The following is a 129065-nucleotide window of genomic DNA, read 5'->3' on the forward strand; positions in this document are numbered from 1 at the left end:
AGAATCAGAGAACTGGACTGGGAATTGGGCTTAGCCTAGTTCTCTAGATAGGCAAGTCACTTAACAGCTCTGAGGTCCCAAACAAGGAAGTGACTTGCCTAAGATCTCCCAGTGAGTCAAAAACAGAACAAGACTAGAATCTGGATCTCTTGCCCACCAGGCAAGGTCATATCCATAGAGGGGTCAAATGGAAAGTCAGACCTGTTATCAGGCAGATCTAGCTATTCCTGCTAACAGAATAGATCCAACGAGGGTCTGAAGAGGAGAATACGGTGTGCAAATGTTTCAAGAGGGATGGGAGCCAGGGATCACCCCTCCAGTCCCTGGGCAAGTCTGCCCTGTGGCTACTGGGGGCAGGAGACTATTCTAGAGTGGCAAGGCTGGAGCTGGCTTATAGAAAGATGTCCTCATTTTTAGTTGGGGGTCCAGCCTAGTCTGAAGCCTTCATAAAGAAATCAGTCTCTTGTGACAGCTAACCAGGAGGGCCCAGCTTCCCAGTATATAATAATAATAATAATAATAATAATAATAATAATAATAATAATAATGGCTCACACTCCTTAAGCTCTTCACTGGTCCCGGTGCTGAGCACTGTGCTTGGACTACTTCATTCAATCTCCACACCCACCCTTAAAGTTGAATATAATTACTGTTTCTGTTTGCAAATGAAGAAACTATGGCCTAGAGAGTTTAAGTAACTTCCTCAAGATCAGTCAGCTAGAAAGTGGTTGCGGCAGGATTAAAGGCCTAGTTCATGTCCAACCACTAACACCTTGCCGCCCAGCAATACACAAGAAGAGGTAAAACTCAGTGGCTGCGGAAGTTACCCGACGTCCAGGAGCTCCTGGAGACCTCCCCAGACGTGATCTGGTGAAATCCTCCCAACTACTCCGCTGACAAGGCACGCCCATCCTCCTTCCACGGAAGAGGAAACCGAGGCACGGTAGGGAAGCATCTCGCTCTGGGACATCCGCAAGTAGCTAGTGGGAGTCCAGGTTTCCCCGCCCAATCCAGACCACAAAGCCTGACCACTTCTTCCGCACAAGCTGATGGGGAGGCAAACTCTATAACACCCGGTACACCGTGGTAACCACCGCCTAGCGCACCAGCCCATGCGCAGCAGACGCGGAAAACCAACGCTCTGGGCAGGTGCACACAGGTGAGCCACGGAGCGCTCCTTCGTCGTAGTCAACGGGCTTTAACGCTCCGGGCCCATCCGCTGCTGACATTCAGGCTGAGCCGGGGCGCCACAATTTCCTACTTCCCAGGGAGAGTGGGACGAGGAACCAGGCGTGCACTCCCCGCGCCCTCCCTGGAGCAGCCAAGTCTAGACCCTATCCCGGTACGGCGTCCAGGGAGTGTCGGCACCACACACGCCCCCATCTCAGGGTCCCCCTGGGGTCACTCACCCAGAACACCGTGGAGTAGATGACCAGCGAGAACTTGAGCCAGAGGTAGGAGAGGCGCGCGCAGTAGCGCACCTGCTCGGAGTCCCCGCGGGGCATCCTGGGCACTCTCCGCGGGGCTGCGGGGCTGCGGGGCTGCGGGGCTCCGGGGCTCCCGGGCTAGGTCCGTCGCCGTGAGCAGCCCCACCTGCGGCTGCCAGCCCGGCCGCGCGCCCCGCCACCCGCGCCGGCTCCGGGACTGACATGCGCTGGCGGCAATCACAGCCGCGGCCCGGGCCAGTCCGCCCAGCGGCCAATGGGCGCGAGGCCGCGGCCCAGCCTCTGGAAGGGGGCGGGCAGGGGGGCGGGGCCGCGGCCGGGGACCCGCTGGAGGCGCAGGAAGGGGAGGGGGCGAGGGTTATGCAAACGAGGTCTGGGGCCGCGCTGCAGACGCCCGCGCTCAGGGCGCCGAGGGGGGCGTGGGAGAGTGTGCACAAAGGAGCGCTGGGGAGAAAGCCGGCGTACCTAATCGGGGGGACGTAGAGAGGCGTGCTTTCCACTGTTGGCAAGAGGGAAGACTGTAGGAAGAGGGCAGGAATTAACCTCTAAGGTGTTAAAAGTGTGCAAATGAATGTGCAAGCCGTGAATGGAATAAGGACGTGGAGCCGCTCAGCCTGAGGGGGGGGGGGGGAGGACCGACTTCAGTTAGCAAGGTGTGGCCGACCAGGGTGGGGTTTAAGGGGTCCTCTTGGAGTTGGGGCCGCGAGTTTCCTTTTGTCACAGATCCCCAACTAGACTTTTTCCAACAAGTCTCCGGGAATCCCCTTATCTGAGGCCGGTGGAGATCCCAACACTGCCCCCCAGGGCCTCCTCCTCCGGGAAGCCCTCCCACCACCCATCCTCAGGCCAGGTCAGTGGCCCTAGCCCTTGCTGCACACACTCAGTCCTGGTCTGACCCAGCCTCTCCTCTCCCAGTGTTTCCTCGTTCTGGGGTCAGAGTCTGTCTCCCATGGCACCCCTGCACACACCCAGCCCAGGTCTGACCCAGCCTCTCCCCTCCCGGCGTTTCCTCCGCCTGGGGTCAGTCTGTCTCCCATTGCCATGGGAGTCAAGACTCCCTTGACTCCTCCGCTGTTTCCGGCGGAGCTCAGCCTGGGGCTTGGGAGTCAGGCAATTGTTTGGGGCATTCCGTAATTAAATGTGTGGCCCAGAGGTCGGGCTCAAGACAGTGCTAGACGGGGTCCCTGGTGGTGACTGCAGGAATGGCACCCTAGTCCAAGTCCGCTGCCCTGGACTCCCAAGCCTCATATATACACACCTTCCCAGAGAAAGACGCCAAGATAGACCAGGCCCGCCCCAGCCCCCAGGCCTCTGCCCTAGAGGGAAGAAAGTAAGGTTGGGATAGCATGTCCTGTCCCCTTCGAGGTCCTTCTAGCCAGACCAAGAATCAAATTGACATGAGACAGATTAACAGGAGAAAATCAAATTTAATAGAATACATATGAGGAATACACATAGATGTGAAAATTCCAAAGACAGGCAAAATGAGGTACATATGTCATTCTGAACTAAGGAGAAAGGGGTAGGGGTCTGGGACTTCAAGAAAGAAATACAATTCACAGGAAGATGAAAAAGAGTAAATGTTTGATCAATGTTTGCTGGGCGCCTCCCCCCCCAGGAACAATGGGTCACAGAGGATTGGCTCAAACAGGCCTTGCTAGGTTCCTCCCTTTCTACCAGACCTACTTTATTATTTTTTTAGAGAGAAGGGGAGGGGCAGAGGGAGAAGAGAGAATCTTAGGCAGGCTCCATGCTGAGCGGTGAGCGTGGAGCCTGACGTGGGGCTCCATTTCACGACCCTGATATCATGACCTGAGCTGAAATCAAGAGTCCGCGGCTCAACCGACTGAGCCACCCAGGTGCCCCTACCATACCTACTTTATATCATAACATAGTTATCTGTGTCTTCCTGAAGCAGATGCTCCATCTAAATTCTTTTTAGGCAGTTGAGGGGGCAGTAAAGAGCTTTTCCTGAATCTGCTGGACTTTGATGCTCTTTAATTCAAAATAACCTTCATGCCAATGTGGCCCGTCTGGGGGCAGCTAGCCCTTGGCCCCTGCAGCTGGAAGGCAATGCCTTGCCCAGACAAGTCAAGGGAATTCAGTTTCCTGGTACAAAAGGAGCCAGTCCTGCACTGTTTGTGTGGGGTAGGGACGCAGAACCAGGGACCGCTGCACATGACCTGAAAAGAGTAGCCAAGGGTTACAGAGACATCTTACCACAGTGTTAAAAGTTGTCCTTTGAGGAGGAGGACACTAACCCTTTACCCTTCTTTGGGGGACTAGCTTCCCTCCCCCAGCCCTGCAGAGCTCACCTTAAACCCTCTCTTTGAGGTACTGGTCTCATCCCCTAGCCACCCCCCCCCAGGGGCTGTCTGTCTCCCTCTCCCTGGGGGTGAGCCTCCCCACTGGGGTTTTCTTTCCAGTCCCGCTTGGGGTTTTCTTTCCAGTCGCGCTTGGCCTTTCTTCTGGCCTCTAGCTAGCTGCACTTTCTCTTCTATTTCAAGTCTTCCCTGGTGACGTCCGCAGCCAGCAACCCCTGTGGGCTCTTCCTGAGCCTCTGTAAGTAGTGCCCCGAGGGAGGGGGCTGTGACAGCCTTGCATGGGGAGCCTGGAGCTCTTTGGGACTAGCATATCCTTCCCTGGGCTCCTGAGCATCTTTGTTGCCCTTCCCCACTCCTAACCTGACCCCAAGTACTGTGGGCTGCCCCCAGCCACATTTGCAAACACTGAGACCTCAGAAGAAATGACACCTTATTTTTAACTTCTACCTCTTTTTGCCAGGAGCTCTGGGCTGGGGGTCAGCAGCCTAGGGCTAATCCTGGTTTTGCGGTGAATGTTTTGAGAAACATTAGCGTGACATACAGGTGTGAGTGTGGCCCTGGCTACAGTTTACAACCACCTAGTGAGTCTTAAAGCTATGCTGACGGGCACCTGGGTGGCTCAGTTGGCTGAGCGTCTGCTTCTTGGTTTCCACTCAGGTCGTGATCTCAGGGTCATGGGATCGAGCCCCACATCAGGCTCTGCATTCAGCGCAGAGTCTGCTTGTCTCTCTCCCTCCCCTGGTTTGCTTACGCTTTCTCTCTTTCTCTCTCAAATACATAAGTAAGTAAAATTTTAAAAAATAAAAAATAAATGGATGCTGATATCCAGGCCCCACCCTAGTTCAGCAAAGTCAGAATCACCACCAACGGGGACCTAGGAATCGGTATTATCTTAAAGGTCCCAGGTAATTTCTAAAGTGCAGCCAGGACGGCGTCTCACCAGTCCAGAGGTAATCATGCGGGGGAGGTGGTCATTTCACAGCTAGGCCACATTCCAGAGGTCACCCAGCTAGCCAGTGGTGTGCTGGTGAAGGTTTAATAACTGCCTCTCTGTTGGTGGGGGGTGGTTGGGAGGGCTCCTGTTGCTGGCCTCCAGAGTGGGAATACTTCCACCTGTGGTCCCTGGGCGTTAAGAAGAGACATAATCACACAAACAGCTCTCTACACGTCTGCAGCTCTCCCTCTTTCAGTCCACCCCTGCAGCTTGACCGATTAGCCCAGAGAACCCCACCCATAATGACAGAATGCATCCATGAAATTCACGGCTCATCAATTAGCATAATAGGTATGATTTTTTTTTTGAAGATTTTATTTATTTATTTAACAGAGAGAGAGAGAGAGAGCACGTGCACAAGCAGGGGGAGCCGCAGAGGGAGAGGGAGAAGCAGGCTCCCCACGGAGCAGGGAGCCCAATGTGGGGCTCGATCCCAGGACTCTGGGATCATGACCTGAGCTGAAGGCAGACGCTTACCTGACTGAGCCACCCAGGCGTCCCAGCATAACAGGTATTAGAAATGAGCTCCCATTTGCTGAAATCAGTAGTATTCAAGATATGTAGATTGTCTAAAATGAGACACCACCCATTTCTTGTTCAGAGTAAAAGAATTTCACTTAGAGGTGAAGCGTGGGGCTAAATCTTTGAGGATCCCATGTTCTAAGGTATCTGGCTGCCAGACGTGACCAGCAGTCTCAGGAATGTTGCATCTTCCTTGAGTGGACCCTTCATGCAAGGTGGTAGAGCGCCTAAAAGCACAGAGAGCTAGGCCTTCACTGACTTTACAGAACAGATTGTAGGAACCCGTATTGTGGCTACTGGCCAATAAATGTTTGTTTTATAGATATTTTTATGGATGTCACAATTTGTTCTGCGATCTGTTTTCATGATATCCTGGCAAGCAGATTGTAGGAGGAAATACCTAACTGACACTCTTAGTGGCTACTGCTTATGAGAAAAGAATCTAAGGACGTGCAATCACCGACTTGGCTTTGCATAATAAATTCACCTTCACGTCCCTGGGCAATTGACTGTGCCTCTGGTTCCCCATCTGGGAAACCAGGAGGTTGGACCCTTTCTCTTCTAGCTCTAACAACCTTAGCTATAGTCCTCATGGTCAACTCGGTGAGCAAATGTATACTGAGCTTCTCCTGTGAATCAGGTCCTGCCCCGGGCTCTGGGATACATCTGTAAGCAAGATAGCCAAGTCTCTGTTGTCTTCTACTGGGGAGGGAGTGGTGGGGACATATAACGTATATGAAAACAAACACATGAAAGGGAGATTTCAGGCAGTGATATGTATTCAAGATCTGGAAGAATAGCTTCCTAATGGAAAAGACAGCAAGTGCAAAGACTATGAGAGAGGGACAGGCTTGTCCTGCGTCCCAGGGGGGCTCAAGCAAGGGACTTCAGGAGGGTAGAGGGGGTGACGTCGGACCTAGGAAGGAGCCTCGCAGCTTTGGCCAAGTGGTTTAGAGTTATTTCCAGTTTCAGTGAGGGCCACGGGGAGGTTTTCAGCAGGGACGTGATACAAAATGGGATTGATGCTTCAGAACGCCGCTGCACAGAGTCAGGACAGGAGGGTGCTGGCTGGGAGGGGGTTGGTGAGAAAGTCAATCTCAGAGCAGGAAGGCTGGGGCTGGGCTGGGGCACGGCACCAGAAATGCATCTTGGACATAGAGCCAACAAGACTTACTGGCAGACTGGATGTGGAATGTGGGGAAAAGAGAAATCAAGGATGATCCCAAGGGTTTTTGCCTTGAGCAACTAGGTAAATGTCACTTTCCTTTATTTACCAAGGTGAGGAAGCTCAGGGAGAGGAGGGGGAGGTTGGGTTGAAAATCAATTACTTTCTTCGGCCATTTAATTTTTTGAGATACTTTTTCAAAATCCTGGTGGAGTTGTCCAGGGAACTCAGAGGGGAGGTTTGGATCGATTGATATGAAATTGAGAGTCATCAGATCAAATTAAACCATGTGAGATCATCTAGGAAGAAGACGTATGTAACAAGAGAAGAGAGACAAAGACAGACCCTGGAGCCCTCCAGCGTGGAGAGGAATAGGGGCTGGCAAAGGAAAGAGAGAAGGTAGAGCCCCTGAGGAGAAGGAATTGGAGGCCAGTAAGGTGACAGGGATAACTGGAGAAGAAAGAGCTTCGAGAAATTAGAAGAGGTGTGCCACGGGAGTTAGTGTCCTGGGAACTTTCCTTAATATACTGAGGATTCATCTACACCTCAGAGGTCAAGTAGGGGTAGGACAGAGAACCGACCATCAGCTTTGTAAGATGTGGGTCATTGGTGACTTTGATAAGACCTCTTTCAACCAAGCAGTGGGGCCAATAGCCCCGAGAGAGGGAGGGGAAGAAATGGAGAAAGCCAGGACAGACAACACAGGGGAGTAGACACTCCCAGGCAGGTGTAAGAAACCATTTGGCCAGGAACGGACACTTGGAACTCTTCCCAGTCTGCCAAAATAGGCTCCCAGGCCAAGGACACAAGAGTTGGCCTCTATTTGGGAAAATTTGCATGGCCACCATTCTTTGCAGCTTCTCCATCAAGAGGTAGAATCTATTTCCTTACCTCCTGAATCTATGCCAGCTTCTGACTTGCTTTCACCAACAGAATGTGATAGCAGCGAGGTTGCTTGAATTGTACGTCTTGGAACCAAGAGGCCCAGTAGCTCCTGCTTTGGCCCCTCTTGGAATGCTCCTGCCATGAGAACAAATCAGAGCTAGTCTGCTGGAAAGACCACAGGAGCTAGAACCTGGCTTCCTGGCTGACAGCCACCAACTACCAGACATATGAGTGACAGCATCTTAGACCATCCGGACCATCCCCCTAACAGCTGACTATACTTGTGTGAATGAGTCCAGCCCAAATGTGCCAACCTAGAGAATCATGAACTAATATGTGATTGTTGTTTTAAGACACTAAATTCTGGGCTGTTTTGTTATACAGCAAAAGCTAACTGGTACATTCTTAGAGTCAACAGTTTTTATTTTTATTTTAAAGATTTTATGTATTTATTAAAGAGAGAGAGAGAGAGCACAAGCACCAGCAGGGGGAGGGGCAGAGGGCAAAGCAGACCCCCCACTGAGTGCAGAGCCCTCCGCGGGCTCGATCCCAGGACCCTGAGATTATGACCTGAGCAGAAGTCAGACCCTTAACCAACTGAGCCACCCAGGCGCCCTGATTCAAAAATTCTTAAAAACACAAACTCAGATACCCATCTCTTTCTTTCTCTCTCTTGCATCCATTCTTGTCCCAAAGTACTGCACTTTTGAGTCTATATGTTTATTCTCAAGAGGAGACTCACTTGTCCTTTGGGCTTTCCTTGACAGCTTTGGGTGCCACCCCCTGGCTCAGACTTTAGGCCACTTCTCCTCCTTCCCATCCCATTTGAAGTCTAGGTTCTCTATTTATTCTCTACCAATTATTTGTTTAGCATCAGGCACTGAGCTGTGGGCTTTCACATACTCAGCACTCAAGTCCTCAAAATCTCTGGGATTTGATATTGTAGATCCCACTTTACAAAGGAGGAAACAGAAGTTCAGAGAAGCAAACTGACTTTTCTCCATTAGGAGGTTCAGGTGTTATGTGACTCAGCAAGGAATGTGCCTTCTACGCTAATGCAATTAGTCCCCAGCTATGCCAGAGTAAAATGAGTTAACTATGTGGCTTAAAAAGCAACTGGGAACAATACACTCAGCTCACATATTGAGAGTTCGGTACTGGTTAGAGCGGAAACTTTATATAGAGTTAGTGTGGGTTTCTGCAAAATAGTAGTTCCATGAGATTTTAAGTGTTTTATAAAGAAGGATCTATCAGGTAAGTCTGGGAATGTGTGGACTTCAGAGCCTTTACCACAGGAACGGAGGCTGTGCATCTCTGGGAGGAGAGAGGGGTATGCAGCTTTTCTCGGCTGTGCCTGATTGCATGACTCGGTTTCCCCCAGACACCAGCTATAATGTCTCAAAGAACCACTGTCCTTCAGAATATACTTTGGGATTTGCTGTCCCGTGGGACGGGTTCCTAATTCTTTTAAAGTTGGAAGTGACCTCCTCAAAGTTATGTCTCTATATTTAAGAGGAAAATCAGAAACAGACTATTTCTGCTTTGTGCTTGACCTTGCGAAATTATACAACTTCCTTTGCTGTGATTGTCAGACAACCAGATCCATTTGTGATCATACCTCTTAGGGCCCTGCATGGGGTGAGGGACACATACTTCATGACCTGGGGGACCAGGTGAATTCCAGACGAGGGCCTCCAAGGAAAGCCAAACGCTCATGCTCAGAGGGGCTTGGGTCACTCCAGCCATTTCCCATTTTGTAAATCCCCTGAAGATCTGCCTCCTTCTGTCCCCCAAGAAGGCTGGGGGGACTCCTTTGCATCCCACAGCCTCTCTGCTATCCTTGGCTGCTGGACACCCCTTCTTACAGCCCCACCCCCAGACTGCTTCTAAGACCTTCAAAAGCCTCGTTCTGGGCAGAGGGAACCAAACCCCCTGTCCTAGAGGTCCACCCTGGTCCCTGGAGGCCCGCTGGGCTCTGCCCCTTCCCACCCCTCCTTCTAGAGACAGGATCCTGGATCCGTTATGCAAACGTTTCCGCCCACAGAGGTCAGCCCAGGCCCTCCTTCCTGCTGTCCCCTGTTGTCCCCACAGCAAGTCTGCTCCTGACCAGCCAGCTGGAGCTGATGTCCTCAGGAGCAGCTGTGGGTGGGTATACAGGTAGCAGGGGTGTCGGGGAGAGAGACATCAGCCTAACTGGCCGGTCATAGGGGACTGTCACTGGAGGGTGGCACAGCCACGCCAGGGAGCCCTGTGCAGACTTTGGAAGTGGTGTGGAAAGGCTTGAGTGTGTGGTAGGAACTGCTCCTCGGACGCAGAGGCTCTGTCTGTTTGGGAGTGGGGGTGGGGCCCATGTCAGGCTCTTCAGAGCAGCTTTCTGGGCCTCCGCTCCCAGTGATGGGCGGGCGAAGAGAGCAGTGGTGTCACAGGAGGGCAGGGCCTATGGAGGAACTGTTGTCAGCCTTCAGAAGGGGCATCTCTGGAGTCCTAAGGGAAGTGGCCCTGGCCAGAACCCAGACAACCAAGCTGGAGGACCCCGGATCTGGCAAGTGGGTGGGTCCTACAGGGAATGGTCAGTGCAGGCTGGCATCTCAGGAGCTGGCCACTGTGGCTCGTGAGCCTTCCGGGGAGGGGACAGGCTCTGGATTCATACTGCTTCTGGCTTACGGATGGATGTGTGATTGAAGGGCAGCCCAGGGGAGCATTTGATGTCGGGGTGCCGGGCTCCAGGTGGGGAGGGCCCGTGTGAACCGGAAGGCCTATCTCATGACATGATTTGCAAGGGGAGGTGGGGCAGGTGGAGGAAGCAAGATAACCAAAGGTAAGTTCAATACGCTCGTAGCTTTTTCCCAGTACGTACTGCCCCTCAATGGGCAGTGTGAGGTCTCCCCGTATGAAAAGGGGGCTCTGTTTTAAGAAGAAGATAGGAGGGCTTCTCCTCAATTGAGAGACCAGCAAATGTCCAGTCCTTTCCTATACAACTTGGCTTCCCAGCCTGGGCCCCGGGTGTGTCTGCACAACCTTTGGGACTTCAGACCCTCAGCAGGTGACAGGCTACACATTCCTGAGGATGGTGTGAGGCTCACCACCTGCAGCTCTCCCAGCAGCAGCGACGGATGGCCCATGTGAACCTCCGCTCCAGCCACACAGACGCAGCCAGGCCCTGGCCTCACACCTGTCTTCCTGGGTACCTGGGAGAGGATCCTCACCCTGCTCCAGCCCCGGGACGCTGACGGCATGCCGGCTTCCTTCCTGATCTCTTGCCCTTTGCATCCCTCGGCAGGTGGGGGCGGGGGGGGGGGGAGGGGGATGTTACCGGATGCCCCGGCAAGATGTTTCCGTTCTCTGTCCCTTCTTTCTGGAATCATCAACCATCCTGAGCAGGGGTTTCAGGGCATGTGGTGTGTTCAGTTGGAAAACTGGGGCAGTCGCTAGAAGCCATAACCGCTTGCCTGGAACAGCGGGGTTTCCTGGGGTGCAGCATTTCAGTGCTAACACCAGAAAAGTCCTGTGCAAAAGCAGGACAAGTTGGTCCCCCTACTTCTTTCCTGCCTTCCCAGCACCTTGTACAGGGTCAGAGGGGAATAGCCGGCGGTGAGAGAGCCTCGGGCCTCAGACCCCCAAGGAGCCGTCAGAGGCATGGGAGGGAAGACCGGGGGACCAGTGTCTTCAGCTCTCTGAAGGCTGCCCTGGGGGGAGAGGGAGGAACTCCTTCAAGGGACCCCTGGGGTGGGAGCGCGACCTATGGGACACGTGGAGGGTGAGTTGGGCACCCGGAAGTGGCACAGGGGGGTAGAAAATGTTTGATTCAGAGTCAGCATATCGGGTAGGGCACATGGCAGCCCTGCCATGCGCAAGCCAACTCTGAGTGAAGACCTGGGAATGTAAGTTACCCTCCCGGGACGACAGTTCCATATGTGAAATGGGACCTTCCGAGGTACCCAGATGAAATTATCAAGCCCGGAGCCTAGAACAAAGCAGGCACTGAATAAATGTGAGTCAAATCTTCCCAGAGCCCAGGGGCAGCAGAGGACCACCGGACGTGGAGAAGGCACGACATGGGAGACCACCCAGGCCACGTCCCTTTCCGCACAGCCCGGGGAGCCAGCCCCGTGCCTGGCACCCACCTTCCGCTGGCTGGCTTTCTCCTTAGAAATTTTTTGGAGCCACCTATCAGCGCTGAGGCGGTGGGTGGGTGCTCGTATGCCTGATTAAGAATGAGAGAAGAGAGAGGTTAGGACATTTTCCCCAGGGAAATATATCCCCCCTGGGGAATTAGCCATAAAGCAGAACTGACAGGGGCGGTTCGGGAAGTGCCAGAGCTGGGAGGCTCTTTGGACATCATTGCGTCCAACCCTTTTTTGTGAACAGACAGAACTGCAGCTGAAAGAGACTTAGTGCCCCGCTCACGGCTGTGTATTTTTACACTTGGGCCCTTGCCTACATGTGTGCTATTTTGCACAATAAAACGTTTTTTTTTTTAAAAAGACAAATGTTCTCTTATTTTAATTTGCATTTCCCTGATAATTAGTAAGGTTGAGTGTATTTTTATATGTTGATTAGCCATTTGTAGCTCTATAAATTTCCTGTTTTTCTCCTTTGTACATTTTCCAATTAAGTAATAGCTTCTTTGGAGCGGGCGATGCGAACGGCTGACAGGCTTTAAGAAAATGCCATTCCCACCCCCGTCCTCCCCACAGCGAGAGCCCTTCGAGCTGAGGAGACTCCAGGCCGGTCTCCTGGCACTTGAACTTGATGGGGGAAGGGGCTTAGAGCTGGCTGCCAGCAGGGGTTGGCCCTGTTGGGGCTCAGCCAGGCATTCTGGGAAGGCGGCCTGGGAACACTGGCTGATGGGGTGTTGGGCCAAGCCTGTGTGACTCACGGGGAGTGGCTGGGTGCCCAGGCAGCAGGGCTTCATAGTAGCTCCACCTGTCACGGGGGCGGGGGGGGCAACGGCTCCCAGAAGCCTGGGTGCTGCTGGGGGGAGGGGAGCCTCCGAGGACCCCAGCTCTCGGGGCAGTCTCAGGGTGCCAAGAATGGGGTCCAGGGGACACAGAAGTGGGGTCTGGACTTAACCCTTCAGCTACTGAAGAAGAGATAGAAGGCTTTACACTCCGAAAACATCTCTGTATCTGCCGGTCTGTGCCAAGGTAAGTCCTGCCTTGGGTGGTTGCTGTGGGATCCCAGGCGGCCCTTAAGGGTGGACTTCACAGTTTATATACAAAGTGCTTTCACCCATGTGTGAGAGTCTTGGCCACGTGCAGACTTACCCGGGTGTCACCCTCCTTCCCCACTGGACTGTCGGCACCAGGAGGCCAGGACCATCCTACCGCCATGGTATCTGGGTGCCTGGGGGAGGGCTCATGGACATGGAGGCCACCAGTCAGCTGTCCCCTTGGCCATGTGGGCTGACTCGGCTTGTACCCCATTTCAGACTGCAGCCTCCTGTCCGTCCCCAGGCTTCCACCAGAACTCCCGTCAGCCCGGCATTTGATGACAAACTTGTGGAGTCACCAGGCGGGGCCAATGCTCTTCTCCCAGACTTTCTGACCCCTTTCTCCTACTTCCTATATTTTCCCTCAGGTCATTTCAACTTCCTTTTTCCTGTTTTCTGAGCAATTCGGCTCAGCCGCCGCGCCTACTGTCTGTCTGGCCTACCCCCAACCCTCTCTGCGCTGCTTCAAGAAAACAAAAGGCCTTCCATTCGCAAAATGCCTCTTTCTGTCCCAGACACGTGTTGACTGAACGGTTGTTTTCTTCTCTCCCGTGGGTCATCAGAATAGCTTTGTGTGGGACACAAGACGAGGAGACCGTCTCAGAGAGCGTGCCCCAAGTCACACACACTCACAGCCCGTCAGGAGCAGCACAGGGACTAGAACCCGGGCTGCCTTCAGCCGCCTCCACCACTTTGCCTCAAGCTTCCCTCCCACACGGAGGGATGTGCTCACTCTCTGCCTGAGCACACGGCCCGGAGCATTTCGCAGTGACCGCAGAGAAACCAGGCTAGTCTGGGCTCCTGGAGGGTCAGGTAAGCCAGGCTGGGGAGAGACCCTTGGCAGCTTAGGCTACTGCTTACCATTTACTTCTAGAGCATCATAAATGCCGTGGGGGCCTGGTAATTCAAGTCAGCTAGGGGTGGAGGGGCGTCTCTTCCCTCTTCCATAAGGAATCTAATCCTCCTTTACATTTACCTCCTTGTGAAGCCAAATCAGCTGCCCCCCAGAACGCCCTCCAATTCAGCAGCACTCACACATTTTAAAAATTTTACCCAGAGATGTGTTTTACACATAGCCCATGTGAACACAAAACACACAACTGAGTAGAAGTTGCACGAAACACACCCACCCTCGTGGCCTGACACATTCATACATTTTCTCTGCTATCCCTTTGTTTCAACACTAGTCATAATCCACTGTTGCAAATCACTACTCTAATTCAAAGTGTACTTGATCTCGGGGTCCTGCGTTCGGGCCCCGCAAGCTCCATGCTGGGCATGGAGCCTACTTAAAAAAACACAGAACAAAGTACTGACAGAATGCCATCAGAGAAACCCTACTAGACCCACTTTCGCAAACAGATGAGCCACACCTGGATCGCCAACATTTGTACAGAAAGTATCTAGGCAAGGCATGAAGCAAAAGCAAAGCCTTTAGAAACTTGGCTCCGGTGAATTCTGCAGTTCGCTCGATTGAGCACTGACTGCAATCCCTTACCACCCCACCCCCCCACCCCCCCACCCCCACCATCTCACTCACTCTGCAGGTAACAACCAGGAAGCCTGGAGGGGACACTTGAAGGAGCACCTGGGCCACAGAGAGCCCCTGTATCTCCAAGGGCAAGGACAGGTTTGGGGCCTCCACTCCCAATAGTACTGATGTGCCATACAGGACCAAAAGCACGGAATAAGACCAGGTACTTTATTACGTAACCTAAAAGTCTGTGTAAAAGCTACAAATAATGTACCAAATAATATTATACATTTGTAGTATGTGTAACAAAAAATATATATACAATATTAAGGTAAAAATTCCAAGGTCTACAGACAAATTTAAGAAAAAGTTATAGTTGGACATTTTAATATACTTTTTAAAAAACTCGATGGTTCAAGCAAACATAATAATCTCGTAATACAGAGGATTAAGTAATACAATCAACATACTCAATTTAATAGGTATGCTAAGAATTTTTAACATCAGAAATAAAGAATATACATCCGTTTCCTATGTCCCTGGAAAGTTTACCAAATTAGTCGTGTATTTAGCCGCAGTAGAAACTAATAAATTATGAAAAGCAGAGATTTTGCAAACAACATATGCTGATCACAGGCCAATGAAACTAGAAATCAGTAAGATTGACCCCCAAATTCCCTCAACTATCTGAAAATTATGAAACATTTTTCTAACATAACTTCTAGATCAATGAGAAAATTGCAATTAAAATAACAGATTTCCTAGAAAATAATGAAGTAAAGAATACATCTAAAACCCTATGCATTATAGTAAAAATATACTCAAAGGAAACATTATGACCTGAAATTCTTTTTTATGTAAAACGGGAGACTAAAAACGTGTGACTTCCTTCTAAATTTAAAAAATTAGAAAAAAAGATCAAACATATTCCCTCACTCAAAAAAAGCAAGAGGGTGGGAAGTGCCTGGCTGGCTCAGTCGGTAGAGCATGCAACTCTTGATCTCAGGGTTGTGAGTTCGAGCCCCACATTAAGCATAGAGTTTACTTAAAAAAAAAAGTAAGAGTTTAATAACTTAAACTTACAAATCAAGAAATAGTGTTATTATGTTATTAAGACAGGGACATCAATTCCAAAAAAATAGCTCAAAGAGTTGAAATCAGTTGCCTCTGGGGGACAGGAATTGGGTTAGGGAAGTATTACAGGGAACCACTTTTTACTGTTTTTAAGTTTTATGGCATTGACTTCTTAAACTATATAAATGTATTACTTGGATAAAAATTAAATTTAAGGGGTGCCTGGGTGTCTCAGTCGGTTAAGCCTCTGACTTCGGCTCAGGTCATGATCTCAGGGTCCTGGGATCGAGGCCCACATCGGGCTTCTTGCTCAACAGGGAGTCTGCTTCTCTCTCTTGATTTGCCCCTCCCCCTGCTCATGCTCGCATGCTTACTCGCTCTCTCTTAAATAAAAATAACTAAATAAAATCTTTTAAAAATTAAATTCAAAAAATACTTGAAGAATGAAGGGAAAGTGAACCTGGGGACTCGGACCCATCCTGATACAGTGGAGAGAACCTGGATAGCCAGACAGGACTGAGTGTAAATTTTGCCTCGGCTGCTTATCTGTAATAGGATCCTGGGCAGTGCATTTGACCTTTAGGTCAGGCTTTCTTCCTTTGTGAAATGGGCACTAATATGTCCATCACTATAGGAAGGGACAAGGATGAGCCCCAGCCTCGCGGACTAGATCAGGAGTCCCCTCCCATATACCCTTCCCTGGCATAGGCAGGACCCCCAGCCACAGAGCCTTGCAGATGCACTCAGCCCATCAGCTCCCTGATTTCACTTCTTGGTTAAAATTGTTATTTAGGGGGCACCTGGGTGGCTTAGTCGGTTAAGCGTTCGGCACTTGCTTTCGGCTCAGGTCGTGATCTCAGGGTCCTGAGATCGAGCCCCGAGTCTGGCTCTACGCTCAGTATGGCGTCTGCTTGGGTTTCTCTCTCCCTCACCCTCTGCTCCACCCCTCCACGCTTGCTCTCTCTCTCTCTCTCTCTCTCTCTCTCTGTCTCTAAAATAAATAAATAAATCTTTTTTAAAAAAAACATAGTTCTTTTGGTTTCAGTCTTCCATAAGCCACAGCATTTTGGCTATTTTCCATAGTCTCAAGGCCCCCGGGCAGATGTTAGCCACAGTTTCTATTTTCAAACAGAAAACGAGTTAAAAAAAAAAAATGGCTTTCAGGGCATTAAGAACAGATGTCTTTACATCTACATCCACTTTTGAAGAGAAAATCTATTTCTTTATGTTCCAAACACTGGCAGCAGACTAACAGCGGAAATAAAAACCTGGGACAAAATTCAAAATCATCAGAATTATAAAATCCACCTCTCGTGTTGGTGTAAAGATCCATCCCATTCCTGGTTCCACACCTCATGGAGCAGAAGGAGGTGTGGAAGGAAGGGAAGGCAGGCATCTGAAAAGGCAGGAACAATACAGCATGGTAAGCGTCCAGATGCAGGAGGAGCAGTTGCCTGGATCTGAATGTGTTCTGGGAAGGCTTCCAGGAGGCGGCGATGTTCAAAGGAGGCCTGCCAGACTAAGTGGAAGTGGCCCGGATGAAAGCGTGTGGAGGAAGGCCTCCATACAAGGGAAGAGTTGTTCCCAAACTTGGTGCAAACTCAAACCACCTGGGGATCTTTCAAAAGCACTGGTGCCTGGCTCCCACCTCCACACATCCTGCCTTAATTGGGCAGCGGGGTGTCGGGGGCATCATCAGCTTCCATGCCCAGGTGATTCTAATGTGCAGCAAAACATGGGAACCCCTGGCTCACACCAGGGCTTGAGGCAAGAGCCCGTGAGTCTCTGTAAATTGGGGAGGAGGCCAGACAGTGGAATGGAAGGAAGCAGATGGGTTAGGATCTGGGGTGTAGAATGCACAGGAGTAGGTGATAGGGGGGAGAGAGTGAGGGTGGAAAAGCTGGGCAAGTCCAGGTTTCAGACTTGGTTAACGAGGTAGATGTGGTCCGTTTTCTGAGATGCAGGACACAGAAGGAGAAAGAGGTATGCACAGGAAGACCTGCTGCTTAGAGGTGATGCATGCTTATTACAGGGAAGTTTTTCTCAATAAATAGTAACCTTGGCTGTGGTCAAGGTCACCATCACCATCATCACCATCATCAGCCTGATCTGATTCAGAGGTTGCTTAAAGCCCTCATGGCCGCAGGGATTAAAGCAGTGATGTCACCCTCTAGTGTCAACCAAGACAGACATAATTCCTGGCCTCACGGATTTCTCAGCTTGGCAGGGAAAATGCACTTTGAACAAGTGTGACGGGTCGGGATGTTAACAAGAAGGAAGGTATAGGAGAGCTATGAGAGTATGGGACAAAGATAGCTAACCTGGGTGAGCGTCTAGGAAGTTCTTGAAGGCTAGTCTATCATTTAGGGTTAAATGTTCTACTAGAGCCCAAACGAGGGTGCCTCAAATAAGAGAAGTTTTTTGTTTTGTTTTCTTTCTCTTTTTCATGTAACGGCCCTGGGCTCTGCCATCCACGACATGTGGCTTCCCTCTCTGGATTTAGGAGGGCAGCCCCTGCCTTTGCCATCCCCAGCCAGTAGGAAGGGGGAGTAGAAGTGAAGGGCAATCAGCTCCCTCTTTAAAGATGAGGTCCTGCATCCTGCAGTTATATGTATGTACTTATATATCGCTCCTGCCCACATCCCACGGCCAGATCTGAATCGTGTGACCACACCTAACTTGGAAGGGAAGCTTGGAAATGTAGTCATTAGCTGGGCAGCCAGGTGACAGCTAACACTCAGGGAGGGTCCATTGCTAGAAGGAAGAAGGGGGAAGTGGTCCTGAAGGATGGGTGGCAGTCATACCTGGTAAAGGAGTGGGGTGATTTTCCTCTTAACCCTGAGAGCAATAGGGAGCCACGGAAGGTTTTCCAACAGGAAGCGCATGGTCAGGTGTATTTTTAAAAGAATGGAGTGGAGGGGGCAGCAGATAAGACAGTGGGTAGTGAGGAGGCTATTGCTGAAAATCTAATGATAATGATGACCCAGACCCAGTGGGGATGGACAGAGGGCATCTGGATCCAGGCACATATTTGGCTAATTGAAAAAATGTTTATAACAAAGTGTGACAAAGACCATATGGGATTCCAACCTGAGTTGAAGACACATGACGTCTTTATTCATCCCTGCTTTTCACTGGTTAGGGGTCTTCAGAATCCCTCAGCCTCGTGATGTCATTTTAGTGAAACAAAATGCAAGTAACCCCAGTTGATACCATGAGGGCCAGTCAGCTGTAATTTTTAGTAGAACCAACCCTGTAACGGGGTCAGGCTATGCTCCCCAACTCTGAGGTGCGTTGGGGAGGGGACATGTTGCAGGTGATCTCAGGTGGTCCAGCCTGGGGTCAAGATTAATGGTCAAGAAGGCCATTTGGGGCCAAGGGCTTGCACCTGGAAGCAGCCAGTTGGCCCCCAGAGGGGCGACGACATCACCACTCTGGAAGCTTCCACCCGTGCTCTGTGCTCTCATAGCTGGCTTCTGGGAACTTGGCAGACACAGATTAGAGACATCCACCAGCGAGGTTCATTGTTGTCCTTCTGGGAACTCAGTCCCATGAGAGCAAAAACCTCTGCAAAAGAAGAAAAAGGCAGATCCTAACAAAGCCCAAGCAGCAAAGGGACCGTTTGAAAAAGATCCGACAACGGGAGGAAGCTAGCCAGGAGCTAATTCCCGCTGGAAATGCTATTATCCCTGTGAGGCTCTGGCATAAAGCACGACAGCAGCCTCCCGTGGAGCTTCCCTTTGAGGAGAGCGAGTGGAGAGCTCTGCTTGAAGGTGGTCCCTCCAAGGCCAAGGCCGGAGAGCGTGAGATGGGCAGGGAGGCCGTGGGGCCCATGCTGGGGCCCCCCACCCCGCAGGAAGCTCTACAGAGCTACACACAGACGCCCCCGGGCAGGACACCAGTGGGTGTGCCCCTTTGACAGAGAAGGGCCAGATCACACACCACCGTCTCCAGCTCCAGCCCCTGCAGGCGGGCACCCTGACGTTGCCAAGGTGTGCACGCAGGCGGCATTTAAGACCTGGAGTTGTAGGCAGCTGTGGGAGGAACACCCTGCCCTTTAGAGCCCAAACCAGCAGGGTTCAAGCCCGCCTGTCACAGAATGAGGCATGCTGTGAATAAATGTGTTTAAGAAAAGGGGTGCCTGGATGGCTCAGTCGGATGAGCGTCTGACTCTTGAGTTTGGGTGGAGCCCCACATCAGGCTCTGTGCTCAGCCGGGAGCCTGCTTCTCTCCCTCTCCCTCCGCCCCGCCTCCTGCTCACATGCTCGCTCTCTCTCTCTCTTTCTCTCCAAAATAAATACATAAATCTTAAAACAAAACAAAGCCAAAAAAATGGCCATTTGGCCCCAAGAGCACATGCTGGTGTTTCTTTCCCCAACAAAATGGCACTTGAGGGGTGCTTGAAGGACCAGTAGGGTGACTTCAGACATGTCCCAGAAAGGACATTCAAGGCTCTCCCCCAGCAGCTTCCACTCTTTCCAGCCTCATCTCTGGAGCGGGAGATGGATGTTCCCATCATCTTAATACAGAAACTTAGCTTTAGTGTTTCTTACCTTTCTCTGTCACACTGGAAGGATGAAATGCCAATATGTTTGTCACTTCCTAGGAAGATCTGAAGATTAAAGTCTCCGTGCCCTTGGGGAAAGCAGAATGATCTCTTTGGTACCTGGTGTTCTAGGCTTTACCAAAGTTGCCGTGAGAGAGCGAGAAGCATGGTGAGGTTGGGAAGAAGGGGCTGCGTGTTTACAGAAGCAGAACTTCCTTAAGAGGACGGGGAGGGGGGAGGACTGTGGAGCCAGGAGAAGTGAGCATTCAGTCCCTGTCCCTGGCGGGGGCCTGGGACACATGACCCCGGTGTGGGGGAGGCGGTGCACTCTGCAAGGATGGGTCTCTGGGACCCGATCCCCAGTAAGCCCCATATTCTCAGGGCCCAGGCATGCCTCAGAAATGACAGTCACCTGCCGTCAAGGAGCCCACAGAAACAGGGAGAAGAGACCTCTCCAGAGTGACATGTGTGACTGAATGACCAACAGAGGCCCCACCCGAGATGCCTTGGCACTAGACACAGCCCCAGGGTAGGGCGGTCAGGGGGGCCCCAAGAGAAATAAGGTTGGCTTTCCCTGTCAGCTCAACAAGGTTGAGATGATTTCTAGAGAGGTTTTAGAGAATGAGAGAATAAGGAAATGGGATCCTTCTGGCACCCCTGGCTGTGTGAACTGAGATTTACACTTAACCTAGTCCTTTCTGTCAGAACCTTCGGCTCCAGCCAGCCCGGTCTGGCCTTTCTGCCCAGATGGGGGTTCATTCCATGTCCCCTCCTCCATTACTTCTGAGGACCACTCAAGGGGCAGCACCCCCCTCACTCCCTGCAACCCCCAAAGGCCTCTCCCTCCCTCCTCTGAAGCTTGAAGCTCATGGTGTCACCAATTTGACAGATGCATATGGAGAGTGCTCTGGTTCTGCTGGGACTTGGCTCCCCAACTTGGCCAAGAGCTTCATGAAGGTAGAGACATGACCCTTTCTCCTAATCCTGGGCTGATCACTGGAGCCCCTGCCCGGTCGAGAGACCCACAGGGCCCGGGGCTTGGCCCTTTCGGCGGAGGTTCCCATCCCTTGTCAGCCTCTCTTCGCCTCATCATGCTGGCTCACTTGCTTCTGCGCATGCCAGCACCCGGTCTGTAAGACCCAGGCCTGCCTCTGGGGGAGCCTGCTACCCAACCAGCAAGTGGGTGTTGTGGTGGTCCTCCTAGGACAAGCCTTGCCTACCCTTTTCCTCCTCTGCCTGCCATAGATGGGCAGATTTTGCTGGAGCCTGATGTTGACAAATGGACCCATTTTTGTGTTAAGAGCCTCTGAGCTCTGTGTGCACCAGGACCCCAGCAGATGTAAACACTGGCAGCCTCTCTTCCCTGGCTAAATAAACTGCAGGCTTCCAGAACAAGCCACTGCCCCAGAACACCCTCATGGTGTTTAAAAAAAATGTCAGCTCGCTCCAGCCCATCCTCTTGGCACAGGCCAGTTCTCCCTCTCCCAACTGAATGTCCCAGACTCTGGGCCACTGATGTGCAGGCCAGGGAGCAATGGGGACAGAGCTCATCTCCTAAAGGGGCCAACCTGGGCCCCTCCGCCTTATGGACAAAGGGTAGCTATGCATGAGGAGTAAATCCTATGCAGACCCTGATGTCCTCCCAAAGCCCTGCCCGAGCTCCGAAGACATGTTTTCTTCTTTTAAAGTTTAGATCCTGTGAAAATAAGAATGTTACTCCCTTCACCCCTGACACAAGGATATTTTAAACTTTTTTTTTTTTTTTTTTTTTTTTGGTATTCGTTATTCATTAATTCACCTGACATTTATGGGGCAGCCGCTTGGTGCTGATTGCAAAGCATTATGCTGCCCCATCCACTCCAAGTTGCCTCAAAGCCCACATGAGTGCTCATCCCATTACTTTAAAGTTTTCATGCCTATGTCTGTATATGCTAGAGATAGATGCTAGATAGAGATAGATGATAGAGCTAGATGATTGGCTAGGTACCCAACCTGCGCCATCAGTTCCGCCGATCGGCCAGAACCCATGGGCAGTCCTTCCCCCCACACGTCCTTCCCATGCACAAACCTCCATGAGCAAACTGGGGGCTTCGTGTGTCCAGAGGAGCCAAAGGACCTTAGAGTTCTTTTCCTATTCTAACAAAGCCTAGCCTTCAAGGCGCTTGTCTAGCGATAGACTCGGCAGGCCAGCTCGGGGCTGCAAGCACACAGGTGCAAAGAGCTGCAAGAGCCCCTGAGCTGGGGGAAATGAAAACCCTTAGATATAATAGCTTCAAAATCGAATCCCCGTCCATATCCATGGAAGGCAACAGGCTGTCGCCGGAGGAGGACCAGGTGCTAGTTGGGGCTTCTGTAACTGGTGACGTGCTCTCAGGGCCCCAGCCCGGCACTGTGCTTGCCCCTGAGGCTCAGCAAGTTCTGGCTGCCGGGGGGCAAAAGGCAGAACAGCCAAGAGACAAATGAGGCAGAAACAAGCCCCCAAACTGAGTAGGTACATCTGCCGTAGCCGGAGAGATCCAGGGCAGAGGCCGGTCCGCAAGGGGACAGACGTCCGGAGGGTGGTGGCCAGCTCCAGAGAGGGAACAGGCCTCTGCCCCCTGGCCTGGCTGGGGCTGGAGCCACTTGTGCCAGGAGCCGAGGCTGGGAGGGCCCCGCAGCGCACGTGCCCACGCGAGGACTAGGGGCCTGGCAAGCACCCGCCTCAAGGGGCAAGACTGGATCCCCCCCAAGACCACGCACGTGTGGTGTAGCAGCACCACGGGGGCACCCCTGCTGGTGACTGAGAGCCCCCCTCTGCTGTCACGGGGGGCCACCCTGCCCTGCCGCGACTGCCCCCCCAGGGACCGCACCCCCACAGTTGTGCATAGCTGCGCCAGGGCGTGTGCGCTTGCACACGGCAGCCACACACGGGGGCTCAGAAACAGCATCATGCGGCAGCTTCACAGGGTAACCCCCCCCAACGCACACAGGTACAGAGTGGGTGACCAAGAGCAGGTGCCTACGGACAAACCCAGAGCAGCCCCTCAGGCCTTTCTGGGGTTCACAGAGGAGGCAGCGAGCCCCATCCTTGTCCTGAGAGACTGAGATCCCTGGAGAAGCAGCAGCATCACCAGAGAACTCGCCAGAAGCGCTTTGAGTTCTGTCTTCTTCCTCTTGCTGAGCCCTGAGCCGTCTCATCTGGGGTGCAGGGGGCGCTCTCTGGGGCTACAACTCGCTGTTGTGCTTTTTCCGTGCCAGCCCCCATGCTAACTAGACTCTGTGTGCATTATCTCATTTAAAACTCACAGGCACGCCATGAGATGTGCATCTGATGTGTTCTATCTTTGTTCAGATGACAAAGCCAAAGTGCAGTAACCTTAAGAGGCTTGCCTGGAGTCACCCAGGCAGTCGCAAACCCAGCCCGGCTCCCAAGCGTGTGCTCCTGATCACTTTCTAGATGTAGCCCCCGGCCCGCACTGGTCGAGTGTAAACACCACCCCCACACCCCAGGACTCTGCCCCATGCCAGCCCCCCTCCCCCCCACCTCCTCTTTCCCCTGGGTCTCTCCTGCCCTGGCACCCAGTCCGAAATCTTTTCTCGAGAAAGGCAAGGCTGGGCCATCCAAGCAGGGGGTGGGACGAGGGGCGGGAGATAGAGCTGAACCTCGTGAGCAAGCAGCACTTCTGCCAAGGCGCTCACCACCCCGCCTGGGGGAGCAGCAGGGAAGGCCGTGGCTCCAAGGGCTGGCAGTTGGTGGAATGGTGAGCCAGCCTGTCCCAGACCACAGCCCAGCCTGCACCCCAAAGCCTGGAGCGAAGCCCGCTGGGCCGTTGACCCGTGGAATCCAAAGGCTGCTGCTGTGGGTTCATCTGATCCAGAACGTTTCCAGAATGGAGGGAGGCACCTGGGTTTGAATCCTGGCTTGTCACCCACTTACTGAGTGACCTGGGCTGGGCACGTCCCCTCTTGGAATCTGTTCTTCGTTTCTGCAGGAAAGTGGTTGACTGATGATTGGCAAGGATGTTTCCTGCTCTGAAACTGTGTCTTGGATTCTAGATTTCCATGGGACATTTGAGAAGTCTGGCCAGGACATAGGAATCTGAAGGGCAAACGGCTCTGGACCCAGCGCTCAGCACAGCCCACCTCATCTTCACTTGAGACTTGGGAGTGTCTCCCCTGAGTGCCTGGCTTTGCACCTACTCCTCTGTGCCCCACATACTCCCGCACCCAGGAGGATTTCTCTTCTATAGCACATCCGGGCAGGGCACCAGGGCTCCGGAGGAGTGAGGAGTCAGGCCAGGTGTCCCAGACCTGGAGGCGGCCATGGGGGCCCATGCTGTTGTGACCGACGCCAACATCTCATCCAGCCTTGAGAGCAACACCACGGGCATCACGGCCTTCTCCATGCCCGGCTGGCAGCTGGCCCTGTGGGCCACTGCCTACCTGGCCCTGGTGTTGGTGGCCGTGACGGGCAATGCCGCGGTCATCTGGATCATCCTGGCCCATCAGAGAATGCGCACAGTCACCAACTACTTCATTGTCAACCTGGCCCTGGCTGACCTCTGCATGGCCGCCTTCAACACCGCCTTCAATTTCGTCTACGCCAGCCACAACATCTGGTACTTCGGCCGTGCCTTCTGCTACTTCCAGAACCTCTTCCCCATCACGGCCACGTTCGTCAGCATCTACTCCATGACCGCCATCGCCATTGACAGGCAAGAGGGGGTTCGTGGGGAGCCGGGGGAAACAGGTTCACTGTGTTGGGGCTCAGACAGGGCTGGCGATGTGCCTGCGATCATACAGCAAGTTAAGGGCAGATCTCAGGGAACTGCCTCCCGGCCGGATTGTGATCCAAAAGTCGGCCTCTGGAAGACCGGGGGGCTGTGGAACCAAAGCAGGCCAAGTTAAGGTTACACATGAGGAGAACTTGGCACTAGATGGTTGTTCAAGGCTGGAGGGAGAGAACGGCTGTGTTTGGAGACCTTCTGGAATGTTCTTCTCTGGAGTTGGTCTTTTCTTCTTTTCTTCTTTTCTTTCTTTTATTACGAAGAAATTGCTTCTGTTGTTTTCCTATTCCTAGATAGATGATACGGGGCGGGGGGAGGAATTTAATACTGCGTGCAGTTACCCTGTAATTATAATGGGTTCAATTGTCTTCCCAACGCTGTTCTCAGGGCGCTGAGGGATCAGTGTGGAGCCATCTGCCATCCTTTTGAAGCTGGTTAGGGCAGACAGGGCACAGTTTGGACTCAGAAGGGGACTGTGTGACCCTGAGGGAGTCTGGTTGAGACAGACAGCAAACGAAAAGGGACACAGAAAGACATCAGGTGCGTGTGGGAGATGGGACAGGCCTGGGACCCTCAGAGACACAGACCCCTTGTCAGGATGGTTTGAGGCGGCACGAGCCCCACTGTCCCTCTCCCTCCCAGTCTCCATCCCCACTCAGTTGCTCAACAACACCTAGCAGCTGGCTTCTCTGCTCTGGGCTGTATTTCTGTGGAGTTTTCCTGAAGATTTCATTTGAGAACTGTATTTCTACTGGTTAAAAATGAAAAGTTCGAAAACCATTTGTCTAGGCGACGCTTCTGACTTCATACCCGGGGCAACTGAGGCTCGAGACAAGCAGGATTGCTAGCAAGTCAGGGGCAGGGCCAGGGGCCCAGAACCCAGACCTCTCTGCTCGCAGTAAGGGGCAGGCCCCTCATGATCCAACCACACCACCTCCCCCCACCAAAAGCACCTCAGTCCCCCTGGATGTTTCTGCTAGTCCACCAACATTTCCTTTTCATTCACTCAACAAATATTCGAATGTTCCCTCTGTTTCAAGCACTGGGGAATATATACCAGAGGGAACAATAGTCCTTGAAATCAGGCCTCATGGAACGTCCATTTTAAAGGGGTGGGGGTGGGGGGCATATGGACTTGAGAGGACGGGGTGGGAGCCAGGAGACCAGGCAGGAGGCTGCCGAGTGACAATCCAGGTGAGAGGATGGTGCTCAGAGATCGAGGTGGCAATAGTGAGAACTCATCCATTCGTTTCTTCGTTCCGATGTTCCACGCCCCCTGTGCACAGATGCTGTTCTGGGCATGGGGGTGAAAAACAGATAAAGACGCTTGCCCTGGTGAGAATTTAAATAATAAACACATGAAGAAATGGTACACTGTATTTTGAGGTCATGAGTGCTGTGGGAAGATAACAGGGAGGGGCAAGGGGCCAGGCAGGTTGTAGGGCTAGACAGGGAGTGGGATCGGCCCTTCTGCCGGGTGGGTTTGCAGCAAAGATGGAAGGAGGAGGGTGGACCCCATTAGCTCTGGGGAAGAACATTCCAGGGAGCAGGCACCGAGGCAGCAAAAGCCCATGGCAGGATCGTGCCTGGTGTGTGTGAAGAGCCCCCAGGAGGGCGGTCCTCACAGAGACACTGTGGAAAAACTCAGGGTGCACAGAGTCAGCAACCCCTTGTGCCCCAAACACCAAGATGTGAACTCCCCTGTGCAGGGCAAGGACATCCTGTTGTCCTGGCCTTGTCTCAAGGTTCGGATCAATCCCAGAGAGGAAGGCCCAGGGGTCATCCAGGACCAAAGCCACTTCTGGTGGATTTAAAGGAAATAAATGCATGGGACTCACCGTGTTTCAAATCCTAATCCCCCACAGCCTGCAAGCACTTCTCAAGCCTCTCACTGCCTTAGCGTGCCAACCAGAGGGGCACGAATGACTGTCGGCCCACTTTACAGAAGAGGAAAGAGAAGCTCAAGGGGCTTAGGTTGTTTGCTCAAGACTCTACTGTTGGAATATAGCGAAGTCAGGATTCAAATTTAAATGTTTTTTTTTAAAGATTTTATTTATTTATTTGACAGAGACACAGCGAGAGAGGGAACACAAGCAAGGGGAGTGGGAGAGGGAGAAGCAGGCTTCCCGCGGAGCAGGGAGCCTGATGCGGGGCTCGAACCCAGGACCCCAGGATCATGACCTGAGCCGAAGGCAGACGCTTAACGCCTGAGCCACCCAGGGGCCCCCGGGGTTCAAATTCAGATCAGTATGAATCCAAAGTCCCAGACCTGCCCCTCCACTAATGGGGTAAGAAGGAAAGCTCTCCTCTTTCCCACCCCACCTCCTAGAACAGCAAGGGAATCCAAGCCCCCACGTTGACCAGCTAGTCACCTGCCTCATCTGTGGGGAGGGGGCCACTGAAGAAAGTAGCCTCTCCTCTTGTTCTGCTGAGACCCTCAGCCGGGGCCCAGGCTGCCGAGGGGTGGAGCTGGCCCAGGGCCCAGCCTCAGTAATGGGAGAAGGTCAGCGTCTTGGGGAGAAGAGGGAGGGGGTCAACAATCATCTAGCCCAGACGCACGTTACCTGCGACCACAAACTGTGCACAGAAATCCCAGGGGTCATGAGCTTCTGTGAGGGTGAAAAATCACAATTACACATGGAGACAGCACACCACGTTTTGCTGGGACTCCAGCAGTGCCCAGGACGATGTCACCAATAGAAACCACAGGTACCTCCGCTATGCAGAAATTTCCGAGTATCGCCGACAGCCAGCCATCACTACTTAAAAATTACCGTAGGTTCCAGACCTGCTTCTAGATCTTATTAGCGGGTTGATAAATAAGTGTGTGTATTGCTATGCCCCAAATCAATATATATATATATAAAGATTTTAATTATTTGAAAGAGAGTGAGCAGGAGGGAGAGGGAGAGAGAATCTGAAGCTGACTCCGCACTGAGCACAGAGCCCCACACGAGGCTCGATCTCACGACCCTGAGATCATAACGTGAGCCGAAACCAAGAGTCAGACACTTAACCTCCTGAGCCACCCAGGGGACCTTATTTCATATTTTGGTAACTGTATTTCAGCATAACTAGTTGTCTTTCTAATCTTGTGTAATTTATTCCTGTAAAAACCATATTCTGAGGAGGGCCCAGGGGCTTCGCCAGATGGCCAGCAACAGGTCCATGACCCAGAGAGAGCCCCCAATCTAGTCCCAGACCCTCCCTCTTCCGAGGCGGCAACCAAAGCCCTGGGTCGTACAGCACAGTAGAAGCCATATGGGGGCCGAGGAGGGGGCCTCTGTCGTTGGTGGATGGAGCTCTTTGGATCCTTTGACCTTGGAAGGAGGCGGCTACCCCCAGCTCTCCGTCCCCGGTCAGTCAGGGCCCTGACCCATGAGGCCTCAGCCCCACCAGGCTGCAGGACACTCCCACAGTGGCTTCGGGCGTCCTGGGGGCAGAGGGAGCTACACAATGTTGTTCAGAGCTCGTGCTGTCTCTCCTAAGCCTCAGTCTGCTGGTGCAGGAAATGGAGAGACCAACCCTTGCCTGGGATACTCGGCCACCAGGCACCAGGGGTGCCAAAGAGCAGCCCAAATCCCTGCAGGTTCCCCAGAGAGAGGCGGGAGCTGAGGAGACAAGCTGCTTCTGGCCGACTTCTTGGGAGAGGTGGTCTTTCACTTGGACTTTAACGAATCCAGAATGGAGGGAGAAATTCCAGGCTGAGGGGAAAGAAATGCCCCCACAGAGGGTCCCACAGGCAGGGCTGTTCCTTGACCAGAGAGAGCCAGGGACGGTGCAGGAAGCAGTGACACAGGGGGCTGGAAAGTGCGTTGGCCATGTGCAGAGGGCCTTGAATGCTGCGTTTAAAGGTTTGGACCTGCTCTGTCTGATAATGTAACTAGAGCCGTATGTGCCTATTTACATTTAAATTAATTAAAATTGAAAATCCAGTTCCTCAGTCATATTAGCCATGCTTCCAGTGTTCATAGCCCTGTGTGGTTAGTGGCTCCTGGACAGGACAGGGCATATAGAAAGCGTTTCCACCACTGCAGAAAGCCGGGGGGCAGTGCTGGTTTGGGCTTTGGCCGGGAGACTGTCAGGTTCTGCTAAGGTCTCTAAGCAGAAGAGAGGCCTGCAGAGGGCCAAGGGGCCCGGCTGGGCTGAGCTTCAGGCAGATGTCCTGAGTGGACTTCCAGTGTGGCCACACCACTCTCTCATGTCAGACAGAGGCGGTGAGGTGGGGCCTGCGCTGGGGTTTCGGGCGCTAGAGTGCTGTGTGGCTGTGGGAGAGTCACCAGCCCAGGTGGCTCTCTGCAGGTCCCCAGCAGCGGTGGAGGGGTGGGGTTGGGGGGAATGAGGCTACAGGGTGGGGAAGAAGGGGATGGGGGTTGCTCTGATGGGAGGGTGCCCCCACTCACACAGCCCTCTGCTCACAGGTACGTGGCCATTGTCCACCCCTTCCAGCCGCGGCTCTCGGGTCCCCGCACCAGAGCGGTGATTGTCGGCATCTGGCTGCTGGCCCTGGCCCTCGCCTTCCCCCAGTGCTTCTACTCCACCATCACCATGGACCAGGGCGCCACCAAGTGTGTGGTGGTCTGGCCTGAGGACAACGGCAGCAAGATGCTCCTTTTGTAAGGCCTGTGGGGTGCAGAGCATGAGTGTGTGTGCACACGTGTGTGTGCAGGTGCACACACCTGAGAATGTCCGTGCTTGTGCATATGCACGTGGGTGTGCACGTGCATCTGTGAGGGTGTTTGGGATTATGTGAGTCCATGTATATACCAAGGGACACTTAGCACTTCCAAAGAGTCAGGCTTTACACACATGAAGCTATTCAATTCTCCTAACGCTACGGGGCATGCATGTCTTATTATTCCCATTTTCAGATGAGGAGACCAAAGACTAGAAACTAAGTAATACGCCCAAGGTCCCACAGTAATACGCCCCAGATTTAACGCCAGGGCTTAAATCTGGGCAGTGCCGCTTCAGAGCCCCCCACTTCCGTGCCACCCCAGGACTCAGATAAGGATGGGTATGTCCTTAGATGAGGATATGCATACGGCGCTACTGTGCAGCCAGGCTGCCCCCATTTATGTCTACGTGCGTGTGTGTGTGTGTGTGTGAGAGTCCGGGCCATGTTCATGGAAGTGTGTGTGCACACAGGTGTGTGGAAATGTGTGTGGGGGGGGGGGTTTGGGGGAGGGCACTGTACATGCTCCTGCCACAGAGGGTCAGGGTATTGAGGCGGAAAGAAAGGGCAGGTGGCAGAGCCTAGGATGTTTTGCCTGCCTCAAGCTGAGTGGGGGCCGTGGGCCGGGGAACCAGGTAAAAGAACTCAGACATGGGCCAGCCATTGTGCGACCCTGGGTAAGTCCTTTTCCTTTCCGGGCCTCGGTTTGCTACGTGCTGGCTTCCAGATCCTCATGCGCGGCTTGGTCGTTTAGCAGAGGGTAAAGAATTGGTTAAGGTTTGGGAGGTAGCAGTTGGGAGGGAGTCCTGCTCTGTCTCCTGCAGGCTGGAGGACCCTTCCTAGTCCCTTTGGCTCCTCTCCCGGGTGGGGATTAGTTAGAGCACTTGGCGGGGCGGGGGGGGGGGGGGGGTTGCTGTGAGCATGTGTGAGACCCGTCTGTGAGCCGTTAGCGCCGCGCCTGGCCCAGAACGGGCACCCATATGCGGTAGTTTAAGCCGCAGACAAATGAGAGCAAACCTGGACGGGGCCGATTTCGTCCCACAGAGGCCCAGCTGCCCGAGGCAGGAGGAGGTGCCTGCTTTGCGCGCAGGGGGGGGGGGGTGTTGCCAGGTCACCATGGCAACACAGCCCCCGCCCCCGGCCCCGCCTCCTTAAACACCCCTCCCCCAACGTCCACCCCCACACCGGCTCCATCTGCCCCGAGCACCAGCCAGAAGGGGGCCTCGCTGTGGCCTTCAGTGCTAGGGAAGAAGCCTGAGAAGCCCGGTCCCGGAGACTGATGAGTTTTGAGGGCGGGCCCTGCCTACGGTCTCTGCCCTCCCTCTGCACCGCGCCCTGCTCCGAAGGTCTCGCTGCTCCAAAGCCAGTGTCCATGTCGGGAAGGCTCGGGGAGGGGTGGAGAGCCGACTATTTTGTGACTGACCACTGGGGGGCAGTGTTTCTCCACCTTACTACAGGCCTTTCTCCCTGAGAGGGGGACCAGTAATAACTCTGGGGACCCCGCACCGGCTCTGTGGGGATGGTGAGTTCCAACCCTGATTCAGGCACCAAGGGAAGACAGGAGGGCAAGACGTGAGCTAGGAAGGCGATGCTTTGGTGTTACCTAGAATTCTGCGAGGATTTGGGGAAAGCCTGGTTTGTGTGTGCAAATGTGTTCTTTGTTCTTGGTGGAGGAACTGAGATTTAAATTGGGGGCTGCATACTCACGGGCTCCCATCCTGGGTGTGTAGGCATCCGATGAAATTACAGATGCCGCGTCCAGGAAAATACACATAGACCCTCCAAAATCAAAATACTTTTTAAAAAGCCCAGGCTCTGAGAGGAGGCAGTCCTGGTTTTTGGTGGACCCCAGATGGATCCCCAGGGCTCCTTGGAGCTCCCTTCAGCGTAGGAACCTAGCCCAGAGTGAACTCCTATCCTGAACCATGTCCCAAGGAAAGAATGAGGCAAAATCGAGATGTCACTCATACTTGGGAAGGATCTTAGGGATTACCTCCTCGTTTTACAAAAGGGGAAACTGAGACCGGGGGAGAGGTCAGACTTGCCCGAGGTCACACTTTGAAGTGAGAGCCTGAGCAAAAACTCAGTTCTGACTTCATAGAGCTGGCCTTCAGTAGTAGGGAAATCGTCTGAGTGTTGATTAAATCTCTAGAGCTATTTCATACGTCACAGAATTTCTGCACCTCTCTGAACCTCAGTTTCCCCCTCCGGACGCTGAGGCGGGTAGCCCTGCTGACCCTCAAGGTCTATCTAGCTCAGACACTCTGTGACCTTACAATGAAGGTAAAGTGAGAGGGGCCTGGCATTCGCTGTTCCCCCCTGCCCTTACCTGCACCACACAGGGGTCTAGGATAAGGATCCCAGGGTCTAGGAGCACCTGTCCCCCCAAACCTTTTGTAATTAGCATACTTGCTCAAAGAGCGAGCAAGCAGAATTCTAAGCACAGGCTTTAGGGAAGACATTTGCTGGAGCCACCTGCTCCCCCGCCTCTGGGTGGCAGCACCTCTAGAAAAGGAGCCCAGCAAGGCTGGCCCACAGGTCATGAGGGTGGGGGGCCTTGGGAACACTTCAGCCCTCCTAGAAAAAGGTCATGTGCAAGGGCCACGGGTCTCGGGCCCATTCCCGAGGTGCCCCCACCTGGGCCCTGTCGGAGAAGAGCTGCAGCATCACTCAGAAACTAGAATGGGCAGCACACATCTCCTTTACATCATCTTTCCAAAAGGAAAAGAAACTGCTCCTCACAGCCCAGGGTGTCCTCCACAGGGATTGGATGAGTAACCATCAGTGTGTTCTGGGCCGCTTGCTCAAAGGTGGTGTGCGAGAAAGGCTGCTGATGTGAGCCGTGTTCCCAACCAAATGCTGATGGGCAGGAAGAGATGATCAATATCTTGTACAGTTGGTACTGTTGCCAGGGGCCTGTTCCCTGATAGGGATGTCGGGGCAGGATGGAACCGGATCAGCTCCTGAAAATCTACCTCTCCAGACAGACAGATGCAGCTGTAGACTATACATATATATAATCTGTCTAATGCATATGTACAGAGATATATGATACACACACATATGACTGAGGAAGAAAATATCCCGATTGTTAATATTGGTGAGAATGGACTTGGTAACTTTACTTCCTCCTTTGTGTTTAATGGCATTTTAAATGTTAAACAAATGTGTTATTTGGCTAACTTTTTTATTCCTCTTTATTTCCTTTTTTGGTAGCGTTTGTCTATCACCTGGAGGATCGCAGAGATAAAGCGCGTGTCCCTTTTGCAGCAGGGGAAGCCCTCTTTGGGCATATACGCTAGCCAGTGTTGTCCTTTTTTTTTTTTTTTTCTTTAAGTTAAATCAAGGCCTTGGGAGGTGGCCCCGGGTGGCCGGCCGGAATTGGCTCAGGGGCGCGCGCGGGGCCAGGGGGACTGAGGGCTGGCGGATGCCGAAGTCGCTCCCGGGCCGTCCCGTGCCCAGGCCCTTGGCTTTCCCTTCAGGTACCACCTCGTGGTGATCGCCCTCATCTACGTGCTGCCGCTCGTGGTGATGCTCCTCGCCTACAGCGTCATCGGCCTCACGCTCTGGAGACGCGAGGTTCCCAGGCACCAGGTGCACGGCGCCAGCCTGCGCCACCTGCAGGCCAAGAGGAAGGTGGGCGCCGGGGGCGGGGCCCGGCGGGGGCGGGGGCGGCCTGGGGCCCCGCCCTTCCGGGCTCGAAGCCCGCCCCTACGGCGCGCCGTTGAGGACAGGACCCACCCTAACTTGCACTTGTCCCAAGTCCCTGACCAGAGTCTGAGTTCATTCTTCCTAGGAGGACAGAGTTGCCTTTGGCCCTTGGCCAAATGCGAAGTTAAAGGAACTCCCCCAAAATGTTTTGAGAATCAGAGAATCCTAAAACCCCACAGAATTTCAGATACCCCCAAGAATCTTAGAATGATTGACTCTCAAAATCTTAGACTTTCTGAGTAATCGGAGTGTTGAATTTTAGAAGCCCCACAGAACTCCGGGAGGCTCCCGTATAGAATCACAAGAGAATTCTCAAATGCTGGAACTGCAGACCTCCAATCCGAGATCATGGAGACTGGACTGGAGTCCAGCAGCACCCAGTCTGTCTTCAATTTCCAACCCAAGTGCCAGTGTCCACCCCTCCTCCCCGCCACTCAGGGCCCCCCAAGGGTCCTGATGCAGCATTCTATGATTCAGACCTCCTCCACTGTCTCCTAGTCAAAGCTTATCTTTGCCGTGCCCCTTCCTGTTAGGCGTCCAGGGAAGGTAATGGTTAATCCCATCATGTATCAGGTCACTGTCTTGGCTTCAGGTCTACCACTGGGCATTTTTCATAGGAGAATTCAGGGAGGTAGTCAGATATGGGACACTGTCTGAGTGTCCCTCCTCGTGAAGAGCTGGTCTCCACTTGCCATCGCTGGCTTGCCCTCCATTCCTCGTCGGGTACTGGGCCAGTTTAGGAGGGCCTGCAGAGACCAGGCTTGAGGGGGGAAGGTCAGGGAGCTGGCTCCTGGGCAGAGGCTGGATGCCCGACTAGAGTCTCACTACCTGTGGATAGAAGGGCTATGGCAGACACATCCCAGGGAGAGGGGCACTTGAGAACCCATAGTTAACATAGGGGATCCCGCAAGGATGGGGTTAGGAGCTCACCCGCTCTCCAGGGAGGGGAGCCGCTCTGAGGGAAGGGGTCCGGGACACCTGCTAGATGAGGTGGCCTCCGAGCTGGGCTTCAAGGAGTGAGGACTCGAAAGAAAGAACAGCAATGTGGGCAGAGGTGCAGGGCCCAGCAGTCAAGGCTGCTTATGCTCCAAGGGACTGAGGGCTTCCCAGGCTGCCATGAGGGGTGCCCTGCCACCACCCTTGGAGGATTGGGGTGTGGTGCTTCCAGGCTGAGGTGTGACCTGAGCCTCTCCTGACCCAGTTCGTGAAGACCATGGTGCTGGTGGTGGTGACGTTTGCCATCTGCTGGCTGCCCTACCACTTCTACTTCATCCTGGGCAGCTTCCAGGAGGACATCTACTACCACAAGTTCATCCAGCAGGTGTACCTGGCGCTCTTCTGGCTGGCCATGAGCTCCACCATGTACAATCCCATCATCTACTGCTGCCTCAACCACAGGTGAGCCCCCATCCCAGCCCCCCTCTCCTCAGCCCTCAGGAACCCTTGGCCTGGCCCCAGCTGGACTCCCCTGCACAGCATGAGCCTGTGCCTCCCACCCCCGCATGGGATTGCTGTCCTCACACTGAGCCCACAGCACAGTCCTCAAGCCAGGCCTCCAGGCGTGGCCTGGCTTGAGCCCCTCCTCCTCCCCAAAACCTTGTCCTGTTGCCCAAGCCACAGTTCTCCCCGTCCGTCTGCTCCTGCTCTCTCTTCAGGGGCTACATCTGGGACCAGGAGAAGAGAGAAGGGAGGGACAGAGAGGAGGAGGGAGGAGGAGAGTCAGAGAGAGGCCGCAAGGCGGACAGAGAGGGAGAAAGGAAGGAGCCGGTAAAGGAGGGCGGGACTTCCTCTGTCCCGACATTTTTAAGAGCTTCCCGTAATGAGACGTTTCCTTGAGCCAGGTGAACCACTCCAACCTCAGCAGTATGAAGCACTCAGCTGGGGGGCCCAGGGCGAAGACTGGAGGGGGAACAGGCTGCTCCCTGGGGAGATCAGAGGGCATTTCCTGCCGCCAGGGGGGATTTCTGGGGCCGCTGAGGAGTGACCTTGGCAGAAACAGCCAGGGAGGAAGGAACCTCACTCCTCCCTCAGACACACCTGGTTGCCCCAGCCCCGTACTTCTGGCAAATCGGAGTCCCCCAGAGGGGCTGGCGTTTGCTCTGGGGCACCTGGAGAGGTGGAAGGCCTCAGAAAACCCTGAAGGGGGGGGGTCAGGTAAGAGAAGATGAGAGGTGAACAGAGTCCGGGTCTCTACAAGACAGCCATGTGGGTAAGGTTGGCCGTAGGCCTCCGTGTCCATGCCTTTTGTCACCCGCCTGCCCACGTGTCCAGGCCACTCATGATGCCATTAGGGTCCTTGTTGCCCAGATACCCCAGCCACCTAGGGCAGGCCAGGAGGAAGTGAGAGAACTGTGATTTTTTTTTTTTTTCGAGTGTTTAATGGGTGCCAGAATCCTCCATTGTCTCCTGAGTTGTAAGAAGTAGATGATAGGAGGAAGGGAGGTGTTATCCCCATTTTTCAGATGAGGAAACTGAGCCCCAGAAAGGAAGACTCCTAAACTCATACAGCAAGCAGTGGAGCCAGAATACCATAGATCTCCAAGGCCTGTAACCTTGACCCCACAAGCACACCTTTCTCTTGATGCAGCTTCTAGAACTTGGACTCAGGAACTGTCATAATCAGGGAGGGGCCCCCAGCACTCCATGTGTGTGCATTGGTCACTCTCCCATTACCCAATGACACAGTCCCTGAAAGTCTGAGCAAGTCCCCAGGCTCTACTCATTTCTGAAATAACTTCAGAATCTTCAGTAGTTGGTGACTCTAGCTCTAAAGCGGGACTGATGCTTCTGGCAGGAGGCTTCATTCATTCAGAACCTGTTCACAAGGGACTCCGTGTACCTGGCACTGTTCCAAGCCCCTGGGATACCCCAGTGAACAAAAGCAATGGTTTCTTTCCTTGGGGAGCTGCCATTCTAGTGGGGAGATAGACAGTAAGCAAGTGTAAGGAGTGGATGAATCACATAGCATATTAGGTGGTAAGCTCCACAGAAAAAAGGAAAACCAGAGCTGGGGATGGGAGGAGCGGAAGTGCCAGGGGGAGGAGTGGACACAGGGGGAGCAATTTTATAGCAGGGCCAGGGTTGGCCTTATTGAGGATTCTTTTGAGCAAAGATGATTGAATGGGCCCTGCAGCTGTGTGGGGAAAGGCTCCAAGCAGAGGGAACAGCCAAGGCAAGGGTCCCTGCGGTCAAGGTAAGGCCTTGGGCTGGGACTCTGCCACGAGGAGTCCAGTGGCGCTCTGAGTTGGGAGACATGTACGCTGACTTCCCTTTTAAAGGAATCCATCTGGCCGTGTGTCGGCAACTGGACCACAGCGGCGGGGCAAGCAGAGAAGCAGGGGGGTGGGGAGGCTGTTGCAGGGATGACGGTGAGAGGTGGGGAGAGGGTTCAGACGGGGGAGAGATGTGGTCAGAGTCGGGCTATTACTAAGGTAGAGCCAACAGAACCTGACGGAGGGGAGGTGGCATGTGTGAGAAGTCAAGGCTGACTCGCAGGTTCCAGGCCTGAGCAGCTGGAAGGACGGAGTTGCCAGTTGTCAGGAACTGAGATGGGGACGCTGGAGGGCGGGGGGGGGGGGGGGGGGGGGGCATGCTGGGTGTGAGCGGAAGGGGCAGAGGCCGTGAAGCTCCCACAGGAGAGGCGTTTGTTGGGCCACACCATGGAATATTGTAGAGCTGCAAGGTGAGGAACCAAAGTCAGGCCTGCTCTTCTGGAACATGGCACCCCGTGTCTCCTGGGAACAGACAAGCGGCTGTCACCCAGGGTCCCCTTGATCTCTGCTCCTCTCAGACAGACCAGTGTTCCTTTCTCGCAGCCCATTTCCTCCACTGCCGTCTGCTTCCCCTTCTAATTTACCTTGAGTCCGGCCATGGGGAGAGCTACTTTTTAAGCAAATATACCAAAATGTAGTAGTTCTCTGTGCATGACTTCTTTCAGAGCAGCCCCCCTTGGGAGAGCATCCTTACTGTGCCCAATACTGCCAAAGCCCAAACTTCTTAAGACTCCTCTAGAACATTCCTTTAGAAGCCAGTTAACAAGCCAAACAAGAGAATCTGTTATTTCTTTAGTTGTATTTGGTTTCTTTGTCTGTAATAACAAATGGTCTAATTAGGCTTAATCACCCACTTCAATCACTAGATTTAGCTCCAGATTCCTTCTGGGCGTTTCCAAAACTCAAATCCACTCAGGAACAGTGAACGATGATAGACAGTTAGAGGTAAAAGGATCACTTTCCTTCGGAGGGGAGATCGGCTCCTGGAGGTGGGGGCAGTTCCCGGACTGTCCCCCTCACCCCTCTGCTCAAGGTGACCCTCCACCTCCTAGGTTTCGCTCTGGATTCCGGCTTGCTTTCCGTTGCTGCCCGTGGGTCACACCGACTGAGGAAGATAAGATGGAGCTGACTCACTCTCCATCCCTTTCTAGGAGGGTCAACAGGTGCCACACTAAAGAGACTTCTTTCATGGCTGGGGATACCGCCCCCTCTCAGGCTACCAATGGGCAGGCCAGGGGTCCCCAAGATGGGGTACCTACTGAACCCTGAAGCCTTGTGCCTGGCACCCTTGGAGAAGTAGCCAGTTGAGAGGTCCAGATCTAAAAGTTTGACCCATGCCCCAGGCTTCAGTGCATCAGTGGAAAAACAAGATGGGGCCAGGAGCTCTGCAAGTGGATGCCAACTCTAATAAGAGGGCCCAGCCACCCCTCTGACGGGGCTTCACAGCAACAAGAGTCCAAGAAGACAGTGTGAGTTAACACATCTCATCCAGGAGTCACAAGCAGGGATGCCTTCCTGGGGCATACACCCTGATCAGTGACTTCCGGCGTCGGGGTAACAGGGAACGGGGGGAAGTGGAGGGCGTACGCAGCCAAAGGGGACAGCAGCTGACCAGCTCTGGACAAATGTTGTCCTGAGGTAATGGGTGCCCACCATTGCCAGATCTTCCGGATCTTTCATGACACGCCAGAAATCCAAATTTGTGAGACTTCCAGCCTTGTTCCATTTGGCTCACCTTTTTATAAATATTCGTTAGACCAAACAGAACACACCTGGGGACAGCACCCAACCATGGTACTGATTTATTATCAGGCTAAAGACCACCCAGGGAGGGAGCTGCTTACTTTGCAAAGCCCATCACCTGTGAGTCGACTGGGGCTTCTCTGCTTCGGCATCTAACTCAGACCCAGCTCAGTGCACACCGTGGCTAAGAGTCAAAAGGAGCCGCGGCTGTGTTGCCTCAGACAAGTCCCTCTGACCCTCCGCCTCTTCTTCTCCCAGTGACAAAGCTGCCTCACAGGGATGCTGGGAGGAAGACTGGAGTGCGGCCTCTAAACCAGCGTCAAGCGCTGAAGAACCAGCAGGCGTGACTCTTATCCCGGCCCAGCCGGCTGTGTTCCGCGGATGCCTCCAGGACGCGAGCAGCGGTGGTCACGCTCACTCCGGCAGCGGGCAGGTGGAGGGCAGGGAACGCCAAGCATCTCGACTCCCGGAGAGCTCTAGGCCTGACCCGGTGCACCGCAAGGACACCCTTCTCCCTGCCTGCCGCCTCGCCCTGCACACCCCATTTGCCCCTCCAGAAGAACCACGTGACACTGTAAATGCACAGCAAGAGGAGCGCCTGGGTGGCTCAGTCGTTGGGCGTCTGCCTTCGGCCCAGGTCACGATCCCAGGGTCCTGGGATCGAGCCCCGCATCGGGATCCCTGCTCGGCGGGGAGCCGGCTTCTCCCTCTCCCGCTCCCCCTGCTTGTGTTTCCCTCTCTCGCTGTGTCTGTCAAATAAATAAATAAAATCTTTAAAAAAATTTAAAAAAAAATACACAGCAAGAGAGTTTGATGCTAGGTGCGATCCCCCCAGAGATCACGGTGCCCAATAATGGGGCTCCGGCCTTAACCCGCACAGGGCACGAGAGGCAGGCTGATGTGGGACCCACTGGCGGGCCATGGGGTGAATCAGCAGCCTCAAGGTTGAGGTGGGACAGGGATAAAGGGTCAGGTGGGGAGCGGTTTCCTACAGAAGGGATTCGTTTAAAGCGGGGGGGGGAGGACCGTGCAGGCAACCTGCTCCCGGGGCTGCAGCAAGATGTCATCCGTGTTAGAGCAGGGTCTACACCCTCTGTTCCCTTGGAGTTGGCAGACGGTGATGAAGGCGGGCGGGGTCTACTTGGGGACGGCGGTGGGGACAGCCAATGTGCACTGTCCTCTCATTAAACCCAAACAATCCCTGGGAGCCCAGAGGCCTCCTACCGCTTTACCTTCCTAACGGTGCGGGGCTGAGACCCTGGGGCTGCGGCAGGGAACTGGCCGGGCAGGTGCTAGAAAACAAGGACAGAGGCTAGCTCGGTGACACTCTGCAGAGAACAGAGAAGTTATGCTACTCAACAAAGGCTGGGGGCTGAAGCACTCTCCCCACCCCACCCCACCCCACCCCCCACCCAGGATCCCCAGGGCATGGCCTCCCACCTTCTCCGGCCAGCAAGCATCACTCGGGGTCTTTGAATTGGTACAAAGTTTACTAGGTCATACAACGTGGCTCACAAAAGCAATGGGGAATTCCAACGAGGGCACTGTTTGTTGGTTTCGTTCCTTTTACCCAAACGGAGACAAGACATTTTCCCGCAGAACTGCCCACATCCCCCCACCCCCAAGACAGACAGAAGGCAAGACTGTCACGACGTGGCTCTGACCAGTTCCACGGACACACGATTCAGTGGCACGGACACGTCTCGATGGGAACCTCGGGACGCCAGACAGCAGCGGGGGCTGGGACGGGAGGAAGCCGCTAAGATGCCCCTGGGAGGAGGAGTCCCGGCAGTGTCTGCTGGTGATAATACATTTCACACGGGGGTGGGTCCCCAAGGACGGGCTGCGGAGGCCCCTAAGGCCTGTCAGATGGCGTGACTTTTCATCTTGGGCCAATAAATAACTGTCGGACGAATGCAGAAACTGGAAATGGGCGCCACTACACTTCACACGTGGGGAGCGGACGACCAGGTTGAAATCGGATCATGCAGAGTGGCAGGGCAGGCGAGGAGGGGCCTGAGTGGGGAGAGATTATCAACAGCACACGCTCTATTTTGTACCCTACGTTACGCGCCAGTAGTTGGCTTGCGGCCCCTCCCCGCTGCGGCGGAGGTGGGCCCTGGCGCCGGCGGCTCCCGGCCCAGCTCGCTGGGAGGCACGGGGGTGGCCGCCCGAAGAGAGACGTGCCAGAGGGGCAGCAGGCCGGGGGGCTGGCACCCTTAGCTGCTCGTCTCTTCCCGGAGCCGGACGCCCACTGCCGTGATGAGAGCAGCCCCCTTGCCGCTACCGTCTTCGGACAGGAGGAAGGACACGTTACATTTGGGGGACAGTTCCTTCACGGTTTGGTACATGATTCTGGAGAAGCTGAGAAAGAACAACACACGGAGGAGGAGGGTAAGTGGACAAGATGAGAAGAGACGCTGGGCGCGCGCGAGGACGCCTCAGGACCCTAACGACAGGGGACAAGCGAGACGGGAGGGGCTTCTTGGGAAAGGTTGGGGGGGACACCGGATCTGCCGCCGATTCTATGACCCCAGTTTTCGGCAGGGAGAAACAGCTGAGAATCCAAACAGATGTGACTGGACGGCTTATCGGGACCAGGGCAGGAATGACACACAGACACACTCATCCCCCAAGCCCGAGGCGTCTGGGGGACCGGATACTGAGAAGGGTGCCAGGGCCTGGCCCCCTGAGATCCCCAGCCCATCACCAGCCACGGCCCAACACCTGGCCTCCGAGGCCCAGAGCGGTAGGCCCCCGGTGAGAGAGAACCTCAGTGACAGGTGACTCTAGGTTCACACACTGTGTGCTGACGGTGACACAGGGCCAGGTTGAAGCAGCTCAGGGCGATGGAGGTGACACGGCCTACCCGCTGTGGCACCCCTGCTAGGGCCTGCCCCACGCCTTCTCCGCTACCTTCCGGGCCTGCCCGTGGCCGTCAGCCCGTGAGGACGAGGGCGCTCGGCAGCTGAGCGGCTGAGCATAGCTTCCACATGATGGTGGGGCGTTAGAGCCAAGCGTGTATGGCTCCAAAACCTAGCTCTGAGCCACGGCAGGGTGCTGCCCCAGGTGACAGAGACGACGGCTACGGAGGTGGGGAGGCGGGTGCAGATGCAGCAGGGCAGTTGGCTCCCTCCCCAGCCACAGCCGTGAGGTAAGCAGCAAATGCCTACACTGATGCGGGTGAAGCTGCTTTTAAGGAGAGTGACATGAAGGCCCAGTTTACCAGGGATGGTCCCAGTGTAATTATTAGTGCAGTCTCTTCACTGGCAAAAGCGCCCCAGTTTAGACAATACATAACAGGGTCACTCTATTCATAAGGGGCTAAGCTTTGGGATATGTGGTCGATCAAAGGGCAGGTGGGGCCAAATATCCTCCTTCAGCACAGAGTGTCAGACCCTTGACCATAAGGAGCCCACTCCCCATCCCCCTTCCTGCCTTGAAAGCCTCTTGAGAAACTGATTTAGCAGGTGAACAAGACAAGGTGGCCTCCTCCCTCCGTCCTTCACTCCCTGTCCCCACTTACCAGACACAGCCTCCTGGCCGGGCTGCAGCTACCCAGGCGCATGGGTAAGGCCACATTCACCCTTCCCTCGGACTCTGCCTGACCTAAGGGGGCCCCAGGAGGAGTGGGGAGAGGGACATCTGTGCCACTGGTGTGAGCTGAACCAAGTGAAGCCACTCCTCTCCAAGGATCTCAGTTAAACTTCAAAGCAGCTCATCACCTGGTCCCAGAGAAGGCCCAGTCCCTAAACGCACAGCCTTCGGGTCAGCTGGGTCCTGGTGAGGAATTCTCCTGCTGCGACTCACATCCTGCTGTCCCATAACCCCCATCAAGGGATCTCAGCAGCCCAGGACGCCCTGCCCACCCAAGCGGAAGCCCCACTCACTGCGGATGAAGCTTGTAGAGTGTTCCATCCACGCCCACAGTCACATTGAGGTGGTCCAGCCCTCTGTTCTCGCGGATCTTATCCACCACGGCAGCCATGCCCGCACCACACAGCTGTGCAGCCCTCTTGGACACCACCCCGCACACGGTCTTGACCAGGATACTGTCGTCACAGGTGCTGTTCAGGCCCAGCTGCTGGAGGATGGCCCGGACCTGGAGCAGCGCTAACCGGTCACTGCGGTGGACAAAAGCCAGAAGGCTGGATGAAGCGGGGCCCTGCAGAGCAGCCTGGGAGTCGACGCTGGGGGACTAGCCCCAAACCACCGTACTTACCATGAGTAGGGTCGTGGGGGCTTCCTTCCTCCAAATCAACATTTATTTTTATTAATTTATTTCTTTTTTAAGATTTTTTTTTTTTTTTTTCAAGTAACCTCTACACCCAGCCTGGGGCTCAAACCCACAACCCTGAGATCAGGAGCTGCATGCTGAGCCAGCCAGGCGCCCCAGTTTTTACGACCATTCTAAAAACAAGGCGGCTTTTGCTTTGACAGAGCACCCTGCTCCTCCTCTCACAGCTCACCAAGGAAGAGGGCAAAGGCAGGGAGGAAGCGATCACCGCACACAGGAAAACAGGAGGAAGGCACGCTTCCTGGGTGACCAAACGGCCCGATCCCAGGCTGCCTTTCAGATGAGCACAGGTGGGACTAGACCTGTGGCTCTTGGCTCTACTGGACTCAGCGCCCTTCAACACAAGTATCTGTGATGCACCTTTATCCTGAAATGGAGTCCATACACCTGACTTCCAAATATACATAATGCTCCAACATAAAGCATGAAGAAAAGGAAAATCTTTTATAATAAAATTATATGATTTCAGTATGTAGCTGCTCAGGGCCTACTACTCCAGAGGGTTAGAAACATCCTCACAAATGACAACGTCCCGTGAGGTGCCTCCCCGCCCATCACGACCCTCCCTGGCCACACGGACCTCTAACAGACCTGCGGGGACGCCCCTCATCACTCACCTCTCAATCTGGGAAAGATATTTGGTCTGAAAGATGCCCCGGGTCTTCAGCGTCTCAGAGATCTGCCCTCGGAAGAGGAACCCCTTCTTGGTGAAGTCGATCAAGATGTTGCGGACGATCTCACCCAGGTACATACCGCTAATCATCTTCTCAAACCTGAACCAGGAGCAGGGGCTGGTGTCTACGTGAAGCCTTTGGTCTCCCAGTAGCCCCGCGGGGACATCACCAGCCTGCACACCCAGCCCTGTGCCCCTCAGCAGAGGCAGAGGGAGGCCAGGAAGGGCTAAGGGATCCTCAACCCTCCCCAGGATCAGAACCGAAATCACCAGCCCTCACATCTAACTGCTGGGCCATCTCCCTTCTGCCTTTGCCCAGCAGAACCCCACTCCGGCTCTTAGCTCAAAACTCTCCTCCAAGAGGCCTGTCCTTCTCCCCCCGACCGGGTTCTATCTGCCTGTCTCAGGCTCCCATATGCCCTCCCTTCCCCGTCACAAGGCCCACGGGCACACTGCCTCTCTTGGCCCGGCAGCAGAAGCCTGGAGAGACTGGAACCCATGTCCCGCTCAGCTTTGAGGCCCAGGGTCTGCACAGCCCAGCGCTAGGCTCTCAGTCAAATGCTCAATAAATATCTGCATAATAAGCAGACAACCGGTCTGAGTCTTAAAGGGACAAGACGACAAGGAGGGCAAAGTTCCCATTAGATTTCTGGAAGGTTTTGAAAAAGCCCAGAGTGCTGGTCAAGCCCCCAGCACGGGGAGGAAGCCACCCAGGCTGGAGGGTTCGGGCGGCTGCCGTGCTCCGGAGGGCAACCTGTTCTGGGCCTTCTGACTCCTGCCCTCACCACGCTCAAGTCCCAGTGTCCCCAGGCTGGGAAGAGCCACTGGACACTCCAGGGGATGTCAGGCGCGCCACAGAAAAAACCCAGGAGATTGCACTATTATTATCGGTCCTCATCCAGTCCCTCTCACAGCGTGAAGGACACCAGCTGAGCGCAGTGCTGAAGGGGTTCTAACCCCCTCCACCGCCTGCTACCTCCCTGCCAACCAACGGGGTCTATGGTAGGCAACAGGAGCTGGAATCGAGTGACACTGATCTTCGCTATGTCATTTTATGATTATCATCTATTTACGGTAATACTGGTTTCCCCTTTTTTCTCCCTTGTTAAATTTAAGTGAAAAACAGAAGCTGACTTAAAGAAAACCATTAAGTAAATAACAGCGTAGGTGTCTCTAGAAAAGGCAAAAATCTTGAGGGTGGCTGGGGAACAAGTCTTATTTGGGAGGTGCCATCCCCCCCAGTGCTTCCTCCTGCTCCCGGCGACACCGCTTGGACCAACCCATCCCGGCGATGGCAGAGGATGACCTGCGTCCTGGGAGCCCGAGACAAGGAGTCCTCGCTCTGTCTGCAGGGAGGACAGACACTGCCGTCTCAGGCAGGGTGTCTGGGACCCAGGCTCCCACCAGCCGTGAGGCGGTGCAGGAGGCTGGGGAACGACGAACGGAAGCCCCCACTGGCCACATCCTAATTCACCGTGCCCTCTGACAACTGCAGGTCAAGTGCGTTTTACTTCCACCAAACAAAACAAAAACCTGCTGACCAAAGGTTTCTATTAGTCTGATGGCGAAGAAGCACAGAGCAGTGGAAAGACCAGAATGTTCCAGAACGAACACGGTCACTGAGGGAAGTGGTGGGGCCGCTGCCACCCTGTCCTCTGGGCAGGCTCCCGGCAGAGGAGGCACCTGGCCAGGACACCAACCTGGCCCACGTGGACCACCCTCCTGGCTCTCTGCTCTCCTTGAGCCAAAAGCAAAGGTCAGGAGGGAATCGGAGCCTCTGTCCAGACTCCACTCCTACTAGAAACTTCTTCTGTTTTAATAGGCAGAACACAGCCTTCCACCCTCACCGTCCTGGCTCCCGTACGTGTCCCCCTCCACCAAGCAGAGTTACCTTTGTTTCCCAGCGTTTAGAGAATATTCATCTACCAGTCTGTCATAGATTGTTCTGATATCATCTAGACACCCGTTGTCCCCAAAGGCACCCCACTCCATGTTGATGCACATGCGCCCATCATTCCCCTCCAGCATCTCGACGTTCTTCATTTCTTCCATGTAGCAGGCATTGCTGCCGGTCCCTGCAACACACGAGGAGGGCAATGAACGGCTGAGCCGTGGGGCCTGGGGTTGCGGGGAGGGCCTGGGGCCGGGGACTCCACAGAGAAGGGGTACATTGCTGAGATGAATAAAGCAACAGCTTTGCTTTCCTACTGTTTCCCAGGAAAACCTCGAAACAGAAAAGGAGAGTCAGAGTTAAACTACCCAGAGAGCATCTGATTCACTTACTTTATACCAAGACGTCAATATCGAGAGCCTCGAGTGTGTCCCTGCCCAGGCAGGGCTCTGTTTATTTTTATAGAAGACAGTCAGACAACAAAGAGATATGTCTTCAATGGCAAAAGTTTAGGCAATGTTCAGATTGGAAGGATATTTCTTTCTCTCTCTCTCTCTCTACACACACACACACACACACATATACACAGAACTGTATACACACACGTGTATCTATAAAATACTACATTGGGGGGGTCGTCTACCATCACACCATGGATGTCCACTTATCTTTACGGATCAAACATGGTCATGGACTATGCCGGCCCAGTCCACTCTCCCATGTGTTTCAGAATGAAGCCCACCGCTAGTTCAGGGAAGGCCAGTGTCCCGAGCACGTCAGTGGCGCCTTTCCAAAGGTAATGGTGCCTCGTCATTTTGATGTCACAGCCCTCTTTGAAAACCTGATGATTCTCCTGGGATGCACACACTGCACACACACACACTGTGACATACAGTTCCCAGAGGCTCAGGAGCCTGGGCTCTCGATCCCTGAACTAGCCAGGCTGTGGCCCTGCAGGAACTGGCCTGGAACCACCAACAGTTTGCTGTTCTTGTCCCTGAGGAGCTGAGTACAGAAACTGCGAGGAAGCGGCATATAAAACGTTCACAGCAGTTTCTGTCGCCATGACATCCAAGCCTGTGGTCATCGGCCTTGTCTCAGTGAATGGACTAGAAAATGTAAAACCAACCAACCAACCAAGGAATACTTCGCCCAGATATTTTAATCTGCACCCCAGTCACCTGGGGAGCTTGTTAAGATGCAGGTGCTGACTCAGAAGATCTGGGGTGGGGCCCGAGACTCTGCATTTCTGACACGCTGGTTACACTCCGCGTGACCAGGCCCCAGAGCACCACCAACCCAGCCTCGGTGGGATGCAGGCGGACTTCCAGCCCCCTCGGGGGACACAAGGCAATCCCCACTGGCCTGACCAAAAGGGCTTGGATTGTTTTCGTTCCCTTTAAAGAAACTTCCATAGAATTCACAGACGCTTCTCCCTGTGTCACTGGATTGTTTGGGGTTTTTGTTTTCTCAGCTCCCTTTCACCCCACAGTGTGAAACTGAGAGAAGAAGAGCCCCCAGAAACGGCCAGGGGTGCACAGAAAGCCAAAACATAGAAATCATACTTCTTGCCAATGGGCATTGGGAGCAGAGATGGATGGATGGAAGAAGGAGAAAGTGGGTGTGCGTGCAGCCCGAGGTGGGACAACGTCCGCCCCACTGGCTCACTCTTCACCCAGTGCCAGGTGCCAGGAACAGCGAATCAGGCGGCCGTGAATTGGGCAGGAAGGCCAGACCCAGCCCTGAAGCGGGGGAATGTGCTTTGTCACTCTGGATTTGCATGTCACACCTAAGCCCATTCATAAGCAGAGGTGCAGGGGCTGGGTGGAGACAGAAAGCCTTGCAAAACAAAGGAAGAAACAAAACAGCCCTTGAGTCAAGCCCCAAAAACCTTACCCTAGCAGCCGCTCCCCAGTTTTCAGAATTTCCTTAGGAGCCAAAAATGGCTTCACAAATGAAAAGGTCTCCCGAGCACGAGGAAGGCCGCCTTCAGGGGCCTGATCCCCATCTCCCAGACACTCAGCAAAGGGTCTGCCCGGCAGGGCTACCAGCCCTCCTCGTCCAGGTAGGGCCTGCAGGGGTTGGCCATGAAACAGGGCCTTCTCCCAGCATCCTGACACCAGGAGCAGGCTCAGTGGGACAAATGGGTCTTCTCACAGCCCGAACTGATGTGCTTCAGGAAACGTGCTCTCAAGTCCAGACCCCTCATGTGTTTGGACCGTAAGGGAACCCGCAGAGCCAACCTCTCTGCGACCCACTGAAGTGGTTGGGATTGCTCAGAGACAGTGGCTGCCAGAGGCAAAATGGTGCCCAAGACCAGTCTCTGGCCCTTGCCCACAGTCAGGGGAGAAGGAGGGCTCTGTTGCCTTCCCAATCGCAGGCTCCCACCCCTCAACACCTGCCTGGTGGCCCTCCCTATAAGCCCAGTAGTTGCCCTGATGGCGAGGCTGGCCCCAGGTACTCCCACCCTGTCCACCCAAGCCGTGTGAGCCATCTGGGGCCTCATCCAGGGCAGCTCGGTTTTGACAATCTGGTCACGAGCCTTGGGGTGAGCTGTCAGGGGAGCAGAGAGTCCCCTGACAGCTCTGCAACCTCGGTCTGAACTCTGGAGGCAGTAAGAGGACAATAGGGACAGATACAGTGGCCCTCACAGAGGACTAAGCTGCTGGCTCATGGCCCCACAGAACAGGAAAAGGCAGCCTTCCCTGCCCCGAAGAGACAGACGTCCCAGGACACCCACCTACGATGAGTCCAACCTCGCAGGTAGGCTCCTCGTAAGCACAGGTCATCATGGTGCCCACCGTGTCATTGACCACAGCCACCACGTCCAGGTCAAATTCCTTTGGGAAGAAAGGGACACAGCTTTAGGGGAGGGACAGCGCTGCCTGATGCCGCATCTGAAAGAGTTTCCTTACCAGCCGTTAAAAAGGTAGTAAAATATTCCTTCACTGACTAACCACCTACTATTAATGATGTATCTGACACTGGAGATCTAAAGAAAGGAAGCATTCTACCCATTTCACAGATGATGCCGAGTACCAGAGAGGCAGCCTGGAGGGAACTGTTGAATGGAGAAAAGATGAGGGACTGTGGCCAAATAGCTCTCTCTCTCAGGAGTTTAGAGGGTTACAGCCTTCCAGAAGGCAAAACGGAACTACCAAACCCATTCCTCAGAATCTGTCCTTCTGAAATAGCCATGCAGGTACACAAAGACGCTTACTGCATGCATGGTTTGCAGGGACCAGAAAGAGAAATAACCCAAGTATAGATCAAAAGGGGCGATGTAAGACACGGGTTCCAGCAAACACTGGACTGCTATGCGGCCACAGCAAAGGAGGAGGTTGGCCTCTGTGTGGTCACAGGACAAGATGCCTGTTTCACATTAAATGAAATAAGCAAGTTGTGATAGAGGACATCCGGTAGGATTCCTGTTACAAGATGTGCACACGTGTGTTGGTCGCTGCACGGAACGTAGGTCGGGAGAATGCTAACACGAAGAGTGGGGACATGGGCAAAAGTAGGTCAGCGGGTTTCTTCCGAACGGGATGTAAGTTGTCTCGCATACTCTGCCAAGTGCGACCAATCCCTCTCTCAAAAACCCATTCACGTCAGCCTCCCCCACTGCCTGGGTATTTGGCTGCTCTTCTGAACTAGAGGCGTTTGAACTTTTTTTTTTTTTAATGAATTCCCTCATTAATAAGTCAGGTAAAATCTTTCAAATTTTCCATTTTATATTTTGTCAGTGTCCTCCAGCCAAAGACCACCAGAAACACACCTGTAGTCAAACAGAGCTGGTAACAGGGACTGGGTGCCACACGGGCGACATATCTTATGGGGCATCTCGGAATGGGTTAGAAAGCACCTACTCCAGGATTTGAGCCTGGGTTGGGAGTTTCAGGGGGTGCTCAGAGTGGGGCTCGCTCTGGCCTGGAGGCTGTCCGGAAGCAGGGCAATCCTGAGTGTGTGCTAAGTGCTGACGGGAGTACAGACTTGGCTCCTTCTTGTCTAATTCCATCAGTTATGGAGTGACACTCCGTGTTCAACAGAAGGCCACCAAGGCTGACAGCGCCAGGCCATGCCCGGCTGCCGGGGGCTGCTTTTCTCTTTTTCAAGCTGTCAGAGAGTCATGATTTAACCTTTCTTAAACCATCCTTTAACAACACAAAACTGTTCACCTCCGTTTTACTGCTGACAGTGTAGGGAACTGCACGCTTCTGTACTGTTTGAATTCTTTACGACCTAGCAAGGACAATTTTTATAATCCCCCAAACAGTGAAGATTTTTAAAAACATCCTTTTAATAGTTACCTCTCTCCTTTTTATTGCTTCCCTTAGTAATGTTGCTACATCGTGCCCCACGCAGTCAGTTGCCTTAAAACCCTTTGTCCAGGTGATCAAGATTCCCTGAAAGAAGAAAGGCACCAGGAGAGTCCTGTGTAATCAGCCCCTTCTGGGCAGATTTATAACATTTCACTCCCTCCCTCCTGAGTAAACATCTGCTGAGAATTTACAGGGAGACTAGCTTAGAGCATCTGAGGCTCAAAGCAGTAACACAGAAGGAGCCCTCCACAAGGCCTGCCCCCTCCTAAACGTTCCCCATGGCAGTCTGATCCATAATGCCCATTTCACAGATGGAGAAACTGAGGCATAGAAGGATAATGGCGGGGCCCCTGGTATAACCAACTAGTTCCCCTAAAGAACAGTATGCCAACAACATAAATGGAGAAATGCAAATTTTTAGTAACACTGTTACTGCCTAAAGTGAACTTTTGGTTTGAATGAAGGTGAACATTTGTTGGGTGTGTACTCAACTAGGATGAATACAGGTGACAGTATATGTGAACTCCTTAAACAATGCAGACCTTTAAAAACTGCAAAATGCAAGTTTATATGGATCTCACTGCTGAGATATAAAAGGGCTTAAGAGGAAAAAGCCCCAAGTCAGCACAGTGAGTTGATTAACTGGCTTCCAGAAGCAGGTGGCCTGACCTAGCCTCCCTAGTACTGCCCATCATTTGCCTTAAATCCCAAGGTTCCGTGTGATCAGATGCTATTCCGGGGCCCCCTCCCCAGCCACACTCCCACCTGTGACACAAGGAGGCACTCGTGACTCCTCCAGCATGACAGGCTCCATCTTACCTCTATGACTCTGCACAATCAGCTCCCTCTGCCGGGGTACCCCCCACCCCACCTGCCACCAATAGCCCTTAGCCCAGTGCTGAGCTGCGGGTGTAAGGCTGGGATCCCCCATTAGACTGTCGGCCTCCTGAGGACAGGAACTGTCACCTTCCGCTCTGTACCCTGCACTTAGTACTTGGCAGGTGCTCGAGCCCTGACCCTGGACCCTGTTTCATTCCACTTATTGAACATTTATTAAGTATCTCCTCTGATAAAACTCCGTGCTAGGGCATGGTGGGGGGGGGGGTAGGGGGACACAGGCCCTTGCTCAAGGAGCACCTGACATAGCAGAAAAAAAAGACACAATCACCAACAATTACGAAAAACGTGCTATAACATTTAAAGGAAGAGGGAACACAGAGGAGGGTGAGACACTTGTGCCCAGGGGATGAGGAGGCTTCCCGGAAGAGGTGGGTGGGCCAAAGGGTAAAAAACGAATAGAGAAGGGTTTCAAGATGAACTGGAGGGCATGACGTAAAGCCTGGGTCAACCCACTGTGACGTGTGAGCCGTTCCTGACATCGAGGGGACAAGTAAGGCTGGAGGAATCCTCAAGGCCAGCCCTGCCCCGAGCCTAGAGGAAAGAGACTTACCGCATCCAGGCTCGTCTGCTTGCAGGGGAATGAGAACGTGAAGCCCAGAGGCATTTTGGGGCCTTTGATCCCCATGTAGTCCAGGAAGTCAGAGATGCAGGAGACGATGTGGTCAAACAGCTGTAGGAGAAAAGAAGGGATTACCCGTGCTCCCTGGCTTCCTGCTTCAGTGCATGAGTACAAGGGCACGATTCCATGCGCACACACACGCACACACAGGCACACACAGGCACGAGCATGTGCGCACGCGCTGACACATGCAGAGCAAGTACCGCTACAGGAACTCTGTAGCCCCCTGGGCAAGCCCAGCGTTGCTGAAGGTGCCTGATGCTTTCAGGCCACAAGGACATGATGGCAGAGCTGCGTGCACCCCGTGGCAGGTTTGGGGGGACCATCGATGCCACTGGACATGTGACACACATGTGCCATCATGGAAGAAAAGCCAAACCGCCTCACCTCTTCCCCGGTGCCCTGCATGATTTCAATGGGGATGGCATAGATCTTGTTGTGCATTTCCACCGTTCTCTTTTTCCCGCTGCGGATTTTCACCAGCAGGACACGGAAATTTGTTCCTCCAAGATCAAGGGCCAAGAAGTCACCATGCTCTATTAGAGTCAAGAATGTAAAGAACATCAAAAACAGCTAAGTGGCTCTTGGCAGCCGGTAACCCCAAGCCTCGAGCCCCCATATTAAATATAGGGGAGAAGCTCCAGCTGCTGCTGCCTCCAGCACACGGCTCAGGCTCGGGGAGGGTGGGCACAAACTCACTGGCCACCACGACCTTCAAGCCACACTAGAAGGACAAAAGACCCATGGATGAACCACCTGTCACAATAAACAAACAAAATTCTCCAGGGTTACTGAAAAGCATGGCAACAGTGACCCGATTTTAGGGATGCCCTCACAAAAATTAGTCCTTTATGTCTATGTGTAGCGTGTGCGTAAAAATGTGCACAGTCATTCTCTTCCCTGTACTTTTCCTCTGCAAAGTGACTCTGCAGTTCTTCCCATCAAAAGATGGAGTCTATTTCTCCTCCCCTTGGCTCCAGCCCAGCCTTATGACTCACTTTGGCCGACAGAGTGTGGCAGAAGCAAAGCTGAGCCAGTCCCAGCCTAGGCCTCCAAAAGGCTTTGAAGTCCTTCCTTTCTTTCATGGACCCTGGTGCTACCACGTGGACGAGCCCGGCGGCCTGCTGGAGGATGAGATGCACGGCCAGGCACTCTTGCACCCTTGCTGAGTGCCGACTGCTGGACGTGTGAGCGAGGCCTCCGAGCTGACCCCCCAGCGACTGCAGACTCATGAATGCGTCCAGCAGAGACCAGCTGAGCTGGGCCCAGAGGAGCATTAAGAGGTGGTTGCTGTTTTAAGCCACTAGGCTTGAGGGTGGTTTTGAATGCAAGGATATAAAACAATCATAAGTAACTTACACATGGGACCTAATTCATATCACAAATTTGATTTCAAGGACCCACCAGAGAAGCCCCTCAGCATCTCCAGAGCGCTCAGCAAGGTCAGCACTAAGGGCTGAATTCTGTTCTCCAAATCTGCCTGGAGCCCCAGCCCCTGTCTGCTTGCTGCACACCACGTCAGGACTTTTGAAGGGCGCACTGGGTATCTATCCTTCTGCTGGTGAATCTGTCTGTGAGAGAACCTGCCGCAATCCCAGCGTCGTGGGACTGGCCCAGTTTCACTGTTTTAAGCACACTTTCTGATTCAGAGCAGGACTGTGGTTTTACAGATGGTGCTTGCCTGGGAGGCCAGATCCAGGGCAAGTCAAGGGCCCTGAGTCACACAAGGGGCAAGTCAGTGGTAAAAATGGAAAGCAGAGGGTTTTGAATGCATTCCTAGTCCTTGCTAAAATAAACGCATCCGTGGGAGATGCGACCTCCCTGCAGCCCCACTTGGTCACTGGTGGGAGAAGCGGCAGGGGTGTGTCAGCCCCCAGCAGAGGCCCTCACCGGTCCCATCTGGAGTGCTCCGGACAAAGGAGGGCAGCATCTTGACCACGGCCTTCTCGTGCGTCTGCTTCCTCAGGCCCATATCCATCTCAGCCCGCATTCTCTTCTTCACCTCCAGCAGCATGTCCTTGGTGAGGCGGAAGTGGGCCAGGGTCTCTTCAATCTGTCGGTGCTGCTCCGCCAGGCGGTAGGCCACCGCGGTGACCATGGCGGCCCCTTTGCCGCTGCCGCTCTCCGAGAGGAGGAAACGCACATCGGAGTCGGGCACCAAGCGCCTCAGAGTCTTGTGGAAACGCCGGGAAAACCTGGGGGTGGGGCGGGGAGCAGGCCACAATAGTTAGACTAGAGCCATCTCTCAGGGAGCTCTGGTTCCCCTTTCTTTTCCCACACCTGAATTCCATGCTCTAGACCTGATTTTCTCCTCACCCAGGTCACACACGAGCACTGTAGAAAAGCTGGCAGATGCAGACAAGTAAAAAGGAAAAATGCAAATAGCCCACAGTCATACACATTATGACAGGACGATCAAATACAGAAAATTCAGGGTCCAAAAGGGGTTCTGCCCTCCACCATGACACGGAGCTAACAGCACAGTGATGTCCGGAGCCTGGTGTTTGGAAGTCAGACAGATCAGGACACAGGGACGAGCTCTGCCACCCGCATCAGGTGACCGTGGGCCTGTGACTTAACCTTGGAGTCCATGAGGATTGACAGTACCCGGCAGAGAGTGGGGCAGTGGGAACTAAACAAGCTCGTCAATTGCTTTGATTGGTCCCTGGCTCCATAAATAATCCCTCTTGTTTTTTATTTTCACTTGCCCATTGCTTCCGCTCCCAAGAGTCGGGACATTCTTTATTGGCTACAAGAGGACTTTAGGACTCAGTGAGACACAGAACCTCCTCAAAGTTTATGGTTCTGTCGTAAGTATGGAAAGCTGCCTGCCAAAGGAAACAGGGAAACCAGAACCCCAAAACATCAACAGTGACCAATGCCAGGGGATAGAATGAAAAATCACTTCTGTTCTCTTTGTAATTTTTTGAACTATCTAAAGTTCCTATACCAAATACATGTGACTTCTGAACTAGAACACATTTAGTCAAAGTTATTCGTTTGACATGTGATATTATAGATGAAGAGTTCGGGAGGTGGCTGGTGGTGACTGGTTGCACAACGGTGTGAATATGCTTAACACCACTGAACTGTATACTCAAAAATGGTTAGGACAGGAAATTCTATAGTGTGTATTTTACCACAATTAAAAAAATTTTTAATGTGACGTTGCAAATCCCTTTCTTGTCCAAACATTTGCCAAGAAACCACCCATCCCTGAAAAAGATAGCCAGTTTCGTTATCAAAAATTTTACAAATACTGGGGCACCTGGGTGGCTCAGTCGGTTAAGCGTCTGCCTTCAGCTCAGATCATGATCCCAGGGTCCCAGGACTGAGCCCCATGTCGGGCTCCCAGCTCCGTGGGGAGTCTGCTTCTCCTTTTCTCTCTGCCTCTGCCCCCTACTTGTGCTCACTCTCTCTCTCAAATAAATAAATAAAATCTTAAAAAAAAATTACAAATACTTTAAAAATACAAAGAGATAAAACTATGAACCTAACAGATAAGGACATGTAATGAGCTCAAACCCTACCTGCTCAGTAACAGAACGGTTTCCACTTAAGTCAACGTTCACTTAACTGTCTCTAGAACTGGCTGTCAAGGTACCACAAGACCATTTCACATGCACTTTGTACACAGAGTGGCAAAATATGAGGTCTTGTGCAAAAAATCACATCCCAGGCAGCTATTGTTAATAGTACATGAAGACTCAGAATTTCATCTTTAAAACTGCACAAGCCATGTTCTCGGTCCCACAAAAGGCTTTTGCAGCTAAGGGGTTCAATACACAAGAAGGCAGCATGGTTAAGGAGCCCCTCATCGCCAACGGGGATCACTGACAACTTGTATCTCCCTCCTGCTCTCAGATGCAAAGCATCAACAAGCTGCCCATTTAAAAAAAAAAAGGCACGTCTGAGGGTTGGGGGGCTCTTCACAGGAGCTTCTAAAACAAGAATGTGGGCATCGCACCTATGACCCAAACTATAGTTAGGATGGAGGTCTCTGATGCAATATGAATAAGCAAGAGAATTTAAGATATAGACATATTCCACCCAGTGTTCCTGGCAGCCACAGAAATCTCTAACAAGACCTAAGAAGTGAGGGGCAAATGACAGTACAGAAGCAACACAAGGAATACTTCTCAAGTGGGCAATTCTGACCTTTCTGCCCAGAGCCACGTACTGTCTCATATGCCAAAAACCTCCACTGGGTGCAACAGTCTGACCTTTGGGGGAAGTCCTGAGCCTAGATGGGCACTGAGTGCCAATGACAGCAAAGGGCAGACTCACTGTGGGTGCGTCTTGTAAAGAGACCCGTCGACACCAACCGTGGTCCGCAGCCTGGGTGTGCCCTTGTTATCTCGAAGGCGGTTCAAGATGGCGCCCAGCGTTGCAGCCACCAGGTTGGCAGAGCGAAATGAGACAATGGTACACACGTGCTGGACTGAAATACAGTCGTCATCGGATGGCTCCACTCCCAGGCGGGTCAGGATTTCTTTGGCATTGTGGAGGCCTTCCTTATTCCTGTGAGGTTAGAGGCCAATAACTGTGAGTTAAGGACCACACTGGGCAGTGCAAAGCACTGAGGGTCCAGAGTCCACACCCGTTCACCATGGGTGAATGACGGGATGAAGACAGTCAAGTGCCTGAGAAGAACACATGAAGGAGTCTCCTCCATAAGAAATACCAGGTAATAAAGAGAAGAAACTGTACCGGGCTGGGTTATGACATGCCAGGGACACGGAGAGAAAGGAGGTGAGACATTGCTGCCTCCACCCCAGAGCTTTGTGCTCAGGAGATGCAGACAAATCTCCTGCTCTTGAGGTCTGTGAGCTGTCCTGGGATGCTCACACACCTTTCCTTGAGGTTTTCCATGGAAATTTTAATTTTCTGCATACCTGTTTTGTGTATCTTTTGTTGGATTCATCCCGAAGTACTTCAGGATTTTGTTACTATTACAGATGGTATGGTATAGACGGCATATATTCATATATATATATATATATATATATATATATATATATATATATATATTCCTTTTTTTCACCCTCACGTACCATAGTAACATAAGATGTTTAACAATGGGGAAAATGGAGTCAGCAATATACAGGAACACTCTGTACCACCGTTGCAATTTTTCTAAGTCTAAAAATATTCTAAAATAAAAGACTTATTTAAAAACATATATATTTTAATTATTGCCAATATACAGAAATACAGTTGACTTTTGTATCTTATCTCCAGACAACTCCCTAGCCTCTTGTTATTCTATTCACGTCTCTAGATGTTTCTGGTGTCCCACACAGACAATTAACATCTGCAAATAATGATAATTTTACTTCCTCTTTCTTTTTTTTATTCTTATGCCTTTTTTTTTTTTTTAAACACTGGCTAAGACTCCAGGACAATGCTAAATAAAAATGGGTGATACTGTCTTACTGCTGATTTTAAAGAGAACGCTTTGAACATCTGCCTTGGTAGGATGCTCAGGTTTTGCTGAGACAGCCTTTATGACAATAGATGTGTTTTCTTGAGCTAGTTCAAGTGGGCTTTTGCTTCTTGGTAACCAAAGAGCCAACACCAGAAGCAGGCCAAAAGGAAGGTAGGCATTTCTTGAGTCTGTGAATGACTGTGAAGACATGTCAGGAGGCTCTTGCCCCCTGCCTCTGCAGTAGTGAGCCGGGAGGCTTGAGAAAAGAGACGGCTGGAAACCGGTTATCATGGCGCCCTGCCGACAGTCGCTCTGCCCCAATAGCTCCTGAAGGAGAGTGATCCGAGGGTAAATGCCCAGGGATGTGACAGAGGAGTGAGTCCACATAAACCCCTTCCAATTCCCACAGCCGCCTCCTCTAACTGCAGCCCACTGACCTGCATCTGCTCCCAGGAGCCTGAGCTAGGAAGCCACCAGCTCGATGGGAGTCTCCAGCACACAGCAGAGCAGTGGGAACGACAGCTTTGTGCAGAGATGAAAGGACATCTCTAGCACCCAGCGAGCCCTATCTTTTGGCAGGTGGCCTCACATGGCTGCATGTCTGTCTCCGAACCAGGAACAGAGCTTGGTGGCCCACGGAGGCCAGCCACAAGAAAGGAGTCCTTCAGACTCAGAGGCGCCCAACCATGTCAAACTGCCCTGGGACCACGTTTACCCTCTTCCCTCTCAGGGTGCAGGCCCACAAGGCACAGCTGGGCCAGAGAAGTCTGGGTTTCTCATGGTGAGGCCGGAAGGTAGCAGTCAGGTGGCTGGCTGGACTGTGCACCCCCGTCTATCTGCCCTGTCTCAGCTGTTAACCACAGTTTCTCAAACTTGTGCCAGGGAACACATCTGGCTGTTGTTAACAGGTGAGAGAATGGGGGGCAGGCAGTGGGGAGGGCATTTCAGGCACCAAAGAAGTTTGGGAAACTGGAGCACCTGGGTGGCTCAGTCAGTTAAGCGTCCAGCTCTTGATTTGTGCTCAGGTCATGATCTCAGGGTCGTGGGACTGAGCCTCGAGTCAGGCTACACACTGGGCATGGAGCCTACTTGGCTGCTTGGGATTCTGTCCCTCATTCCTGCCACCCCCTGCTCACATACGTGCTCTCGTTTGCGTGCTCTCTCTCTCCAGAAAAAAAAAAAGGAGTTTGGGAAATTATAAGCTAACCAAAGTGAACTGGGTTTTCTTTGATATGGTAATGAATATTATAAATCTCTCAATGGAGAATAAATATGCAATCTTTCCCAATCCTGCTAGCCACAGAACCCTTTCTTCAGGGAACACCCAATTATCATGAGGTCACCAAAGGTCCCTGGAACAGCGTCTGGAGAAGGTCCTCATATGTCCCAGGGGGCTTCTGAGCCCAGCACCCAGGCTCAGTGAGCTCCTCGTTCCCCGCTAGAATCATTGGCTCCCTGGACTCTAATCTCCGCCGTGTGCGCAGGCAGGCAGGGGCTGGGGGTGGAGTGAAGGAAAAGAGAAAGCCCCGAGGGGCAGCACCTACTTCTCAATGGCTGACACATCGCTGGTCTTGAACTTCCCCCTGGTGAGCAGCTCCGGGGTAATCCGCCCTTCAAATAAGAGGCTCTCCTTGGCCATCTTGACCAGGATCAGTCGCACCAGCTCCCCCAAGTACATGCCACTGACCATCTTCTCAAACCTGTGGGAGAAAAGCGGGTGACACTTGTCGGGTCCTTCCTACGTGCGTACCCCTGGGGCGGCTCACGAGGAGTAAGACAGACAGGCAGGCAGAAGGGAGAAGGCACCACCTCGTCCTCCCAACCTCACGGTCTCACCAGCAGGCAAAACCGCACACCTGTGCCACTAAATGACGAGGAGACGGCAATGGGGGAGGGGGCATCTCCTCCGGACCCCACACCCACCGCCAGGTGGGCAAAGGAGGTAAGCACCATGGGGCACAGGGGCAGGCAGGGAAGGCTGCCTGGAGGTGAGACGGGATGACGAGGAGGCCCCCAGACAGAAATGCAGGATATGATCATTACTTACAAGACACTACACTATGCTTTTTTAAGGAGCTTTCCTATCCAACCTCCCTTGCAGGGAGGTTCCCGAGTCCTGCAAGAGGAGGTGGCTTGGAAGTATTCTCTCCCTTTCCCAGCTCACAAAGGGTAAATGCCTTCTTGGAGGGAAGCCTGAGTAGATGATGGGGCTGAAACACAGCCATTCGCCATGGGACCCCCGTCGCTGGCCACCTCCCAGGCATCCATGTTCTCCTTCTCTGGCCAAAAGGACCAAGAATTTGCTTTGGGGAGCCCACTCCTCCCCCACTGACTTCACCCTCAATCCCAGGGGAGGGCTCTGAGTAGCTCATGTGCAGCCGCAAGCCCATCCCAGAGCGCCTCCTCTCTCTAGCCTCCTGGGGAGGCGTGGGCTCTGGAACTGCAGCAGCCAGGTTGAGGCCAACGCTGCAGGAGAGAGGCGACCACGAACCAGAGCTCCGTGCCACCTCTGAGCCAGATTCAGACCCCGCGTGCTGGCTGAGCAGGGGCCAGGAGGGAGCCCCGAGGCGGACAGATCAAAGCAGCAGGCCCTCATCCAGGAGCCCAGCTGGAACCCCAGAGCCGCCCGTGACACAGCAGAACCACCTGTTCCATTCAGAGCCGGGCCCAGGAGCCAAGGCTGCTTAGCTGAGCACCTGGCCCTCCCTTGCCCCAAGACAGGCGCAGAGAAACACGGTTCTCCTTGTTCCCGCTCCTGACGGGACCGGACACGATCGCCGGTCCTACCGTGCTCATGCCCTTCCTGGCAACCGTGACACAGCCACAACTGTGTCGGGGATCCCTGGCAGAAGAGTGCCTCTCTGAGTCCCGGCCACTCAGCCACCACCCAAAGGACCTATGGGAACAGCCTCTGCGTAGCCCCGAGCCGGAATCTCAAAGCAGGTATAGAAGCCAGACGGTCTGGGCTCCATGCCGGCTCTGCCCTTGCCGTGCTCCTTGCTCCCTGGTTTCCTCACCCGGGTAATGGGGAGAACGGCAGGGCCTGCTGATAAGGTTACTGTGTGGAGAATATGGGTTCACAGGGGTGACACACTACAATCTCAGCTCATCATGAGTATGTGGCCTTGCTCTGCATCTCACGCTTTACTGAGCACTTCACGTGCACTAACTTACTCCATCCTCATTATAGCCCTATGAGGTGGACAATGTCATTCTCAGTTTCACAGATGAGGAAACTGAGGTTCAGAGAGGTTGTGTCACTTGCCCACGGTCACAGAGCTAAGAGGCAGCAAATGCACACGTGGAACCAGTTAAGCCCCAGAGGCTGTGCTCTAGGCACTGCGCCACTGTGCCTCTCTCATGGGCACCGCCATTAAATGGGAGCTATTACTGTCACGCTGGCGGCCAGCTGGCCCCACCCCGACCCTGTCTCTGGCTGCCGTCATTAGCTCACTTCCTCCCTAGGCAGCCGGCCCCCACTGGGCGATGTGACAACAGGAAAGCTTCTTCCCCTTAGCAGGAGCTCAGATCAGCCTCCTGGCACCTTCTACCCACTGCTTCTCACCTTGCCCTCTAGAGGCACTCAAAATGATCTCCCTTTTCCACACGACGTCTCTTACATGCATAGATCCCACCATCCCCTTTCCCTAGAACCCGTCAGAGCAGCAGGACGAGGAAAAGGCACGTCTGATGTGCCTCGCTCAGCCCAAGCCAGAGGCTCATGGACACAGCAGCGCTCCTTCTCCACCGACACACTTCCCTCTGCTCCTGGGAACCCAGCAAGTGGTGACCTGCCTGTCAGCAGTCAGATGTGCAGGTGATACCGTGGTGCCCACCGGCAGGCACAGGCAGGCCTGAGACCCACGGGGCCTGGGGACAGGCTGGGAGGGGCGGGGTGGGGGTCATGTTCAGACAAGGGGAGCGAGGACTTGAATGCCAGTCGGGAGTGCCCCTGGCAGCCAGGGTGTGCTCAGACCGGCAGCCCGGGCACAGAGAGCTGGGAGAGGTCTGAGGCCGTGCTAGGCGGGATCAGCAGTGTGCAGAGGTTCTGAAGAGTGGGCAGAGCGATGGGAAGAACAGATGTTTGGGGAGGACGGACTTCACCACCATTCAGGCCGAAGAATTCTCCAGGTCGAACCATTCTGCTGTCCTAGTCACTGCTGCTGCTGTTTTGTGGGGCAAGTGTCTCCTTGCATTTTGAAGGATGTGATAAGGAATCACACAGGGCAATAGAATTCAAAAGTCCAGACACAACACAGATAAAGAAGATCAAGAAGGCCAAGGAGACAGGAGGGGAGGAGAAAGAGAATTAAAAATGAAAGAAGATGGGACTCAAATCTAGAGTAGGATCTGGGTATGTGACCAGAATTTCAAAGGCCTCGAATACAAGGACAGTAGGGAGGAAGCTGAATATCTGACCCCTTTTAGAGAGCGAGCTCCTAACTCTGGGCCAGGCTGCGGTTGCTGAATACTCGGAGCTGTCCCCTGCTGTCCTGAAAGCAGCAGTCACCAGTGAAGGCAGGAACCACAGAGCTACCGTGCTCATGCCCTTCCTGGCAACCAGACATAGTCGGCACTGGGTGACGCACGCAAACTCCAGACAAAACGAATGAGTGGGTGTGTAGGGGTCGACAGCCCATCTGGGTACCAAGGGCCTTTGTGCAAATCCCACACACCTACATTTTCAACCCTGGCCACAAATTGTAATCACCTGGGGAGGTCTTAGGCTCCCGAGGACAGGTCCCAGCCCAGGCCCACTGAGAGTCAGAATTCGGAGGGAGGTGGATAGGATGAGGGGTGCCTGGGCAGCAGTATGTTTTTAAAAGGCCTTTATGCAATTCTGATATGCAACCAGGGATGAAAAACCACTCCTCCAGACCCTTCTTGATAAATGTTTGTCCATAAATAAGAGATGACTCTTAGACATTCTAGAAGCTCATTCTAAAAACTCAAACTTTCAAGTGGGGCAGAAAACCCTAAACCTAAACCAGATCAAAGCTCAACAAAGAGTCTTGGGTCAGCTTGTCCTATCCCAGTGCCTTAATTTCCACACCAGTCAAATGGAGCTAACACCCCTCCCTGACAAGGAGGACAAAATGGCTTTGAAGACCTTAGCATTGCACAGAAGACGACACAGGGAATCTCCAAAAGCTTAGGCAAGGAGCCTAGGAGAATAGCAAAAATATGCTTTAACAAAAAAACTCTCTGGCCAGTAGCCTATTTCCAGGAATATGTGATGTAAGTCAAGAATTTGTCACCTTTTCAGCATTGTTCTTAACAAGACCTGACCTCTGGTGATCAGTTCACAGGGAAACATACTAGAGAAGATGAACTTCACCCCAACCTTCACTCTTTCACCCATTCCCCTATTCACCCACCCATCTGCGAGCCATCCGGCCACCTCCCATCCACTAGCCATCCATCCATCCATCCCCCAAGCCCCCATCCTCCATCCATTCCTCCTCCATCCCCCACCCACCCATCCACCCATCCATCTCCCCATCCCCCCCATCCTTCATCTATCCATTCCCACCCACCCATCCACCTCTCCATCACATCCCCCCTCCCTATCCACTATCTATCCATCCATCCATCTCGCTCCACGCATCCATTCAGCCACCACTCCAAAAATGTTTATTGCAAGGCAACTGTGAGCCCGGTTCACAGTTCAGCCTAGGGATATAGTTCAGCCCTTTAGGAAATTCAGAAATACTTCAAAATGGATGGCAGAGAAATCCAGGTTTCCATCCAAGCCACAGGGGACCCCCACACTGGGGCAAAGGACACAGACAAGGGCCTGGGTCATATTTGCTCAGTTATCACAGGTAACTGCCCTGCTCCACTGAGAAGGAAGCAGTTACCTGCCCTTCTGATTAAGTGATTGACAGTCACGACAGGTACCTAATCTCTTATCTGAAACCCCTGGGGTCACATATGCTTGGCAATGTGTAAATGTGAGGATTTTAGAGATGCAATATGATGCATATGCACATGTTACAGAATATCCCCAGAGGTACCTGAAACAGCAGTACAATCAAGCACGTCCATAGCTCCCCAGTGAACCGTATGACTAGGCACGGTAAATAGTTCCATGTCAGGTGGGGTCAGGTTTTAGTACTGCAAGTTAGGCAAATGGATTGGGGGGGGGGAACCTTTGGCTGTCAGAGCTTTGGAACTGGCATCCTTTATCTCAAGTCTCAGGATGCAAAGTAGATGTTCAACTCTGGGTCTAAGAACTTGACATTCTCTTACTGAGGAACCTAGTTTATTCACCACCACCCATTCCCGGTGGAGGGAGGCTGGCCATTTACACGATTCCATTAACTCGGGCGGTGGAAAGCCCAATCATCCAGCCTAGGGTATGGAGATCTTTGGGTGATGGGTTTCAAAATGACAAATGAACTCCCAAGGTAAGGACTATTAAGCCAACAGGGTCAATGAACATCTCTCAGCACAGTGACAGCATCCAAGCCCAGGATGTTGGGAGGGCGATCAGAGAGAACTAGCAACCCACGGCATCACAGAGAAATAGGAGCATGGCGCTTCAGGAACTAAGTAGCTCAAATCAAGAAATGCCCACACTGCCATGAATAATGTCACTCATACCTCTGTAGCCAGGAGCTCGCTAAGGCCAAAAATAACCTGCCCCATTAGTCTGATGCTCTTTATCAACTCTGACCCATCCGCTCATACATAACATGGGAGAAGTTTCTCCATTCTCTGGGCTCCTTAAGGTCTGTATGACTCGAAAGGTTTACACCCACTCCTGTGCATGACAGACGTTCACACGTGGGACATCCCTCCCCAACTAGCTCTAAGTGCCAGACCGGAAGGGGCTCCTCAGAGCCCAGCACAGAGCTCTCAGGACACTCCCTGAGAAGGAAGCAGTTACCTGCCAGCCACCCTGCCTCCCGCGTGGCCTTGCTCCGCACCCAGCGGCAATGCTAGTGACTACAGGGTGTACAAGGGTTTTAAAACCCTAGCTCTATACTAATGCTTCTGTGCTCTTCATCTTCAAAATCTTTTACCAGGACACAATTATAGCATAATTTGACAAAGAGAAAATAATTTAAAACATGCTTTTAAAGCTGCAGATGCCACAGCCGCATATCTATCCAAAGGAGTGACAGACGGTGCAAATCTGATGGGCTTCTTGCTTTGTGATCACCTGCCTTTCTGCCCCTCCCATCTCAACCCCACATCTTTGGCTAAGTATCCCCGAAGTCATGCACACGACTGGTCAGAAAAGGTGGGACTCACAGCTGCTTCCCAGGGTTGAGGGAGCCACGGTCTATCTCTCGGTCAAACTCGGTGCGGATGTCTTCCAGGGACCCGTCGTCCCCGAATGCCCCCCATTCTGTGTTGATGCACATCCTCCCCTCATCGCCTTCCACCAGGTCAATGTGCCTCAGTTCCTCCATGTAGCAGGCATTGGTGCCAGTGCCTTGGAGAGAGAGACCAGATCAGAAGCTGCGACCGCACCAAACCCCAAGAGGAGGCTGCCTGTGCCTTCTGGAAACACGGGCTGAGGGCACGGGGAAAGGGGTGACGTTACCAATGATGAGGCCGACTTCACACTGCTGGTCATCATAGCCACAGGTCATCATGGTCCCCACAGTGTCGTTCACCACGGCCACAATGTTGGCATCATAGTCCTGGGGACACAGAATGGGGGCGTCACCGCCCACTCTCACGTGGGAGCAGAGGTCACGGAGGGCGTGGCCAGTGAGCCCCCGTGTTCAGACCCGGCAGGGGGGTGCTGCTCTCATTACTGCTGGCCCTCAGATCAGCCGGATTAGAGCGCAGCAACTGCATTATGGAAACTGCACAGTCACCTTCACTACCTGGCTCAGGATTCTTTTCCGAGTGGATTTCACGCACGGAGCCACAGCCCTCCACAAACCACGTGCTCCAGGCCTGTGCTGACGGCCCTTGTTCCAACCACGCAGGCTGCACCTGCCCGCGTCGGCTGCCCCCGCACAGCCCAGCGCTTCTGTCGGAAGGAGGCAGCCCCCCAGGGCTCGGCCCCTCCGGGCAGCGCTTCTAACATCCCTGCTTTGAACCTTCTGGGCTGTGGGCCCTCCCCAGTCATCTGCCTGGGTCTTCAAGACACCCCGTGTGATGCCTCCGGCCATGCACTACCGCCCCCAAGAAGGGCCTTGGTCTGGTTCAGATCCCAGCCTCCTCCCCACATCGCCCCACCTCCACGCGGCAGGGACAGGTGGCCCTGAGAAAAGTTACCCCGCGCTTTTTGATGGCTTTGTTAAGCAGCTTCACCACATCCATTCCCTCCACTCCACTCGCTTTAAATTTCTTTGTCCAGGTGATCAGGATGCCCTGCAAAGGAGAGCAGATGGGGGTTGGACAAGGGCTGGGAGGCCTGCAGAACCCCCAGGTCCCTGGGGAGGCTGCTCAAGGGCAGTAACCAAGCAGAGGCCTAGAGAGGACAGGCGGCTCCCTCCAAATCACACTGGGTAAGCACAGAGCCAGACTCCGTCCCGTCTCCTGTCCATCTGTCTGCAGGACGGATTTCTCTGGGGGCTGCCATGGAAAAAACTGTGCAGCTCACACTAGAATCCAGCCAGTGGCTTGCCAGGACAGTGGTGTCACCCAGCGTGCAAATCTACCTGGATGTCAAATGCACAGCCAAACTTCAAGTAAAAAGAGAACAAGAGAAATCCTGTTATTACCTGACCACCCCTCTCCACTGGCGAGCCAGAGCCCAGCTCCTATAGCCCCGAGGGAAGACAGGCAGAGCCAAATGGGGAAGAGAGACAAAATGCCAAGGCAATTTTTGGCTACTGAACTTCTAAAGCCAGGTGCTAGAGATTTAAGGATAATACTAACTAAATATGAGTTACGCCTCTTTCCCAATTTTTAACTCCCATTTGTAAGCAGCAACTCCACTATTTATACAATAGGGCTCATTTCTGTTTGTAGATTAATGGAGAAATATCAAAAAGGCTAGACAGCCAATGGTCACTCACTCGGGAATCAGGAAGGGTAGAAATTTTACTCTTTGCTTTACATCTTTACATTATCTATATAAATAGCTTTACATATTGCTTTTGTGGTTTTTTTTTTTAAATCAAAGATACTCGAAAAAAATAATTGTTATACTTGACTGTTTTTTCTCTGAATGGACAAGGTTGCCACACATGCGGCAGGACAGGGCAGAGCTCTCATTCGGGCCCTGTGGGCCTCTGGGGGTGCCACAGGGATGGGGCACTTGCCCGCACACAGCCTGCCCCCGCTCACGGTGAAAGCCGCACAGCCCCGTGAGATGCACAGAAAGGGGAGTGTGCGGGAGACTTTGTGGTTCTTTGCTCAGCGGCAGCCTGTTCCTAAGCCAGGCATTCCAGAAACCCCTGGACACTGTTTTCTTCCCCTCTACCCCAACCCCCAAAAGCCTCAGAGAGTATGCTGCGGAAAGAATGTGGGGCTGGAAATCAGGAGGCCGGTCCCATTCTCACACCTCTGCCCACTTCCTTGTGGGCAGCTCCCCAGATTCCTCTGAGGGTCACTTTGCTCATCTGTGGAATGAGGCAGCTGGTCTAGATTTATACGATCCTGAAGGTTCCAGGTAGCCTTGAAGAGTGGGCCTAGGCAACCACCCACCAGATCGGTAATTAGTCTGTGGTCCACTGGCTTCCCGGCAGGCAGTGCGGCCGGGCCCAGGAAGCCCTCCCCGGATGGGGAGGGTCAAGGCCTGTGTGTGTCGGGGGGGTGCCTCTAGCCCCTCTGCCCACAAAGCCCCTCTAGCAGACACATCTGCCCTGCCCTGGGGGGCTCTCCTGCCTCTGAGGATATTCTCTCCCCCTTCTGCAATGCCTTCCTCCCTGGAAGATCACAGCTTCTGTGGGGCAGGCCCCATCTGCTCCCTGTCCTCTCCCAGGGTCTAGCCCAGCCGCACAGGGATGGCACCCGGGCAGTGGTCACTGACGACAGAGCTAGGTCGAGCAGTCACTTCACTCCCAGGCCACCCCCACCTCTCTGCCCGGGGGCCATGACTGTCATGTCTCCACTCTCAGAAGCCAAGGGAAACAGTACCAAGAACAGACTTTGAGAAAGGTTCGGGAAGACACCGAGAAGACACATCACAAAGTGATCCAAACATCTTGGAGGTGTCGCAATGCCAGACACCAGAGAGTCTGGACGGGCCACGGCAGTCCTGACAGAGACAGGCGGACCGCAGTATCTCAGAGGTCTTCAGTGGGGGGGAAGGGGGGGGAAGGGTGACGGGAGCGTATGGGATTCTGGTCCTAGATCCGCCGTCAATAAGCCCTGTGACCTCGGGAGGCCTGGTTCTCCATCTGGGGAATGATGGGCTTGGCCTACTGAGCTCTCAAGCCCCCTCTTGCTCCAACATGATGTGATTATACAAATGACACAGATGGAGGGGCTCCAGGGGCTTGAAGCGGTGCCTGGGACAGGGCGCTTACCCTACTGATAAGGAGGTACAGGGCTGCTGCCCAGAAGCGTGGAGGGGGCCATGTGCACCAACGTGACTATCCTGCAGGAAAGCAGACTGGTTAGGAGCACAGGCTCTGGAGCCAAACTGCCCAGAGCGAATCTGGGCTCTGCTGCCTCCCGGCTGTGTGGTCCTGGGCAGGTTCCTGACTCCTGCTAGCCTCAGTGTCCTCATCGGTAACCTGGGAATCACAAGCACTTCATGCACGGGCGTGTTGGAAGATACCGTGTTCACTGCAGAGTGCGCCTTAGGACAGAGCCTGGCACCTGAGGGACCCTCGGTAACGTGAACTCTCAGAGTCCCTATTATGAGGAGTTTGTTCACAGGTTGCTTGCTCTGTGTGTGTGTGTGTTTTCTGTCTCTCGTGCATCTACTTATTCTGTCTCCCTGCAGTCTGAGGTACAATGGTGCCACGGGGTATGTCTGAGTCCCTCCCTGCTAAGCAGATGAATGAATGAACAATGAGCTACAACAGCGTGGGCATATAACGATCCACCCGAAGGTCCAAAAGGGCCTCTCTGGGGCTGGAGCTGCTCGCAGGCAGAAGCTCTGGAGAGGTGGCCCGGGCACCCGAGACGTGGGGTCCTGACCAGATTCCCCGTTCCCAGGATGGCCTCCAGGTACACCCCACATTGCACAGCCCTGACAAAAGGCTTGCCCGCCTCTCTCCACTGTCACCAAAACTACTTGCTATGCTTTCACTTGCTTGCATTTCATAAGTGTCCCCAGCTACCTAAACACCATGACTCATCTCCAGAAATTTGGAAATCACTTAAGTAATTGAAAGACAAACACAACAACATGACCTCACATTAATTCCTACAAATGTTTCTTGAGAAATACAAGATATGCAGGCCATCCATCTGGTGAGCAAAAGGGACAAAGAGTCGGGAAAAGGGGCTCGTCGACTTTCCCACTCTGGGGCTTCTGCCGGGCCCGCCAATCCCAGCACGTGCTTACCTCGTCTATTTTGGACTGCCGACAAGGGAAAGAAAACGTGAATCCCACAGGTAATTTCTTGTCCTTGATTTTTTTTTTCTCCATAAAGTCTCCCAGGCACTCAGCCACGTGATCAAAAAGCTGGAGGAAGCACAAGAGAGCAGTCAGGAGTGAAAGAGAGTCGCCACGCTGGCTGCCCATCCCCGCGCCACCCCCGCAGCACCCCACAGCCCTGCTGGGAAAGCCATGCTGGGTGTGAATGCTAGAGAAAGAGTCCCTTAAAAAGAGACTCCCCTGCAGGGCAGCACAGCGTAGGAAGCAGTTCAAACCCTTTGATCAGATCTAGCCTATCCGTGGTCACTAATATGTCTCACTGGGTGCTCAGGAAAGTTTAAAGGAATAGAAAATCCCCTCACCCCTCCGTAACACCCGGGCAGTGGGTGGAGTGGTGTCTGGCCCCTTCTCTGGATCTGTATCTCTATCTACCTCGGTCTGTGCAAATTCCAAAAATTCTATGTGCAGTTCCAGAGCCTCTAGCCCACTTGCGTGATTTCACAATCTTCAGACTATCCTATTTTTATTTTACTGAAGTCGGATACGCACACACAGAAAAGTGCACACATCTGAAGCACAGAGTTCACTGGATTCTCTCCAGCCCACCCGCCTGTGTCACCAGCACCCATGTCAAGGAACTCTGCCAGCACCCAGACTCCTCCCTCGCGCCCCTTGCGGTTACTGCCAGCACCTAACCCCACAAGGGCGTTTGGCAGTCGCTTTGGATTCGTTCTGCCATCTGTCTACTACGGAGAAAAGCAGGGAGGGTGCACTCTTTGGTGTCCGCCTTCTTTCCCTCGACATGACGTGTGGGAGAATCATCCACACTGTTGTGTGCCTTGGTAGACTATTCATTCTCATTGCATTTAGTGGATTTTAACTTAAGTTTGCCAGCTCCATGACACCTTGCCTAGGATATACATACACATCTTAGGAGCCACTAGAAAGAGCACAGACCACGATTTCCCTAGCCTCTGCATGAATACTGTCAATGATAGAAGGCTGACCACCTCCAAGGCAACCTTTTTGGATCTAATACCTCCCCTCATCTCTAAAATGTATCCAGAATTGAATATAATGTTTCATATGTGTTCTGAACACAGGAGGGCTTAGTTGAACTAAGAACCTCCCTTTTCCTTAGCTCTATACCTCTATTAATGTAATCAAAGCATATATATGCTCTTTTGGCAACCAAGCCACAGTCTAGGTAACCCCGTCTTTTTCACATGGCTATCATAACACTAGACCTCCCTTATGTATGGGACTGACACAGCTACGGAGCTTCTAGAATGCCAAAAGAAGGCAGTGCTGGCAGGGCCAACCACATGGTCACAGAAAGCAATCCCAGCCCATGTTCCCAGACAAGGCTATCTTCCTGAAAGCTTTCCTTGCAGGGATATCCTCGAGAGGGGGCCAGAAGTCATTACTCCTATCCCCAACTTTCCCCAGAGGTTCCTGACCCAGCTCTAAGGTCTGACTTTGCTGCCAGGATAAAGGAAAACCCGCCAATTTTGATTTAGGAGCCTCTGTCCCTGAGTCACTCTTACTCAGACTGTGCCTGCAGCCAGTGACTGTGACTGGAGAGACACATGACCACCTTCCCTGGAGGGGCCCGGCTAAGCTTCCTGCGACCTACATTTCTAAGTAATATAAACCCATTACGAAGTCCGTCAGCGAGCCCCACGTCATCTGCTCTCACAAGCCCCAGGCCCCCCTGTGGCCCTCAGCAGAGATGGCCTCGGGGCAGAAGGCGGGTGGAAGGAAGGCCACAGGAAGTAGCAGGGAGAAGGCAGCCTGCAGAAAAGGATGCCCACGGATGAGGCGCTATAATAGCTCCCAGATCCAATCCAAACACAGCCACCCGCAGTGCTCTGTTAAGAAGGAAATGCCCACAGCCCAGGAGCTCCCAGCCTGCTCAAAGAGCCCGGAAGCTCCCACCACGCTAGCCCGAGTCTGTGACCGGCCAGGGAGGGAAGCTAGCCAGCCTCGCCGGGCTCAAAATTCTTGTGTCTAAAAAAGCATTATTTTTTTCTTTCCTAACAACATAATCATTATTTTAAAAATCCCCAGAGATTGTTTCTCCAATTGAAAAGGGTAAAAATGACGAAAACAAAAATTTAACATTTATTACTCAAAATTTCCCAAACTAAATAAATAATTTTTAAGAAGCCTGCATTTATGCCTCCAAGATTATTAAAGCTTAAAGATGAACTGAACTTTTTGGGATAGCGTGTGTGTGTGTGTGTGTGTGTGTGTGTGTGTGTGTGTGTGTGAGCTGGGGAGAAGAAAAAGATAAAGCAAATAGTTAGCAGCTGGGGAATCTGGATGAGGGCATATATGGGAGCTCTTTGTGCGTATCTTAAAACTTTTCCATAAGTTTAATATTATTCCAAATAAAAGGTCTAAAAATCTATTAAAAATTCCTGCATATTACAGAAGATGACATCACAACCCGTGAATTCGGGGCTATTCACAAACTGAGTCTGAGTTGCTTCACGGGCACAATGGGGCCCTTAACCTCCCACCATATTCTACAGGTTGATCAGAAAAATGGTCCCCTGACACTTATGTCTAACCTCAAACCAAACTTCTGAAGAAGAGCTTCCTGTTTCATCCCTATTTTCAACTGCCAACCCTCTTCCTCAGCCGCTGGACTCTCCTCCTTGCCCACAGCCCTCACATTTCTTCACCATCAAAAAATTTTAAAGACGATAAAGACAAGAGCTAGGCTCAGAGGGTTCCACCTTGCTGAAACTGTAACAACTGGAACCAGACTACGTGAGTACAAATTCCAGCTCTATCATTTATGAGCTGTGTGACCCAACGGGCTGGCTGCTTAACGTATGAGCCTCCGTTTTCTCATCTGTAAAATGGGAACGATGACAAAATGAGTTAATACATACAAAGTGCTGATGTCAGTGACAGGTACCTAGCGAGCACTGTGGAAGTACTGCTATAATAATACATCATCATTACCACCATTGTCATCATCCTCATTGCCTTTTCTTTGCAGACTGCTTGGAAGGGGAAAAGGAGCAGAAACAGACAGCAGGAAACAGTGACCCTGGAGCTGAGAAGATGGGGACAGAGGCTGAGACACATGAGGTCCCAGGGGCGCAGTAAGAAGAAGTCACTGTGGAAGTGAATAGATAACCGAGTGTGCACCTGTTGGGGGGGCACCCCCTTAATTTACAAACCCTGCTCCTAAAAGGTCAAGCCAAAGCACACGGGAATGTCAGCACGGGCTACAGTCCTGATGGTGAAGGCAGCAGAGGTGGCTCAACCCAAGGCCCGTGGACAACAGACAGTGATGGGTCAGCACTTGCTGCCAAATGGAAAGAGCAGGATGCCAACTCAAGGCTGCTGGCTACTTGCAGGAAGGACAATGCAGCAACCACTCCTGGGCAGGATTAGGAGACCTCGCAGCTAGCAGCCCGCATGCACAAGGATGGGCCGTTTTCTGCAGCCTGGCAGTGGAGGGGAAAGCAGGGGAATCTCCAGGCAGGGCCATCCAATGAGTGATACACTCATCTGTTCTGGAGACAGTGCCTTTTTCAATGCTCCCCATGACACAGTCGGAAAAGCTCTGAACCCAAGCCCCCCAGGAGCAAACGAAAGGCTGAGATTAGCCCTTTTCTCTCAGACCAAAAAAAACCAAAACAAAACCGGGGGGAGCGGGGGGCCCCAGGCCCCACCCACATTAACCGCTGGCCCCAGGCCCCACCCACATTAATTTAGAAACAAAGTAGAGTCAAGAGGAGAAGGCTCCTGGGTCTCATCTCAAAGTCCAGGTCAGAACAAATGAGTTTTCTGGTGAACTTAGTCATGAGCCTTGACATGAACACACCCTTCCTAAAACAAGTATTTGGCAAGCTCCGAATACATCTCCTGGGCAGCAACCATGACTCTGAGAGGCGAGCTACAGACTATAGGAGCCAGAGCATCTCCAGGAAAGCGGGAGGAGCAGCTCCCATACACAGCAGGCTGACAGGACACTGAATGACCGGAAACCGCGATCACAGGGTCCTCAGTGGGCGAGGGCCCCCACCACGCACCACAGCCAGAGGGATGGGGCAAGGGTGCCCACAGCCCCTTGGCCAGCTACAGAAGACAGCCCTTCCGGGGGGCACCCCATCAAGGGGACGGGCCTCAGGTATCAGATGTGAGGGAAGGGGATGGTGCCCTTCTGTACCAAGGACTCTCAGGAGGCTATTAAATCAGTAGCCAGGAGCCCTTGACTAGCGCTTGGGCCATGAGCTCCAATTCCCGCTGCCCTACAAGGTGACAGCCAGACCCTGTGAGGCCTGGGCCCCAGGTGAGCTGGGGGGGAGGCCAATGACTTGGAAGAAGGGCTGTCTTCACCCAAGGGCTCTGCGAAACCTGCACTAAGGAGCCAACCCCAGGATCCTTAGGAAATGAATCCCTTTGCCCACAGAGCTGCCGGGCCCCCTCCTCATACCTCCAGCATATGCAAGTCCCAGTGGCCCCCCTCCCATGCACCAGTTTTCCCAGACCGTGGGCTCTCTTTAGACGGTCACACCCTTCCACCCCTCTCCACGTGAACCTATGAGGGACTCCTTCCAGGGGCTCAGACACCAGAGCTTGGGGGGCTGGTTCCCAGAGGTATGAGCCCGCCGAGGCTGATCAGAAGGGAGCGGGGGGACCCACCTGGCTTCCACTGCCGTGCACGATGTTCTCCGGGGTGTCGTAAATCTCGGACTCCATGTGAACATTCTGGTTTTGCTCATGATTCACTTGCACCCTCAGAATTCGAAAGGAAGACCCGCCAAGATCCAGGGCAATGAAATCTCCCTTTTCTGTTTAGGGAGACAACAGGTATCACATCAGGGTCACATGTGACGGGAAGACCCCACGCTTTGCCCGCCTCTTGACAGGGTCCAGCTGGCCTGCCTCCCCCGTGCAAACCTCACCCAACCACTGCCCTGTCTGGAAAATGGACCCAACCCAGCCCAGCGTGTGGCTGGCCAGCTCCAAGCAGGGGAAGGCGGGTGCTGTACAGAGCGCCCCCCGCCCCCCGCAAGCTTTTTCTAATTCCCTACCGTTTCCTCCAGACAGCACTGTGATCCATAAAATACAAACAGCATTTCAACTCCGAGAACACCCCATATCTGAGATCCATCCTGTGCCTTGAGTGTCTGCCACACCTCCACTTACTCCCCGGGGTGGGGAGGGTTAAACTGTGGTAAAATCTACATAACATAAAATTCACCACTGTAACCATCTTTAACGTGGCGTTAAGTACAATGTTGTGCAAACATTACCACCACCATTCATCTCCAAGACTCTCCCTCAGCCCTGACAGGGTGATGAAACTCTAGAACCATTCCCCACTCTTCTTCTCCTAGTCCCTGGGTCACCGGATCTCGCCTTGCTATCACCACAGATTTGCCTCATCTGGATAGTTGGCAGAAGTGGAATCACACAATACTTGGCCTTTTATATCTGGCTTCTTTCACTTTGCATAATGTCTCAAAGTTCATGTTGTAGCGTGTGTCAGAGTTTCACTGCTTTCTGAGGCTGCCTGATCTAACCCACTGCATACAGTTACCACATTGCCTATCCATCCACCCACCTGCCGGGGGGTACCTGTGTGGTTTCTACCCAGGGAAGGCTTTTAACAGAAGTCCCGCTCAGTCACGTAGCAGGAACTGGCCTGATATGGCTGCATCCCTCAGGCCCAGTGTGTGCACTGACTGAGGTGTGCCTCAGTGGGACGCAGATAATGGCACTGTACGCCCAGGCCACCACACAGCAGCAAGGGAGGAGGCCATGGGAAGGGTCCCAAACCATCAAGCCACCACCCAACATTCTTTACCCTATTTCTCATTAGTAATTCTTACACATGCTTCCAAAAATGTGGTGAAAAACTGTGAATTTTACTACCGATGTGACATCCCCAACTGCCCCAATGGGTATCAGGCCAGGGGTGACAGCCACCACTGCCAACCTGAGCCCCGGGCGTCCCCAGAGTCATCAATACTACAGCAGCATAAATACAGGTCTGTGTGGGATCTCATTTTCCTAGGGAAGCATCTTTAATATTCTATTTTTCAGTAATGGCATCACTGAGATATAAATCACCATACAAGTCACCCATTTAAAGTGTGCAATTCCACAGTTTTTCATAAATTCAGCGATGCCACCATTGCCTCAAACCAGTTTTAGAGTGCTTTCACCTCAAAAAAGAAATCCTGTACTCTTTTAACTATCTCCCTCTCAAACAAGCAAGCACCCTCTTCCCCCGCTGCCCTAAGCAACCATTAACCTACTCCTGTCTCCACTGCTGTGTGCATTCTGGACAGTTTGTATGAAGGGCATCACACGGCACGTGGCCTCTTGTGGCCAGCATCTTGGTGTAGCAGGGGTCAGCACTTCATTTCCGTATGGCCAAATAACAGTCCATTGTATGGAGGTACCTCATTTCATTTACCCATTTGTCTGTGGATGGACTATCTGGGCTATTTCTACCTCTGGCGGTCATGAATAACACTGCTATGGATATTTCTGCACGAGTTCTCGTGCGGCCCTGTTTTTATTTCCCTTGGGTATATACCTAGAAGTAGAACTGCTGTCGAGTGGTAACTCACTTTGAACTTTCTGAGGAACTACCACTGGTGTCTGAGGAGTGGCCCCATTGTCCATCCCACCAGTGAATCATAAAGGTTCCAATTTCTCCACATCCTCAATTCTTATCACCATCTTATTTTATTCTGGTTTGCATTTCTCTGGCAAATGCAACGAGCACCTCTTCACGAGCTTCTTGGCCATTTTTTGCCTTCTTTGGCGAAATGTCTATTCAGATTCCCTGGCTTATTTTAAAAATGGGATTGTCTTTGGAGTGTTGAGTTGTAAGAGTTCTTTCACATTCTAGACCTAAGTCCCTATCAGATATATGACTTGTAAATATGGTCTTTCATTCTGTGGACTGTCTTTTCACTTTTTTTTTTTAAAGATTTTATTTATTTATTTGACAGAGAGAGACACAGCGAGAGAGGGAACACAAGCAGGGGGAGTGGGAGAGGGAGAAGCAGGCTTCCCGCGGAGCAGGGAGCCCGATGCGGGGCTCGATCCCAGGACTCTGGGATCACGACCGGAGCCGAAGGCAGACACCTAACGACTGAGCCACCTTTTCACTTTCTTGACGGTGACTTTTGAAGCATACGAGTTTTCCATTTTGACGAAGTACACTGTATCTGTTGTTTCCTTTGTTGTTTGTGCCTTTGGGGTCATATCTTAAAGGAAGCCATTGCCAAAACCAGGGTCACAGAGATTTACACCTATGTTTCTTGCCAAGAGTTTTATAGTTTTAGCTCTTACATGTCGGTATTTGATCCATTCTGAGTTGATTTTTCTTTATGGTGTGAGGCAGGGGTCCAACCTAGTTCTTTTACGGCTGGATATCCACTTATCCCAGCAACATTTGCTGAAAAGACGGTTCATTCCTTCATTGAACAGTCTTGGCACCTTTGTCAAAACTCAAGCGACCATACATGTATGGGTTTCTGAACTCTCCATTCTTCCCCCCCCCCAATTTTGATACATAATTGATATCCTGAACTCTCAATTCTGATCCACTGATCTATCATCCTTATGCCAGCACCACAGCATCTTGATTGTTGCTTTGTAGGAAAATTTGAAACAAGGAAGTGAAAGTCCTCCAACTTTGTTCTGCTTTTTCAAGATTGCTTTGGCTATTTTGGGTCTCTTGAGGTTTCTTCTTCTTATTTTTTAAGGTAATGGTTAGGAAGAAAAAAAAAAGCTTCTCTTTTATAAAGCAGACACATCTTTGTATTTGATTCCACCGACCTGTCAGCTCTGACACATTGCTCTATTTCTGGAACTTAGAATGGTGTTTGATATACAGTAAGAGCTCAACAAATACTTGAACTCATGAGGTGGTAAAGGAATCAATGAACAAACCAAAGAATTCTCAGAGTGAATTTTCCCCATTCTTAACCTGTCTCTCAAGTTCCTTAAGGGAAAAAAACCACAACCTGGGCTTGGGTGCATCCTACCCATGGCACCCAGGAGAACTCAACGAATGCTCGATGGCTGCTTGATCGCAGGGGCTGGTGCCCCAATCACTCACTCGCTCAAGGTAGCCCTGCTTATTGGTCATTAAGCACAAAACAGTGATACTGCTGGTCGGTTGAGAAATTTATTGAGAAATTATCCCTGTATCATACAATTCATCCATTTTAGTTTTTTAAGGTTCTTATTTTAATTCCAGTTTGTTATAATTCATCCATTTTAAAGTGTAGAATTCTGTGGTTCTTCAGTATATTTACAGAGTTGCACAACCATCACCACTACCTAATTTTAGAGCGCTTTCAGCATCCCAGAAAGAAACTCCGTACCCACGAGCTGTCATCACTCCCCACTTTCTGGCAACCCCTCTTACCCACCAACGACCACAAATCTACTGTCTGTCTCTCTAGATGTTCCCACTCTGGACATTTCATACCAATGGACAGGTGGTCGATTGTGGATGGCTTCTTTCACCTACTATAGCTGATGTTTCTGATGTTTTCAAGGTTCGTCTATGTTGTGGCATGTATCAGTACCTCGTCCATGTCTATGACTGAATTATATTCCATTGTATGAATACACCACATCATGCTACTGGTTTTAAATTGCTTCTATGGTCCAAAGGAAACAGACCAAGGGAGAACGCCAGGAAGCAGGTGTCACAGATTGGTAGGAAATTCTGACCCAGACTTTATGGGTTGTTTGCATCCATTTAGAAGGTTTTTTGGTTTGTTGGTTTGTTTGTTTGTTTTCAGATTTTATTTTTAAGTAATCTCTACACCCAGCGGGAGGCTCGAACTCACAACCCCGAGATCAACAGTCGCGTGCTCTACTGACTGAGCCAGCCAGGTGCCCCAGTTTAGAGTTTTCTTAGGGGTTTCCATCAGAACCTTAATCCCCATGCTGCTTACCCAGTTAAAAAACTGAATTCAGTATGAGGTGGCTCCTTCTCTCAGGACGAATTACTAGAATATCAAAAGCACTTTATTTTACCATCAACTGACATTCACTAAGCCTCTGCACTCCAGTTGCTACGTCCTTCATATGCATCATTTTATTTTTAACTCCCTCAACCCTGTGCGGTAGGTACTATTGTGTCCTCCATTTTGCAGGTGAGCAAGTAAAGGCCGGGAGGGGCTAGGTGACTAGCCCAGGCACACAACCTACATGGCAGAGCCAGAACATGAATCCAAAGCTCAAGGTCACCACCACTGGCTCCAGCTGCCTGCCAGACAGACCTGTGGACACAGATCCCTAAGGGCGGCAGTGGAGTGAGACTTCAGCACCACCAGAATGGCCGTTTTTTTCCTGGGGTTCCTCAACATCCACGACTCCTTGCGGCTTTTGGTTTTGTTCCTCCTTGTTCTCCAGTGAAGACAGTGCACTCTCAGTACAGTAAACAATTCTAAACCACTTGAGCAGATGAACGGGCACAAAGGCAAACACCGTGCTAGTATGAAATTATGGGTGCTTTTTGCTTTGTTTCAACATTTTAACTTAATTTTTTACTGCTTTAATGTTTGAATAAACATGTATTTATTTATTTCCTGTTTTACACCATCTTTACATCATAACTTTAAAAAAAAACAGCATGGGGTGCCTGGGTGGCTCAGTTGGTTAAGCGACTGCCTTCGGCTCAGGTCATGATCCTGGAGTCCCGGGATCGAGTCCCGCATCGGGCTTCCTGCTCAGCAGGGAGTCTGCTTCTCCCTCTGACCCTCTTCCCTCTCGTGCATTCTATCTCTCATTCTCTCTCTCTCTCAAATAAATAAATAAAATCTTTAAAAAATAAATAAATAAATAAATAAATAAATAAAAATAAAAAAAAATAAAAAAAAACAGCATGACCCATTTTTCGGTTGCTATCGTGGTCAAAAGTCTCATTTGCAGTTGAATCAAAGGTCTTAAGTGAAAGCAGCTTCTTGTACTCAGGTTCCAGGTGTCTGCGTGGGAGCTCCCGGTTAGTGGTGTCAGTGCCGACACAGATCAGGCGAGAGCTTTCAGCCCCTGCTGCAGGAAGGAGTCAGGTTTCAGGCAGCACCTCGGCAGGACCCAGGCCTGAAGTTTTTCAAGCAGGATAAGTGAAAATGACCTCAGCTGCCGATAACCGGAAGAATCTGGCCTTAGGGTACACGGGGCTGGGCCCCACTTCTGCAACTCTGCAAAGCCCCCTGCTCCATCCCAGGTGCCTGCTGTGGCCCGTCCACTCCAGCTCTCCCCTGCTCCTTTGTTCAACAAGTACAGGTCAACAGCATCCCAAGAAGAAGTTTGAGTCAGAGACAGCAACCAGAAAAGGTGACCTTGAGATATCAAGACAACACTAAACACTGGACACTCCCCACACCTGCAGGTGGGAGTTGACCGATTTGAGGAGGGCCTTTCCCCAAAGGCAGTTTACAAGGGGGTCATTGTCAAGCCCAGTGCAGTTCCTGATCCTTCCCTGAACAGTGACCCTGGTTCCAGGGTGCGTGTGTGATTGCTCAAAGAAATGGCAGGTGGCACCTCCTTCTGTAAATCACATTTGCGGCTCGGGAGACGTGGGACAAAGCTCAACAAATCCAGCTGAACGACTTGCTCGTGGGCACATCTTTGGCACTGCCAGAGCCCCTCCCTTTTCTTAGTCACTCACATACTTGCAAATATTGTGATGCTCATTATCTTTTACGTGTATGTGTCTTTTCTTCCTCAGTTGGATGATAAGCAACTTGAAGGTGAGGGCAATGTAACAGGCTTCCTTCCGTCCCCCGTGCTAAGTCTTGTACACAGCAGGGAATCAGTGTTTCCTGCTAGTTCAAAAGAACTGTCTGGGTCAAATGCATGTGTGTCTGGTCCTATTCTCTGCCAAGGCAAAAGATAGCAAGGGATGACTTCTGGTAAGGGCAGCAAGATTTCCGGTAAACTTTGGGGGCTGTCTAAGCATCTCTTTAGATAACTATCCTCCCCATTTTTCATCTGAGGTTGGGGGTAGGCTGAACCCCTGCTCCAGCTCTAGGGGGACCAATGTGTGATCCAGGTGCATGATCCAGGAGCATCCAGAGCCTCCCATCCTGGCCATCATGATTGGGTCAGGATGGGCACATGACCCAAGTAAGCCAATCATCACCCTCTCCAAGACCATCGCTGGGATCACCGGCTCTGAGGCAGCTGTCAGCTACAGATGCCAGAGCCATCTATCTCTGCCACCCTAAGGAAGAGGCAGCCTTTGAATGCAGCCAACACACAGACTGAAAGAATAAGGGACAGGTGAGTCCCAGGATACAGAAGCCAACTTACAACTAGATTTCCCAGTTACATGAACCTAAAATTTTGCTCTTTTTGCTTATACACATTTGAGTTCGATTTCTTTCAGCTACAACCAGAAGGCTCCTGAGTCCAGTATTCTTTATTAGGGAATGAATCCCCCAAATACCTACTTGCCCTCCCTAACAAAAGTCATCTATTTCATCTCAGGTTGGTTCCCCGATTAGAGCCACGGTGCCCCATCACCTCACTGCTGAGGTACCAGAGCTGCTATGTGGGGGCTCCTCCACATTCTGTGGGATACCAGGGTGGAAGTGAGACAGCCTGCCTTTGCTTTCCCCTTTTTTCTGCCTCCTCCCCCTATAGCATTACAGAGATGCCAGTGAATTCTGAAAAATTCTGAATCTTTTTTTCCCAGGGCTAGACCTACATGGTTAGGCCTGAGGGTGGGGATCCTCTGACTGGCTGCATCCACTGGGAAGGGCCCTCCCAAAGAATTCTTAGAAAATTAATTAGATGACACTAGTGTTAAGGAGGACAAGGACCCACTGGAACTCTCACGGTGGTTTGCGGTTTCCAAAGCACTTTCATTTGATCCTCTTGCAGCCCTCTGAGGCAGGGAAAAGCCGGGTTTGATAACCCATTTTACAGATGAGGAAGTGGAGGCATAGGGAAGTTAAGTGACGCCTCCACGCTCAGACAGATAATAAGCAGCAGAGCCAGAGATTAATCCAGTGTTCTGGGTTTGTTCCCCCCCCCCCGCCTTAATTTCAAGTTCAGCTTCTTTTTATAGCACTGGGCTTCCCTCCAACTACCTCGTCAAATCTTTAGCCTCAACGTTCCTTCCTGCCCTGCTGCCTCCTACTTGCAACTTCTTCCCACATTTCCCATTTCCACCAATGCCAGGAGAACCGCTCTTCCAGAGAAGGCTCATTACACAAAGCATCTGAAGGGCCCCTGGCAGCTCTCCACTTGATGATGACCACCATTATTCACAGCAAATAATGGAAAACAAACACAGGGACAGATGTCTCTCTCGAGTCCTGGTCTGTACTGGATAAAATACAGAGCAAACAGAAACCCCGCCTTCAGGAAAGGCCTACTTTTGCCCTGCTCAACAAGTTGATTCCGTAGGTGAGACACAAAGGCTCTCCCTCCGCGTCTGCAACCCAGCTACTTGATGACAGTTCTACACCTACATCAAAAACCCAACCAGAACCCGAGAATGCAAATTTCACAGGTGGAGAGAATTTTTGAGACAATCCAACCATCTTCCCAGATAGGGAAACAAAGACAGAGAAAGGGAAGTGACCAGCCCAAATGCCATGGGAAAAGATAGTATTTTCTTTCCTTTGACCTAAAGAAATGCTATGTATATTTGGGGCCCCCAAAATTAACCGAACATACCGCAAAGCAAATATTTTCCAACTTATCCTTTGGGGAAAGCGCATGCTCAGAACCACGAGGCAGAAACAGCAAAACATTCAACACAATTTACTCTCAAAAACCTTGCCACCTAATTAGTATTTCCAGTAACCTTACTGAGAAATGAGAGGAAGAGAAAAAAGGGGAGGTTTCGTGAATGAGACACAGAGCGAGCCCTTCTAAGGGAAGCTAGACGCAGAGGGCCAGCTATCCCCAGAGATTCACAGCTCTGAAAAGGGACTTTCTGTTTAGCCAAGTCACCAAAGTAAAAAAGCTTCAGTATTTTCCTTCTTTTATTTATTATTCATACCTTTCCTACTCCAAAAAGGATATGCAGCCGCTAAAAGCCACTTTAGGGTTTAAAAGAAAAAAATTAACATATAGATTACTGAAGAGCAATTAAAAGAAAAACCACTGCCCATAAAAAATGTCCAAAGGGGGGAAAAATAGTAAAAATGTGCTGATACATTTCCAAAAAATCAGTAGAGTTTCAAAACTCTGAGCCCAGTCCCCCGGGGTCAAGTTCAGCAGGAAAGGAAAGGTTTGTTTCTCCCTTTGACGTGGAAGTCACACCGCCCTTAACAGGTGGGGGCATCTCTCCACCGAGCTGAGTCCAATTTATCCCTCAGTGGTTTGGGATTACCACTAATTCTGTCGCTGACTAATTACACAGTTAAAGCAGTGATTAACATTTAAAAAGGGAACTGCACGGTTTACTATCAAGGAGGCCCGCATTCAGACTACTCCAGGGGACCTCCTGGTTCTTGGTTGATAAAGGGGTGCAGGGGAGGTGAGAGTGGAGGCACCCCAGTCACAAAGGGGCAGGGAGTGGACTGGGGGCAGGTATGCGAAGCCTTGGCATCAGCCTGTGTGGGGCTGTGGGGTCCGTTCCAAATGGAGTGTGGGCCCCAGGGCATATGAACTGAGCCCAACCATGAATATTAGGAACAGTTATGGGGAGCAAGGCTATAAGGGTGTGTTCGGGGAGCACCGTGCTCCCCAAAAAGATACTTAAGTCCTAACCCTTGGGACCTGGAAACGTGACCTTATTTGGAAACAAGGTCTTTGCAGATGTAATCAGGTTAAGATAAGCCCTGAGTGTGGGGCCTAATCTGATTAGGATCCCCATAAGAGGGAAATGCCCTGTAATGACATAGGAAGAGACTGGAGACATGCAACCGGCAGGCCAAGCAGCACCAAAGACTGCCCACCACCACTGGAAGCCAGAAAGCGCATGGAGGCAGGGGCAGGGCTAGGCGGGTGAGACAAGGGAGGGCGCTGAGAGCCAATGGGCAGACCCAGGCTGCACAGGAAGGGGGTCTTCATACTGCAGGGCTTTGGTTTCACCCCTCATCCTCCTTTGGTCAACACCACTCTGCGCTCCTCAGAGGCCCTAAATATTTGGCCCCATCCACACCGGAGAAGAGAGGCTCAAAAGGAGGCGTGGGGCCCAGGCTGCTGGCTCCCTTTCCAGAAAAGCCAGGACAGTGCTCCCCAGCATGGGCATTACCACACATGTCATCACACTTAAAACAGGGCTGAGTGTCAGACGCGTCGTTATTTTACATAACACGAAGAACAAACGAATACCACCCGTTATAATCTTAAGGTGCAGTGATAGATAATGCACTGCTGATTTCAGAAACATTCAAACTAGAAAGTGTCTCAAAATAGATGAAATATGTAAGAAAAGATCAAAGGTTAGGGGAAAAGGCAGGTAAGCCAGGTTCAATAGATTTCTTTTCTGCAGCTCAGGGCCTACAGTGTCTTGGCATCTGACATGAATGTCTGAGAAGGGCTGCAGAGTGTTTTTCCCCAGTGAGTCTGAATGCTGGGCCTTATTTTGAAAAATAACTGATAGGGGTAAATGGCTAGATCTCTCATGTAGCTGGATCACACTTAGAGACCCTGAACTCTGCAAACGGATTCTAAAAGAGTAAAGAACACCCCTGGCTGACATACGGTCCCTGCATGACATATGGTCCTTGGACATGTTAGCCCTGGGCCAGTCACACAGGATCAGGGGCCCTGCGGGAATCAGGTAGCCCTCTGCACTCTCCCAAGCCGAACCAGGGTAGGGGCCCTCCGGGGGCTGCCCACACCCACGTTATCTCCCCCTTCCCCTTCTCTTAGCTGGAACCAGGCACAGCCATGCCTCTCCAACAGAACTCTGCTAATCCTGGAAAGGCTCAATTCTCCTAGATGTGGGTGCCATCTGGAGCTGAGGAAAAGCAGGAGTGAACCACAAAGCCAGAGACATCAGGACAAAACCCCGGGCACACCACAGCCCCACCACTCCAAGTGACCAGAGTTTCTTTGCTCGTTATTAAAAAGTTAAAACTGCTGGTAACCAGGACCTCAAGGAAAACAAAAGGAGGGACGTGGAATAGATTTCCAACAGTCGAGAACCATGAGAGATATAAACACCAACGCGTACGTGACCACAGAGCCAACAGAGCACATGCCCTCCATCAGCATCCAGATCTCATCCAGGACTTCTAAAGAGCACCGCAGACCCGGCATGACTGTCCCACCGCGGCCGGCCCGCTCCAACAAGCTGTGTGCTTGCCCATCCTTTGTGAACATCAGCTGGAACGGCTGCTTTCCAGACACCCATTTTGCACCCATTTGGGAGCATACCAGATGCTCCAAACCGAGGCCTGAAGCGAAGCCTCCAGAGCAGGGAAGAAACCACGCAGGTGTGAGGGCCAGGCTCTCAGGGCGTGGACTCACAACCCCTGGAGAAACCTAGAGAAACCGGACCTCCCCATAATCTCTCCCCCTCCCTCTCGTGCAGCAGGTGAACCCCAGGCCGGAGCACAGAGCACCCCTCGGAGCGGGATTCCTGGGAGGGTGCCGTGCCGGCCCCAGCACGGCACCTGCCCCTGCAAACTACTAGCTGCGGGTCAGCCGGACGGAACGGCCTCCTCCAAGCGAGCCAAGCTCTGCCCTCTCGGCCTCCGCTCTGCCGGGTACAGGAGCTAAGCCCCCTCCTCTGGGGAAGGGGTACTGACAATCCATGGGGAGCCCCCAACTCCCCTTTGTGGGCCATGAGCTACACAGCTACACACAGACAGGAGAATTTTTTTCTCCCTAATTCTACCTCCCTTGCCGTTTGTCTGCTTGAGGGGCTACCTTCATTTAATATCTATAAAATTCTTTTAGATGGGAATGTGTATCTCCCCTCTGAGTCTAATACCCAGCTGGCCACTGGATTGCTACTTATCTGAAGGGAGGTCTTGGTGCTCTGATGAAGAGATTTTCCTAAAATGAACTCTTCATTTGTTCTGGAGACTTTCATGTTCTAGAGCAATGCACACAGCATCTGTAAGGTACACACACACACACACACACACACACACGACCCTTTCTTATCATTAGCCACTAGACAGTCAGTCCAATGAGGGCAGATTAGCCTTGTCCAACCATGGCATCTCCAGTGCCTGGCATATGGTAGATGTTCAGTAGGCATATGCTAGATGGATGGATGGATGGATGGATGGATGGATGGATGGATGGATGATGGATGGATGAAGGATGGATGGATGACGAATGGATGGATGGATGAATGGACGGATGGAGGGAGGGAGAGAGGGTGGATGGATAGAGGATAGATGGATGGAGGAAGGATGGCAGAACAGATGGATGAATGAATGAATGAGGGAATAAATGAAAAAATGAAGAGAAAGTAGGAAGGATGTTTTCATAGAGAATTCAGCTCTCAGAGCTCAATCTCTGGGTGAGAGACTCACCTGAACCATCAGGGATGGACCTTACAAACGTTGGCAACATCTTGACTGTGGCTGTTGGATTAAAATCCCGGGAGAGGCCATTCTTCATCTCCTTCTTGAAACGAGTCATGATATCTATCAGAGTCTCATCGGAGAGCCGCATGGCATAGAGATACTTGTCAATCTGCGGGAAGGATAAGAAGGAAGGGAAGTGAGGCCAAGCCTGAAGAAGGTCATTTCAGCTTGAGTCTGGCTGGGGCGGGACAGGACAGGGTGAGGTGCCTGCCTGTCTAGGACAAACCAGCTCCCACAGACGCTGACACATCACATGATGAGATAAGCAGTCACGCAAATGCCATCAGCCACATCCCTCAGAGCAGTCTTGCAAATGCTCCGAGCCCCAGTTCTTCCTGTAAAATGAACCAGGTAGCTCCAAGTCCCTTCCGATCCTCGAACGTTGCATGGAAGTTGCCCTTCGATCCCCAAGCACATGCCGGAGGCGCCCTAGGCGTGCACATGACTCCTTTCCTCTGTGAGAAGTAGCTGGCCCATCCTCAAGTGGATGGCAGTGTCACAGAGGTTAAGAACGAGGGTGCCAGAGCCAGCCACGTGGGGTTCAAATCCCAGCACCATCACTTAACAGCTGTGTGATTTTCAGTTTCCTGAACTGAGAAACTGACATGGTAAATCTCATAGATGGGAGTTTTAAGATCAGATGAGACGGAGAAGCACTTAGAACACAGAAAGTGCTCAATAAACATTAGTGTTAACGTGACACAGTGGTGCTGGTGGGTTTCCTCGGGCACGATTTCTTGGTGGGTGGAAATAGTGGCCAAAGGGCTGGAATCATTCAGGACATGGGGCGGCAGGCCCAGAGCAGAAAGACCTTAACCCCACCGTCCCCAGAAGGTACGGAGACAGCCCCCAGGCTCCCACACCCATGGGCCAGGGCCGACATGCCCATACTTCCAAGTCATTCCAAGTACTGCCCCAATCTACTGCTCTTCCTGGGCTCCCCATTCTCCTTGGGGTTCCAAGGCTCCTAACCACAGACCCCTTGGACTGTCGCTGGCTATTCTTCCTTCATAGTATCTTCCCATTTATTCTCTCAGAAAGTATTTATTGGGCACCTACTGTGCTCTAAGTCACCTTGTCTCACCATTCATTCTTTTTGCTTCCCTTTGGCTTAGGAAGCCCTGACAGCCATGTGCCTGGATTTCTCCTTCCTCATTTCTGATTGCTCCTCAGTGATTCACTGTAATGGTTTTCCATCTTCATTCTCTCTCCCTTCCAACCCAACCTGTACACCGCTGCCACAGTCACCTTCTTAAAGTGCAACCCTGGTCAATTCTTCTCCGTGCTCAAAGCCTCGCAATGTCTTCCATGTCCGAGGTGCCAACACTCTGCAGGTGTGGCTTCGTGCTCTCTGAACTCTGGCCTAAACACCTCTACCATTCCTGGGGGGATCCCTGGGCTTTCCCACCAAAAAGCCCTTCCTTCTCTTCCCGGCTATCCAAATCTCCCCTACCCTTCCAGGTTCAGATCAAATCTCACCTCCTCCTGCAGATGTCGGAGTTCCTCAGGCTGGAGATGACCCCTCCCTCAGCACTGATCTCTCTGCACGGTAGAGCCTGGATCACAGCTTTCTGCACCTGTCACCTTTACAGGGTCTGCTCCATTCACCTTGACCCTCCAGTGCCTTGCACGCAGCCTTGCACATGGAAGGCTCCCGGGGGATGGAGAGAGAGATTTATGACCCAATGAGGCTGAAAAGACCTTGATGCTTATTTGCTTCTGAGAATGGCATCTCATGTTCACTTTGCAGGGTGGCTGGAAACGTCCTGACTCAAGGACACAGAGTCCTCAGCCCTAGGTCATTTCTGCATATTTGAGCTGGGGCAGCCTTCTGCTCACTCTGGTCTCCATGCCTTGTGCTCCCCCAGGCCCTGCGTGTCCCCTGCCTCAAGAACCATCATCAGCACATTGGCAGGAGTCCCCCAGTGTCCTCAGCGGCCAGAGACAACCCTGCCCCCACCCCCAAGCTCTGCTACCACAGCCACCTTTTCCCTTCCCCCTTGTGATAAAGCCCTGCAGAGAAGAGCAATCAGAAACCACCAAGAGCTCAAGTAGAAATTGCCAGAATCACGGCCTTAGGAGAAGACACGCTCTGTCCTACCCCCAAGGCTGGCACCAGATCAGCAAAACTTGCTGTCGTGGTGCCCACAGTCTGGCGGGGGAGAGGCAGTCACGATACAAGGGTGTGTGAGCAGCCCCAGGAACAGGAGTCTACTGAGAAGCCTTCCCGGAGGCGTGATGTCAGGGTGTGCATCCAGGCACAGTCAAGAGCATGTGTGAAGGCCAAAGGCGGGGGGGGGGGTGTCCAAGGAACATAAAGAAATTCAATATGGATCAAGCACAGTGTAAAAAGTGAGGCAACTAGAAAGGCTGTGAGGAGCTACATTGTGCAGGATCTAGTAATACACGTTAACAAATTTAGACTTGATCCCAAAGCACAGCGAGCCTTGGGATGACTTTGACGAGTATTCAACAATGACATTTGTGTTTCAGTGAGATCAAGCTGTCTGCTGGGGAGAGAATGGGTGAGCAGGAGCAAGACCATGCACTAAATCAATAAACGTCACATTGCTACTCTAGCATTTGGGACATGCTTCTGCTACCATGTTCCCCACCCTCCATCATGAAGTGTTTATTGACGGGTCTATCTCTTCTGAAAAAACATGTGAGTTCCCTAGGGAAAGGAACTCACCCGGTTGCCTGGTACAAAAGAGGAATTCCATTCATACTAAATGCTAGAATACTACTCTATATCTTATGGCTCACAGTATATCAAGTGCTTTCATACCCAGTAGGTCATTTAACCTTCAAAACAACACTATCAGGGACACACTCTTGATCCCAATTTTGCAGATGCAGAAACTGAGGCTCCACAAAGCAAAGTGATTAGTTCAAAGACACAGCCAAGAGAGTCAGGTCTCATACCTGCAAGCCTAATGCTGCTCTCTACAACTGTTCCCATCCCTCGGGGAAGACCAGTTCCCCTATTCTGTGGAAGGTAAGCCCAAGTAAAGCTGCTGAGGTTTTCCAGCTGGACAGGAAGAAGCTTCTAGAAAAGCCAAGGCTCTCTGCAGCTCCACAGCCATCCTGCCCCGACTCAAGGTGCAGGTTAGCACAGGGACAGTGATCCGAGAAAAAACCCAAAAAGAGCCTAGAAGCTCAAAGGAGGAAGCAGGCTGGGGACACAGAACACAAGCCAGCCCCCAAGCATCTGTGGAGAGGAGGCTTTCCTCCTCTGGTTCAAGTTCATGAATCATTATGTGGGACAATCCCTCTCAGAAGAGATGTGGAAACGGGGTCCAAAAAGAAGGTGTAAGTTGGGGCCGAGCTGTAACTGAGCCTGAGGCCTCCTGGATCTCATGTGAATGAGAGAGTAAGCCACTGGGAGCCCTTTCCACCGGTCCTCGGGAGCTCAGGAGGGGCCTCTGAACCAGCGTAGATGCTGGGCCGGGGGTGGGCTGGCCAGCCAGGCAGCGCCCGGTGCAGGGCTCAGCGGGTCCACGGCACACGGACTGGGGCCCCTCAAGCAGCGCAGGAAACCCAGGTGCAAAGCCCACGTGGGGGACACTTGCGGAACACTCCCAGGGGCCCAGAGCGCCCAGCGCCTCACCGAGCCAGGGGCCTCGCTCCCCTTGTTCAGGCCAGCCCTGCCTGGCAGCTGGCCACACTGCCCCTGTCCACCTGGGAAAGGCGACTGGGTCCTGGCTGGCGGGAGGGAGGGAGGGTGTCAGGCCAACCCCCCTGCCCGCGTGCTGCACATCTCGGGGCGGCTGCGGCCTGCAAGAAACCCAGCAAGAGAGGGGCTATCCCTTCGGTGGGGCCAGAGGCCCAGGAGCGGAAGCCGGCAGAGGGAGGCAGCCCTGAGAAAGGACAACTTCTGCTCTCCGGGGGTTTGGCCAAAGTCCGTGGTCTTCTCAACTTGTCCATTTCCATCCCCTCTCCTCAGCGGCTCCAGATCGTGCCCCTCCTCCCTGAGCCCGCCCTCTCCCCGACACATGCGCAAACAGGGGCTGCTGCTCCGGCCCGCAAGCTGGTGCCCAAGAATCCCTCCCGTGCCTCCAACCCCTTCCTCTGCAGTTTGGTGACCGGAGGCCACAGCATGGCAGCTCCGGAGGCTGCAAGCCGCAAGCCTCAGCCTTCGGATGGTCTGTCACAGGCCAGAAGCTCCCAGAAATCCGTGACAGGAACCCTCAGCCCCCCCCCCCCCCCACCGCGTGCTCCCTCTCGCACGTGGCGTCTGACAAGCGCACGCAGGACTCCGGGCCGACTGGGAAGGAAACCAAGAGGTGCCAGGCTCCCGGACACCCCGGGGGCTGGGTCCCGCAGACTCTTGGCCATGACTGAGAAGGACCCCCGCCCCGGCCCCGGGCACCCCTCACCAGCCCCTGAAGGGAAGGTGCCCTAATACTGTGCAAACCCTTGTCCTGGATTGGCCTTCCTGTGGACCAAGAAGGCCTGGAAGCTCTCGGCCGCGCCAGAAGCTGGACCACGGCAGAAGCCGGAAGAGACCCCGGAAGACAGAGCAGGGCCCCCCACCAAGCTCCTCTGGCTCAGAGCTGTGGGGCTAGCGAGAGAAGCCAGGGGCCCGGCACTGGGCTGCACGCAAACATCGCTGGGCCCGACCTCAGACCCCCTCCTGCGCCCAACAGAACAGGCACAAAACACCAACTCAAGACCGAACATGCCCGAGGGAACACGCCCGTGTGGCAGGAGGCACGGTCACCCCTGGTGACCCAGGCATTTTGACACCCCCCCCCAAGTGGACGGGGACATGGCCATGGAAATTTTTCACTCCTTCTCTCCTCGGCTCTACCGTGAGGCCCCAGAACAAAGCAGGGCAGCAGGGGTGACTGCAGGTGCCCGGCGCCCGCCTTCCAAGTGAACTTCCCACGGGAGCCACTCTACTTGCAAAGACAACTGAGGGGCAGGCAGTGGAGGGTTAAGAAAATTCTTGCTTCAGGACAGGGCAGAGATTTCAACATCGGATTCACTTCTCTTTCTTAGGGAGGCTGACTCAGGAGAGAACCGGGCCGATGAGTGTCACTTGGATAATAGCTCGCCATCTGCCGAGGGCTCTGCCGTTTATACACAGGATTGTCACACATGTTGTCCCGTCTGGATGTCACAGAAAGAGATGAAATGAGCTCATGGATGCCACGGCCGGGCATGGGGCAGGCACGAAGAACGTTAGCTTCTGCCACCACGACCCGGGGAGGGAGGCCGGAAGGACAGCCTTATCCCCGTTTTAGAGTCGAGGAAACGGGGACCCGTGACTCACACCAGGTCTCATGGTTTGGAAGTGGCAGCCGGGTCTAGATCCCAGGTCTTCTAAGCCCTCATTCTGGGCTTCTCCGTACGCCTTGAAAAGAACATGGGACTGTGGATGAAGAGAACGGGGTTTGAACCTCGGATCTGCCATTTAGTAGCTGTGTGTCTTTGGACAAGTTCCTTAACCTGGCTGAGTCTTGCCTTCCTCACTGTTAAAGGCGATAATAATGCTTTCACCTCAGACAGCTAGTGGGAGAATTTTAAGAATGTGCCAAGAACAAGGTAAACATCAAATAACATTTCCCACCCTCCCATCGAAATGACCAAAAGGGAGGCTGTCTCCCTCCATGCCCCAGCTAACTGGTAATCACGTGGCCCTGACTCCTTTTAGCTAGGAGAAATGCACTGATTACCAAACATTACTGACCCATTCTGTAGAAGAGACCACTAAAGGTAGCGCAGCCATATGCCCGAAATCACGGCAAATTAAAGACTCTGGCGAAATTCCTCTGAAGCATTGCCCAGTTTTATTAGGTTGTTTTTTTTTTTTTAACTAACAGTAAGTTATAGTCACAATAAGCAGTATACACTTGTTATTAAGAAGTTCACACAACACAAAAACGCATAAAAGTAAAAAGTGTAAGTTCTCCCCCCAGTCCTTCCAGAGAAATCCCTGCTAAGAGCTTTATGGATTAGGATGGTTTTTCTACCTAAACACTCATGCATACAGAGCTCGCCTTTTTTTGTTTTGTTTTGTTTTACAAAAATGGAATCATACCTGGGGGGGTGGGAGAGGGGGAAAAATGGAATCATAAACACTTTCTCCTTTGAAATCTTAACCCCACCTTCCTATTTCCTCCAGGACCTGCCTTTAAGACTCACACTAAGAACCATACTTGGATTTCCTCAGGACACTGCCTGGTTCAATGATGAGGCACGGACAGGGTAACGTGGACACCCATATCTGCCTCTGGCTTTGATACCCCGTAGGCACCTCGGTTTTCCCATCTGTCACGTGGGTGTGTTCACATGACCTTGAACTACAAAGGCCTCTCTACTCTGCACAGCACTTTCACAGTGGTCCTCAAACTCTCCTGTCCAGAGACGTGGTGATGGTGCCATCACTTCCAGTGCCCTAAGGAAAAATCAGAGGCCAAAGAGGTTCCTCGAATGGCCAAAGTGACCACTGGTCAGCAAGAGAACTGGGGTAGACACCAAGTTCCCTGGTTCCTGGTCCTGTGCTTCTTCCTCTGAGAGCTTTCCTGCTCAGCCGCGGAGAACCCAGGCCAGGTTCCTCCTAGACCCGGGAGATGGGGGCATGTGGGCGGCATTAAGGCCACAGCGCCCACCACTCTACGGGCAGCATGGCTCCCTCGCCTTGCAGAAAGCATGCCACTCCTCTTCACTCTCCACCACCCACAGGCTGTCTGACCTGTTCTCGTCCCCCTTCACAAGATCCCGGGAAGAGAGTTCAAAACCACACTGAGCCCAAAGGCTATGCCCTGCTGTGGTGTGTGTGCTGGCCTGCCCCCCCCCCCCCCCCCGCCGCCCCTCCTCCCGCGCCTGCCCGGGCTCCTCAGTGCCCAGCCCCACCTCACTGCTATGGGCGGTGGCCCGAAGAACCTGTGCTCCTGTCCTGTTCTTGGCAACTGGGGAGCATCTCCTGCTCAGCTCCTCGTGGCCACAAGAAGAGACATCCTTACCCTGCAGAGTTCCCCACGGGAGCCCCCATCCCAGCACCAGCCTGCCTTCCCTCGGGCAGCCCGGGGCCCTAACAATGGTTCTTCTCCCCCAAAGGCCTTTCCCCGTGGATCCACCAACCCCTCTGCTTGCTCAGCCTGTAAAGGGCTTCTCCAAGCCTCACCCCTCCTTTCTCCCAAAGTCCACCTGCAGACTCACCTCCTCCGAGGGGCACGCCATGGTCCGCCCCGCCCAACAGCAGCTGCTCCTCTTCTCAACATCCCCTCTGCCATCAGTGGTCACTATGTAGGTATTAATTTGCCCCGGTGGACACATGGCAGCGGGAGAGCCTCTCTCAGGAGTGGCAGCAACACACACATGATCTGTGCCTCCAGCTAGTCTGTGAGCGCCCAGGGGACAGGGGCCATGCTTTCCAGGCCCTTTGTGTCCTCTGCAAAGCCCTCCGGGTGTCTTTTCCACTGGGCTGGGTGCCTGCGCTTCTGGGCGGGAAGGCCTCTGGTGCCGCCTAGCCAGGGAGGTCTCAGAAGGGTTTGCTGGCTCAGATAAGGACGCTCCTCTTCCCTGAATGGCCCAGCCCCTCACTTCAGCCTCCTGGGGACCTGTGTGGGGCCAACAGCCTCTCCCTGAGGGACAGAGTGTTCCAGGCGTTCTCTGGTCCTCTACCCCGCCGCCCCCCCCCACACACACAACATCTGCATCTCAAGGCTGAGGCCCTGAAGGACACAGAGCCCTACAGATAACCGAGATTCTCACTCCACTCTTCAGGCCTCCCAGAGACTGCTAAATACCTGACAGCCTCCACAGGAAATGTGTTTGGGAACATGAATTCCACTCTAGAGGCTCCCGAGTGAAAGATGGGTGCACCAACATCACCAGAGCAAACAGGACCCCTTCCGCAAGTCAAAATATTGTAAGGGGAGGTTCCCTTTCCCCAGGCTCTTTACGGAGGTTCGTCCCCTCAGGCAGCCCAGGGACCAGAATGGGTTCTTCACCCTTATCTGCCATCTTATTTATGCTTCTGAACTGCAAGCTCCCAGCTCCCTTTCAACGAGCATGGGCTGGGCACCACAGATTATCCATTTGACACTTTTATGTACTCACAACAAATCAGGAGGAGAATGGGATCCCCGCTCTTGATGAGAAATTGAGGTCTGGGGAAGGGAGATGTTAAGCAGGGACACGGCCCATGCTGGGCGCATCCACCTGCCCTGACTTGCAGCGGGGCGCAGGGACTGCATCTTACACAGGAGGAAGCTGGGGCCATGAAATCAAGTGAGGCACCCCAAGCACCCAGCAACCGGTGCGGCTCCCGCTCAAGACTCCAAACTCGACACTCCTCCCCTAGTTCCTCAGAATCCTCTTGCGAGGAAAACCGTGTAAGGCCTTGAAGTCATGCCCAAGGTCCTCCTGGCGACCTTGGTATGCATTAATACCCCATAACAAGCGCTTCCTGGCTGGTGAGAGAGACCAAGCTGCCGCCCAGGACGAGAACAAAGCTGTCACACTGAACTAGCTAAAAATAAAGGAGGTACCCAGTGGCCTCAAGGGGAACAGAACCGCCCTGGAATGTGGCAGGGCAAGAACAACAAGCTTAATTCTCAGCCTCGTGTGCTGGGGCCAGCCTCCAGACTCACAGTTCCCAACGTCCCAGGTACCTCCAGCCAAGAGAGAAGAGAGTCTCCAAAGTGCAGTTTGGCTGTCACTATGAGACAACCAGACCCTAAGGCCCTGGGGTGCAAAGAGTGCAGTGGTGCGAGTAGACCTGGCTAGAAATCCAAAGCCCTCAGGCCTCCTCCAGCTACACTGACCCTGCCCCCATCACCTTGGACAAGTCACTTCCATGAGCAAAACAGCAACAAACTGCCCTCTGGCCCTCATACAGGGCACAGGAGCTCCAGACACCGTGGATTACTCTCCTTCCTCCCTCTCTGGATTACTCTGCCTCACCGAGCCTCTCACAGCGCCTAAAGGTGTGTCCTGGCATTCATACAGTTCCCTATGCTCTCCAAGTGTTTCCACATCCCTTCTCTAACTGGATAAATGAGCGGACGGCAAGGCAGGAATCATCCACTCCACCTGACAAATAAGGAAACTGAGGCCCAGACAGCTCGCTGGCCACCACCACACTGCTCAAGCTAGAAGCATGTGTTAGAGATAATGGATCCCAGCCTCCTAGTCTTACGGATGAGGACACTGAAGCCCAAGGACCCGGAAGAACCCACCACTTTCGATGCAGAGTGCCACTGCCCAAAGTTTAGCCATAAAATTCACTGTCTAGCAGAGCTCTGTCCAACAGAAACATAATGCAGCCGCATATGTAATTTTAAACTTTCTAGTAGCCACATGTTTTTTAAAAGAAAAACAGGTGAAATTAATTTTAATAACATTGTACTTAACCCAATGTATCCAAAATATTATTCCCACAGGCAAACAATGCTTTTAAAATGATTAATGAGATAGTTTATATATCTTTTTGTCATACAAAGTCTTTGAAATCCTGTGCATACTTGACACTTAAGACCACATCTCAAATCAGGCTCACCATATTTCAAGTGCCCAGTAGCCATGTGCGGCTAGCAGCTACTGTTCTGGACAGCATAGCTCTAGCATCCCCAGTTTGGGAGGCTTCGGTGATGGTTTCTACTGCAGGCTGCTGCCCTGTACTCTTTTGGAAGTGTGCAGCCCTGGACCACGGTCCGGGTTCTGCAGGGACGGCGAGATCTGCCCACCGGTGTCAGACCTGCAATCCCTCTCCTGGTCCTACTGCTTTCTGGCCACCAAGATCAGGTCAATTGCATTTCCTGAGGTTCAGCTGCTCCATATGTAAGATGCAGGAAGAAATACCTACATCCAAGTTGGCTGGAAGGACTCAACTAAATCAAGCACGTGAGAGTATGTTGTAAATAGAAAAGAACTTTGCAAAGGTGACATGGTGCCTTTACGATGACAGTGGCCTGGGTCTCCTCCTCCACCCATCCCAGCCATCCAGAGAGACATCAGAGAAGGCACCAGGTGACACCAGAGAAACGAGGGCAGATCGAGTAACAGGGCTGAAAGCAAACCCCAATCAAGGAAACTAGCCGCTTACAGTGCAGCCAGGCAGAGGCTGCAGGAGAGAACAATCTTCAGAACTAGGCATTACAAGAGCATTAGGGGTTCTTCTTGCAGGTTAGGCATTGCCCTCGGTGGGGGTCCTCTTTTAAATGCAAACAAGGATGGGGGGGGAAGACAAATAGAAAGAGTACAGGGAGAAATTTGAAAAATGGGAAATCCCTAACATTTCACTGTAAAGGACTTTATTGGGCCAATTTCCTTCCCAAGTGGAGGGAGTTCGTCAACACTGAGCAAGGGTAGAGGGGTATGGGGGGAGGGGGACAAGCAAAGCCAATGTGCTCGTGTTGGGGAGGATGGGGAGGAAGGGGAAGGAGAGAAAGAGGTCTGGGGAACCTGGTGGTGGAGGGGTAGGTCCTGTGCCCAGCTCTGCCTCATCTCTCAACCTCCTTGGCTCTGTTTCCCTAAACAACAAAATGGGAGGGGTTGGGTGTGGTATGGTGGGAAGAACATGGGTTTCTGAGTCAGGGGACCAGGTAGTGTTGTCCCTATTACTAATGAACTGTGTGGTCTTCAACAAGTCACTTCACCCCTTGCTGGCGGGGGGGGGGGGTCTCTGTTTCCTCACTTCTAAATGGAGACGGTGCCTTTCTCCAGGGGGATAAAGACAGGGGCTCCCCCAGCAATGCCACTCCTATGCATATGCCCAAGAGGAATGAAAGCATATGTCCACACTGGAAAAACATGCACACAAATGTTCACAGCAACATTATTCCAAAGTGGAAGTAACCCCAATGTCCATCAACTGACATATGCATAAACATACCACGGTATCCGGATACAACAACTAAATATTCAGTAATGACGGACTGATCCGTGCTACAGCATGGATGAACCTTGAAAACATGATGCTCAGTGAAAGACCAGACACAAAGGCCACATACTGCATGATTCCACTTACACGAAATGTCCAGAAGAGATAAATCCATTTTTAAAAAAGAAAGTAGATTAGTAGATGCCAGGGGCTGGGGTGAGGGTGGGATGGGGACTATCTGCTTAATGGGTACGGGGTTTCTTTTGGGGGTGATGAAAATGTTCTGGAATTAGATGGTGGTAATGGTTGCACAACCTTGTGAATGTACTTGAAGCCACTCTGTACACTTTAAAATGGTGAGTTTTACACTGTGAGTATTATACCTCCACTAAAAAAATAACAGGGCTCTGCCATCAGATTCGATGGGTCTGAAGGCTGGCTCTTCTGTTTCCTATCTGAGCCTCAGGGGTCTCTCTCCAAAAGTGGAGATCATAACAGTACCCCCCCCCCCCCCGGCACAGGGGCGTTGTGGGGATATATCGCCTTCAGCACAGCACCCAGCAGTGAATGTGACAGGCATTTCATGAAGAAACACTGATGATGAAATAAGACCTGTGTTAGGAAAGAAAGGCCCCTAGTCGGCATTCAATGTCCCTCCGAGGTGCCCTTCAGGTGTCAGCGTTTGTGGCCTATAACCAAGCCTGGAATCAGATGAACACAAGATCCGACATCCCCCCCGCCCCCCCGGAGCAGGGACCTCGGTTTGCAAATGGCTGGGCTGCACACTTCCCATTTCAGTTGTCCTGCGGTGGGGCACGGTCACCCTCTCCTTTTACGGAAGATAGTCAGAGAGGCTGCGGGCCTGAGCGTCCTCAAACAGAGGCGGGCACATTTAGGGGACTGATAAGCCAGCCGCGCCTGGCTCCACCCAGGAAGGGAAAGGGTGTGCGGGCAGAAGCCCACGTGCATGTTTTAATTCCCGGAAAAGTGCAACGGATTCCCACACTGGAGCACGGCGGGGGGGGGGGGGGGCACAGAGAGCCCTCCCCGCCTTTCCCTGCGCCTACTCCCCCTCCTCGGGAGTATGCACGCGTCCCAGCAGCAGTCAATGGGGCTGGCACGGCTCTCAACGAGAGCTGTCAACCTCACAAGGGCTCTGCTTGATACGGCAAACGAGGAAATGGCTAATTTTAAACTAAGCTCAACTAAGCTCGAGTGCTGTAATGTGAATGGAAATGACTGGGAAGAAAGAGTCTCTTTAAAATTATCCACTTGGGACGCCTGGGTGGCTCAGCCAGTGAAGCGTCTGCCTTCGGCTCAGGTCAGGATCCCAGGGTCCTGGGATCGAGCCCTGCATCGGGCCCCCTGCTCAGCGGGGAACCTGCTTCTCCCTCTCCCTCTGCCTGCCGCTGCCCCTGCTTGTGTGCGTGCGCTCGCTCTCTCAATCTCTCTCCCTGACAAATAAATACATAAAATCTTTATTAAAAAAATTATCTACTAAAACATGTTACAGGTTTGACCGTCCCGAGGGTTAGTGTGGGACAAGAGGAACCTGTACAAACTTCTGAGGGAAGTATGAAGATGGCAATTTGACAAAATCTGGAAAATGGGAAGATGCACACACTCCTCCACCCAGCAGTTCCATCCCAGATAGACAGCCCAAGAGGCCAGAGCAATGCGCGTGTCTACTGGAGACGGGCATGAGAAGAATCACAGTGGCACTGTTTGTAATGTGAAACATCAGAAACCCACATCCCCATCCAAACAATAGATAAATTATACATTGTGGTATATTCACACAATGTAAGAGCATGCAGCAGTTTAAATTGATGAAACACAGGTGTATGGATCAACATGGAAAAACCCCGAAGATAGATCGCTGAGGTAGAAAAGGCGAGTTGCAGAAGGATACATGGAGTATAGCATCATTTACAAAAGCTTACATCCACATAAAGTAACACTGTACACTGTTTATAGATACATGCTATGTAATAAAGGCATAAAAACATGCATGGAAATAATAAACATCTAAAACAAGACAGAGGCGCTCTCTGGAAGGAGAAACAGAATGGGACAGGAGATGGGAATGCAGGGCTTTCAGTCTTCTCTAATGTAATTGTAACTGTCTGTAACTTCTCAGGCTGAGCGGTGGGTACACAGGTGTTTAATATTAATCTCAAATCTCGTTTTTATGCACCTCAGATATTTCAAAATAAAATTTGACTCCTACATATTGACTTGTGGGGGAGAGAATTAAAATACAGACTCCAAGTTAAATCATTAAAATCAACAAAGATGGATTTTTCTTCTAGAGGAAAGAAGCAGAGGGAGTAAGAAGAGCCCACTGGACCCCATTCCAGATTGTCTTAAGACCTTGAGAAAATCATGTCTCTCTCCATGGGACCTCCAGTCCATTTCTAAATGAGGAATAAAATCCCTGCCTGGGGTCTGCAGCACAAAGGGCAGGCGGTGGGATGCCCAGGGGAGGCGCTGCTCTGGGACACTCAGGAATAATACTACTTCCTGTCCTCACAACCTCTCAGGAGGTTTTTGAAAGCATACACACACACAAGCATGTTGTACACTTGTGTGTATTGTTAGATAGACAGGTGCACACGCGCACACACACGCGCGCGCACACACACACACACACACACACGATATCTGATAAGACAGCCAGAAATGGTACTGGGATGCTCAGAGATAACAAGCCATTAAAGAGAAAGCAAACTACATTTTGAGAACTATCCATCTGACTCCCCCCCCCCAAAGTTTCTAAGTATAATATTCCCATTTGTCCACCTAGAGCCTGGCTTTAAGCCACTCCTGAGCAAGTGATTTCCCACCCATGATCTGACCCCTGGCCCCCAACTGCGAGAGCAAATCATTATTTATGCTCCAGGGGAACAGGGATCATGTCTACCAAGTCTATAGTTGTCACCCCAGCCTCACACAGCCCTCTGCACGTAATAAAGGACTCAAACGTCTTCCAAAGACTCTACTGAGTTCCCATGACCGGAGTGGATTCTAAAGGTCCTCAAACCAATAAGCAGGTGCCAGCAGTCTGGCCATGACTGCTTCTGGGCCTCGGAGGTGTATGGCTGCCCCGCTGTCCGCAGGGGCGTCCTCAGGCATGCTCAGAGCGGACTCCAGAGGCTAATTCTACCCAGCAGGAATCCCTGACTGCAGACACACGCGGAGACAGTACCAAATCAGTCTCTTTTGTAGAAGGCTGCCCATGCCATCTCCAGAAAACAGCAGGAGCGTGGGAGGACGGCAGAGCATGGCCAGATGTGAAAGTCCCTCATACCCACCCGGTTTCCCAGTTTATTCCCTCACGAAGGTCCCAAATTATCAAACCAAATGAAGCGCCGGGGCTTCTCTTGGGGGGGGAGAACTCCAAAGACATCTGAGGTAGCAGGGACAAGGATTATGAGATGAAGATTCACCAAGGAGTGAGGCTCTTCCTGGACAGTTGTATAGATCTAAAGGTATCTGAGGCATTTTTCATAATTTCCTAACCCTCCTCTCCCTCACCCCTGAGCAATAAGGAAAGGGCAATTTTTTATGCTTGCTTTTGCAGCTGGGACACATGAGCTCTGAGAAAATAAACCGTGGGTAGCCCTTTCACTGCTAAGCATACTCTCCCCCACCTTCCTGGGCCCAGTACTCCTGAGTTCAGCTGTTGGACAAATCACACCTATTTGTTCACCGGCCAATGGGGATTACTTAGGGTCACGGGGACCCCACTCAGAGATAACCCACTGGTCACCATTCTGACAAACTTGAAGGAGACGAAGCTAGTTCTTCCTTTTTTTTTTTTAAGATTTTATTTTTAAGTAATCTCCACACACAGTGTGGGGCTCAAACTCACAACCCTAAGATGGAGAGTCGCATGTTCTACCAACTGAGGCAGCCAGGCGCCCCGGGAAGCTAGTCCTTCTTAAGAGGCCAAGTTCTCACCTTGCTGGACTCCTCTTTCTCTCCCAAACAAAGCACTATGCACACCATCACCCTCCTCCAGGCTCCTAACGGCAAAGCCAAGCGGAAGAAGCAGGCAAGACGACAGGCCTGTTAAAAGTTACTTGGAGGTCAAAGGACCCAGCCTCTAGCTGCAGACCTAGTAGATGTCTGGGATTCTGATGAATGGGATCTTTCACAAACACACACATGCCTTCCCTTTCCCGCTAAAGGCACTAGGAGAGTAAAAGGAAAATATGTCTTGTACTTATTTCAGTCTAATGCCAGGACACGCTTTTCCCAGCACCCCATTAACCAGTATCATGAAGGGAGAGTCTGGTAAATGGGGCTCCACGCCAGGCAGCCAGGCACTTGGCCTGTTTCAACCCCGGATATATTTATGAGATTGAATTAATGACATGTCTCATAGGCAATGGAGAGAGAAATGATAACCCTTTTCATGATCACTTCTGTATCCTGAGCAACCCCGAAGGAACCTTCCCTGGCACCATCCCCATCTTCCTTCCTCCTATCCCCAGGCCAGAAGGCAAGAAAATGAATGAAGGTTAGTGGCGGGGGGGGGGGGGGGGCCAGGGCTGTCTCCAGAGCCCCAGAGGCTGCCTAGGGCTGAAGGGCTGACTCATCATGGCTACCCACGCTGGCTGGGTAGGCAGGTGGGGGGCTAGCCTCACTGGGTCCCCACTGGGTCGCAGGTAGGGCCCAATTTCAGCAAGAAGAACAGGCCTTGCAGTCCTGCAGCCCCACCCAGGCTTTTCACAGCAAGCAGTGGGTAGGAAGGGCTGCTCTCTCCCAAGTCTTGAGTCCCAAGAGAGAAGACGCAGTCCCCCAGCTTCTGCCCAGGTGGGGGTGGGGAAAGCTGACTAGGCCACTGGAACGCGTTTCCACTAGGCTCTCGGGAGGCCCAGGAAGCTTCCTGGTGACCACACCCATGGATGGCCATGCTACGTAGCCCATAATGCAGACCAAGGTGATCCTCTGGCAGGAATACACCCCCCCCCCATAGAAAGCAGTTTAAGGTGGTGTGCAAGAAAGCCATCTCGTTCTTAAAACTCTCCGTGGCCAATAATAATATGTGGTGGAAGTTTTGGCTCAAGACCCTCCTCCAGCAACGTTCTGAGGCCAGCAGAGAGTGGGGAGGAAATGCCAGGATCCCAATCTCAGAGCAGAAGGGATTTGAGGAGGACCAACTGATTCAGAAGTCACACACCCAGATGCCTCCGGGAGCCTGGTGGATAGAATTGGAGGGAGGCCACAGTTAACACTGAGTGCCTGATAAAACAATTCTTACTGAGTACAATCCAAACCTCAACCCAACATAGGCCCTGGAGGCCACACAGGTGATGGCGGGTATGGACGGTGGAAGCTTAGAGGGGTCATCTGGGTCCCCCACCCCAGTGATCTGCTGTCTTGAGCTACAGTGTGCGCCACATGCAGGGGAAGGACAGTGAACTCATCTGTACCCTAAATTCCCCACTGGAAATGGGAAGAACATCAACGGCACACACCACCACTGAAGAGAACGTGAAATGTACCTGGAGGCAGGCACAGCTCCCTGAGCTCAGCGGCCAGAGGAAGCTCCACAGTGCTGCCCAGCAGTGAGCAGGAGTCCCACAGTGGGACAACTCTAAAGTCACTGTTGCTCCTAGCTATGAGGGACGGTGGCAGATTTCCAGGCCTGTCTCCTAATTGCCCTACTCTGGTCCCCACTCAGCACAGGACCCAGGATCCAAGCAGCATCCCCAGGGCCTTTGTCTCAGCACCTCCCCCTCAGCTGACTTCCAGTAGGAGCCCCGGTTCCCAGGGGAGGGAGGGAGAGACCCGCCCTGGCTCTGCCTCTAACTCACCGGGTGACCTTGATGAGGTCACTGCCCTCAGCAGGCCTACTTCCTAGTGTGCCAGAGGGGGTTGTCCTAGGTAGATAGGAAGAGAACTGAGTGAACATCCTGTGGCTTTACGCTCCCACCTCTCACCTGTGGGTACTTCCCTTGTCTGAACTCCACCGTCAGGTTCACTGTGTATCCATCCCACCTTACTCCAGCAGTCCTCCCGTCACCCATGCTGGGACAGGAGCCCGTGCCAGGCCCCGGACTGGTAAAATGGGCGCTTTTCCTCACCACCTAGGCTGTTCCTTAAAAACATGGTGGCAGGGCTGTCATAAGGGAGAGACACACCTTTAAGACCTGCCAGCGGACAGTATTTTCTGCTAGACAGATGTCCAAGGCAGCAACCCCTTAGGGTAGGGAGATGCGTCCCTGTGCGAGTACACACATGTCACAGGCATACATGTCAAGGCCTCTATCCGACTCAAAAGACCAGTCTCTTATTTAAGCTCCCTGCGCTGGCTGGAAATTACAGTTTAAGAGAGCAGTCACGTAGAGGAATAAAAAATTCCATTCAAGACATGCCACTCCGGACCTGAGGCCTATGAGCAAAGTTTCCGGTGGCCTCCGCACCCCTCCCCGTTCCGGGAAGCCGGGCGGGTCACCCTGTCCCCAGATTAAGGGGCAGCCGCAACAGCGGGTAGAGCCGGGGTGAGAGCTTCTCCGGGGCACCCGGCGCCCTCCGCGGGGAACCCCAAATGTGGGATGCCCGGCCTCCAGCCGGCAGCCCCGCCTGCTGCGCACTCAGCTCCCCACCATCTCTGTAATCACTCCTCCGCCCACGGCGCTCAGAACCTTCCGAACAGGCCCTGCGGACCGACCCACCGGTCCCCGGGCTCAGGCGCCTCCCCGCGTGGCCCGGGGGGAACCCATCTGACATCCACAGCCCGGCTCAAGGACACTGCAGCAAGCAGCCCGGTCTCGGGGGTCTTCCCCCCACCACACACACAATCCCGGGCAGGATCGAAGGGCGAAGGCTTCCCCCGCCCTGCAGTCCAAGCAGTGCCGGCCTGGGGGAGCCTGGGCGCGGGAGGATGGAGGCGGCGGCGGCGGCGAGCGGATGCCGGAATGCAACGCTGCGCGCAGAGCGCCGGGCGGCGGCGCGCGCGGGGGCTCACCTTTTTGACTTGGTCATCCTTCAGCTCGGTGAAGTAATAGGCCAGGAGCTGCGCGGCGATCATGCTGACGGCGGCGGACACGGAGCTGCAGGCGAGGGGCCGGCGGGGGTGCTCCGCAGCCCGGGCGAGCAGTGGTCCTCGGGCGGCTGCTCGGCGGCTCCTCCTCCTCCTCCAGCCGCGGCTCCACCCCCAAGGCCCGGGAGGCGGTGGCTCGCGCGCTCCCCGGCTCCGCGCTCCCGTCCCCGGGAGGGTGACAGCCGCCAGCCGGCCCACCTCCTCGGCGCCCATTGGCTGCCGCCCGCCTCTGCAGCGCCGGGCGGCGGCGTCCGGGCCTGGGTGGGGGGGCGCGGCGGCCGCTCCCTCCCGCGCCGGAAAGGGGGCGGCGGCGCTGCGAAATCCCCCACGGGCAGGCATCTCCCGGCACGTCCCCCACGTAGGGAGCCGGCGCGAGGGCGGGAGGCTCGCTCGGGCGCGCAGGGTCGCGCGTGGCGGCGCCCGGCCGGGCGGACGCGCGCGGGGCGCGGGAGGAGGCGCCGCCCGACTCGGGCGGGACGAGCGGCCCCCGAGGAGGGCCCGCTGCCAGCCGGAGCGGCCTGTGGGGGCGCGGCCCCCTTCGCGGGAAAATGAGGCTCGCCCCCGGGAGTTCCGCGGATGGGCAGACGCCGGAGGCGGGTGCAGAAGTGGGCGTGCAAAGCGAGCCGGGCCTGGGCCGGAGGAGGCGAGAGCCCGGAGGCTGCGCGGTCCTCGCACCGGATCCCCGCTCCGGCCGGCTCCTGCGGGTCCGCCGGGAAGAGCGCCGAGCCTCAGCTGCGACCTCCGGGCAGTGCATCACCCCTAACCCGGCTCGCCCGGCCTAATCTCCGGCAGGCGGATTTGTGTTGCTAAATCGAGAGCGACGCCCCACAGCGCCCGCCCCGGAGTCACTGGTTCCTGCCGCTCTCCCGAGGGCTCACGCCCCGGCCTGTCCGCACCCCCCCCACCCCGGGGTTCCTCTTCCTCTCGGGCACCCAGGCTCGCGGGCGTCCGGGGGATCCTTCAGGCGCCCCTCCCAGGTGCCACCTTTTTCACTTCCCCAACGGAAGTGAGCCGGGCTGGGAGGAATCCTGAGAAAAACGTTCAGCCTTAACGACGGGGAGGGGAGGTGCGGAATCAGGCGGTTAGGGGGCTGCTTGGACCGATCGCTACCAGAGTGTCCTTAGATCCGTCGCGTCTGGGTGCGGGAGTTTTACTGCCTCACAAGGGGACATGTAATGAGCTCAAAATACAATGAAGTGGTTACTATCCTGATTCAACAGGTAATCAAGTTGAGGCTCACGGAGGCGGCGTTTCTTGCCGAACTTCATACAACCAGGAAGTTGTAGATCCCAGGATTCGGTCTGTGTGTTTTCCAAAGTCAGTGCTCACCCCTGCAGTTTGCGGTCCTTGCTATTGTATGTAGCCTCTCCGCGGAAATAGGCCGTGCTCTTGGGACCACGGCTGCACCACGCGGTGCCCTGACAGATGACCACAGTCCAACCCCCCAACCTCTACCCCAGACCTGGATCCGGGGGAGTCCTGACCAGCCTACATAAAGGTACAAAAGTGGTCTCAGCGGGGAGATGGCTTAACATTCCTCCTCAGGAACATCAGGGGTCTGACCGCGGCAGTCACCACCAACCAAAGAGGACCTCAGATGTGGCCCTTGAGGCCAGAGCCTTCAGTCAGGAGCTCAGCACTCATGGCTGACTTTCTGGCTGTGACATTCTGAGTCACCTTCCTGAGCTTGCTTCCTCATCCATGACATGGAGATCCTAAAGCCCACCCACCCACTACATTAAAACACCTGCTTATTAGACCCCATAAATGGTGGGTATTATTATAAGATTGGGAAGCTGATGAGGGCTTCTCACTTGCATTCCTCCCCGTTCTAGGCCCTGAGAGGGTGTAGCAATTTTATATTTGTAATTTTGAATTGCTTTCCGAAGAGGCTCCCTAAAGTTATTTAAGCTTCAAACCCCACAAAGCCTGGGTCTGCCCTCAGGATAGTATCGTTATAAACTAGGAAGAGAAGTTCTCTGGCATCCATCCAACGCTTACACTGTCTACATGGCCATAAAGAAAATTGGGAGAAAGAACGATTTGGTTGTTCTCCACTGCCATTTGAGGCCTGCAGTTGGGATGCTGGAAGTTCCTTGAGGATCAAGAACTGTGCTTTGCAAATTGCTCTGGCTTCCACACCTAACCCTCCAAGATGGCATGAGCCCAGTGCAGGGATCAGAAACATTCAGAGTATACATACCCCTCAACCCACCCACCCCCACCCGCCGCCATCACTGTGCCCCCATTACGTCCATGTTCTCTTGCATCATTATGAGCTGGAGCCAGGGAGCAGCTTTCCCAGTTTTCCAGGCTACCCCAAGATGTTATGTTTGCAAGCAGGGCGGCTGCCAATGCTTTCTGTTCCCTGGCAGTGGAGAGAGAAACTGCTTCTCAAGATGACTCCTTCCTCTCCACCCCTTGAATGCACGCAGGCCCCAAGGTCCATCAGTATTTCCTGTGAAATACCTCTAGGCCTGCCCCACTGCTTCCTTCAACCCCTAGGCCTCATTGTCCCGTGCCAGAAATATTACAAAAGTCTTCTAGCTGCCCTGCCTGTTTCCTGGCTTTCTACAATCCAAGTCATTCTGAAGTCCAGGCCACATTATTCCTGCTAAAAAGCAGCCTAATCACATCACAGCTCTACCCCAAATCCCGTGATGACCCCCTCCTTCCTGACGGAGCCAATTGAAACACTGCTGCCTGATGTCTGAGGCCTTCTGTGATCTGACTCAACTCTTCCCCACTTACCCCTTCCTCCCCCAGGGGCCCCAGTAAGGCCACTTCCCACTGTCCCCGGCCCGCCAGGCCCCTTTGAGCCCCTGCTCGTATATTCTTGCTTGCCCCGTCTTCTCCACTCACCACCCCCTGACCAAGTGTCCGGGTCCACCCTCTCCCTGAGGCCCAGCTCTCCCACTGCCCTCCACAGAAAGCCTTTCCCGAGCATGCTACTCACCCCGGTCTCCCAGGCCTTAGCACTTCCACAAGGCCAACTCGGACTGTGCTCACAGTCCATCTAGATGTAGACCAAGACTCTTCTTTACAGATGAGGAACCTGCGATGCAGCAAGTGGGCCATCTTTGTCCAGTGTCAGGCTGTGGTGGAGGTTGGAGCTGGGACTCAAACCCAGTTCTGATGCCCAGCCAGTGCTCTGTCCATTCTCCCCCACCCCCACCACACTGCAGCCTGGGCCTCAGATAAGTGAGGCCGAGGCCTAACAGTCTGCCTGATATTGGCGACTGTCTTCTGGGGGGCTGGCCTTCTCTGCCCCAATCACACAGCTTCCTGAGACCAGAGCCCAGGCTGCACTGCTGTGTCCCCTCCTGGGCTCAGAGCTGGGCCTCTGTCCCCTGTCTTATCATGCCAGTGATCACCTCGAGCACTTCTTTATTATCCCCACCTCTTTTTGCCGGCAGATAGCTCTTAGACCCCAGCTGAGCCTGATGAGGGAGCAGGAGGCCAGCTGAGGACAAAGCACAAGCTGACACACCGCAACCTCCCCTCCACACACACTCCTGGGTGGGATATATGTGACTTTCCTTTAGGAAACCTCCAACGGTCTTAGCAGTGATGCTTCGCTAAGAGGGAAAAACAACCTTCACTTAATAATAGCCAGGCCTCCAGTAGCCTGAGAGTCCTCTTTGGCATATGAGAGCCCTTTTGGACACCTCCCTTTTTCCTTACCTCCCCTAACTCCGTAGTATATAATCAGCCATTCCTCACAACCCCGGTGCAGCAGCTCTTTCTACCCACAGGTCCTGTCCCGGTGCTTTAATAAAATCACCTTTTTGCACCAAAGACATCTCAAGAATTCTTTCTTGGCCATCAGCTCCAGACCTCACCAACATTCCAAAACTACATCAAGCCCCCCTTTGCTGATTACTCTCTGGACCCCAAGGAAGAACAGCAAAGACCTTGACCATTGGAAATCGAGTTCCGGCGGTCTCCCCTCACCCTCCAGATGGCCTTCCCCTCTCACCAAAGTGCCCTGGATTTCCCTGTTCATTGTGCTCCCTCTTGTACCACAGTTGGGGTGGGCGCTGGAGGGGTCAGGCCATACCAGGCTGCCACCCACAAAACGCACCGGCCAGTAAGAGAAGGCAGGCCACGGCCATGTCAGAATGTGACAACTACCATCTGACCCCGGGCACTGGGAATGGCACCCCAGAAATTCTCTCCAGTGGATCAGAACTGTACCGCAGCACCTGGACGCACGCTTCTACCGGCAACGTTTGCATGACACGGACAGTTTACGGAGCATTTATTTTCTCGAATAATGCCTCATTTCTCCTGATAACAGGCTGGTGAGGTCACCAGGGCAAATATCATTATCCCCACTTAATCAGTCAATGAGAGAGTGTTTAAGGTCTCCAAGGCAGAGACAGCGCTGAAAGAAAAAGGAAGGCTAGCGTGCGAGCCACCGCCGCGTGTTGGAATCCTGAGGAGACAGGGATGCTGGCAGGCAGAGCATGGTCTGAGAGGAAGCACCTGGAAGGGGTCCTGAAACCCACATTTCTATTAGATCTGTGGATTTCAACCTGGCTGCTTTTACAAATGCTGATGCCCGGGCCTCAGCCCCAGAGGGCGGTGGAACTGACCTGGAACGCAGGCCAAACAGCACTTTACAAAGTTTCCCCAGGTACGTCTCAGGTGCTGCTAGGATGGTGAATCGCTGATTTAGATGCTAACTCTCCGCAGGAACAGGTGGAGGAGATTTCTGAAATGAATCCACCAGCACTGTTTTCCGTGGCGCCTCTTGGACAATGCTGAAGGCAGCCGGTTTTGCTCCCTGGAGGGGCTGGGGCTGTAAAATCACATTCTCGGGGAGGGGGGTGGGGGGATGGGGAACTGGGGGATGGACATTAAGGAGGGTCTGTGATGTCATGAGCACTGGGTGTTACATAAGACTGATGACTCACTGACCTCTACCTCTGAAACCAATAATACACTATGTCAGTTAATTGAATTTAAATTAAAAAAAAAATCACATTCTCGGCCTGTCTCCCTTCCTCTTTTATTTGCCCAAAGTTCTACCCGCTGACAACATCACCACAGAGGTTACAAATTGGCAACAGGCTACCACACGGCCTAGCACATATCTTATTTAGCCCATCTAACATGTTACAAGTATGATGAAACACTGACAAATTAGGAGATTTCACTTGAAAATCCAGGTTCGCAGCGTCTCAGGTCTAGCCACGCTGGGCCCCCGTTATCCCGGGGCAACGCTCAGCTAGGACTGAGTAGCCACTGCCCCCTCCAGACAGTGCAGGGGTGCTGCAGCTTGCCCCAGGCCCCACCCAGGCGGCCCCCCTGCACTGATGCACACGCCTCTCTGGCCCCTGGAGGCCTTTAAGCTCCCAGTAATTGGAATCTACAGGCAGAAGGCTTCAGGTGTTCGGGCCGGGATTAGGATGAGGCAAGAAAGGTGCCTAGGGGTGCAAGGTTTAAATCCTAACGTTCAAATCTGGCACTGTAGGCACCTCTCTTGCTTCATCCCAGGCCCCTAAAGCTCTCTGCCAGGCTGCCCCTTGCTCAACCCTGACCTGTTTCCCCGGCTCAGAAAACCCCTGATACCCAGAGACACCTCTCTCAGCTTCTGTCCCAAGAAGGTCTCCACTTCCCTGTGGGGATGATTGTCCGTCACAGGAGTGCAGAAAGCCCCATCTGGCCCTGTTGCTTCTTGGACATCCCATCCTCTATTCCATTGCCTCTGAACCTGATAAGCCTCCTATGCGTCAAGAATGATGGCCTGGAAGCAGGGTTAACCAGACGGCTGAGGCCTGCCTGGCTTCAGCCCTGCTCCTTATCTCAAGCCTGCTCCTTTCCCAAAGGAAGCCCATTATCTTGTTGGAACAGAGCAATCTAAAAAAATCACCCTGCTGATTCCTCTGAGTTTTAGTTCTAGTTCTCTCCAACGCCCACATACAACCACCTCTCCGGGGCCAGTGGAAGTTCTTTATTCCTGTCCCTTTGGAATTAGCTCCAAAATATAGAAGGAAATGTTCAGGCAGGAGAGTCCATGTCAACACCCAGGCAGGGTTCTTAGGCTGTGGAGTCTCATAGGCCAGCAAGTTAAACATGCATACAAATAAAAACTAGATACTGACTTTTCATTTTGCTAAGAAAAAAATAATTTTTAGTCACAATTTCCATCTCCTATCACCATTATTTCCTAAAGAAAAAAGATGTCTTAAGCCAGAGAAAGAAACACAGGGGCTGCTTTTTAAACTAACTACCTCTGGCTTTATAATAGCCAGAACTCACTGTGGTAGAACTCACTGTGGACCGGGTATCGGTCCAAATTCTTATATTAACTTGTTTGACCCTCAGTACAACCTAATGAGGCAAATACTGGTCATAGCCTCATTTTATAGATGAGAATATTGAGTCACGGGGACATAAGGTGACTTCTCCAAGGTCATACAGCTACTGCAAAGAGCTGGAATATGTGCCCAGAGAGTCTGGTTCAAGACCACCCTGCTGTTCTAACAAGGTGAAATATTCATTTTACCATAGAGTCCTTATTTCTCTTATTCTGTGCAGGCCCAGCAATGCCTCAGTCGCAGATGGGTCCAAAAACCCACGTTGGGGAGCTTCTTCCCTAGGGTACCAAGTCACGCTTGGTTAGATTTGTAAAGCATGGCACATGGATCCTGTTATAAAGGGCATTCTCAAACCACATGGTAAGGCAGATTCGCATGACCCACAGGGATTTTATAAGGGAGATATGGAAGCAGTTGTCCTTCCCAGTGGTGTGGGGGTGGGGGACATGGGGCTCGGTAGATTCAGCTGAGCTGGCTGAGTGTGCCCTCCTCGCTTGCTGTCTTCTGGGGGTCCATCCCCATGTACCCTACCCAAAGAACCACTCTTGTCACTCCAGAACCACTCCAGCCCCCCTTCTCTCCTGAGCTCCAGACCCATATTCCAACTGCCTGTGAACATCAACTCCTAGACCCCACAGGCACCTGAAACTCGGTAGGTCTCCCATCACAGTCATTTCTTCTTCTTAAACTCCCTCTCTCTTCTCATTCCCCCTCCCTTGTCATTTATTCACTCAACAGACATTTGTGAAGCACCTGGTCTGCTTCTACTTCCCGGTCACTAGAAATGGGCTGGTGAACAGGACGGAGTCTCTGCCCACATTCTGGTGGGGAGATACAGGTAGTAAACAAGTCACAAATTAAATACACATCAGGTTAGGTGCTAGGAGGAAAAATGAAGCAGAATATAGGCAATACAGCTACATGCTACAATTTTCATTTCCCCTTTGTTCTAATGAATGGCTCCAATTTTTAACTGAATCCAACCCCCCCCCCAATTAAAGACTATATTTCTAGCCTTCCCTGCAGCTATAGATGTGGCCATGGGAGCAAGTTCTGGCCAAAGAGATTAAAGTGAGAGCATCTCGTGCTAGTTTCCAGAAGCCTTCCTTAAGACACTGCAATTATGCAGCTTTTCTTCTTTGCCATTCTTCCTTCCTGCTGGCTGAAATACAGACAGACTGGCTAGAAAACTAGGAATGTCTTGGATATTGAGATAAACTTGGGAATGTCAGCCACACAAAACAAAGCAACAAAATAAAATAGAAGGAGCTTGTGTCCCTGTCACCGAGATGCCCCATATCAGCCCCCCACTGCCTCTAGATTTCTAGAACTTCAGAGGAAAATAAAATTTCAATGTGTTAATCCAACTGCTATTTTGGAGTTTTCTGTTACTATCAGCCAAATCTAATCCTAACTGATACCTAGGTTGAACAACAGAGAATAAGAGTATCATTTTGGATAGCATGAATAGGGGAGGCCTCTCTGAGGATATGACATTTGAGCAGAAACCAGAATAAAAGGGAGTACACCATGTCTGTGCTTCCTCTGCCCTCTTGGGAAAAAGTGTCCCAGGTAGAACCATCTTCCCATCAGCCAAGCTGAAAACCTGAGCATTATCCTTGAGATTTTCCTCTCCCAAATGTCCTGCATCTAATGTGTCACCAAACCCTACGGAGTCAACCCATATATGTGCCTCAAGAACAAAACAAAACACATCCTACCTAGAACTCTCTTGAATCCATCCTCTGCTCCCCCCCCCCATTCCTTCTGCTAGAACAGGCCTGTAGTGGGATGCATGGTGCCCCCTAAAAGATATGCCTTAATCCCCACAACGTGTGCATGTGACCTTATTTGGAAAAAAAAAAAAAAGGTCTTGGTGTATCCCTAAGTTAGGGATCTTGAGATAAGATCTTCCGGGATAGGATCTCCCTGGTGGGCCCTAAATCCAGTGACCTTCCTGATAAGAGGCAGAAGACAAGACAGTAGGGGACAAAGAAGAATGGCCCATGAAGGAGGAGGCAGAGATGAGAGGGGGTTCTGCAGCCACAAACCGGGGAGTGCCTAGAGCCCCCGAAAGTGAAAGAGGCCAGGAAGGATCCTCCCCTAGAGCCTGAGGAGGGAGCCCCGCCCTGCTGACACCTTGATTTCGGACTTCTGGCCTACAGAACTGTGAGATAAAAAATTTCTGTTATTTTAAACCACGAACTTTGCACCAGTTTGCTATTGCAGCCCTACAAAACTGATACAAAGCCCTTAACAATATCAACTCTCTCCTAGTCCCAGGCTACGGAACTGATCTGTTCAGAATCCCCTGTAGCAAAAAATGTTTTGACCGCGTATCTCAACAATCTATATATTTACTTATAACTATCAATGCATACTACTGCACTATTATTTATGTTATAAAACATACCTAAAACATAGACATGAAAACAGATGAGACAGATGGGAGTGTAAAATTACACTACTTTGGAACTGTTTTTGACTATTCCTAATAAAGTTGAATATAGGGGTGCCTGGGTGGCTCAGTGGGTTGGGCATCCAACTCTTGGTTTCGACTCAGGTCATGAGCCTCGCATAGGGCTCCACACTCAGCATGGAGTCTGCTTGGGATTATCGCTCTACCTCTCCCTCTGCCCCTCCCCCTTCTCGCACGCTCCCTCCCTCTCTCTATTTTTCTCTCACTCTCTCTCAAATAGTTACATCTTTAAAAAAATTAATATATACCTACCCCATGACCCAGCGATTCCATTCCTGGGTATTTACCCAAGAGAAATTAAAGCACGTGTCCATACAAGGATTTGTACACAAATGTAGACAGCACTTTATTAGCCAAAACTAGAAACAACCCAAATGTCCATGAGCAGACAAGCAGATTAAAAAATTGTACTATATCTATACATACTTCATACTTCTCAGCTATAAAAAATGGAATTCTTTTTTTCCCCTTTGTTAACAATTTTACTGAGATATAATCCACATACCATGTAATTCACCTATTTAGAGTATACAGTTTCATGATTTTTAATAAATTGCAGAGTTGTGACATCATCACCACAGTCATTTTTAGAGCATCTTCATTATCCCAAAAAGAAACATCATACCTATTAGCTGTCACCTCCCAAACTCCCGTGCTACCCTATGGCTTTAGGCAACCACTAATCTACTTTTCTGTCTCTACAGATGTGCCTGTTCTGGACATTCCATGTAAATGGAATCTATACAGTATGTGATCTTTGGTGAATGGCTTCTTTCATTGTGTGTAAATGTACTTCATTTATGTTCATTCACATTGTAGTACATATCTGAACTGCAGCCCTTTTTTTATTTCTGAATAAGATCCCATTGTGTGGATATACCACACTTTGTTTATCCATTCATCAGTTGGTAGATAAAATATTACAGACTACGCGCCTTAAAAAACAGAAATGTATTTTCTCACAAATCTGGAGGCTAGAAGTCCAAGATCAAGGTGTTGGCAGGTTGAGCTTCTTCTAAGGACTCTCCTTAGCTCGCAGATAGCCGCCTTCCTCACATGGTCTTCTCCCTGTGTGCACACATCCCTGATGTCTCTTTGTGGGTCTAAAGTTCCTCTTCTTGAAAAGATGCCAGTCGGATTGGAATAGGGTGCACTCTAAAGACCTCATTTTCAATTAATTAACTCTTTAAAGACCCCCATCTCCAAATGTGATTATATTCTGAGGTGCTGGGGGTTAAAACGTCAACGTACGAATTTGGTAGTAGAGGGACACAATTCAGCCCGTAACAGGTATCACAGTAAGAAACCATTGCCAAATCCAAGGTCATGAAGATTCATATCTATGTTTTCTTCTAAGAGTTTTATAATTTTAGCTACTGCATATTTTGAATTAATTTTTGTATATGGTATGAGGCAGGGATTCAACTTCATTCTTTTGCATGTGGATATCCAATTGTCACAGCATCGTTTGTTGAAGAGATTATTCTTATCCCACTGAATTGTTTTCATATCCCTCTGAAAACCAAATAACTGTAAATGTAAGAGCTTACATTTACCTCTCAATTCTATTCCATTGATCTATAGGTCTATCCTTACGCCAGTACCATGCTGTCTTGATTACTGTAGCTTTATAAGTTATAAAAACAGGAAATGCAAGTTCCTTGACTTTCTTCTTATTATTCAAGATGTTTTGACTAATCTGGGTACCTTCCATCTCCACATGAATTTTAGAATTAGCTTGTCCATTTCTGCCAAGAAGCCAGCTGGAATTTTGATAGAGATTGTGTTGAATCTGTAGGTCAATTTGGGGAGTATTGCCATCTTAAGTTTTCCAATCCATGAACATAGAATGTCTTTCCATTTTTTTAGATCTTTCTCAATTTCTTTCAACAGTGTTTTATACTTTTCAGAGTATAAGTCTTGGACTTCTTTTAAGTTTATTCCTAAGTGTTTTGTTCTTTCTGGTGCTATTATAAATGAAACTGTTTTCTTAATTTCTTATTGGATTGTTCATTGCAAATGTATAGAAGTACAATTGATTTTCACATATCAAGTTTGTATCCTGCAACCTTGCTGAATGTGTTTATTCTAACAGTGTGTGAGCATGTGTGTGTGTGTGTGTGTATGTGTGTGTGTGTGTGTGTGTATCTTAGGATTGTCTATATAAAAGATCACATAGGAATGAACTCAGTACATGCAGCAATATGAAAATATTAAAGCCAGGTACAAAAGAGTACACATGTATGATTCCATTTACATGAAGTTTAAGAACAGGAAAACTAACCTGTGGTGATAGAAGTCAGAACAATGCTACCCTCAGGACAGGGGATGGGGGAAGTATTAACTGGATAGGGACATGAGATTTTGGGAGGTGATGGAAATATTCTATATCTTGAATGGGGTTCTATAGGTATAGACATGTGTTCAAATTTCTTGACCTGACACTTAGAATGTATGCGTTTGACAGCTAATAAATTATACTTCAATTAAAAAAAGGCATAAAAATGAGATAAACTAATTTTAAACGTGGTGGCCTAATAGTACCATTAGCTAATTATCTCAAGGTCCTCTGTAAACATAAAGATTAGCTTATCATTAGTGATGTACAGAATAAAGCCAGAATTCAAAAAGCCTTGTCTGTTTTTTTCTCTGACTACTTTTTATATCTGATCAGATCTTTTATTTCTTTTAACCCCAAGATGTGGCTAATGAGTAGCTGGTACCAGGGATAAGAAACAAGTTGGCGCTCTTATTTTCTCATTGTTCATTAGGTTTTTTTAAGTTTATTTTTTTTAGTAATCTCTACACCCAACATAGGACTCAAACCCAAGACCCCAAGATCAAGAGTCACTCTCTCTCTTCCGACTCAACCGACCAGGTGCCCCATTATTCATTAGCTTTAATCCATAGTTTCTAGGCAGAAATCTTTCTTTTTAATTTTTTTAAAGATTTTATTTATTTATTTGACAGAGAGAGACACAGCCAGACAGGGAACACAAGCAGGGAGAGTGGGAGAGGGAGAAGCAGGCTTCCTGCAGAGCAGGTAGCTGGATGCAGGGCTCAATCCCAGGAACCCTGGGATCATGACCTGAGCCAAAGGCAGACACTTAACGACTGAGCCACCCAGGCACCCCCGCAGACATCTTTCTAAGCCACTTGCTTATTTTGTGAGGGTCAGCCTAGTTAAAGCCAGATAATATGATGTACAAAACTACCTCAACCAGGCAGTCAGAAGACGGTAATGCCTCATAACTTGCTAAAAATGGCTCTGGAAACAAAGGAAGGGACCACTATCTGTCCCTTCTTATTGAGAGAGACCCTGAGAACAAAATGATACAAGTAACCATCTGGAAGCCTCACCAAGCAAGTCCACCAGTGCCAATTGAGCTTTAAAAAGTTGTTAGCAATGGAACTTGTAAAACTTTCTTCCCACTCCAAAGTGGATCATCTTGCACACACACCGCCTCTGGAGAGCTCTCTACACTCATCCCCACTACCTCCTGGCTGATTCCCTGGAGGCTCAACGCTGATGCTCCTTGCTGCTGTCAGACAGAACACAATTTAATCACATGACTCTTCGGCCTAAAGATCTTTTGGGCCCCCTCTATGGAGTTCCTTAACTGGACATCCAGGGCCAGCCCAACCCAACTTCAGCAGCCTCCCTTCCCGCCTTCCCCACCAGCACCACACCAGACAGCCTCCCAGGATCCTTCCATCCTTCACAGGCTCCATGTCTGCCCTAGCTGCTGGCTATGCCTGTAATGTCCTTCCTGGCCTGCAGATTCCTTCTTCTGCTTCAAGATCTCCTGCTAATCTCACGTCCACTGTCCAACCTTCCTTCTCTCCCCAAGACAGGGTGGATCCCTCCCTCGTCTGGCTCTTAAGGCACATGTCACCTTCTGTTGTAACTTTTTCCTTTTTTGCATGTTGAGTTTCACTTCTCAGCCATAAGTCCTCAAATGCTGGAGTCTCTGATTCATTTTTGAAAGAACAAGAATATGGCTGTTCGATCAGTGGAATAAGCAGCAGGGCAGAGGTGGCTATGAATCTGGACCCAGCCTCGGACCTCACCTGGGACTAGATAAGGGAGCCGGATGTAGGAGAAATCAAAAGTTACTGTACTTTTCTCCCAGCAAGCTGGCTCTCCAAAGCCTCCACCTCACCACCTTCCCGAAGCAATCCACCTCAAATTCACTCTACTGCAATTTGATAGGCACAGTAAAGTGCCCGCTTGGGGAATGAGAGGGAAGGTGAAGGGCCATCACAGGTAGCACAGAAAATTCTCTGATTTGGAACCATATGGGTTATGTCAATAGGAAAGATCTGAAACTTTTTTTTGGCCCATGTTCCAGTGCAGAGGGGATGGGTACCAAGTTCCTGGCATGCCGGATTCCCCACAGTGGAAAAGACAAGAGGGGAGCGACCCTTCCATTCCCTCTCCCAGAGCCTCTCCCACAGTCAGGAAGCCATACAGCTCCAAGGTAGGAAGGTCCTGTGTTTAGCTCGGACACTTAGCATTTTGCTCCCAAGAAAGGGCTAAGAGAGGAACCTAGTAACAAAGGCCCCCTCATAAAGCTCCTGCCTGGTGGGGTGGGCTGGGCCCAGGTAGGAACAGGTTAGAAGTAAATGTTCTTCCTCCCCTGGTAATCCACAGTAGGGCTTCATGGCTCACTGAAACCATGATCAGAATTCCCAAAGGGAATTGCCACACACTATCCCTCTTGTTTAGAAAATGTTACAGAAGGATACAGAAAGAGCATTTAGGTTTCTTACCTTAGCTTCAGTAAGCGGGGGCTTGATGGGCCTTTCAGATGCTTCACTCTTAAAGAAAGACAGGACAAAATAAGGTGTGACAAAGGCATCTTAGCAACTGGTATTCACAACATATTGATGCTCATTACTAATCAATCATGTTCAGAAAGCAACCGTAACCCCGAAATCACAGACGACATCCTGACATGATGAACAATTCTCTGGATGAAGTACAGCAGAGCTCAGAAATGTCCTGTTCGTGAATGTATTCCCATCAACATTGATTAGGTGCTTCCAAACCTACAGGGACTGTACTGGGAAGTGGGGGTTCAAAGATGACAGACACAGTAGCTCTGCCTGCAGGGAGCCCACAATCCACTAGAGCAGACAGATGTGCTGACCGATAATGAAAGCATGGCGCTGGCTGAGCCGCTGGAGAGGCGTGCAGGGTGGCTAGGGGAACACAGGGGCCTGTCCCTGCCAAGCCACTGGCCACAATGTGTCCCCAAGATTGCAGGATGCAATACTTCCCAGAGGAACATGGAGGGAACATGGCCATCAGGCAGCAACTGGCTGGATGAGCTAGTACCCTTGACAAACTAGCATCCTGTCCTTCCGTAACCCTCTTAGGACTTCGCATGCCTCACAGATTTTGGAAGCTGCTGCCAGTCAAGAGAGGGGCCCATGGAGACCTCTCCACGATGGCAGCTGAAGGGATAAGGAGGCTGTAGTACATTGTTTGTGGAAAAGAGCCGTAATGGTTCTCCTCCTTGTACCCAAGCCCTCTGTTGTCTCCTCCCACAGTGACTCTGGATTTAGCTGTGTGACTGGGCTTTAGCCAGTAAGAAAATAACGCCTTCAAAAACTCTTGTGCTGGGGCCCGTGCTCTCTTGCTGCTCTTGGAACTCTTGCAACCACCACTCTTGGCGGGTGAGGAGGGAGGAAGCCCGGAGTGAGGGAGCACCAGAAGTAATCCCACTTCCTAGAAGGGCTGCATAGCGGCCCACAGACATGTAGCCAGTCCGTACAAGAATCAGGGGTAACCCATGCATTCTCCCTGGAGGGCAGAGACCATCTTTTCAGTCCTTCTTGCCCTGCCTCACATAGGGTAGGTGCTCAGTAAATGTTTGTTGTTCGTGAACAGAGAAACCACACCCTCTTCTGCGTAGGCTGCTTTGCAAAGAAGCTCTACAGAAAATCATGGTCCTACAGAAGCAAGAAAAGGCATTTTTCCATAGACAACCCAAGTGAGAGGACCCCATCATGGCAAGTTTTTCACGTGGCCAAAAACCAAACAGTCTAGGCTTTACACCGATACCCCATGAGAGCAAACTTGCTACTGAAAGGCACTCTCATGAAGCCTTATAGATGCTTATTGGCCTTCAGGAGAATTAAGAGTAAGGAAACAATGAAAAATACTGTCTGGGGCTTGGAACAGCCAAGGAGCCAAGGAGACAGAAATGGAACAGACCATATAATTTGGGGCCATTCCTTAGATTAACAGTGGGAACTCAATATCCAGAGCACAACATTTCTAAGCTTGGAACAACTCAAAATATGAATGTCCCTAGGCAGTTACAGGTGGAGTCCCATGCCTTACCCCCAGCCCTGAGTTTGTCCTGGAGGTGGAAAGGGCACAAAGCCTCGGAGTCACAGGGACCTGAGTTTATGTCCTAGATTTGTCACTGATGAACTATGTAAAATTAGGCAAGTACCGTTACTTCCCTACGCCTCAGTTTTCCCATCTGTAAGATGAGAACCATACCTACGTTGTTGGGACTTTGTGAAAATGTAAGGAGACCGTGTGAAGTGGCAGTTGCAGAGTAGTTGCTGGTTGAATGACAGCAGATACAGTAAAGATCACAGGCTCGTGGAGACCCAGGGCAATAATCAGAACTCACCCAGGGCCCCGTGAGAGGACGAAACTCATTTCCAACTCCTGGCTTTCTCACTTGCGCCTTAGATCCCGGAGCCCAGCTCCTGTCTCCAGAGCCCCCAGGACCACAGAGGACCAGCCCGAGATGCACAGGCTGATGCTGAACTCCAAGTACCAGCGCCTGAGCCTGCTGATGGCCGCATGGCACCTGGGACACGGGCCGCTTTGTGCCACCCCTCCAAAGCTGGCCTGGCCCGCTGGAAGCTCTCGGTGGCATTCTGCCTGAGGCTTGCAAGGCTGGGTAGGGGCACAGAAGGGGATGGTGGGGACCGTGAGAGGTGGCAAAGACATCCCAAACAGACCTCCTGGTTTGGAGGTGCTCCTCCTTTCCCAGAGCAGGCAAAACTTTTTTCACCCCAAGTGTGGCATAAAGGAGAAGGAAGAGGTGTTGGGGGTCCCAAGGAGTTTGCAGGTTTATGTGTTCAGTGGCCTCCTGCTCGCTGTAACCCAGACAGGTGCCTCGGAGTGCAGAGATGACACTGAGACGGAGAGCCTGAGCCTCCACGTGGCTGTCAGAAGCAGGGTCGAATTCAGTTCTCTCAAAGGATGTATGTGGGCTGGACAGTGCATCTCCCCAGAGATGATGAAGGGGGTATTTTCAAGCCAGGCCTGTAACAGGACTGGGGAAAGTTGCCCGCCCCCCCTCACCCGGAGGCCAAAGCAGCTCCTGAAGCTTGTGTTCTCTCCTCCCCACTCCCACATACAATTGGGAACGATTTTTCACCCACAGGCTGACCAGGGAAGTCTTCACAAAGTAGGCAGGCCAGGCCACAGCAGGGACCAGCAGGCTTGCTCTGGGAGAATCCCATCCCCAGGGCACTACTGAAGTCCCAGCCCCATGTGTGTCACTGGGCTAACACCCCTGCTGTGCCTCCATTTCCCAACTGTAAAAGGGGGCCTCCATAGTCCTTGCCCCCGTGGGACCGTCTGCAGCATAGGCTGACTGGAAATGAACCAGCTACTCAGAAGAACATCATTTGTCCCATAAACACTTTCCCAGGGTTATATCCACATCCAGGGGAGAAGTAAAGCTCTCTGCAGGAGGCAAGAATGGGTTTCTGCTTTTACACGGCCCTATATAATCTGGCCAAGGAAGGCTTCTCTTAGAAAAGGCCACACTCCTGTTTTCAACACCCGTTCCTGACTTTGCAGTATAATGACCTAAGAAGTGATTAACCAAGGGGTGACGTGAATGACCCCCTGGGCACCCCCTGCTCAGGACCTATCTGGCCTGGTAAAAATTAAACTGCACAGAGAGAGCTAGAGGCCAGACGTGAAGGCCTCCTGCCTCACCCCATAACACTTCTCTGCCGAGCTCTGGGTCTGGGTTTACCTCCTAGAAAATGGACTGCAAGTAACACCCCGTGGGAGAGTGCACTGGGCAGGCAGTGGTGTATGTGACCCCATGACGTTAGAGGACAGCAAGGGGAGAACTCACCCATCCTCGCTGGCAGGTCTGCCCCATGGTGCGGAGGACACCTGCTGTGCCCAGCTTCTCTCTTCTCTTCTGCTCTCAGCAGTCAGGGCTGGGAGGCCTGGAGAAAAGCAAAGCCCAAAGGAGGAAGAATGATGGGCTCATCAACCTCATTCCTCTCCTCACCGGTTGGGAAGCTAAACACCCCAATACTGAGGACCAGGGGCAGAGAACTGGCCCCTGGGTCCAGAAGGATCCATAGCCCCAAGTAAAATGTCATAAGGTATCTGGCAGGATATTATTCTAGAAGAAATTCCCTGGCAGCTGGTCCTCACGTGGTGCCTCATCACCAACTACAGCCTCCTCTGCTTACAAAAAGGTCCGAAAATAGGGTCTTGCTTTAGGGAAGCAATCCAGTGGAAATTAGCCAAGGCGACTTCAAAAAGCCCCAATTTCAGAAGTGTGATCTCCACCACACTGTCATTCTTTTCCCCTAATTTAAACAGGGTAGGGTGTAACTCTGGGTAAAAATCACTTCTCTAATCATAAAAGCAATGCACAATCATCACCAAAAAAAAAAAAAAAAAAGTCAGAACACACAGGCAAGTAGTTTAAAAATTAAAATCACCTTTACTCCTTACAGAAATAAGTTCTTTTAACATTTTGGTCTATATCCTCCCTCATATTTTTCTCCAGATAACCTCACACCAGTAACAACACAAAAATGGAATCATGCTCTTATACTCTTTTTAAATCTACCTTTTTCCATGGAATAATAAATTATGAAAATCTTTTCATGTCAATTAATAAAGATCTCATCATTTTTTTTATTGGTTACACTGGTAGAGATCTTATAGTTCATATTCAGAAAGGCTTACTCAAGAATGATATAATAATAATTCAATAAGTGTCAGATATCCTAAGTCAAAATTCAGAGCAATTTTATTAAGTCTCTGCCATATCCTGAGCAGCTTTGAAATATTATGTGATTTGCCTGCCAATTAGTGTGCTGCAGCAAATCCAAAAACTTCCTACTATTTAAGGCCTTTTCAGTTCAAAGAGAGTAAGCCAAGAGTCCAGGCTTCTAAATAGTGATGTAACACTGGGCCTCCAGCCATCGAACCCCAATGGCTCAGGGTTGGTGAATTCTGCCAGAGCTGGTCTTGCTGGTACCCCTGACGTGCCAAACCCTCCCTGGCCCAGCTCAGAGGCATAAACAAAATTTGTGGGGTTTCTTTGTTATTTATTTACATAAACACAATTTGATTTAAAGCTCATACTTCATTCCTTCATCCTAAGCATTTCTGGTAGAGAAGACACACAGAACTTGGCTGTGGTATGTTCTTCAGAGAACTTGGAAATATCAGTACTTGTCTTATATTTACTTGATATTTGCCCCCCTCTCCCATTAAAGGATAAACTCCCAGGGTGCAGGGACTTTGTGCATCCCCCAGTGTTTGACTTACACATAGTAAGTGTGGAACACAGTGCTGAGGTCAGGCTGCTTGGTTTGAAGCCCTACACAGCCATGTAATAGCTTTGACTCTGGAAAAGTTACTTAATCTACCTGAATCTCAGTTTGCTCAACTGTGAAATGGGGACATTAACAGTAGTAATAGAGCCACATGGGAACGTGAGGTCTGTGTATGTAAATAGAGCACTTAGAATCGTGCTTTGCATATAGCAAATACTCGATACATATCTATTAACTATTATTCTTGTTGAATGATTAACAATGTTACTAAAATTCACAACAGTTGTGAAAGCAAAAAGGGGCCATAAATGGCTTATAATTGAGGCATAGACTATTCAGGGGGCTGATTTAAAGCAGTGAGTCCACAGGGAGAGCAAAAGACAATTCGTTGGAGTGACAGAAGATGGCATCAGAACTTTTATTTATGACTTTTTAAATTTCACCCTATAACTTTTTTAGGCTATTCTTTATAACATACACATTATTTTAGTACATTACTAAATGTCTATAATTTTTTAAAAATTGAGATATAATTCATATACCAAAATATTCACCTTTTAGGATATATATATACACATCTATATATGTCTGTGTGTGTGTGTGTGTGTGTGTGTGTGTGTGTATATATATATATACATATTTCAATGGTTTTTAGTATATTCATAAGGTTGTACAATCATCACCACTATCTAATTCCAGAATATTTCCATCACTCCAAAAAGAAACCCTGTCCCCATCAGCAGTCACTTCCCACTCTCTCCTCCCCCCAGGCCCCAGCAACAGCTAATCTACTTTCTTTCTCTATGGACTTGCCTATTCTGGACATTTCACTATGTGAGATCATAAATGCATAAATCCAAAAAAAATTAAGATACATGTATTGGGGAATGTGTCTGCCGAAATATTTTACTGACAGAGTACATGACCAAAAAGGTTTGGAGAGCCCTGGCTGAGAGAGTGGAACCTTCTGGGTTTTGTCCCCAGCTCCTCTGAGCTTCCCATACAGATAGTGACAGGAGGTCACAGGCTCCATTGATCCATGCTAATTAAAGCCCAGTAGCTAACACAGGCCAAAGCAGAATGTGATCTAAAGATAATATGCATTTTGCTTTGCAATTTATGATTTAACTTTGTTTTTATAAAAAGATGTTCCCCTAATTATGCTTATGATAGGCTAACAGTTTAAAACAGCAATGCAGGGTGCCTCAGTGGCTCAGTCGGTGAAGCGTCTGTCTTCGGCTCAGGTCACGATCCCAGGGTCCTAGGATCGAGCCCCGCGTCGGGCTCCTTGTTCGGTGGGGAGCCCGCTTCTCCTTCTCCCTCTGCCTCTCTCCCTGCTTGTGCTCTCTCTCTCTGACAAATAAATAAATAAAATCTTTAAAAATAAATAAAAAATAAAACAGCAGTGGAGCCTGGGACCAGGGTTCTAATCCTGCTCTACCACTTACTGAACTTCCCTGAGCCTAAGTTTCCCTGTTGTAAAACGAGGGAGGTAAGAGGTGAGAATTAATAACCTTTTCGCCTTTTGCATTAGAACTGGGCCTTAGGTTAACGCTCTGGTTCCATTCCCTCCGTTACTTGGTAATGTCACCTGCTAGACCCCAAGGTCTGACCTTTACTGCTCACCTGCTTGTACTCACCAAAGTTGTCCCACATTTTTCTTAAAGCCCTTCTTTCCAGCTTATCTTTTCACTCAGACAAAAGACCCCCCAGGCATAGCATCCCCACTGGAAACTGAAACTACCCCTCAAACGATAATGAACACCCTGACAGAGAACTCAGGCCAGTGTGGACTCATGCCTACACAGGTGGGCCATGGGGCAACCCATATGGTGACCAACAGTCAACTCTACCTCATTGAAATGCTAAAATCTCTGCCCACGGAGGGGCACAAGCCTTATTTACATAACTTACCATGTATGTACAGGCATGTTTCCTTAAGGCACATGTGTGACCTTATGCCTGCCTCTACATAGATGACAAGGCTCTCTTTCTAAATATTTATCCCAACCATAAATTAAAACAAAAACAAACCCATTCATCCTTGCTCAGAGAGTCACAGCTTTGGACATTATTACCTGTGGTTTCCTTCTTTGCCACAGATAAAGTTTCTTTTGTGTGACAACACCTGGTGTAGCTTCTATCTGACTCACCAAGGAGGGAACTCATGTTAGCTCCCTTCCAGTAAGGGTGGAATATCAAATACGTTAGGAGTAACATTTCTTTTTTTTTTTATGATTTATTTATTTAGTTGAGGGGGGGTGGTGGCAGAAGGAGAGGAAGAGAGAATCCTCAGGCAAACTGCACCGAGCCTGGACCCGGATGCGGGGCTCAATCCCAGGACCCTCAGATCGTGACCTGAGTTGAAATCAAGAGTCAGATGCTCAACTGACTGAGCCACCCAGGCGCCCCTGTTACTGAGTAACATTTCTTATGATAAAGCTGACCTCTTGCTGGTAGATTGCTCCTGGGTGGGAAACATTATAAATACTAGATGGGATACCATAGCTCTAGGTTTCCCTAACTGAGATGAGTCTTGTTTTGTCCCCTATAGAGACCATGGAAAATGTCCCTATGGAGTTGTTACAGGAGAATTTGGCTCCTGCTGGGCAGGAGGCTTTTCAAGCCGGGAGGAATCCTGCACCCACCCAGTGAGAGCTTCTCCCTCTGTGGACTGCTACACAGATTCCCTCAGAAAAGAAACATTTGGCCTTGTCCTGCCAGCAAGCTGTGGTCGCCGTCTTATAGCCCTGCAGGCAGAATGGAGCCAAGTGTGGCTGGTAGCAGTCTTTGAATCTGAAGGTTTAGTAGAGTCTAGAACACTCCTGATGGGGGTTACAGATTGAGTTGTGCAGAGAGCCTGGCATATAGTAAGTATTTAATTGATAACTGTGAGTACTAAATAAATGGCTATTATTATTGTTTTTGGTATTTTGTTTTATCTACATTCACTAACTCATAGTGGGCAAGAGATTATTCTAACCCCGAGGAGCGCAGGTGGGGTATCAGACTACCAGATAGAGCCCCATTATGAAACAGGAGAAAACACCATTCTGTAATTCCGAAAGGAGGAAATATACAAATGTCCCTTCCACACAAGTATTTATTGAGCACCAACTGCATGCCAATCTCAGTGCTAGATGAGAAGATGGAAAAGATGGATACGGTCCTGGCTTGGCAGAGCTTGTAACAAAGAGCAATTACAGTGCATGTGATGGGGGGAGGGAGAGTGGGGTAGTTTATTTGGAACTACATAGACTTGGGAATCCAAGAAGGCATTTCAGAGTACCAGCCTTAGGCCATGGCACAGAATCCTAGGTTGGATGAAGACTGGAGTCCTGGTGCTCACCTTCTTCCCCTGCCCACTGTACACAAGGTAGCTTGTTGCAACCATGGGCATGCCTCTCTCTATCCATGCCCCTGGGTAGTTCTCATCCACAAAGACTGACCTTGGCCAATGACTTGCTTTGGCCACCGGACAATGCATCACAAGAAAAGATCTGAAAAATGCTTATACATGAGGGGCTTATTCTCTCTCGTTGCTCTTGGGACCCCTGCCACTGCTGCCATGGGAATAAGCCCCAGCTAGCCTACTGGATGACTAGTGGCCACATGAGGGAGAAACAGCCATCCCAGCTGAGTATCTTAGGCCAGCCAGCCCCCAGCCAACCAGGGAACTAAGATGCAGGAATAAGCCCAACCCAAACCAGCCACCCCTGGCTCAGCTCTGCAGAACCACTGTGATAATTGTGATTATAAGAAATATTTTTTGGTCTTTGTCCCCATTCCTGGCACACAGCTCCTAAAATCCTTGTAATTTCCTAAGTTTTAAGAGCAATGGGAGAATCTTGTATTACAATAGTTGGTCTTTTGTCCTCAAGTAGCTCCAGTTCCTGAAATAGTTCTGGTGATAAAGGTGGTAGGCATGTCTTGTTACTCATAACAAGCCCCTTTCAATGACCCTGAGTTTATGTTAAGGAGGATGGGGCTGGTTGCCTGGGGAACCAACCTTGTAATTTAAAGGTGGGAACTTTCAGCCTGCCCCTCTCCAAGGCAGGGGTAGGGGCTGGAGGATACATCAGTCACCAATGGGCAGTGATTTAATCACTTGTGCCTATGTATTGGAGCCTCCATAAAAACGTAAAAGGACAAGGTTCAGAGAGCTTCCAGGATGGGGAACACGTGGAGGTGGGGGAGGGTGACCTCCCAGTGAGGGCATGGCAGCTATGCACCCTTTCCCATATACCTTACCGTATGCATTTTTCCATCTGGCTGTTCTTGAGTTACATCCTTTTATGATAAATGAGTAATCTAGCCGCTAAACTGTTTCCCTGAACTCTGAGCTGCTCCAGCAAATTAAGCAAACCTGAGGAGGGGGTACTGAGACTCTATAGCCGATTGATTGGTCAGAAGCCCAGGTGACAACCTGGCCTTGTGATTGGCATATGGGGCGGGGGGAGGGAGAGGCCTGTGGGACTGAGCCCTTAACCTGTGGGGTCTGACACCATCTCTGTAACCAGGCGCAGGGGTGTAAGAGCACCCGCTCCAGGGTCCCAGAGATCAGGTTTGGCCACTTGCCACTGACAAAATCCAAAGGCAGAGACCGAGTGGTGGTGAAACAAGAAAGGAATTGATTTCAGTGAGGCCATCACCCAGAAGACAACAGACTAATGTCCCAAAGGCTGAATACTTGCAGGTTTATATAAGGAAAACATGGGACAAAAGTCGGTGGGTACGTGCAGGTGGGCAGTCATCGTCTTGGGGTCAATCCCACGGGGTCTTGCTGGCTCAGGGCAGTCCCTATTGCCTGAAGGGATAGTTTTGGTTCCCATCACGGGATGCTTTGCCCACTCCGTCTTTTGTATGAGTTAAGAGATAAGCTAGGAAGAACTTAATCAATTAGCAAGTACAGACCGAGGTCAAAATGGAGATCATTGGAGTCCTCTTTCATCTCCAAGTTGAACTGAGTTACATCTAAGACATTCTGTAATTCTGGTGATGCAGAATTGTTTGGTGTGGGAAGAAACCCCACATGTTGGTAACCAGAATGGTTCAGTGTGAGGAGTGAGAAGGAGACACACAAGTGGAGTGTTTCTTCCTTTACAACCACCCAGCTGAGCTCAACCCAAATTGCTGAAACATAGAACCATGGGCTTATTCTTCGAAGCCACTAAGTTTGGGGGTGGGTTTTTTTTATGTCGTAGCAGATAACTGAGCCCCAAGGAGCTTGTCCCTGCCCTTCAGGAGCAGGCTCTCCTGGAGGATCCCTGAACCAGGAGATAGGGAACCATCTCCGGTCTGCGGTCCACAATCTGCTCCCCAAATGGTCTCCAGGAAGGTGATTAACATTTCCAAGCCTCAGCGTGTCACCTGATTACAACCGCTCTCCTGTCTACCTCACTGGGTTGTGGTGAGGATCACATACAGCTACCTGGATCCCTCAAGGGAGCCATTAGCACGGCCTGAATGGAAGCTGGAAGAAACCTTGTTGCCCAATAACCGTTAATAATGCCACAAGAAGAAAGAGTTGCATTCATAGAGCACTAACTGCATCACACTTCTTACACAACTTCTCATGTGATGCTTTCACACCATTACAAGGGGGATAATAAGATCCTAACTTAGGGGTGAGGATGCTGACATTTAGAGGGGTGCCGTAATTTCTCAAAATCACACAGCAGGACCTGGGGAGACGAGCAGGGTGCAGATCTTGCAGACTCCAGAGCCCTCTTTCTTCCCACCCCATACACTGCCGCTCCTCCAGAGCCTGTGTCACGTCATCCACCCCTGCTCACACCTCAGCCTCCTGAATGCTGGGGTGGAGGCAATTGTATGCTTCCCAGCCCCAGGCCCTGTGCAAGGAGAGCCTGCGGGAGCCAAGCTGCCCACCAGCATTCAAAGCAGTTCGTCAACAGATTCCACGTGCACTCTTGCCTTTCACTCTGATACCCGGGTAACTTCTCAAATCTAGTTCACACATTGCTCTGGATCACCAAAGCAACCTTACCAAGAATAAATGTTACATCTTCCCTATCGGCATTAAGGTCTTAAGTTCCCATGGGTCTGTCGAAAGACAAAGAAGATTATGTTACCATCCCCTTCTTCCATGGCTTCCTATCTGCTGTTACCCAGGAGACAGGAGTGGAAGGGGAAAAAGGAGCCCTGGTGACTGGCCCAGGGCACTCAGTTTGAAGGTCATCCAAAGCAGCATCGCTTATTGTCAAGAGACTGCTTGGTCTAGAGTTCACATAGAAATTCATGGCATTTCCATGGGCCCCCCATGGTTCCATTCTGCATATGCAGCCTACTTCGTGCTGGGAGTTGGCATTCCCCTATCACTCCATTACCCTTGGAGCCCATCACTCTTCTCCCTGGGACTTGCACAGATCTCTCTAGAACTCCCTCCTCAGATTCTAAAGCATCTGTGTAAACCAAGTGTTGCCTTTCCCAAAACAGCTGGCACAGGCACCATCATAACATACTTTCAAAGTAGATGCTTCATTTCTTGAATCATTTACCTGAATTTAGGGATCCGGAGATCCCAGCATTTTAATAACAGAAAAATATGTAACTCATTTGTGTCTCCTAATGGCTGGATTCCTTGCTCGTTTCCAGCTATACTTTCTTTTTATCCTTTGAGCCTTGTTTTCAGACACCATGAACCCCCTCATCAATTGACTTCCCATCTTTCAGGCACTGCTACAAATGACTCGGGCATTAAATTGCAAGAACCCCTCATAAGTGACATTATCCTATTTTATAGACGAAGAAGAAACTGAGGCTCAACAAGATGAAGGAACTTCCCAACCTTGGACAGTGGGTGAGGAACAGAGCCAGGCTTTGAAGTCAGGCTGGCTCCAGGTCCTGGGTGCTCTGTCATTCTACTACACCCTCCTCCACTGTGCCTAGCATCAATTCAGACACAGAGGTTAGTAGAGAAGAGCAAGTGAGTACTCAGGAGAGAGAGGCCTTTTACAGTTTATCAAGCTATGATGAACACAGCTTTTGCCTTAAAAAAAAAAAAAAATCACACTCTAGATGGAATTGGCCCCAATACTTCAAAGAGATCTAGCTATAGTAAGTTCTGGTCCAGTTACAAATCACTGTGTAACCTTGGGAAAGTGTTTGTCCCTCTCTGGGCCTCATCAGTAACATAAGTGGGTTTAAACCCCAGCAGCTAGCCTTCGAGATCCTGAGACTTGAGCATTTATTTACAGAGGACAGGAAGCTACAAACTGCAAAAGGCCAGGATGGGGTCTAGCCCAGGGAGGAGGGAGACCCCCACGGTTTGGCCACTTGCCTTGGGGTGGCTTGAGACACCTCTGCTGCCTCTTCACTTGGTCTCACTCTCATTTTTCCAAAAGGACAACATACGCCACCTTGCAACCCAACTGTAGATTCTTGGCACAAAGCAGTTGTGGGTGGGTGTTTAGCTCTTTTCTTCCTCGGGAACAATGCTCTGGGTAACAGTTCTTTAGCTGGTTAGTTGGGAGTCCTGAGAACAGAAAGAGACAAAAGATGCATTTGTCATAATATCAAGAGTCACCAAAGGACTGGCAGGGGGAGAGCATGCACCGGTGTCCTGTGGAAAGAGGAGCACAGGCCCTGTTTCCAGTGAAGAGGATGGTACGGTGGCCTCACGGGCAGGGGCAGGGGCTGGGGCACTTGGTGTCCTAGACATTCAGAAGGTGCTTTATGGTTATGAAGTTCTTTATCCTACTCATAGAAACCTCATGGAAACCTTGGGTGAGGGGCAGGAATCACGGCGATGGTGAAGAGGAGAGTGGGGACGGTGATGAACAGTGACCCACGTGCACTGAGCCCTCGTGATAGGTACCAGACACTGTGCATTGACTCTGGAAGCTCCCACCAAATGCCAGGAAGCAGAAACCACTTCCTTGTGCCCAGGGAAGCCGAAGCTTACAGCAGGGAAGTCAGGTGCTCATGGAAATGCAGCAGTAATGTACATGAAATGTAGCTGGACTGGGGTTTGAACTTAGACCTCTCCCACCCTGGGGCTTAACTCTTTATTTTATAGGTGCAGTAGCTGAGGCTTAGAGCAAACAAAACCAACTGAGGTTTTACGATCAGGAGAGAGAGGAAATACTCTGGCTGATGGGAGAAGTAGAGAAGACAAATGTCTGATTGGTGCCAGCCAGAGCCGGGGTGGACCTCAGCCAAAAATCCTAGAGAATGCCACCTCCTTCCTTCCTCTTCCTGTCATGAGGCACTTCTTTGGGGGGGACAAAAGCCCCTCTTCTTCCACTCTCTTCCATAAGCCCGGGCATGACCCACCACTGTTCCTCTGCGCCGCCACCTTCCCTTTTTCCTACTGTGTTTTCCTACCTTCAGAGAGCTGTCCTCATAGTCTCTTGGGGAGAGAGATGTTAATTAAGAAATCACATGAATTACCATTACAAATTGTGACTTGTATCTGGTAACTGTCATGAGGAAGTATAGGAAGCCACAGCATCGAATCCTGGGGATTCATGGAAGGCGTCCCAGAGGAAGTGACTTTGGATCTGGGACACATTGGTCTGGGTCAGAGTTTTCTTTGAAGCCCCTGAGGCAGGGACAAGTGAGCCTTAATAAAAGAGGAGGAGAATGTGCCTTAAAATTTATTAATTCACCCCCTGCAGATTTGGGGCTTGCTGAGAGTAGGCTGGCCTGGGTCCCTGCCCTCTAGGGCAGTGGTTCTTCAAGTGTGGTCCCTGGACCAGGGGCAGCAGCATTACCTGGGAACTTGTTAAAAATGCACATTCTCAGGCCCTGCCACAGACCTATCCAACTGAAAACTTTGGGGAAGAAGCCAACCATCTGTGTTTAAGAAGCCCTCTTGGGGCGCCTGGGTGGCTCAGATGGTTAAGCGTCTGCCTT

The 129065-nt window shown here is 51.7% G+C and overlaps 3 protein-coding genes and 1 long non-coding RNA gene across 8 annotated transcripts in view; 1 reads left to right on the plus strand and 3 right to left on the minus strand.

The window, feature by feature from the left end:
• The window catches only part of TSPAN15 (tetraspanin 15), a 49510-nt gene extending 47852 nt beyond the window's left edge, over positions 1-1658 (minus strand). The window contains exon 1 of one of the 3 annotated variants that reach the window (XM_073878898.1): positions 1410-1658. In XM_073878898.1, the coding sequence (XP_073734999.1) occupies positions 1410-1505 (96 nt within the window). In that variant the 5' untranslated portion in view covers positions 1506-1658. The remainder of the gene's footprint in view (positions 1-1409) is intronic. The other 2 variants (XM_025850297.2, XM_025850298.2) reach the window with 2 other exon arrangements.
• Positions 1659-23386: 21728 nt separating this feature from the next.
• Positions 23387-37337, plus strand: TACR2 (tachykinin receptor 2). The gene is made up of 5 exons (XM_025850295.2): positions 23387-24335; positions 28829-29023; positions 32565-32718; positions 33995-34191; positions 37118-37337. Exons 1-5 carry the CDS (start codon positions 23944-23946, stop codon positions 37332-37334), a joined length of 1155 nt encoding a protein of 384 aa, XP_025706080.1. The 5' UTR covers positions 23387-23943; the 3' UTR covers positions 37335-37337.
• On the minus strand, positions 36848-39188 carry LOC112807449 (uncharacterized). The gene is made up of 2 exons (XR_012374230.1): positions 39041-39188; positions 36848-38193 (listed from the first exon to the last, which is right to left on the minus strand). It is a non-coding gene; the product is annotated as an uncharacterized lncRNA (long non-coding RNA).
• A 91-nt stretch (positions 39189-39279) lies between these two features.
• Positions 39280-118842, minus strand: HK1 (hexokinase 1). 3 transcript variants are annotated; one of them, XM_025850318.2, is made up of 19 exons: positions 118739-118842; positions 115386-115433; positions 83866-84028; positions 72068-72216; positions 67367-67486; positions 64177-64272; positions 63491-63590; positions 63196-63379; positions 57480-57635; positions 54795-55028; positions 52398-52702; positions 50895-51043; positions 50439-50558; positions 48977-49072; positions 47410-47509; positions 44670-44853; positions 42723-42878; positions 41699-41932; positions 39280-40172 (listed from the first exon to the last, which is right to left on the minus strand). In XM_025850318.2, exons 1-19 carry the CDS (start codon positions 118763-118765, stop codon positions 40028-40030), a joined length of 2766 nt encoding a protein of 921 aa, XP_025706103.1. In that variant the 5' UTR covers positions 118766-118842; the 3' UTR covers positions 39280-40027. The 3 variants fall into 3 exon arrangements, with proteins under 3 accessions (XP_025706103.1, XP_025706100.1, XP_073734995.1); XM_025850315.2 differs by lacking the exons at positions 115386-115433; positions 118739-118842 and adding an exon at positions 101733-101827; XM_073878894.1 differs by lacking the exons at positions 115386-115433; positions 118739-118842 and adding an exon at positions 91087-91107.
• Between the last annotated feature and the right edge of the window lie 10223 nt (positions 118843-129065).

The sequence above is a fragment of the Callorhinus ursinus genome, unplaced genomic scaffold (genome assembly GCF_003265705.2).
Source record: "Callorhinus ursinus isolate GAN/ISIS: 27379988/994484 unplaced genomic scaffold, GSC_fseal_2.0 scaffold31, whole genome shotgun sequence".
In the NCBI taxonomy this organism is placed as follows: Eukaryota; Metazoa; Chordata; class Mammalia; order Carnivora; family Otariidae; genus Callorhinus; species Callorhinus ursinus.

Bases quoted from the DNA above. Each gene is read 5' to 3' on its own strand.
- TACR2 (XM_025850295.2), top strand. From the start codon at position 23,944: ATGGGGGCCCATGCTGTTGTGACCGACGCCAACATCTCATCCAGCCTT. The intron at 24,336-28,828 runs GCAAGAGGGGGT...CTCTGCTCACAG, and splicing joins ACCGCCATCGCCATTGACAG to GTACGTGGCCATTGTCCACC. The intron at 34,192-37,117 runs GTGAGCCCCCAT...TCCACCTCCTAG, and splicing joins TACTGCTGCCTCAACCACAG to GTTTCGCTCTGGATTCCGGC.
- HK1 (XM_025850318.2), bottom strand. From the start codon at position 118,765: ATGGGGCAGACCTGCCAGCGAGGATGG. The intron at 42,879-44,669 runs GTAACTCTGCTT...CTCCTGGTTCAG, and splicing joins CTAAACGCTGGGAAACAAAG to GTTTGAGAAGATGATTAGCG. The intron at 41,933-42,722 runs GTGAGTGATGAG...TGTCCACCGCAG, and splicing joins TATCTTTCCCAGATTGAGAG to TGACCGGTTAGCGCTGCTCC.